The 119,078-nt window shown below is 38.9% G+C and overlaps 8 protein-coding genes and 1 non-coding gene across 15 annotated transcripts; 5 read left to right on the top strand and 4 right to left on the bottom strand.

The window, feature by feature from the left end:
• The first annotated feature begins 49,168 nt into the window (after nt 1-49,168).
• LOC135587820 (2-Cys peroxiredoxin BAS1, chloroplastic) lies at nt 49,169-53,265 on the top strand. The gene is made up of 7 exons (XM_065079617.1): nt 49,169-49,474; nt 49,562-49,636; nt 51,300-51,381; nt 51,483-51,562; nt 52,134-52,259; nt 52,428-52,541; nt 52,996-53,265. Exons 1-7 carry the CDS (start codon nt 49,259-49,261, stop codon nt 53,110-53,112), a joined length of 810 nt encoding a protein of 269 aa, XP_064935689.1. The 5' UTR covers nt 49,169-49,258; the 3' UTR covers nt 53,113-53,265.
• A 2,895-nt stretch (nt 53,266-56,160) lies between these two features.
• On the top strand, nt 56,161-59,110 carry LOC135587819 (actin-7). Its single transcript, XM_065079616.1, has 5 exons — nt 56,161-56,318; nt 57,132-57,202; nt 57,287-57,680; nt 57,757-58,370; nt 58,681-59,110. The coding sequence occupies exons 2-5, from the start codon at nt 57,143-57,145 to the stop codon at nt 58,744-58,746; spliced, it is 1,134 nt and encodes a 377-aa protein (XP_064935688.1). The 5' UTR covers nt 56,161-56,318; nt 57,132-57,142; the 3' UTR covers nt 58,747-59,110.
• A 1,803-nt stretch (nt 59,111-60,913) lies between these two features.
• Nucleotides 60,914-63,895, bottom strand: LOC103994716 (uncharacterized). Its single transcript, XM_009415135.2, has 3 exons — nt 63,655-63,895; nt 62,557-63,054; nt 60,914-61,349 (listed from the first exon to the last, which is right to left on the bottom strand). Exons 1-3 carry the CDS (start codon nt 63,847-63,849, stop codon nt 61,119-61,121), a joined length of 924 nt encoding a protein of 307 aa, XP_009413410.2. The 5' UTR covers nt 63,850-63,895; the 3' UTR covers nt 60,914-61,118.
• A 1,422-nt stretch (nt 63,896-65,317) lies between these two features.
• LOC103994717 (uncharacterized) lies at nt 65,318-70,190 on the top strand. 2 transcript variants are annotated; one of them, XM_018829745.2, is made up of 6 exons: nt 65,318-65,576; nt 66,217-66,403; nt 67,373-67,459; nt 67,541-67,891; nt 68,429-68,591; nt 68,732-70,190. In XM_018829745.2, the coding sequence occupies exons 1-6, from the start codon at nt 65,512-65,514 to the stop codon at nt 69,796-69,798; spliced, it is 1,920 nt and encodes a 639-aa protein (XP_018685290.2). In that variant the 5' UTR covers nt 65,318-65,511; the 3' UTR covers nt 69,799-70,190. The 2 variants fall into 2 exon arrangements, with proteins under 2 accessions (XP_018685290.2, XP_009413411.2); XM_009415136.3 differs by having other exon boundaries at nt 66,211-66,403.
• Nucleotides 70,191-70,314: 124 nt separating this feature from the next.
• LOC135587818 (ammonium transporter 3 member 1-like) lies at nt 70,315-74,547 on the top strand. Its single transcript, XM_065079615.1, has 3 exons — nt 70,315-71,554; nt 71,646-71,931; nt 73,249-74,547. The coding sequence occupies exons 1-3, from the start codon at nt 70,895-70,897 to the stop codon at nt 73,770-73,772; spliced, it is 1,470 nt and encodes a 489-aa protein (XP_064935687.1). The 5' UTR covers nt 70,315-70,894; the 3' UTR covers nt 73,773-74,547.
• A 2,920-nt stretch (nt 74,548-77,467) lies between these two features.
• On the top strand, nt 77,468-83,910 carry LOC135587817 (zinc finger transcription factor YY1-like). 4 transcript variants are annotated; one of them, XM_065079610.1, is made up of 6 exons: nt 77,468-77,658; nt 77,821-77,879; nt 78,481-78,680; nt 79,236-79,325; nt 79,576-79,719; nt 83,107-83,910. In XM_065079610.1, the coding sequence occupies exons 1-6, from the start codon at nt 77,570-77,572 to the stop codon at nt 83,650-83,652; spliced, it is 1,128 nt and encodes a 375-aa protein (XP_064935682.1). In that variant the 5' UTR covers nt 77,468-77,569; the 3' UTR covers nt 83,653-83,910. The 4 variants fall into 4 exon arrangements, with proteins under 4 accessions (XP_064935682.1, XP_064935686.1, XP_064935683.1 ...); XM_065079611.1 differs by having other exon boundaries at nt 77,535-77,658; nt 77,761-77,879; XM_065079614.1 differs by lacking the exon at nt 77,821-77,879 and having other exon boundaries at nt 77,523-77,658.
• A 710-nt stretch (nt 83,911-84,620) lies between these two features.
• Nucleotides 84,621-88,528, bottom strand: LOC103994720 (uncharacterized). Its single transcript, XR_010475976.1, has 3 exons — nt 88,271-88,528; nt 88,050-88,191; nt 84,621-84,933 (listed from the first exon to the last, which is right to left on the bottom strand). It is a non-coding gene; the product is annotated as an uncharacterized LOC103994720 (transcript).
• Nucleotides 88,529-95,966: 7,438 nt separating this feature from the next.
• LOC135587815 (uncharacterized) lies at nt 95,967-98,022 on the bottom strand. 2 transcript variants are annotated; one of them, XM_065079608.1, is made up of 4 exons: nt 97,552-98,022; nt 97,116-97,165; nt 96,437-96,575; nt 95,967-96,340 (listed from the first exon to the last, which is right to left on the bottom strand). In XM_065079608.1, exons 1-4 carry the CDS (start codon nt 97,934-97,936, stop codon nt 96,156-96,158), a joined length of 759 nt encoding a protein of 252 aa, XP_064935680.1. In that variant the 5' UTR covers nt 97,937-98,022; the 3' UTR covers nt 95,967-96,155. The 2 variants fall into 2 exon arrangements, with proteins under 2 accessions (XP_064935680.1, XP_064935681.1); XM_065079609.1 differs by lacking the exon at nt 97,116-97,165 and having other exon boundaries at nt 97,517-98,010.
• Nucleotides 98,023-98,403: 381 nt separating this feature from the next.
• Nucleotides 98,404-117,544, bottom strand: LOC135583905 (phosphatidylinositol 4-kinase beta 1-like). Of its 2 annotated transcripts, none has more exons than XM_065079606.1 (16): nt 115,340-117,544; nt 114,174-114,365; nt 114,025-114,073; nt 111,886-112,018; nt 111,173-111,659; nt 110,427-110,507; nt 110,230-110,352; nt 105,963-106,032; nt 103,803-103,900; nt 103,613-103,717; nt 102,577-102,630; nt 100,858-101,001; nt 100,666-100,719; nt 100,511-100,585; nt 99,418-99,501; nt 98,404-99,337 (listed from the first exon to the last, which is right to left on the bottom strand). In XM_065079606.1, the coding sequence occupies exons 1-16, from the start codon at nt 117,152-117,154 to the stop codon at nt 99,236-99,238; spliced, it is 3,666 nt and encodes a 1,221-aa protein (XP_064935678.1). In that variant the 5' UTR covers nt 117,155-117,544; the 3' UTR covers nt 98,404-99,235. The 2 variants fall into 2 exon arrangements, with proteins under 2 accessions (XP_064935678.1, XP_064935679.1); XM_065079607.1 differs by having other exon boundaries at nt 115,346-117,544.
• Nucleotides 117,545-119,078: the final 1,534 nt, after the last annotated feature.

The following is a 119,078-nucleotide window of genomic DNA, read 5'->3' as shown; positions in this document are numbered from 1 at the left end:
ACGAGATGGACGATCATAGGGCATGGAGATGCACCGTTGTACACATAGATCTTGATGTGAGTGATTAGGCCTACTGGCTCGGGCCTAATCATATTAGGTTGTGGTCCATGATCATTTGATGTGATTGCTTATACACATACTAGATATGTATATATATATTTGCATGCGATGTAGATATATATTAAATATGTATATGTGTGACATGTCATATTAGGAGACCAAATTATAGAAACATCTCTCGATAATATTAAGTCGGTAAACGTGAGGCAATTAGATTGACCCACGTGGCCTTCCATCGTTATGAGTAGGAACCGATTCCCAGTGTAGGTTGAGTTGGTCGAGTCCCTCGAGACTCACCTATATTGCGATTCGCTATCTTGCTTACGACATAGAGATGTCACCGGTGACCTGAGGGCATGGTATGCTTGGTCGAGTCCCTCGAGGGTATATCATCAAATCAGACTCATCTTGTAACGAAGGTGTTGACTTAACCGAGCATCATGGTTGGTCGAGTCCCTCGAGGCCATGGTGATTCGGAGGCCGAATAGGACGGGAATCACAAGGAGTTGTGATCGGCAAGAGTTGCATACCTTTTAGGCTTAGTGTGATTGGTCGAGTCCCTCGAGGTTACACTAAGACGCTGATTGGATCCTGATCCCCACTAAAAGTCTGCCGGAGACTTCCGTTTCACGTGTTGAGGGTGTCGTGTGACTCGTTAGTAAAATAGTGGGAGCATATTAAGATAGAAGTCCATATCTTGATAGTTTATTTCTTGCAAAATCTGCATGTTATTCATTTCTGCTACATCTTTATTTTCAGAAAATATCGCTTTCAAATCCCTTACGTGGCATACTTGATGTCAACCGCCTCACTGGTCCAAATTATACGGATTGGCTCCATAACTTGAGAATTGTTCTCACAGCGGAGAAAATCGTGTACGTCCTTGATATAGTGATGCCTACGCCCGAAGAAGGGGCAAGCGAGGATGAGATCGCTCGCTACGTGAAGTACATTGATAACTCCACTCTTGCTTAGTGCTATATGTTGGGCTCTATGACTCCAGAGTTACAGAGACAACATGAAAAGATGGATGCCAGATCCATTCTCCTACATGTCCTCAAATTGTTTGAGGAACAGGGAAGGACTTAACGATATGAGATATCCAAGAGCCTTTTTTGCGCTAGGATGACTGAGGGGACACCGATTCATAACCATGTCCTAAAGATGATTGAGTGGATAGAGAAACTCACAGGTCTAGGAATGGTCCTAGAGGATAACTTGTGTGTGGACATTGTGCTTCAGTCCCTACCAGATTCCTTTTCATAGTTCATAATAAATTTTAATATGAACAAGCTTGAGGTGACTCTCCTAGAGCTCCTCAATATGTTGAGGGAGGCAGAGAGTACTATTAAGAAAGAGAAGCCAGTTCTCTACACTGGTGAGACCAGAAAGAAAAGGAAAGCAGAAAGGTCTCTTAAGAAGGGAAAGGGCAAGGGCAAACAAGGTAAAGCAAAGGTTGCTAAGAAAGACCCAACAAAGGACAAAGGCCAGTGCTTCCACTGTGGTAAAGATGGGCACTGGAAAAGAAACTGCAAAGAGTACCTTGCAGAAAGGGCGAAACAAAAGCTTGATGAAGCTTCAGGTACATTCATGATCAGTCTCCATTTGTCAGAATCTTAAGATAACACATGGGTATTGGATACCGGTAGTGCTTATCATATATGCAATTCGTTACAGGTTCTGGCAAGGCCTAGGAGACTTGAAAGAGGCGAGATGGACCTCAAGATGGGTAATGGAGCAAAAGTTGCTGTATTAGCTGTTGGCGAGGTCGCCCTACATCTGCCTAGTGGAGCTTTTATTGCATTAGATGCATGTTATTTTGTTCCTTCTATTATCAAAAACATTATCTCCATTTCATGTTTAACAGTTAGTGGATATAAATTTGTTTTTGAGAACAATGGTTGTTCGATATTATTAGATGATAAGATCATCACGAAAGGAACATTGCATAATGATTTATTTATGTTAGACACCACTCCACATATCATGAATGTAAATGTGTCCAAAAGGAAACGAGATGAGTTGAACAGTGCATACCTGTGGCGTTGTAGGCTAGGTCACATCCATGAAAGAAGGATTCAAAAGTTACTAAATGATGGATATCTAGATCCATTCGACTATATGTCTTATGCAACTTGTGAGCCTTGCATTCGTGGAAAATTGACCAACTCTCCATTTAGTGGAACTGGAGAGAGAGCCACTGAGTTGTTGGAACTCATACATAGTGATGTATGTGGACCCATGTCAACTCATGCCATTGGAGGTTACTCCTACTTCATTACATTTACTGATGATTTCTCAAGGTATGGATATGTGTACTTAATGAAGTACAAGTCCGAGGCCTTTGAGAAATTCAGAGAGTATAAGAATGAGGTGAAGAACTAGACTGGAAAGAGTATCAAAACTCTTCGATCAGATCGAGGAGGTGAGTACTTAAGTACAGAGTTTACTCAGTTCCTCAAGGACCATGGGATATTATCCCAATGGACACCTCCTTACACACCTCAGCTCAATGGTGTCTCTGAAAGGAGAAATCGTACTTTATTAGATATGGTACGGTCCATGATGAGTTTCGCTGACCTACCCATCTCATTCTGGGGATATGCCTTAGAAACCGCAGCTTACCTTCTGAACAGAGTTCCAACTAAGTCGGTAGTGTCTACACCATATGAGATATGGAAAGGGAAGAAGCCTGATCTTAAGGTTGTTAAGATTTGGGGCTGCCCAGCCCACGTTAAAAGACACAACCCCGATAAGTTAGAATCAAGGACAGAGCGATGCATATTTGTGGGGTACCCCAAGGAAACTTGTGGGTATTACTTCTATCATCCCGAGGACAAAAAGGTCTTTGTAGCTTAGAGAGCAGTGTTCCTTGAGAAGGAACACATTCTTGGCAGAGACAGTGGGAGAATGATAGAGTTGAGCGAAGTTAGAGAACCAAGCTCAAGCACCGCTCTACAGCCCGAGTCTGTTCAGGTACCTAATACACAAGTTTCAACTTTACGCAGGTCAGATAGAGTATCTCATCCTCCTGAGAGATATGTGGGACATATTAGAGGAGAGGATGCTGAGGATATTGATCCTCAGACCTACGAGGAGGCTATTATGAGTATAGACTCCGGGAAGTGGCAAGAAGCCATGAATTCTGAGATGGATTCTATGTACTCCAATAAGGTTTGGAACCTAGTTGATGCGCCCGAAGGTATTATACCCATCGGTTGCAAATGGATCTTTAAGAAAAAGATCGGAGTAGATGGAAAGGTAGAGACCTATAAAGCAAGGCTAGTGGCTAAAGGGTAACGTCAAAGGCAAGGTGTTGACTACGACGAAACCTTCTCACCCGTAGCAATGCTAAAATCCATCAGAATTCTATTGGCTATTGCAGCACACTATGATTATGAGATCTGGCAGATGGATGTGAAAACCGCATTCCTCAATGGGAACCTCGAGGAGGAGGTATATATGATGCAACCTGAGGGATTCGTGTCCAAGAACTGCCCAGATAAGGTGTGTAGGTTGCTTAAATCCATTTATGGACTAAAGCAAACTTCCCGAAGTTGGAACATAAGATTTGATGAGTCAATCAGATCTTATGACTTCGTTAAGAACGAAGATGAGCCTTGTGTATACAGGAAGGTAAGTGGGAGCGCTATCACCTTTTTGGTGTTATATGTGGATGACATCCTCATCATTGGGAATGACGTAGGAATGCTATCCACAGTAAAGACTTGGTTATCTAGACACTTCTCCATAAAGGACTTAGGGGAAGCATCCTATATCTTGGGGATTAGAATCTATAGAGATAGATCCAAGAGGATGCTTGGCTTGTCCTAGTCCAGGTACATAGAAGCCATTGTCAAAAGGTTTGGCATTGAAAATTCTAAGAAAGGGCGAACATGGATATGATACCTTATGCCTCAGCAATATGGTATATCATGTATGCCATGCTATGTACTAGGCCTGATATAGCACATGCTCTGAGTGTCACGAGCAGGTATCAGGCGGATCCAGGCTTGGAGCACTGGAAAGCAGTAAAGTGTATCCTTAAGTACTTGAGAAGGACTAAGGATCTTTTACTAGTATATGGAGGTAATAGCCTTAAGGTTGAAGGCTTCACTGACTCAAGTTTTCAGTCTGATGTCGATGATAGCAAGTCGAATTCAGGGTATGTGTACACCTTGAATGGAGGAGCAGTGTGCTGGAAGAGTTCCAAGCAAGATACCACTGCTGACTCGACCACAGAGGCGGAGTACATTGCTGCATCAGATGCAGCAAAGGAGGGAGTCTGGGTGAAGAAGTTCATCACAGATTTGGGAGTCGATACAGATAGCGACAAGTCGACTTCCTTATATTGCGACAACTATGGGGTGATTACTCAAATAAGGGAACCCGGGTCTCATCAGAAGTGTTCTGAGGAGGTTCCAGCTTATAAGAGAGATCGTAACCCGAGGAGATGTAGTAGTGGAAAGAGTTCCATCCGAAGATAACATTGCAGATCCACTAACAAAGCCGTTGTCTCAGATTGTCTTTTAGCGTCATAGGGGTCTGATGGGGATCAGACACATAGGTGATTGGCTTTAGGTCAAGTGGGAGATTGCTAGTCATAGGTGCCCAGCAAGCCAATCACGTGAGTGATGGCACGTGTGACTTGATACAGAATCTTTTTGCTTATTATATTTTGGCGTATATCACTTTATAACTATTGCATAAATGCATATATATATATATATATATATTGTGATGTCCTTGGATTTGTGCAATGGGAATCGGATCGTGATGAGATCACGATAATGAGATCGATTCACCTTCAAACACATATCCTAAATAATCCCGGTCATAGGTTACTCGAGAGGGACATCGTGATAACCGGATAGACTGGTGTGCTGTATACCCGTCCATATGATGGATGCAGCTGGTCTCATAGCTGCTCGTGTAGGGACACTAGGGATACAATACAGGTGCTCATTGGAGAATGATTTCACTGATTGATCCGCTTATGGAATGCTGGATGGTTGATGATGCCTTATCGTCAGACAGCGATTCCGTAGTCCTAGTGGTGTATCTGGTCCTTAGACTTGAGACACCAAGGATGTCCTGTATGAGTGCTCCACTCTTTGATACCAGACTTATAGGTTTGGTTGTCCCAGATCTAGTACAGCTGGTCATTGGGAGTGGTAGTCGACCTTACGAGGGCTATTGAGTGTCGATAGAGGATCATCCACTCTCGGCGTCATGAGAGGAATATCCCATGTGTTCTTGCTCAGACAATCCCTGGCTAGGGTCATTCGGGTTGAGAGAGAAAGAGTTCTCCGGGAGAATCCGATTAGAGTGAGACTCGAGTAGAAACCGTATGGGTCTGACAACACCATGCTCGATATACGGTCTCTGGGATATTAGATGGATGAGGGACTATAGGTACATGGTAACTGAGGACAGACAGGTCCAATGGATTGGATTCCCCTGTATCGTCTGGGGACTACGACGTAGTGGCCTAGTACGTCCGTAGTCGATGAGTCGAGTGAATTATTACAGAGATAATAATTCACTGAGTTAGAAGGAGTTCTGACAGGTATGACTCACGGCCAGCTCGATATTGGGCCTAGAGGGTCACACACATATGGTAGGCATTGCGATGAGTAGAGGTTCGGATATGAGATATCCGACGGAGCCCTTGTCTTATTGGATGCAGATCCAATACCCACTAGAGAAGGACCCATTTGGGTTTGACACGGGATCTCTATAAATAGGAGGGATTCACAGCCTCATAGGCTAGAGTCTTTGCTTGCCTTTCCTATTCTCCTCTTCCTCTCCACCTCAGAGTAGGCCTGGAGCGTCGTCGCAACCCTGCTGTGTGGATCACCGCTAGAGAGGAGGACGCTTGACCTCCTTCACCCTCTCCTAAGGATCTGCAAGGAAACAGGGATATACGATCTCCCTAGGTAACACAATCTCTATACGCAGTTTCATGTTTCGCGGATTTTTGCGCACCAATCATCGCACGACGACGAACATCTTTTTGGGAATCGGGGATTTTGTTTTCTTGTTCTTCCGCTGCGCATGTGATGTCGCCCCCATGATTTCCCAACACATATCATACATGACATTAACATACTTCTCCCCCTTTATTATCAACAAAAAGGAGAAGTTCCAACTATCATATGTTTAAGATATAAATTCAATACATTGCATAAAAAACATAATATCCATTTTTATCATCATGCAAGCTAGCAAAAATTTAGAGTTATGCAAGTTTTTACTTTTGCTAGATGTATAAGTTTAGTATTTTTGCTTCTTGAGATATGGAAAACATCACTTTTGGTATACAAATTTATAGTATGTAAGCTATCAAATTTTACACATAAAAAAAGTTAGCAAAATTTTACAGATGTGCAAGATGGACTATTTTGCCTCTTTTTGAAATGTGTAACTTGGCAAACATTGCTTCTCTTGAGATTTACAAGATAGCATTTCTTGCTTCCTTTTTGAGATAAGCAAGCTAGTAAATTTGCCTCTTTTCGAATTGTGCAAGCTAACAAATTTGCTTTCTAGCAAGTTTTGCTCCCCCTTTGTCATTGTCAAAAAGAAGGAAAGACCCATTACATCAATTTTCAAATTATGATAAAGGTAAATAGCATAGATGAAAATTCAAGTTATGAATGTCAAAACAATTATTTATCATGAATATTTCATCATTGCATGCATCATTATCACAAGTTAAAATCATCATTACATGTATGATTCCAAATCATCATTCTAGAGTATTATTTTAGAAAATGATAATTATTAATTTTTATATTATTTCAAAAATCATAGTACTGCATGCATTTTTATCTAAAAGAAAAATCATAGTGTTTCATGCATCATTCCAAAATATTTAAAGACATAAATACAAAGAAATCATGTCATGAAGGATAAAATCACTTCAATACCAAAAGATATGATTCATATAGTAAATCTCTTCTTTAAAAAATATCAAGTAGATTCTGTCACGCCCCCCTGAATTATCGCATTCAGGAAGTGTGACCCTGTCTAAAAATCAATAATATTATAATTGATCATCAATTCAATCCAAGATCCAATCTAACAATTTGAGGATACTAAGAATCATTCAAAAATCAATATTCACAATTCATAAACATGTACATTACATAAATCATAATCCACTTCACTTAGAGATTCACAAAATCTAAAGACAAGTCAACTAAACATCAACCACAACACAAATCCATAATCATAGAAGTATATACAATCACAAAAAGATAATTATTTACCATGAGTTCTTATCCTTACACATCTTAAACTTATCATTCCATACACATGAGCGGTCCTTTGACATTTTACAACACATAAGTATCAACAGATCCTTAACATTACATCAGAAGTAAAGTTTACTATACAACAAAAACCATCATCCAACAAAGATTAGCTTAAAAATCTTCTAGCCTTTCACTGCTTTAACCCAATTCTAGCTTTTCAGTGCGTGACAAGCTACCCTGAAAAATTTATATAGTAACGGGGTGAGCATAAAGAGCTCAGCAAGCGTCTAACATATCCATGGCGATAGGAGAAGTTCAAGCAAGCTTAGTATCAAGATACAAAAGTAGAAATACAAGTGTTCATTTGAAGTCATCTCTTTTGATATAAAATCACAAAGGTTTACCTCGTTCAAAAACAGGCATTAGACATAACAATAGGAGAAAGGAAATTAGAGCATTTCATTGGCAAAGGAAGCATTTAGGCATGTATCAAATGGCACATGAAGTATTTAGGTGCATATCCAAAGGTATAAGAGTGTTTGGGGGCATAATAATGACAAACGAAACACTTCAAAGTATAACAAGTGAACCGAATAATAAACACAAGCTTGTATGTCATTCTTGATGTAGCATGCATTCCATTTTTATCCAAAGCATAATATGAACTCATAAACAAAACTTTGGATATCATATCAATGAGCATAGATGGCGCTGTGGGACCACATACATAATGTGATTCATCCATTTCTGGATGACCACCAAGCATAAGTCTCCCACGTCTGGGAGTTCCATCCACCCACGTCTGAGTGAAGTCAATGGGGCCGGCAGAGCAATCGCGGGCTCTAAGCATAACTCCCTTTACCATTTCTGGCAAAGGTTCACAATATCCCACAAGACACCAGAGTACAAAAGGGTAGTATGAACAATAACATTGACACATATCAGAAACACATGCGGAACAACGAAGATATGCATGTGCCTTATCAAACAAGGAAATGCAAACAAAGCATTACATAATAAATTTCAGTTATACAATAATTTCAGGATGAACAATACAAGAACTTCAAAGGACTAATATAAAGCTCAATTGAAGAAGAATTTAGTAGAAATCATATTTACAATAGGATGAAAATTGAATAGGCAAAACCCAACAAAGTTTTCAACTATGACAGAATTTGAATGGTACGTTTTCTGAATTGTTCGAGTGACCAAACATACTCCAAATCACTAAAAATAGGTGTCATTGGAAAGCTGTTTCAATCTATTTTCAGATAAACTCAGATTCATAATTTTTTGAGTTCTTAACAGGAAGTTACAACAAATAGAGTAAAGGAAGGTCAGAATTGATCATCCCTGTTTTGCAGACTTGATAGAATCGATTTAAACAGAAGTTTTAGAAGGCAAACATACTTCAAAATTTCCAACTAGGTGTCAAAAGAAAGATACACGAATCTAGTTTCCAAGGAACTAAGTTTTGCTTAATTCAGAATTTTCTCTAGAGAGTTATGAGCAATTTAGTAACAGAAGGTCAGAAATTTCAATCCCTATTTTGCAGAATCTGTAGGGTTAATTGAAACAGAAGTCTTAGTAGTCATTTAAACTCCGAATCATTCAATCTTAGTGTCAAAATAAAGATATTTGAGTCTACTTTCAAATGGAATAGGTTTTGTCTAAATCAGAGTTTATTACAAAATGTTATGACCGAAATATTGAATAGAGGTCAGATTACCAAAAAAATTTCAGATTCATGGATTTGTATCAAAAGGAAAGAACGGTTTGGTACTAAGCTGAAATCTTTTGCATTATGAAGAATTAAAAGGAAAACAAAGATTAGGAGTTCTGTAGGAAGAGGTTAGAACACTTGCCTTAAACAAATTTGATTCCCAAATGGGGGGAGTTGATGCAAAACCTCAATCAAATCTTCTTCTTCAATTCCTCTTCTTCTTCTTCTTCCCTTCTCTTCTCTTCTTAAACTCACGTTGGATGCAGCATCTGAAGGTTACATTTAGTTTCTCCTTTAATCTCTTACTTAATTACTTTTTGTTAACACAAGAGTTGTAAAGTTTCAAGGTGGTAAGCATGCATGAAAAGTGCTAGGTGTCATCCTTAGAGCAAACTTAGGTGGCACCATTAGGCTAGCTAGTGACACATGTCCACTAAATTTTTTTTTTTTTATAACTTAAATCTGAAACTTTCATAAATCATATTAAACTTCTATTATAATATTATTTAAGATAAAAAAAATTATTAAATAATCCTCATATTTACAAATAAGCATTTATTAAATTTTTAAAAATGGGGGATATTACACTCTCCCCTTCTTAAAAGAAAATTTAGTCCTCTAAATTTATCATACCTCATTCAGCGAAAAGATGAGGATAACCTTTCTTCATTTCTTCCTTTAGCTCCCAGGTCGTTTCATTTGTAGAATGATGCTTCCAAATTACTTTAACCAGAGTAATGATTCTATTTCTTAAGATCTTCTCTTTTTTATCAATAATCCGAATGGGCTCTTCCTTGTAAAATAAGTCTTTCTCAATCACAATCGGCTCATACTCAATGACATGAGAGGGATCAAGTATATACTTTCTGAGCATTGACACATGAAATATATCATGAATATGACACATCGATGGTGGTAAGGCAATCTTGTAAGCGACAGAGCCAATTCTTTCAAGGATCTCAAAAGGTCCAATGAACCTTGGGTTTAACTTTCCTTTCTTTCCAAATCTTGCAACGCCTTTGGAATGGGAGACCTTTAGGAATACAAAATCCCCTACTTGGAACTCGATATCTCGTCTTCTGTTATCAGCATAGCTCTTTTGCCGACTCTGAGCAGCCTTTAGCCTTTTTATGATAACCTAAATCTTTTCAGTAGTCTCTTGTACTTTATCTGGTGCTAACAACTTCCTATCACCAACTTCTTCCCAACATATAGGCGTTCTGCATTTTTGCCCATACAATGCCTCATAAGGAGCCATCTGAATGCTCGAATGGTAACTATTATTGTAAGTGAACTCAATAAGAGAAATATCTTTATCCCATTCACCTCTCCAATCCATAACATAGGCTCTAAGCAAATCCTCAAGTACTTGAATTGTTCTTTCAGATTGACCATCGGTTTGAGGGTGATAGGCAGTGCTAAACTTTACTTTGGTGCCCATAGAATCTTGTAATCTCCTCCACAATCTAGAAAGAAATCTAGAGTCTCTATCTAAGATAATCTCCTTCGGGACACCATGAAGTCTTACTATTTCATCATCATACAAATCTGCAAGCTTATCAAGAGAATAAGTCATATTGATTGGTAAGAAATGTGCAGATTTGGTTAACCTATCAACAATGACCCAAATAACATCGTGCTTTCTAGAGGTTCTGGGTAGTCCTGAAACAAAGTCCATAGTAATGCATTCCCATTTCCATTCGGGAATATCTAAGGGCTGTAACAAACCTCCAGGTCTCTGGTGTTCTGCTTTGATTTGCTGACAAGTCAAACACCTTGAAACATATATTGCAATCTCCTTCTTCATGCCTTTCCACCAATAATGACTTTGGAGATCTCTGTACATTTTTGTGCTACCAGGATGCATAGTGTACTTTGAATTGTGGCCTTCGTTCAAAATTTGGTTCTTGATATCTGAGTCATTTGGAACACATATTCTATCCCCAAATCTCAATAGGCCATCATCTGAAATTTGAAAATTCAACTTCAATCCCTTTTCAACTTTATTCCTCAAGTATATTAAATGTGGATCTCGTAGTTGTCATTCTTTAATTTGTTGAATGAGATCAGTTTGCACCTGGATAGAGGCCATCAACATTATTGAGTCTTGCCCTTTCCTTATTACATTTGAATCATAATTTCTTTCTAATAGCTTACATTGCTTCACAACTAGACTAGCCATAAAACTTGTAGATTTTCTACTAAGTGCATCAGCTACAACATTTGCTTTATCTGGGTGATAACGGATGGTACAATCATAATCCTTCAGAAGTTCTATCCATCTTCGCTGCCTCATATTTAACTCCTTCTATGTAAAAATATACTTTAAACTCTTGTGATCAGTGAAGATATCAAATGTCCGCCCATACAAGTAATGTCTCCAAATCTTTAGAGCAAAGATGATTGCTGCCAATTCCAAATCATGAGTCGGATAATTCAATTCATAATTCTTTAGCTGCCTTGAAGCATAAGCAATTACTTTCCCTTCTTGCATCAAAACACTTCCAAGGCCTTTTCTTGAAGCATCAGTATAAACTACAAATCCTTCATTACCACTTGGAATAGTGAGAATAGGGGCACTAGTTAATCTTCTTTTTAATTCTTGGAAACTTTGCTCACAATCACCACTCCATTCAAATTTCGCATTCTTTTGAGTCAGTTTGGTAAGGGGATGAGCAATTTGAGAAAATCCCTCCACAAATCTCCTGTAATAACCTGCCATGCCCAAGAAACTTCTAATTTCTGTTACATTTGTTGGCACTTCCCAATTAACTACTACTTCCACCTTCTTTGGATCAACAGATATGCCCCTTCCTGAAATCACGTGGCCTAAGAAAGCAATTTCCTTCAACCAAAATTCACATTTGCTGAACTTTGCATACAGCTTCTTTTCTCTTAGTATAGATAATACATCTCTCAAGTGTTTATCATGCTCTTGATTACTTCTTGAATATACTAATATGTCATCAATGAATACAATTACACAATCATCTAAGAGTGGCTGAAATATTCTATTCATCAGTTCCATAAAAGCTGCAGGAGCATTAGTCAAGCCAAAAGGCATAACTAAAAATTCGTAGTGACCATATCGAGTCCTAAAGGCTGTTTTTGGAATATCCTCCTTCTTGACCTTCAACTGATAGTAACCTGATCTTAGATCAATCTTGGAGAATACTTGTGCACCCTGCAATTGATCAAACAAGTCATCAATCCTGGGTAGGGGATACTTGTTTTTTTATGGTCACTTGATTCAACTGTCTATAATCAATACAAAGCCTCAACGTCCCATCCTTCTTCTTAACTAATAGTACTGGAGCACCCCACGGTGAGACGCTGGGTCGAATGAAACCCTTATCTAACAATTCTTGTATTTGCTTCTTCAATTCCTCGAGCTCGAGTGGTGCCATTCTGTAGGGTGGCTTAGATATTGGGGCTGTCCCAGGGACCAAATTAATAGCAAATTCTCCCTCTCTATCTGGAGGTAAACCAGGCAATTCATCTGGAAATACATCAGGGAACTCTTTGACCACTGTAATTTCATTTAGGTGAGTTTCTTGATTTGAATGCTCCTTTACACACACAATGTAACAAAAACAACCCTTCTGCATAAGACGATAAGCTTGAAGTGTTGATATCAAGCAAGGAGGCAAATCATGCCTAATACCCTCAAAGTAAAATATAGGCTGATCTGGTATGCAGAAAGTAATTATTTTTGTATAGCAATCAATACTAGCATGATAGGAAGATAGCCAATCCATGCCAAGTATAATATCAAAACCTTGGATTTCTAGGAGTATCAAATCGGCAAGGAGTTCATGTTCTCCAATAGAAATCAAACAAGATGGATAAACCAGATTTGTAGTCAAGGAATCCCCAACAGCAGTAGTTACGTGTAGCAAATAATCTAGTGGTTTAGGTTGAATGCCCAAGTAACAAGCAAAATATTGTGAAACAAAAGACAAGTTGGAGCCAGGATCAAACAAAACTTTTGCATTTCTATTAGAAACATGTAGAATACCTTCAACCACTGATTTAGAGGCTCTGGAATCTTGTTCTGTGATAGCATATACTCTAGCATGGGCTGTCGGCTTAGGGAGTAGCGGCTCTTTCTTCTTGTTTAGTGGGCAGTCTCTGACTTTATGATCTAACTTTCCACAAGCAAAACAGGCTCCAGTCACCCGAAAACACTCACTTGTTTCATGATTACGTCCACATTTTGTACACGATAGAGTTCTTTGCGATGAAGTTCCTTCCTCAAATCTAGGTACCTTTACCTTCTTGTTACTTCTTTCTGCTTCATTTCCTCTCTTACTTTTACCAACAAACTTATCCTTGCTATTCTTGTCCCTGATTTCTTGGATCTCCTCCAAGTCTTTTTCAAGTATGAAAGCTCTTTCTACTACATTAGTGTATACTTGGAGTTTTAAAACTGATATCCGGCTTCTTATTGCCGGCCTTAATCCTCTTTCAAATCTTCTTGCTTTCCTATATTCATCATCAATCATATGTGTGGCAAATCTAGAGAGCTCGGTGAATTTAGACTCATATTTGGCTACTGTCAAATTTCCCTGGATGAGATTCAGGAATTCCAATTCTTTCTGCTCTCTGATACAATCTGGAAAACATTTATCATTGAACTTCTCTGTAAATACCTTCCAAGTGATTGGCTCCTGTCGAGCTTCAGAAATCCTCTTCATAGTTCGCCACCAGTGCTCAGCCTCTCCTTCTAGCATGAAGGTAGCAAGAGAAACCTTCTTATCATCTGGGCAATTTAAAACATCAAATATTTTCTCCATCCGCATCATCCATTGTTCTGCTACCATTGGATCAGGCTCACCACCAAAACTGGGAGGACTAAGCTTTTTAAACTGTTCAATTCCCAACCCAGTCTGGTTTGAATTCCCACCTTCATCATTTCTTCCCTGTCGGACTTGTTGTTGCATTACTTGTGTCATCGCCTCTAGAGTTTTCATAATTCCACTCAATTGATCAGAAGTAGATGCAACAGGAGAACCAGATGACCTTGTCATCCTTGCTTCCTAAAAATAACAAAAAAAAACTTTTGATCAGTCTCTAAATAAAAATCACTAAACCTCAAAATTTATTACACATCTAGCATATCAAAATTCTTAGAAATCCTCAAATCATGCTCTGATACCAACTATGTCACGCCCCCCTGAATTATCGCATTCAGGAAGTGTGACCCTGTCTAAAAATCAATAATATTATAATTGATCATCAATTCAATCCAGGATCCAATCTAACAATTTGAGGATACTAAGAATCATTCAAAAATCAATATTCACAATTCATAAACATGTACATTACATAAATCATAATTCACTTCACTTAGAGATTCACAAAATCCAAAGACAAGTCAACTAAACATCAACCACAACACAAATCCATAATCATAGAAGTATATACAATCACAAAAAGATAATTATTTACCATGAGTTCTTATCCTTACACATCTTAAACTTATCATTCCATACACATGAGCGGTCCTTTGACATTTTACAACACATAAGTATCAATAGATCCTTAACATTACATCAGAAGTAAAGTTTACTATACAACAAAAACCATCATCCAACAAAGATTAGCTTAAAAATCTTCTAGCCTTTCACTGCTTTAACCCAATTCTAGCTTTTCAGTGCGTGACAAGCTACCCTGAAAAATTTATATAGCAACGGGGTGAGCATAAAGAGCTCAGCAAGCGTCTAACATATCCATGGCGATAGGAGAAGTTCAAGCAAGCTTAGTATCAAGATACAAAAGTAGAAATACAAGTGTTCATTTGAAGTCATCTCTTTTGATATAAAATCACAAAGGTTTACCTCGTTCAAAAACAGGCATTAGACATAACAATAGGAGAAAGGAAATTAGAGCATTTCATTGGCAAAGGAAGCATTTAGGCATGTATCAAATGGCACATGAAGTATTTAGGTGCATATCCAAAGGTATAAGAGTGTTTGGGGGCATAATAATGACAAACGAAACACTTCAAAGTATAACAAGTGAACCGAATAATAAACACAAGCTTGTATGTCATTCTTGATGTAGCATGCATTCCATTTTTATCCAAAGCATAATATGAACTCATAAACAAAACTTTGGATATCATATCAATGAGCATAGATGGCGCTGTGGGACCACATACATAATGTGATTCATCCATTTCTGGATGACCACCAAGCATAAGTCTCCCACGTCTGGGAGTTCCATCCACCCACGTCTGAGTGAAGTCAATGGGGCCGGCAGAGCAATCGCGGGCTCTAAGCATAACTCCCTTTACCATTTCTGGCAAAGGTTCACAATATCCCACAAGACACCAGAGTACAAAAGGGTAGTATGAACAATAACATTGACACATATCAGAAACACATGCGGAACAACGAAGATATGCATGTGCCTTATCAAACAAGGAAATGCAAACAAAGCATTACATAATAAATTTCAGTTATACAATAATTTCAGGATGAACAATACAAGAACTTCAAAGGACTAATATAAAGCTCAATTGAAGAAGAATTTAGTAGAAATCATATTTACAATAGGATGAAAATTGAATAGGCAAAACCCAACAAAGTTTTCAACTATGACAGAATTTGAATGGTACATTTTCTGAATTGTTCGAGTGACCAAACATACTCCAAATCACTAAAAATAGGTGTCATTGGAAAGCTGTTTCAATCTATTTTCAGATAAACTCAGATTCATAATTTTTTGAGTTCTTAACAGGAAGTTACAACAAATAGAGTAAAGGAAGGTCAGAATTGATCATCCCTGTTTTGCAGACTTGATAGAATCGATTTAAACAGAAGTTTTAGAAGGCAAACATACTTCAAAATTTCCAACTAGGTGTCAAAAGAAAGATACACGAATCTAGTTTCCAAGGAACTAAGTTTTGCTTAATTCAGAATTTTCTCTAGAGAGTTATGAGCAATTTAGTAACAGAAGGTCAGAAATTTCAATCCCTATTTTGCAGAATCTGTAGGGTTAATTGAAACAGAAGTCTTAGTAGTCATTTAAACTCCGAATCATTCAATCTTAGTGTCAAAATAAAGATATTTGAGTCTACTTTCAAATGGAATAGGTTTTGTCTAAATCAGAGTTTATTACAAAATGTTATGACCGAAATATTGAATAGAGGTCAGATTACCAAAAAAATTTCAGATTCATGGATTTGTATCAAAAGGAAAGAACGGTTTGGTACTAAGCTGAAATCTTTTGCATTATGAAGAATTAAAAGGAAAACAAAGATTAGGAGTTCTGTAGGAAGAGGTTAGAACACTTGCCTTAAACAAATTTGATTCCCAAATGGGGGGAGTTGATGCAAAACCTCAATCAAATCTTCTTCTTCAATTCCTCTTCTTCTTCTTCTTCCCTTCTCTTCTTAAACTCACGTTGGATGCAGCATCTGAAGGTTACATTTAGTTTCTCCTTTAATCTCTTACTTAATTACTTTTTGTTAACACAAGAGTTGTAAAGTTTCAAGGTGGCAAGCATGCATGAAAAGTGCTAGGTGTCATCCTTAGAGCAAACTTAGGTGGCACCATTAGGCTAGCTAGTGACACATGTCCACTAAATTTTTTTTTTTTTATAACTTAAATCTGAAACTTTCATAAATCATATTAAACTTCTATTATAATATTATTTAAGACAAAAAAAATTATTAAATAATCCTCATATTTATAAATAAGCATTTATTAAATTTTTAAAAATGGGGGATATTACAGATTCGTAGGAGAACGATTAATGAAAAATCTTGATTCATAATAAATCTTAATTTATAAGTATCAAGGAATTAAGATCATGATTTAGATAAAAATTTATTCAATTTTAAATCATCAAATCATCAAATCAAAATCCAAGAGATTCATAAAAATAATACAAATGGATTCATTAATCTTCTTTTTGAAAAATCGATAAAATAGAGAAATTTTTCAAGGAGAAAGGTTTCCTCTGTTTAGTTTGTTTCATACAAGCATGGATTTATCTTTTTTTTTATGACAAATCAATATATATATATATCATCGTTTAAAATGAAAGTGCAAGATTTATTATCATAAAAATCATCAAGATCAATAAGGCATAAATCACTCAAAAAAACATCATTAATTCAAATCATCATGCATAATTTTGAAAAATAAATTTATTAGGCATGATATCATCAAACATGATTTCATAAGGCATTTTTAATCAAAATAATTTTGTTTATCATAAACAAGTAATTTTAATGATTATTTTCAAAATTACTAGAATGATAAGCATGATTCCTAATTTTTATATTTTCATTATAAAACATGTAATTTTTAAGAAAATTAATTCTAAACTAAATAAAAAAAATAAATTATGAAAAATATCATGTAATTTCGAAATAAATTAAAGGCATTTTGATTACCTCATCGTCGAAAATCGTTAAGGCATAGTTTGTCACCTCGCCTTTGTTAGATTGTCCATCTTCTTTGGATGAGCTCGTTTCGTCCTAGATTGCTTTCTTTTTCTTGCGTTAGTTGCGTTCTTTTTAAGTTTATTTTTATTCTTCAACTTTTGTTTCATGAACTTTTTAAATTTCATAGTAATGAGTTCAAGTTCACCATCATTTAAGCTTATGCTCGAGTGGTTTTCAAATGTTCTATGTCTCAAATCCTTCCTGTTCCTTGGAAGGTGGTTTTGTTCATCATGTTCATCAAGTGCATTGTATACCATTTCATATGTCATCAATGTACCGATAAGTTCTTTAAGTAGAAAAATATTTAAATCTTTTGTTTCTTGTAAAACCATTACTTTTGAATCCCAGTTCTTAGAAAGAGAATGCAAAATCTTGTTCATAAGTTCAAAATCCGAAAAACTTCTACCAAGTGTTTTTAAACTATTAACGATATCCGTAAAATAGGTATATATGTTAACAGTGGTTTCGCTTGGTTTCATTTAAAAAAGTTTAAAATCCTATATTAAAAAATTTACTTTAGAATCTTTTACATTACTTGTGCCTTCGTGTGTGATTTCGAGAATATGCCAAATATCGAAGGTCGTTTCGTACAAAAGAACTCGATTAAACTCTATTTTATCTAAAGCGCAAAATAAGGCATTCATAGCCATTGCATTTATAGAAAACGTCTTCTTCTCCAAATCATTCCAATGGTTCATTGGAAGAGAAGATATTTTAAATCCGTTTTCGACTATAAATTTAAATCAATCAAAAGCAAGAAAACTCTCATTTGAGTTTTCTAATAAGTGTAGTCCGTCCCATTGAAAAAAGGGAGGACGAATGAGAGATTGACCCTCTTGAAAGTCGATATAAGTCATTTCTATTTGGGTGTTAAACCAAATTAGAAAACGAGGCTCTGATACTAATTGTTGGGATTAGGGTCAGCACTAAGAGGGGGGGTGAATTAGTATAGCGGATAAAAATGTCAACTTCGTCAAATCTCTCGTACGTTGAAAATCGATTCCGACGTAAAAGCCATTTTGTAAAGAACTTTAACATAAGATCAAAACAAAAGTATAGTTGATATAAAGCAAGGGAGGCAGTTTGCAGATAAGACAAAGAGCAGAATGTAAATGCAAACTGAGATTTAGAGTGGTTCGGTTAATCTTGACCTACATCCACTTTTGGCTTCCTTCTCTGACGAGGTCACTAACGTCCATTAGAGGTCTTCCTTCAATAGGCGAAGACCAACTCCTTCTTACACCCCTCTTCTCATTTTCACGGGTTTAGGAGACAATCCTTACAAGCACTCACACTCCTCTTACAGAATTCTAAACTTAGAGTGGAGGAGCGAATTTCTAAAGTGATTTCTACAATGTTTTTTCCTTTTTTGCTCTTTGGGCTTATGTGCTTTAACCAGGGATGAGAGGGGTATTTATAAGCTTCAAGTTGATTCAAACTTGGAGCCTAAAAACATCTCATCCCGGGTTCCCCGGGTACGGGCGGTACCACCGCCCAAGTCTGGCAGTACCACTGCCTGGGGGGCAGTGCTGGGTGGTACCACCGCCCAGACTAGCGGTACCACCTCCTAGCACCCTGCCAGGGGTGATACAACTGCCTAACATAGTCTCAAAGACTATGCCACGATGGTGAGACTCCTTGAGGCACGATTTGGGCTTCTTATTGGGCCCAACACGGTTCTTACATGGGCCTAGCTGGCCCGTAATTGGGTTGGCCCAATCCAAGCCCAATTACGTGCTAACTACGATTCCTAAGACATATTCTAAGCTAAACAAAGTCTGTAAGTCTATTCTTCCGGTGAGCTTCCGGCGAACTTACGACGATCTCTCGACAATGTTCCGGCGGACTCCCGGCAAGCTCTTGGACTTTACAACAATCTTCTTAGCGAGTTCCGATGAGCTTCTTTGGCAAGCTCCGAGACTTCTCGGCTGGTTCCTCCAGAACTTCCGACAAACGTTCGGACTTACGACGAATTCTCGAACTCCCAACGTGATCACGTCCTTGACTTTGGGACTTCATTTTGCTTCATGCCTTGCTATCGTAGTTAATCCTGCACATGTAAAACAAACTTCAATCTAGATAATTAACACTAAGCATTAATCAAGTTGTCCAGCATATCATTGGTCTCTCAACGCTTCGTCCGATTTTTCGATGCATCATCCTCTCCTGCGGCCTATTGCCCAATCGGCCAGTTGACTCCACAACTCCGATATCCTTGGTGCAATGTCTGCTCTTCTTATCCCGATGCCCGAATCCATGGCCCGAAGCCTTCTATCGATACGTCGACCGATCCACCGGCCTGATGTCCAATCTTCTGACATGTTCCTCCGGCCCAACCTGATTTTTCCTGCTTTAATTGTCTCATTCTAATCGAAGCATCCTACATCACTCAAAACACAGATTAAAACATAAACACATATTGATTGGTTTCATCATCAAAATCCGAGATTCAACATAAATGATACCAAAAAAAAAAAAGTTCATGGATTCATCAAGATTTGTCAAAGTTCGGTGAAATGGAAAATTTTCAACCTATACAAACTGAATTAATCATAAAATGATTATTTAAACTCCCAGAAATAGAAATTGATGAATAACTTAATAAGAACGGTTACATTCTCCCACTTGGTCCATATGTTTAACTTAATAATTTACATTAATCTTTATCGAATAATTTTTTTAAGAAATAAATATATGAATCATAGCGATAAATCCTCTAAGAGTGAGTATTATCATCCATGTATCACGATGTATTTAGTTTCTTAATCTTAATGTGGTAATATTACTTAATGAATAAACCTTATGTTTATTCTTGGTCCAGTACCAATATATTTTCTCAAATTAATGTGCATAAGAATAAGAAAATATTATAATATATATAAGAGTTTCAATATTATTATAAGTGGAACCAAGTCTCATTTTCTCTATATGATCCTTGAATTTAAGAGGTGGTATGCCTTTAGTCAAAGGATCAGCAATCATATGCTCAATGACCACTTTCTTTTCTTTTACACGTTCTCTTATGGTTAAATACTTAATATCGATATGTTTACTTCGATTTCTACTTTTATTGTTTTTAGCCATAAAAATAGCAACTGAGTTATCGTAGAAAATTCTTAATGGCTTAAAAATAGAATCTATGATTCTAAGCCCAGAAATAAAACTCTTAAGCCATACACCAAGAAGTAGTAGTCAATGTCCGCTTGGTGCTTCTCCGAGAAATAGCTCAACTAATCATCATAAAAATATATCTTGATATTGATTTATGAGAAACAACAGAACCGGCAAAGTCTGAATCTGAGTAACCAATCACATTTAGATTCTCTATATGTCTATACAAAAGCATGTAATCTTTAGTTCCTTGTAGAAACCTCATCGCTTTCTTTGCAGCTCTCCAATAGTCCGTACCTGGATTATTCTAATATCGACCTAGCATCTCAACAACAAATGCAATATCAGGTCTAGTACATACCTGAGCATACATAAGGCTTCCTATGGTAGAAGCATAAGAGATATTTTTTTATTGATTCTCTCTCAAGGTGGTTCTTTGGGCATTGGTTCAAATTGAACCTATCATCTTTCACAATGGGAGCAACACTTTGATGAATAATCCTTCATCTGAAATCTTTCTAAATGTTTATTAATATAGGTTTCTTATTATAGACCTAAAATGCCTCAAGGTCTATCTCTATTGATCTTAATACCAATGACATAAGATGCTTCACCCATATTCTTCATGTCAAAATTTTTAGAAAGAAATTGTTTCACCTCATGCAACAAACCCTTATCGTTGGTTGCAAGCAAAATATCATCTACGTATAAAATAAGAAAACATATTTTACTCCCACTGACCTTCTAGTATATATATTGATCCATGAGATTTTTAACAAATCCAAATGAATAAATCACTTTATAGAATTTAAAATACCATTGGTGAGAGGCTTGTTTTAAACCGTACATAGACTTCTTAAGCTTACAAACCAAGTGTTCACCAACACTATAGGAGAAACCTTCAGGTTGTTTCATATAAACCTCTTCCTCTAGATCTCCATTAAAAAATATTGTTTTCACATCCATTTATTATAACTCAAGGTTAAAATGAGCAACCAATGCCAAAATGATACGAAGAGAATCTTTCTTATATACTAGAGAAAACGTCTCCATATAATCGATTCCCTCTTTTTGAATAAATCCCTTTGCAACAAGTCTTGCCTTGTATCTCTTAATATTATCTAACGAATCTTTCTTGGTTTTAAAGACCTATTTGTAGCCAATAGCCTTTGTTTCATTATGCAACTCTATAAGATCCCAAACTCCGTTGCTCTTCATGGAATTCATCTATACTTTCATGGCATCGTGCCACAAATTTGATTCTTTACAACTCATGGCTTGTGAAAAGGTTTCAGGATCATTTTTGGCTCTAATATTATAGTCAGATTCTTGTAGATATATAATATAATCACTAGGAATTGCTGATCTTTTATTTCTAGTAGATCTTCTTAATGTTATACTAATGTTTCCCTGAGGAACTTGTGGTTCATCTAGTTATTCAAGAGATTATTGTAATTCCTGAACCGTTTGATCTATCAGAATACTATCAGCAACTTATGGAATCTCGATGATTAGTTGTTCAGCACCAGTTTATACTTGAGGAGTGTTATAAACTATAACCAATCTATCATTTGATATGGAAGGTTGAGATTCTATATGATCACGTGCATAAACTATGTTCCTGAAATGATCGCTCCTACTGATCATGCCATCTTTAAGAAATTTAACGATTCTTGATTCCACAATCTGCGATGGACAATAGAACCTATAACCTTTGGACTTTTTGACATATGTAATAAAATACTCACTAATAGTCCTCGGGTCCAGTTTCTTCGCTTATGGATTATATATCCTAATCTCATATGGACATCCACAAACATGCATATTGCTAGTCATAGGTGCCCAGCAAGCCAATCACGTGAGTGATGGCACGTGTGACTTGATACAGAATCTTTTTTTCTTATTATATTTTGGCGTATATCACTTTATAACTATTGCATAAATGCATATATATATATTGTGATGTCCTTGGATTTGTGCAATGGGAATCGGATCGTGATGAGATCACGATAATGAGATCGATTGACCTTTAAACACATATCCTAAATAATCCCGGTCATAGGTTACTCGATAGAGACATCGTGATAACTGGATAGACTGGTGTACTGTATACCCGTCCATATGATGGATGCAGCTGGTCTCATAGCTGCTCGTATAGGGACACTAGGGATACAGTACAGGTGCTCATTGGAGAATGAGTTCACTGATTGATCCGCTTACGGAATGCTGGATGGTTGATGATGCCTTATTGTCAGACAGCGATTCCGTAGTCCTAGTGGTATATCTGGTCCTTAGACTTGAGACACCAAGGATGTCCTGTATGAGTGCTCCACTCTTTGATACTAGACTTATAGGTTTGGCTGTCCCAGATCTAGTACAGCTGGTCATTGGGAGTGGTAGTCGACCTTACGAGGGCTATTGAGTGTCGATAGAGGATCATCCACTCTCGGCGTCATGAGAGGAATATCCCATGTGTTCTTGCTCAGACAAATCCCTGGCCAGGGTCATTCGGGTTGAGAGAGAAAGAGTTCTCCGGGAGAATCTGATTAGAGCAAGACTCGAGTAGAAACCGTATGGGTCTGACAACACCATGCTCGATATACGGTCTCTGGGATATTAGATGGATGAGGGACTATAGGTACATGGTAACTGAGGACAGACAGGTCCAATGGATTGGATTCCCCTGTATCATCTGGGGACTACGGCGTAGTGGCCTAGTACGTCCGTAGTCGATGAGTCGAGTGAATTATTACAGAGATAATAATTCACTGAGTTAGAAGGAGTTCTGACAGGTATGACTCACGGCCAGCTCGATATTGGGCCTAGAGGGTCACACACATATGGTAGGCATTGCGATGAGTAGAGGTTCGGATATGAGATATCCGACGGAGCCCTTGTCTTATTGGATGCAGATCCAATACCCACTAGGGAAGGACCCATTAGGGTTTGACACGGGATCTCTATAAATAGGAGGGATTCACAGCCTCATAGGCTAGAGTCTTTGCTTGCCTTTCCTATTCTCCTCTCCCTCTCCACCTCAGAGTAGGCCTGGAGTTTTGAGGAGGGTCGTCGCAACCCTACTGTGTGGATCACCGCTAGAGAGGAGGACGCTTGACCTCCTTCACCCTCTCCTAAGGATCTGCAAGGAAACAGGGATATACGATCTCCCTAGGTAACACAATCTCTATACGTAGTTTTGTGTTTTACGGATTTTTGCGCACCAATCTTCGCATGACGACGAACATCTTTTTGGGAATCGGGGATTTTTGTTTTCTTGTTCTTCCGCTACACATATGATGTCGCCCCACCCCATCATTTCCCAACAGTGGTATCAGAGTCAGGTTGTTCGTGCGAATAATTGGTTTTGAACTGCATGTATTGTGTTTAGGAAGAATTTTGACGTCAAAATCGTTGACGTAAAAGCGAGAAAGGGCGGCAACAGTTGCTGCCCTCGATCTGCGTGCGTGAAGCGCAACCGAAGGCGTGCAGCACAGGGGCTGCGTCTGCAGTAGCCAGCCGGCGGCCTGCTTGCAGCAGCCTTGCTGCCGGCAGGGCTGGCAGCCCACGGGCAGAGGCGCCGCAGGGCAGCGGCGCTTGCCGCCGTAAGGAAGCGGCGCCTGCCGCCGTAGGGCAGCGCAGCGATGCCTGCCGCCGCTGCTCCCGCGGGCGAAACCCCCCCCCCCCCCCTGTATCGTCTGGGGACTATGGCGTAGTGGCCTAGTACGTCCGTAGTCGATGAGTCGAGTGAATTATTACAGAGATAATAATTCACTGAGTTAGAAGGAGTTCTGACAGGTATGACTCACGGCCAGCTCGATATTGGGCCTAGAGGGTCACACACATATGGTAGGCATTGCGATGAGTAGAGGTTCGGAAATGAGATATCCGACGGAGCCCTTGTCTTATTGGATGCAGATCCAATACCCACTAGGGAAGGACCCATTAGGGTTTGACACGGGATCTCTATAAATAGGAGGGATTCACAGCCTCATAGGCTAGAGTCTTTGCTTGCCTTTCCTATTCTCCTCTCCCTCTCCACCTCAGAGTAGGCCTGGAGTTTTGAGGAGGGTCGTCACAACCCTACTGTGTGGATCACCGCTAGAGAGGAGGACGCTTGACCTCCTTCACCCTCTCCTAAGGATCTGCAAGGAAACAGGGATATACGATCTCCCTAGGTAACACAATCTCTATACGCAGTTTTGTGTTTTGCGGATTTTTGCGCACCAATCTTCGCATGACGACGAACATCTTTTTGGGAATCGGGGATTTTTGTTTTCTTGTTCTTCCGCTGCACATATGATGTCGCCCCACCCCATCATTTCCCAACAGTGGTATCAGAGTCAGGTTGTTCGTGCGAATAATTGGTTTTGAACTGCATGTATTGTGTTTAGGAAGAATTTTGACGTCAAAATCGTTGACGTAAAAGCGAGAAAGGGCGGCAACAGTTGCTACCCTCGATCTGCGTGCGTGAAGCGCAACCGAAGGCGGGCAGCACAGGGGCTGCGTCTGCAGTAGCCGGCCGGCGGCCTGCTTGCAGCAGCCTTGCTGCTGGCGGGGCTGGCAGCCCACGGGCAGAGGCGCCGCAGGGCAGCGGCGCCTGCCGCCGGAAGGAAGCGGCGCCTGCCGCCGCAGGGCAGCGCAGCGATGCCTGCCGCCGCTGCTCCCGCGGGCGAAACACCCCCCCCCCACAGGGGCGACCGCCCGGCGGGACAGCACCGCCTGCAGAGGCAGTGGCGCCCGCGGGGGAGCCCACCTGCAGCGGCAGCGCCGCCAGCGGGCGTGCCGCCTGCAGGCGAGGGCAGTGCCCTCGCCCCGCCGCACAGGCCGCCGCAAGCAGGGTGGCGGCGGCGGCGGCAGCAGCAAAGGATAGTAGGGCATTAGGGTTTTCTGGAAAAAAGACAGTTTTACCCCTCGGAATTTGAGAAATTCCAATTTCTGTCTTTTGTCCAAATTACGAAAATACCCTTAGGAATTGAGAAATTCCCTACATGTCCCTGATTTCAGAAAAATATTAATTAATTAAAAGGTTTAGTTGATTATTATTTTTATTATTATCTAGTAGTCCGACATGATGATGATTATTTATACATGTGATGTATGATGTGTGGACGGATGATCATGGACCGTGTGATGTGTGTACTTGTGATTATTATTATTGAGGTCTGCGAACCTCCATTATATTTCTCGTTTATTGTCGGGCCTGCGTGCTTATGATTAAGTTATAATCACATGAGGAGGCGCAGCGGGAGCGTGGATGCGATAACGGGACCCACGAGACGGACGATCGTGATGCATGGAGATGCATCAAGATGTCGACGGAACCGACGAGGACGAGATGGATGATCACAGGGCATAGAGATGCACCGTTGCACACATAGATCTTGATGTGAGTGATTAGGCCTATTGGCTCGGGCCTAATCATATTAGGTTGTGGTCCATGATCATCTGATGTGATTGCTTATACACATACTAGATATGTATATATATTTGCATGCGATGTAGATATATATTAAATATGTATATGTGTGACATGTCATATTAGGAGACCAAATTATAGAAACATCTCTCGATAATATTAAGTCGGTAAACGTGAGGCAATTAGATTGACCCACGTGGCCTTCCATCGTTATGAGTAGGAACCGATTCCCGGTGTAGGTTGAGTTGGTCGAGTCCCTCGAGACTCACCTATATCGTGATTCGCTATCTTTCTTACGACATAGAGATGTCATCAGTGACCTGAGGGCATGGTATGCTTGGTCGAGTCCCTCGAGGGTATATCATCAAATCAGACTCATCTTGTAACGAAGGTGTTGACTTAACCGAGCATCATGGTTGGTCGAGTCCCTCGAGGCCATGGTGATTCGGAGGCCGAACAGGACGGGAATCACAAGGAGTTGTGATCGGCAAGAGTTGCTTACCTTTTAGGCTTAGTGTGATTGGTCGAGTCCCTCGAGGTTACACTAAGACGCTGATTGGATCCTGATCCCCACTAGAAGTCTGCCGGAGACTTCCGTTTCACGTGTTGAGGGTGTCGCGTGACTCGTTAGTAAAATAGTTGGAGCATATTAAGATAGAAGTCCATATCTTGATAGTTTATTTCTTGCAAAATCTGCATGTTATTCATTTCTGCTACATCTTTATTTTCAGAAAATGTCGCTTTCAAATCCCTTACGTGGCATACTTGATGTCAACCGCCTCACTGGTCCAAATTATACGGATTGGCTCCGTAACTTGAGAATTGTTCTCACAGCGGAGAAAATCGTGTACGTCCTTGATACAGTGATGCCTACACCCAAAGAAGGGGCAAGCGAGGATGAGATCGCTCGCTACGTGAAGTACATTGATGACTCCACTCTTGCTCAGTGCTATATGTTGGGCTCTATGACTCTTGAGTTACAGAGACAACATGAAAAGATGGATGCCAGATCCATTCTCCTACATTTCCGCAAATTGTTTGAGGAATAGGAAAGGACTCAGCGATATGAGATATCCAAGAGCCTCTTCCGCGTTAGGATGACTGAGGGGACACCGGTTCAGAACCATGTCCTAAAGATGGTTGAGTGGATAGAGAAACTCATAGGTCTAGGAATGGTCCTAGAGGATAACTTATGTGTGGACATTGTGCTTCAGTCCCTATCAGATTCCTTTTCATAGTTCATAATGGATTTTAATATGAACAAGCTTAAGGTGACTCTCCCAGAGCTCCTCAATATGTTGAGGGAGGCAGAGAGTACTATTAAGAAAGAGAAGCCAGTTCTCTATACTGGTGAGACCAGAAAGAAAAGGAAAGCAGAAAGGTCCCTTAAGAAGGGAAAGGGCAAGGGCAGACCAGGTAAAGCAAAGGTTGCTAAGAAAGACCCAGAAAGGACAAAGGCCAGTGCTTCCACTGTGGTAAAGATGGGCATTGGAAGAGAAACTACAAAGAGTACCTTGCAGAAAGAGCGAAACAAAAGCTTGATGAAGCTTCAAGTACATTCATGATCAGTCTCCATTTGTCAGACTCTTATGATAACACATGGGTATTGGATACCGGTAGTGCTTATCATATATGCAATTCGTTGCAGGTTCTGGCAAGGCCTAGGAGACTAGAGAGAGGCGAGATGGACCTCAAGATGGGTAATGGAGCAAAAGTTACTGTATTAGCTGTTGGCGAGGTCGCCCTACATCTGCCTAGTGGAGCTTTTATTGCATTAGATGCATGTTATTTTGTTCCTTCTATTATCAAAAACATTATCTCCATTTCATGTTTAACAGTTAGTGGATATAAATTTGTTTTTGAGAACAATGGTTGTTCGATATTATTAGATGATAAGATCATCACAAAAGGAACATTGCATAATGGTCTATTTATGTTAGACACCACTCCACATATCATGAATGTAAATGTGTCCAAAAGGAAACGAGATGAGTTGAACAGTGCATACCTGTGGCATTGTAGGCTAGGTCACATCCATGAAAGAATGATTCAAAAGTTGCTAAATGATGGATATCTAGATCCATTCGACTATATGTCATATGCAACTTGTGAGCCTTGCATTCGTGGAAAACTGACCAAATCTCCATTTAGTAGAACTGGAGAGAGAGTCAATGAGTTGTTGGAACTCATACATAGTGATGTATGTGGACCCATGTTAACTCATGCCATTGGAGGTTACTCCTACTTCATTACATTTACTGATGATTTCTCAAGGTATGGATATGTGTACTTAATGAAGTACAAGTCCGAGGCCTTTGAGAAATTTAGAGAGTATAAGAATGAGGTGGAGAACCAGACTGGAAAGAGTATCAAAACTCTTCGATCAGATCGAGGAGGTGAATACTTAAGTACAGAGTTTACTCAGTTCCTCAAGGACCATGGGATATTATCCCAATGGACACCTCCTTATACACCTCAGCTCAATGGTGTCTCTGAAAGGAGAAATCGTACATTATTAGATATGGTACGGTCCATGATGAGTTTCGCTGACCTACCCATCTCATTCTGGGGATATGCCCTAGAAACCGCAGCTTACCTTCTGAACAGAGTTCCAACTAAGTCGGTAGTGTCTACACCATATGAGATATGGAAAGGGAAGAAGCCTGATCTTAAGGTTGTTAAGATTTGGGGCTGCCCTGCCCATGTTAGAAGACACAACTCCGATAAGTTAGAATCAAGGACAGAGCGATGCAAATTTGTGGGATACCCCAAGGAAACTTGTGGGTATTATTTCTATCATCTCGAGGACCAAAAGGTCTTTGTAGATAAGAGAGCAGTGTTCCTTGAGAAGGAACACATTGTTGACGGAGATAGTGGGAGAATGATAGAATTGAGCGAGGTTGGAGAACCAAGCTCAAGCACCACTCTACAGCCCGAGTCTGTTCAGGTACCTAATACACAAGTATCAACTTTACACAGGTCTGATAGAGTATCCCATCCTCCTAAGAGATATGTGGGACATATTAGAGCAGAGGATGTAGAGGATATTGATCCTCAGACCTACGAGGAGGCTATTATGAGTATAGTCTCTGGGAAGTGGAAAGAAGCCATGAATTCTGAGATGGATTCTATGTACTCCAATAAGGTTTGGAACCTAGTTGATGCGTCCGAAGGTATTGTACCCATCGGTTGCATGTGGATCTTTAAGAAAAAGATCGAAGTCGATGGAAAGGTAGAGACCTATAAAGCAAGGCTAGTGGCTAAGGGGTATCGTCAAAGGCAAGGTGTTGACTACGACGAAACTTTTTCACCCGTAGCAATGCTAAAATCAATCAGAATTCTATTGGCTATTGCAGCACACTATGATTATGAGATCTGGTAGATGGATGTGAAAACCGCATTCCTCAACGGGAACCTCGAGGAGGAGGTGTATATGATGCAACCTGAGGGATTCGTGTCCAAGAACTGCCCAGATAAGGTGTGTAGGTTGCTTAGATCCATTTATGGACTAAAGCAAGCTTCCCGAAGTTGGAACATAAGATTTGATGAGGCAATCAGATCTTATGACTTCGTTAAGAACGAAGATGAGCCTTGTGTATACAGAAAGGTAAGTGGGAGCGCTATCACTTTTTTTTGGTGTTATATGTGGATGACATCCTCATCATTGGGAATGACATAGGAATGCTATCCACAGTAAAGGCTTGGTTATCTAGACACTTCTCCATGAAGGACTTAGGGGAAGCATCTTATATCTTGGGGATTAGAATCTATAGAGATAGATCCATGAGGATGCTTGGCTTGTCCCAGTCCAGGTACATAGAAACTATTGTCAAAAGGTTTGGCATGGAAAATTCCAAGAGAGGTCTCATACCGATGAGACATGGGATATCGCTTTCTACGAGTATGTCCCCAAAGACTCCAGAAGAAAGGGCGAACATGGATATGATACCTTATGCCTCAGCAATAGGGTCTATCATGTATGCCATGCTATGTACTAGGCCTGATATAGCGCATGCTCTGAGTGTCACGAGCAGGTATCAGGCGGATCCAGGCTTGGAGCACTGGAAAGCAGTAAAGTGTATCCTTAAGTACTTGAGAAGGACTAAGGATCTTTTACTAGTATATGGAGGTAATAGCCTTAAGGTTGAAGGCTACACTGACTCAAGTTTTCAGTCTGATGTCGATGATAGCAAGTCGAATTCAGGGTATGTGTACACCTTGAATGGAGGAGCAGTGTGCTGGAAGAGTTCCAAGCAAGATACCACTGCTGACTCGACCACAGAGGCGGAGTACATTGCTGCATCAGATGCAGCAAAGGAGGGAGTCTGGGTGAAGATGTTCATCACAGATTTGGGAGTCGTTCCGAATAGCGAGAAGTCGACTTCCTTATATTGCGACAACTATGGGGCGATTACTCGAATAAGGGAACTCGGGTCTCATTAGAAGTGTTTTGAGGAGGTTCCAACTTATCAGAGAGATCGTAACCCGAGGATATGTAGTAGTGGAAAGAGTTCCATCCGAAGATAACATTGTAGATCCACTGACAAAGCCGTTGTCTCATTTTGTCTTTGAGCGTCACAGGGGTCTGATGGGGATCAGACACATAGGTGATTGGCTTTAGGTCAAGTGGGAGATTGCTAGTCATAGGTGCCCAGCAAGCCAATCACGTGAGTGATGGCATGTGTGACTTGATACAGAATCTTTTTTGCTTATTATATTTTGGCGTATATCACTTTATAACTATTGCATAAATGCATATATATATATATATATATATATATATATATATATATATATATATATATATATATATATATATATATATATATATATATATATATATATATATATATATATATATATATATATATATATATATATATATATATATATATATATATATATATATATATATATATATATATTGTGATGTCCTTGGATTTGTGCAATGGGAATCGGATCGTGATGAGATCACGATAATGAGATCGATTCACCTTTAAACACATATCCTAAATAATCCCGGTCATAGGTTACTCGATAGGGACATCGTGATAACCGGATAGACCGGTGTACTGTATACCCGTCCATATGATGGATGCAGCTGGTCTCATAGCTGCTCGTGTAGGGACACTAGGGATACAGTACAGGTGCTCATTGGAGAATGAGTTCACTGATTGATCCGCTTACGGAATGCTGGATGGTTGATGATGCCTTATTGTCAAACAGCGATTCTGTAGTCCTAGTGGTGTATCTGGTCCTTAGACTTGAGACACCAAGGATGTCCTGTATGAGTGCTCCACTCTTTGATACCAGACTTATAGGTTTGGCTGTCCCAGATCTAGTACAGCTAGTCATTGGGAGTGGTAGTCGACCTTACGAGGGCTATTGAGTGTCGATAGAGGATCATCCACTCTCGGTGTCATGAAAGGAATATCCCATGTGTTCTTGCTCAAACAAATCCCTGGCCAGGGTCATTCGGGTTGAGAGAGAAAGAGTTCTCCGGGAGAATCCGATTAGAGCAAGACTCGAGTAGAAACCGTATGGGTCTGACAGCATCATACTCGATATACGGTCTCTGGAATATTAGATGGATGAGGGACTATAGGTACATGGTAACTAAGGACAAATAGGTCCAATGGATTGGATTCCCCTATATCGTCTGGGGACTACGGCGTAGTGGCCTAGTACGTCCATAGTCGATGAGTCGAGTGAATTATTACAGAGATAATAATTCACTGAGTTAGAAGGAGTTCTGACAGGTATGACTCACGGCCAGCTCGATATTGGGCCTAGAGGGTCACACACATATGGTAGGCATTGCGATGAGTAGAGGTTCGGATATGAGATATCCGACGGAGCCCTTATCTTATTGGATGCAGATCCAATACCCACTAGGGAAGGACCCATTAGGGTTTGACACGGGATCTCTATAAATTGGAGGGATTCACAACCTCATAGGCTAGAGTCTTTGCTTGCCTTTCCTATTCTCCTCTCCCTCTCCACCTCATAGTAGGCCTGGAGTTTTGAGGAGGGTCGTCACAACCCTGCTATGTAGATCACCGCTAGAGAGGAGGACGCTTGACCTCCTTCACCATCTCCTAAGGATCTGCAAGGAAACAGGGATATACGATCTCCCTAGGTAACACAATCTCTATACGCAGTTTTGTGTTTTGCGGATTTTTGCGCACCAATCTTCGCATGACGACGAACATCTTTTTGGGAATCGGGGATTTTTGTTTTCTTGTTCTTCCGCTGCACATATGATGTCGCCCCACCCCATCATTTCCCAACACATATGTTGCAAACTTAGTTTTCAACTTTTCCATAATTCAAATGGTGTTTTTATGATAGTATTAGTTAGAACTCATTTAAATATCAACACATCCGTCTTTAGTGCTTCAGTCTATAAGAACTTAGGAAGATTAAAGTTGCTAAGCATACTCCGTTCTATGTCTAATAATGTTTAGTTTCTTCTTTCTACAACACTGTTCTAGTCTAGAGAACCAGGCATAGTGTATTGGGTAACAATCTCATGTTCTTAAAGAAAATTAGCAAAAGGACTAGGTGCTTGTCCATTTTCAGTATATCTACCATAATACTCTCCACCTCTCATAATTTTAATTTGCTTACCACATTGGTTCTCAATTTCAGCCTTAAAGACTTTGAAGACATCTAATGCTTCATTTTTGTTATGAAGAAAATATATATATATATATATATATATATATATCATGAGTAATAATCTATAAAGGAGATGAAGAATTTTTTATCATGTGTGTTCATGTTTGGATAATATATGTCAGTATAAATGATCTCTAATATGTCTGAACTCCTATTAGCATCCTTTTTGGGCTTGTTGGTCTACTTTCCCTTAATACAGTCCACACAAGTCTTAAAATTAGTAAAATCAAGAGTACTAAGTACTTTATCATTAACTAATCTTTTAATTCTTAATAGAGATATGACCTAATCTCCGATGCCATAACATAGATGAGTCTTCGTTAATATTAGACCTTTTAGTGTTAGTGTAAACATGCATCGAACTTTAAGTGTCATCATTTTGTAAGAAAATACGATAAAGATCATCAGACAAAATATCTTTCCTAACACAATCAGATTTATATAATAAACAAAATGATGTGTCTTGAAAATTAAAGAAATATCCAACTGGTACTGATATGGATAGTAATTACGATAAGACTCAGCTGACGTCAACCGACGCCTCACGCCTCGATCGGCGCGACTGCACTCGGTCAACCGAACTGGAACACTGGCCGAGGCACATTAACGCCTACTCAGGCTTGGTTCTTCACGCCACGCCAACCCCCATGTCAGGCGCTATCAGCCTGCCTCCTGCTGGCGGGCACGTCAAGTAATACCAAACTCCCTTATAAATACCCTTGCATCCTAAACGGAAGAAAAAGGGGGGGGGGGGGGGGGGGGGGGGGGGGGGGGGGCACGGTAGGGACAAAGACACAAAAACACCTCTTCATCTGAAACCCCCTCCATATCCACCGACCCGATCGTCGGAGGGGTCGGGTCAAGCTTCTCGGCCCGACCTTTGTGCAGGTCTGAAGCCGAAGGTCCCCGCGAGACACGCAGGCGAGGAGCCCCCACCCGGTGGAAGCGGCCACCCCATCCCGATCGAACCGCCTCGGCGCGACCACCTCGGCGGGCTCGAGGAATGCCCCCAGGGAGATCCCCGTCGTCCGGACCCAAACCGAGCCGCGTCAGCCCCGAGGCCATGGCATAAAGTTGTTTACACTAACATATTGGCGCTAGAAGGAGGGTCGGAATGTCGGGTGATCACTCGAACGGCTCAGACTGCCGAGTCCACCTCAATGCGGCCTGCCTACCTGAGTCGTGTCCCTCGGTCGCAGCTCGCCTACGCCGAGCTCCTTGGCCACAGACCGTCGAGTACACCTCAGCGCGGTCTGCCCGCCTGAGACGTGTCCCTCGGCCGCAGCCCGCCTGCGCCGAGCTCCTCGGTCACAGACCGCTGAGTACACCTCAACGCGGCCTGCCCGCCTGAGCCGTGTCCCTCGGCCGCAGCCCGCCTGCGCCAAGCTCCTCGGCCACAGACCGTCGAGTCCACCTCAGCGCGGCCTGCTCGCTTGAGCCGTGTCCCTCGGCCGCAGCCCGCCTGCGCCGAGCTCCTTGGCCGCATGGTACCCGAAACCACACCTACGCAGCCTGCCCGCCTATGTCGTGCTACTCGGCCGCATGGTGCCCGAAACCACGCCTGCGCGGTCTGCCCGTATGCGTCGTGCTACTCGGCTGCATGACCCTCGAGACCACGCCTGCGCGGTCTGCCCGCCTGCGTCGTGATCCTCGACCGCATGATGCCCGAGACCACACCTGCGCGGCTTGCCCGCCTGCGTCGTGCTCCTCGGCCCCATGCTCCCGAAGACACACCTGCGCGGCCAGCCCGCCTGGGTCGTGCTCCTTGGCTCTATGTTCCCGAGACACACCTGCGCAGCCAGCCCACTTGCGTCGTGCTCCTTGGCTCCATGTTCCCGAGACACACCTGCGCGGCCAGCCCGCCTGTATCGTGCTCCTCGGCTCCATGCTTCCCGAGATCATGCCTGCGCGGCCAGCTCGCCTGCGTCATGCTCCTCGGCTCCATGCTCCCCGAGACACACCTGCGCGGCCAGCCCGCCTGCGTCGTGCTCATCGGCCCCATGCCCCGAGACACACCTGCGCGGCCAGCCCGCCTATTTTGTGCTACTCGGCCGCATGACCCTCGAGACCACGTGTGCGCGGTCTGCCCGCCTGCGCCGAGCTCCTCGGCCGCATGGTACCCGAAACCACACCTGCGCGGCCTGCCCGCCTATGTCGTGCTACTCGGCCGCATGGTGCCCGAAACCACGCCTGCGCGGTCTGCCCGCCTGCGTCGTGCTACTCGGCCGCATGACCCTTGAGACCACGCCTGGGCGGTCTGCCCGCCTGCGTCGTGATCCTCGGCCGCATGATGCCCGAGACCACACCTGCGCGGCCTGCCCGCTTGCGTTGTGCTCCTCGGCCCCATGCTCCTCGAGACACACCTGCGCGACTAGCCCACCTGCGTCGTGCTCCTTAGCTCCATGTTCCCGAGACACACCTGCGTGGCCAGCCCGCCCGCGTCGTGCTCCTCGGCTCCATGCTTCCCGAGATCACGCCTGCGTAGCCAGCCCACCTGCGTCATGCTCCTCGACTCCATGCTTCCCGAGATCACGCCTGCGCGGCCAGCCCGCCTGCGTCGTACTCCTCGGCTCCATGCTCCCCGAGACACACCTGCGCGGCCAGCCCACCTGCGTCGTGCTCCTCGGCCCCATGCCTCGAGACACACCTGCGCGGCTAGGCCGCCTACGTCGTGCTCCTCGGCTCCATGCTCCCTGAGACGCGCCTGCACGGCCAGCCCACTTGTGTCGTGTTCCTCGGCTCCATGCTCCCCGAGACACACCTACGCGGCCAGCCCGCCTGCGTCGTGTTCCTCGGTTCCATGCTCCCCGAGACCGCGCCTGCGCGGCCAGCCCGTCTGAAAGCTAAAGCCATGCCTCGGACTCCCGTTACAACGACCAACGCATAGCTTCTTTCCGGGGGGGAATATGATATGGATAGTAATTACGATAAGACTCAGCTGACGTCAACCGACGCCTCACGTCTCGATCGGCGCGACTACACTCGGTCAACCGAACCGGAACACTGGCCGAGGCACATTAACGCCTACTCAGGCTTAGTTCTTCACTCCATGCCAACCCCCATGTCAGACGCTATTAGCCTGCCTCCTGCAGGCGGGCACGTCAAGTAACACCAAACTCCCTTATAAATACCCTTGCATCCTAAACGGAAGAAAAAGGGGGGGCACGGCAGGGACAAAGACACAAAAACACCTCTTCATCTGAAACTCCCTCCACATCCACTGACCCGATTGTCGGAGGGGTCGGGTCGAGCTTCTCGGCCCGACCTTTGTGCAGGTCCGAAGCCGAAGGTCCACGCGGGACACACAGGTGAGGAGCCCTCGCCCGGTGGAAGCGACCACCCCGTCCCGATCGGACCGCCTCGGCGCGACCATCTCGGCGGGCTCGAGGAACGCCCCTAGGGAGATCCCCATCGTCCGGACCCGAACCGAGCCGCGTCGGCCCCGAGGCCACGACATAAAGTTGTATACACTAACAGGTATGAGTTTGGAAATAGAAATTAAGTTTCGTGAAAAACTTGGTACATAAAAGGTCCTTTCTAATTTTAAAACAAAACTACTACTTAAAATTAAAATGCATATTCCAATTGTCTTCACATGTGAGTATCTTATTACCTGATAAGATGCTTTACTTACTTCCCACTAGCTTCCTTCAGTTTTGCATAGTAAAGAGTTTACAATATGGATTATGGATCGAAAGTCAATCCACCAGGTGTTAATATTAATATTAACTATATTAGATTTATAACACACAAACAAGGATGGTTTACCATTCTTTTCAAGTCATTATTGGAATTTCGTGCATTCTTTCATCACGTGTCCTTTCCTTTTACAAAAGAAATACTTTACTTCTTTCTTGATATCAGCTTGGGATGATATTTTACCTTTTTTCTACTGATGAGCTTTCTGATTAGTTTGATTTTTGTTAGTTTTATTTTTCCTGCGAGTGGTGTTGGGTCTAGCCCATATGTGGGCTCGGACAATTGGGCCTTTGGAGCCCAAATCAATAATTAAGAGAGATACGGATACGGTTTGGTGAAGTGTGCAGTGCAGTGCAGTAGGCAAGAGAGTGCACAGTGAACATGTGCGGTAGCGTACAAAGAAAAGAGGAGAGAGAAACAAAGAGAGAAAGTTAGGTTTTTGAGATTTCTGTTCGACGATCGGTGGCCAAACGTTGTAAGTTTTGGCCCAAATTTTATGTGGAGAATCCTTACAGCTGTTAGGATCAAGAGCACTAAGAGGGGGGGGGGTGAATTAGTGCAGTGGAAAACCTTCTACGATTAAAAAAACTGCATTCGTTCGATAAAAGTGATTTCAGTAAGAAAGCCGATTCGTAAATCACTTTAACTTTTGATTAAGCGAGATGCAACAAAGATATAAATGCAGTTTGCAGTTATGGTTCAAATCAGATAGTAGGCGCAAACTGAAATATGATATTCGTACGAAAAAACTGATTTACGTCTAAATGCTGATTCGTAAATCACTTGATTAAGCGAGATGTAGTTAAAGCAAGGATATAAAGGCAGTTTGCAGTTATGATAGAAATCAAAACGTAAACGCAAACTGAAATATGATGATCGTATGATAAAACTGATTTACGTCTAAACGTCGATTCGGAAAGTGCAAAGCTTGAAACCCAATCGTATATGCGCAGAAAGCAGTAAGCATTTGAGGAGGTTTGCAATAAAGATAATATGCTCAAAGTAAATGCAAACCGAGATTTAGAGTGGTTCGGTCAATCTTGACCTACATCCACTTTTGGCTTCCTCCACCAACGAAGTCACCGACGTCCACTAGAGGCCTTCCTTCAATAGGCGAAGGCCAACCACCCTTTTACAGTTTCACTCCTTTTGATGGGCTTAGGAGACAACCCTTACAGAATTTTCTCTCCTCTCTTTAAAGATCAGAACTTGGAAGAAAAGAGGGAGAAGAACTTTTGGCCTTTACAACAATTTTGAGCTCTAAAAATCACAGAATAAGATCAGGATTTCGGTGTATTTCACCCAAGGATGGGAGGGGTATTTATAGGCTCCAAACCAGTTTGAATTCTGAGCTCAAAACTGTCATCTCCCGGAATTCCGGGGTCTGGCGGTTGCACCGCCTGACTAGGGCGGTTGCACCGCCTGGCAGAGCTCGAAGACTGAGCCTCTGGGCGGTGCCACTTCCTATCAGAGGCGATTGCATCGCCCAGTCTCACTCGGAGACTGAGCCCAAGCGGTGCCACTGCCTGGCTGGGGCGGTTCAACCGTCTGGCAGAAATCAGGGTCCGAATGGGTTGATCCATTCGGCCCAATTTGGGTTTTTCAAGGGCCCAATTGCCCCAAGATTAAGTTAATGGGATCACCTCCCATTTCCAACTTAATCATTGTGCTAACTACGATATTTCCTAATACATTTACTGCAACTTGCTCCGGTGTGTCAATCGCTTCTTCTGACGAGCTTCCGGCGAACTTCCATCGATCATCCGATGAACCCTCGGTGATGCTCCTGCGGACTTCCAGCAAACTCCTGGACTTGCGACGATCCACTTGGCGAGTTCCGACGAGCTTCTTTGGCAAGCTCATGGACTTCTCGGATTTGTTCCCGTAGAACCTCCGACGACCGTCCGGACTTCCGTCGAGCTCTCGAACTCTCAACGTGATCATAGTCTTGACTCCGGCGCAACTCCTATTGCATGTCTTACTTTCATCGTAGTTAATCCTGCACACTTATAACAAAACTTCGATCGAGACAAATGGCCTGTCATTGGTCCCTCGACGCTTCGTCCGATTCTTCGGCGCATCGGCCTCTCCTGCAGCCTATTGCCCAATCGGCCAGTTGACTCCGCAACTCTGATATCCTTGGCACAATACCCGCTCTTCTTGGCCCGATGCCCAAGTCCACGGCCCGAAGCCTTCTGTAGATACGTCGACCGATCCACCGGCCCGACGTCCAATCTTCTGACATGTTCCTTCGGCACAACATGATTTTTCCTACTTTAATTGTCTCATCCTGATTGAAGCATCCTGCGTCACTCAAAATGCAGATTAAAACATAAACACATATCAAGTGGTTTCATCATCAAAATACGAGATTCAACAGCAGCAAACTCTACAATCCTAATGGTGTTGATCTACAGTTTACCCTCTCTAAGGTACTTCCCTGCTATATCCACTTTGTGAGACCTAGAATTCTCTTACGAGGAGATTCACCCTATATGATGAAAATATGCTATGCTAGAGCCAAGATCTATGTTCTTGATGTTATTCTAATCCTCTAGTTATTCTAGAGAAGATCGATTGTAAACATGTTATCATTACTATTGATAGTGAAAGTTTGAGATGGACTACGGTCCCGTGGTTTTTCCCACATTGGGTTTTCCACGTTAAAAAGATTTGGTCTCACTGTGTAATTGATTATTTGCTTTATTGTTTATGCTGTGCTGGTTGATATTTACATTTGGATATCAAGTTGGTATTTTGATGAGGAACCCATTTTGATACACAAAGAGGGAAAAGAATATTCCGCTTTAACAAGTTTTTCCCAACAACCTGAGAATAAGAATGAGTGGGTTAAAGCCATGCAAGAAGAGATGAGATCCTTGCTTGAGAACCACACTTATGACTTGGTAAAATTACCTAAAGAGAAGAAAGCTCTCAAGAATAAGTGGGTTTATAAATTGAAGACTGAAAATAATAGCTCACAACAAAGATACAAAGCACGACTAGTTGTGAAAGGATTCAGTCAGAAGAAAGGTATTAACTTTGAAGAAATATTTTCTTCAGCTATGAAAATATCCTCTATCCGAGTTGTTCTTGGTTTAGCTGCCCGCTTGAATTTAGAAGTTGAGCAACTTGATGTAAAAATAACATTTCTTCATGGTGACTTAGAAGAAGAAATTTACATGGAGCAACCAGAATGTTTCAAAGTCAAGGGAAAAGAAAATATGGTGTGTAAGTTTAGGAAAAGCTGATATGGACTCAAATAGGCACCTAGACAGTGGTATAAGAAGTTTGATTCCTTTATGATGAGCCAAGGGTATGATAGAACCACATCTGATCATTGTGTGTTTATGAAGAAATTTTCAGATGATGATTTTATTATTTTACTACTATATGTTGATGATATGCTAATTGTTGGCCATGATGTTGGAAAAATTGGAAAGCTTAAAAGAGAGCTAAGTAAGTCTTTTGCCATGAAAGACTTGGGATCGGTGAAACAAATACTTGGCATGAAGATTCTTCGTGATAGGAAGAAAAGGAAGATTTGGCTATCTCAGGAGACTTACGTTGAAAAGGTTCTTGAAAGATTCAACATGAGTAAAGTCAAAGCAGTTTGTTCCCCACTTGCAGGTCATTTCAAGCTTAGTTCGAAACAATGTCCTACAAGTGAGAAAGAAAAAGAAGAAATGTCTATAGTGCCTTACTCATATGCAGTGGGTAGTTTGATGTATGCGATGGTCTGTACTAGGCCAGATATAGCTCATGCAGTTGGAGTTGTCAGTCGATTTCTCTCAAATCCTAGAAAGGAACATTGGGCAGCAGTGAAATGGATATTAAGATATCTAAGAGGTACTTCCAGGTTATGTTTATGTTTTGGTAATGATGAGCCTGTGTTAGAAGGTTACACAGATGCAGACATAGCAGGTGATACTGATTCCAGGAAGTCCACTTCGGGATTCTTGATGACATTTGCAGGAGGAGCAGTCTCTTGGCAGTCTAAGTTACAGAAGTGTGTTGCTTTATCAATCATAGAAGAAGAATATATAGCAATTACTAAAGCTTGCAAGGAAGTTTTATGGATGAAAAAGTTTCTACAGGAATTGGGCTTGAAACAGGAAGGATATACTATTTACTGTGACAGTCAGAGTGTCATTCACCTCTCCAAGAATTCAACATACCATTCTAGATCCAAGCATATTGATGTGAGATATCACTGGATTCGTGATGTGCTTTAGATGAAAGAATTACAGTTAGAAAAAGTGCATACTAATGAGAATGGATCAGATATGTTGACAAAGTCTTTGCCTAAGGAGAAGCTTGAAGCATGTAGACGAAGAGCGGGCTTGGTACAGCTCACCATATGAGCTGGAGGGGGAGAATTGTTGGGTCCAGCCCATATGTGGGCTTGGACAATTAGACCTTTGGAGCCCAAATCAATAATTAAGAGAGATACGGTTTGGTGAAGTGTGAGTGCAGTGCAGCGGGCAAGAGAGTGCACAGTAAACATGTGCGGCAGCGTGTAGAGAAAAGAGGAGAGAGAAATAGAGAGAGAAAGTTAGGTTTTTGAGATTTCTGTTTGACGATCGGTGGCCAAACGTTGTCATTTTTGGCCCAAATTTTATGTAGAGAATCCTTGTAGCAAACTCTACAATCCTAACGTATTGATCTACAATTTACCCTCTCTAAGGTACTTTCCTGCTATATCCACTTTGTGAGACCTAGAATTCTCTTACAAGGAGATTCACCCTATGTGATGAAGATATGCTATACTAGAGCCAAGATCTATGTTCTTGATGTTATTCGGATCCTCTAGTTATTCTAGAGAAGATCGATTATAAACCTGTTATTATTACTATTGATAGTGGAAGTTTGAGGTGGACTACGATCCCATGGTTTTTCCCACATTGGGTTTTTCACGTTAAAAAGATTTGGTCTCACTGTGTGATTAATTATTTGCTCTATTGTTTATGCTATGCTGGTTGATATTTACATTTGGATATCAAGTTGGTATTTTGATGAGAAACCCATTTTGATACACAAAGAGGGAAAAGAATATTCCACAGGTTTTTCCCAACAAGTGGTTACCACCAATGCACTCTTACCTAGTTCCATCATAAGCCTCTCTTCTTTTTGAACACACATAATCATTTGTCCTTATGTGTGTTATATGAAATCTTAAAAAACTCATATTGTTATGGAAGGGTGTTCAGAATATAGTGCACCAAGAAGGATTTTGACATATTAACCTCGAGTTTCTTAAGTTGAGTTGCAATATCTCGCATTTGCATTATATGCTCATGCATACCCTTTTTGTTGGTGAGTCTAAGGGATGAGAATTTCATTATTAGGGTACTTGCTAATATCTTTTCCGAAGTGACGAATTGCTCATCGATAGCTTATAGCAAGTCTTAAACCTTCTCGTGCTGATCAATAGAATCACATATGCCAGCAGTTATCTTAGTTTTGTTAAACATTACGCTAAGTCGATTGGGTCATTCCCATCGCTCATATAACACGACGGAGTGTTGGTATTAGTGATTGTAGGTGGTTCATCTTTCTTAATAGTATAATCAATATCCATCCACCCTAAATAGAGTAGAATTCTCTTATTCCATAACTTATAGTTATCATCCCTAAGTTCAGGAATGTTATATCGAATATGAGAGAAATTAACAGTTTAAGAAACTGTATAAAATCAAACATGTTTATGAATTGAAACATGCCAAAAGATAAATCTCATAACATAAAAATTACTTATGGGCTAATTTTTTAATTCATTCAAATGGTTTTTATAAGAAAACTATCGAATTATATTTCAATTCATAATCCCTATGGATAAATTATGAAAATAATCTGATATTTTATCTTGATTAATTATATGAATATAATAAAAGATCATGTGGGATAATAATTATTATATTAAATATAATCAATTATAATATTATGGCTAATTAATTATGTGATTCTTATTTTAACTTTATATATAATTTTAATTAATTAAGGATGCTGTGGCTAATTCCTAATTAATTAAGATTATATGAGTCACTAGATATTTTGAACATATAAAATTTACTCATAAGCATAAATTATTATAATTAAATATTCATACATAATACGAGCAATTTATCGACTAAAAATATGAGTATTTTCAACATCAAAATATATCAAGAAGCTTTAAAAAGAAATTAAAATCAAGTCATATTTATGGTATAAAAAATAAAAACTCTTTAGTAAAGGTTAATGGCTTTAATACCAACCGTTAAAGTTTTAATACCAAAGTATATTTCTAAACTATTATAATAGAAATATAAGAAAATTAATGTGGAAACAAAAATTGTATACCTTGGACCATTATTGTCAAGAATTTTAACTACGGTTTTAATGTATTTTGGTACTTCTCGACTCAAAACTCTCACCTTAGATGGTATAGAAAATCCTTTAAAGTTGAGAGAGATGTTGACCACCAAAACTCTCGTTTATATAGATGTTCTCCAATCAAAAATATTTATCATTAACGTTGAAAAATTAATTTAAATTTATAACATTTGAACCATAATAAAATTTTTTAATGATAATAAATAAAATATTTAATAATAAGGATGTGATAGGTGTTAAGAACTTAATTCCATAAGTCTAAATTAAATCAAATTAATACCAATGTGATCCAATATATCATCTGACTCTTTTTAATCTTTGATGTGGAAAAATAATATGCATAATAAAGATTTTTGGTACATTGACAACACCATCCTCTTCATCTACCTGATCAGCTCAGTATTCATTTACTTTGAAGAACTTGATGCAGGTCAACGTTGATGTAGGTTGACATGAAAGTCGACATAAGCTTAGGTTGACAGTATTCCCTACAAGAGGTTGGAAACATGCAACTTACTTTAGACCAGCAATTGGTCATCATATTTTGACAAGATCGAACCCAAACCAACCCATTCTCCAACTCACGACAGATTTTGATAGCCAGTGAAGACAATCACAAGAGCCTAATGGCTCTACCTTAACTACAAAATGACTGTGAACATGTTATTACTAAAACAAAATATAGTGCGATAACCAAGAATATCCCTTATAAGGATTCAAAGGATCTTCTCCGATGATGATGCATTGTTATTCTCTTGACACTTAAAAAAAGTTATATGATATCATAAAGGAGAATAAAACTCCCAAACCATCTAATCCCTTTTATTTATGAGCCATCACCATGTCGAGGATAATTTTACTTGAGCAGAAGACCTTTGTTTTGTATATACACTGTGATAATAAACGATGTTCAACCCTGTCCTATTGATTTCTTGGAAGCCTCCCGACTTGAACTTCAATGTAATACTTGATAAGACATATTTTGAGTCTAAGACACATCATAATCAATACCTCGTATTAGGTCAGAATCCGTACCAAAGCGTTGCTCGGCGCTCGGCACGTCTCGTCCCGAGAATCTCAGGATGGCATCACCCCCAAGACACGATAAGTCAGAATCCGTACCAAGACACTATTTGGCACGTCCACCATGCCAACCCATGTACGACCGACCCTCAGACAGTAGTATAAAGACCTCTGGTCGGCGTCCGACCCAAGGGAGAAAAACCATTGACTTGCTCGTCGGAGGTGCCAAAGTCGGGAATCACCCGACGAAGGCCTTTTTGCAGGAAAATGATCACCCCGAGCCACGAGCGCCTCGGTCTGGAAATCGCTACCCAGTGAAGGAGGGCGAGCTGTCATCTATCCCGGGAATGGAGAGACGCAGCTCGACACAGGCGACACTCGGACCAAGAAACGGTGACCAACATCTCGTCGCGAAGGCCCGACCTACCTTGGTGTCCAGCTCAGCCGACAGAGAACTCCAGACATCAGCACGTGGACCTAACCGTGCTGACTCACCAGCCACAGTACTTTTGTTCACCAACAATACTAAAAATATAATCATTAAACTTTTAGCAATATGAAAGTATATTAGCCCATCTCAATCTTTATCCTACACAAACATATATTTTTTTTCTGGCAGTAGCATCTCATTATTCCAATATTTTGCTGTTCTTCTCTTCATTCCTCATGCATTTTGTTTTATTTTGTTTTATTATTTTCCTTGAAATTCACCCTTTTTCCAAGAAAACAAATTTAAAAAAGAGGTATTAGCATAAGAAATAATAATATGTGAAGGTCTCCCCAAAGCTACAAAAGCTGAGTACTTCCCATTAAATGCCAACATAAATATGTTGCTCGGAAGTACATAAAGTGAGGCACTTCTTATCTACTATCAATGTCTTCTTCCACATTTTTTAAAGCTCCTCCCCTTCCGCCATTAATCCCCACCACATCTCTAATTAATCTCCTCGCATCTCTCCATGGACATAAAATTGATGTGCACATGGGGGCTTCACACCATCTAATGCCTAGTTCTATAAATGACCCATTATTTAACCACATTCCTCATTAACTTACCTACTGCTCCAGTAATGAGACCTCTCCAAGGTCAGCACTACTTTTAATTCTCACTTCCTCGACCTTAATCGTGATGAATGGTGGAAACTTTTGAGATCTCATCCTTCTTTCAACACCATTGACTTAGTCTTGGATGAGCCACCTTTGTTGCTTCTAAGATCTCATCCATTTAGCTTTGGATAACACCTTAGAGAAGTAGAGAGGATGGTGTCTTTAAGGTTTGCTCGCATGCATGCATCAAACAAAGGACATTAATGTATGCTTATCTCTTGGTGGGGGAGAGGAGACAAATGTGTTGTAGAGCTACACGTCCTTCGTATCTTCATTAAATTGGCAGTAAATGAGCATTTGCTGAGGGCTGTATATTTTAAGCCCCATGCATTAAGTTAACCCGTCTCGCATTCATGGCCATTGGCCATATCACTTTCTTCTCTCATCACCAACAAGAAAAGGGCAAAACCCTACACTATATTTCTTATCATATATATATATATATATATATATATATATATATATTAGTATTTGTTGTTTTGTGATGAAGACAAGCGATTGACCTCTACAAAGCTCTTATATAATGCATTCATGGTGGTGTAGCTTCCACTGCTTGCTGCTAAGGAACACCCGTAGAAGCCACTCTTCTTCGCCATTGTCGGGTTCCAGAGCTGCTGCAGGTTGGTGACATGCGACTGTTCGAGGTTGGCATCGGTAACTCGAACTATTGAGCGTTATGGAGTACTGTTGTTTGTGGTCGCAGATAGGGTTTAGGGTGTTCGATAGGAGGACGACGATGAGCCGCCGCAGAGGCCAGAAGGTGGACCTGAAGCTGAACCTGGCGCCGCCGCCGCCGACGAGAGGGGACACGTCGAGAAGGGCGGCTGCCGCCGCTGTCAGCGACGGGGAGTCCTCGCTGAGCTCGTGCCTGTCGTCCGACGCCGACAGCCCCGAAGCGACGTCGTCGATGGTGCTCGCCGCCTGCCCCCGGTGCCTCATGTACGTCATGCTCTCCGAGGATGACGCCAGGTGTCCCAAGTGCAAGAGCGCCGTCCTCCTCGACTTCCTCCACGACTCCACCACCACCAAGACGACCAGGAAGCCCTGAACTCAGCCACAGCGGGCCGAGTCATCGTTCTTTACTGCGTCTCCTGGTCTTCTTCCTTGGCCGTCTCTCCTCTCTGTGCTCGTTCTCCTTGTCTTCTCTTTGAAGGTGATGTTAAAGCTGCAATCTTTACTGCCTCACGTTCTTGATGTTGAACGTGGAGAAGTGGGGTATGATTTATGGGTTTCTTAGTTTGGGACGCAAAGCCATAAGAACATAAATTAATGCTATGATAATTGTGGTTGTTGAGAACAATGGGGAATTACGTCAGATTATCCAGACCATTTATTTCTACCCTCATCTTTCTCCTCGTTTCCCAGGTCCGCGGTTGGACTCCGTCATGCAATGGACCGAACGTGAACCGAGATCAACCCGATTCGATATATTGATATCAGATATGATTCGATCCAACGGCTAATTGCAAGTGAAATCCCGCACGCCAACTCCCAAAACGTTCCCGTCTCACCCTTCCCCCCCATCTCCTCTCCTCTGTCTTCTTTCCTCTCCTCACTGGCGAGCATTAGGAGCTCACATCGGGAGCACTAATGCCTCTCCTCCCTTCCGTGCCATCTCCAGGTACTCGTCTCTGTCTCTCTTCCTCTGTTCTACTCGACCCCCTTCTCTCATATTGTCTTCCTCAAGAAATGTTGCGGCCTCATCGTACTGCTTACCCGACGCTGTGAACCGCTGGCCAAGGGGTGGTCGGCCGTGGTTAGGCTCTGAGGTTAGGGCTCGATCTCGATCTCGATCTCGGGTTGGAACGAAGAAGTCGGACCTGATCGGTTCGTCGGATCGAAGACCCGTTCTATGAGCTCCGATCCGTTTACACGCCACCGATACTCATGCGCTGCGCTGTCGAATTCTTTACCCTGGTAACACCTACACATGTGGCTACCACACCAGATATAGCGCTTGGGAGTGGGCCCACCTCCCCCACAACTTCCAATTACCTGCGGCGTACCTGACAGGGCCCACAGCCCATCTTATCCGATTCATTCTGAAATCAATTGGTAGAATGGTCCAATTCTGACCGCTGGTTCTTATCATTTCTGCCGGTCCCACCAATCCACATTGGAGAACTATAGTCTGAAGGTGGCATTAGTACTAAATGATTTAAATATATGTCAAACTATTCAAGACTTAAAGTTTATATATATATTATAGATAATTCATTCTATAAACTAATTTAATGATGCTCAAATTTAAATTGATATTACTACCGTCTTCAGAAATATTGGGAAGAATGGGAGTCAAATAGTTGATGGAAATAATAAAAAGGAATTTTAGGCATTTGAAATATTCATTCTTTTTAAAAAAATTAGGGATAGTTGACTTGCGTTTATTGGATGATATTAGTAGTACATACAAAAAATTGTATATATTTGATGTTATACTTTTTAAGGGCATAAATCAGAGTTTATGAAATTTAGAAGAATTTGTGGATAAATGATCAAACATTTTTTTTTTCAACACGTGACAATTTTGAGTTAATGAGTTGATTTCTTTCCACCTGTATTTTTACATAAATAAAAATAATTCATGAAGGGAGAAACAAAAAAACACACTGAATCTGCTACCAGCCGTCTTGCCGTCGAGTCATCGCCGCCAACCGCGGAAGAGGCGGCGGAGGAAATCGACGCAGGGACCAAGCGACTCCACGGCGACGCAGCAACAGGTGACGAAGTCGAGGACCCGCCGGAGCGGCCCACTGAGGCGGCACTCGGTCTCCAACGGCGTCGGCTGGAGGTACGCGTGCGCGGCCTGCTTCACGAGGTGGTTCTTGATCCGGATCTCGCAGCCGCCGGAGCTCGCCGTAGACCATGTGGCTCCGGGCCGTGGCCGCCGGCCGATGAGATCCCGGAGGCTGGTGTACCCCGTCCCCTCCTCCGCCCGGGTGTGGCGCCCCAGTTCGCCGCCGCCGTTCGTGGAGCCTTGCTGCGGTGAGGGGTCCCCGACGTGGGTCGCCCCCGGCCTCCAGTAGTGAATTACGATATCGCCCCTGGCCGTTGTGCCTGTGGCTTGCTCGTCGGCGACGACTTCGCCTACCATCGCGAAGACCGAGAAAGATATAGAGAGAGCGAGGATATATATATATATATAATCGTATGTTAATTGTCGTATATATGAATATGTGTACGTATTATCACATAACGGTAATACAATCTCGTGGCTCAAAATAACATATGCCGCAGTCGCAATCAACCTTAATTGGAATCCAAATTAGTTGGTATAGAACTGATTGGTTAGTTGATGAGTCGGACACATTCCGACTCTTATCTCGATCGGAACAATCGAGTCAGTCACACCAAATTATTTGTGAACGGTCAAGATCATCTGAAAGCAGATGTGTTTAAGATAGGCAGATATCAGGGCCGTCGGATTGACACAGCGCTCTAATTTAGACGTTTCGCCCTTCAATAATTGGATCTGCGTCAGCCGTCCTTCTTTGGCCACTGCTTACTTTAACTACGTTGAATGGCAACAATTGTTAATTTAAGTGGACAAATATGCCATCAATTACTCACTTATCTTTTTTTTAAATCCAATTTAAGTGGACAAAAATGTAACTCGTCTTACTTTAAAAAAAAAATCTTAATTTTTCAGAATAGCTAACTTAGAATTGATCTAAAAAGAATAAAAGACTATTTTTTTATACCTTTAAAATATAATTTCCATTTGTTTCGGTGCTTAAAGCTTCAAATTGTATCATTACATTATCATAAATTTATTGTTTTTATAATATTTATATGTATAATTTTAAAACTATTATTATTATTTATATAATATATTGATATTATTTTAATTTATTAATTAGAAACAATAAAGTCATATGAACTAAAAACAGATGTTTTTCTAAGGAATATGGCCATGTAATTTTACTGGTGGAATTTATGCGATTTAAAAATATTTTTCTATAAGGCTAACGTGATTGGAAATTATACGAATCTATTTAATCATGATTTTATAAAGTTAGATTATTGAATATAATGTCAGTTTCTGAGGGTTAGACGCCTCAATTTTCTTCTTTTTGATCCTTTAAACGGATCCAACCCGCGAGCTAACAGGTCATGTAAAACGGGTCCGCTCGTACCGGGTCGGATCTAAAAGATGGGTTCCGATCTCGAGCGAGCCTACCGTTATCCTCCCCGCCTCCCCTTGGAGGTATCCTGTGACTCCGGTTCGCTACTTAAAGCCCAACAACTCCCCTCGCTCCCTCTCGAGTCTTATCCTAACGAAACCGGAGCGCACGGAATCGAGAGAGGGATAGGAAGCGAGAAGGGGAGATACATCGAGCTCCATAGCCATGGCTTCTTGCTACGTTCCTTCCGTCGCCTCCTCCAACGCTGCAACGCCGATGGCTTCCTTAGCTTCCCATCCGTACCCTCCCTCGAAAACCCTAGCCATCCCGAAAGGCTTTGTCGGCCTGAGGGCCGGCAGGACCTTCGGTGCTCGCTCTCCCCGATTGGCATCTGCTCCGAGATCATCCTCGAGAGGCTTCACCGTCAAAGCCTCAAGCGAGGTTCTGTTCCTCGGTTTCTTTTCTCTTCATGAATTTTGATGGTCTCGGTCTATTAGGGTTCGCTCTAAATGATGTTTCTTCTTGCAGAACGATCTGCCTTTAGTCGGAAATAAAGCTCCAGACTTTGAAGCGGAAGCTGTTTTTGATCAGGAGTTCATCAATGTATGCACATGTTGGCTTTTTTTCATGTACTCATTGGTCTGCGAAGCAACTGTGGTTTGATGTTGGCTTCTGTATTGTGTTTTCGAGAAAGCTTCTTTTGTTATATGCACTCGTTTTGGACATGATTAAGAAAGTTAATTATTGGTTTGAAATTACAGCATCTTGCCATGTAAGTTGTATCTGTGATTTGATGGGTGGTTAAGAGTGTTTAGGGATTTATTTTGTTTGCAAGGAGTTATGGAAAGCAATTAATTATGGTTAATCTCCACCATCTAATTATCATTTGACTGTTAGTTAAAACTCTGGACGAAGTTAATGCGCTATAAGAACTCATTATGGTTATAAGAACATTGGAGACATCTTAGGTGCTTAAAGATAGTTTTTAATTAAACTAACTAAGGTCGATGCTTATTTGAGTTTCTAGATCGATGCTAACCAGAGCGATATATGTGAAGAATTCTAATATTTGGAGGGATGCACATATACGTTTATGCTATATAAAATTTGTAGGGGAAAATACGGTATTTCCAAACTTTGGGAGGACAGATATGTTAAAGACTCCTTTTTCATTGTTTTTTGTTTAATAAAGCTAGTTGTGATGCGCATGAACAATAAAATGCTTGGATCTGGGAGGGGAGGGGAGATACAAATTAACCTTAAGGTTCAAATGTTCTATCCATCTAAGAACTATAATAGAAAGAACTGTGATTCACTGGAAGGAACTTTAGTATTAATATTTGCTTATGTAGTTGACAAGATTTGAAATTCAAATTTCTTGTTAGATAAAGAGAAATTTTATTCAACTAAATGTATCCACAGTCTGCACAGGGAGTACATGTTCATTAGTAACTTTTGGGATTTACATGTCAGATTGTTCATAGGAGTATATATATCCTGAGCTATATCTGGAAACCTTGCATAAGTTTAGACCGAGGATACACATAAAACAGGTAGAAATTGTTTCCTTTATATCGTGGTAACTGTAGATGTTATAAAATTCCCGACATGGATTTTGTGTATGACCTTACATCTTAGGCAGCAGTGGCCATTTAGTTGTTTTTTCATTGGGTTCTCTTTCTCTCTGTAATTGATAATTAGAAGTTCTTTGCAAATGCTTAAAATGCCCTTAGGAAATTAAAATTTCTAAAGATCAAAATTTCTTCCTCTCTAATTGATAATTAGAAGTTATTACTTGCTCTAATATTGCAATCTTTGTTTGTTTATTCTCTTTCATTTTAGAATATTATTCATTTTTGCTTTGGTCATTACACCCTTGTTTATGTCTGTTGATTGCATGTCTAGATGCACACAATAAACCATCATTGTCCATGACTGTTAATGATAGAACACCCTCAACCTTGCTCTATTATCATATTGACTGTAGCCATAACTCCCTAAGCTCCAAAAATGCAATTTGTCTGCTATCAAGCAATAATTTAGAGTAGCCTATGTTTTGAGTGTATTATGATTAATGAATGGAGATGTTTGTAAGCTTCATGAGCATTCATTATTTTAAACATTTTGAACTCCTCAAAGCTCTATTCTTTTAAGGTTCTATCACATAACTTGACAACAAAAGCAACTTTGGGAACTTTTTTATTATTTACTCGAGATTTAATGTGAATACTTTTCTTCAGCTTTAATCATTTCTCTGCCTTGGTAGGTCAAACTCTCTGATTATATTGGGAAGAAATACGTCATTCTGTTTTTCTATCCACTGGACTTCACATTTGTCTGTCCTACTGGTAAGTGCAAACTTTTTAACTTGGGAACACAATAAACATTTTAAGTAGAGCGATTTTATGGATGCATAATTAGACATTAAACTATCATTCCCTTTGTACAGAGATAACTGCTTTCAGTGACCGGTATTCAGACTTTGAGAAGTTAAATACAGAGATCTTAGGTGTTTCAGTTGACAGTGTGGTAAAGTGTTTTTTGCCCATATATGGAATTTGTTTTGCTCTTTACCTATTCATTTGATTTACGAAGTCTGATGTTTCTTTGGACTTAAAAGTGGACTGATGAGGTTCTGAGCGCTTCAAAATTATGCATGCAAACTTCTGAATTTAGTTTCTTAATTACTATGACTTCTGCTGATATATGAATTGTTCTTATTATGATAGCATAAGTAAGATACTACTGATCTTGTTTGATTTACTATATAAGTTTCACAAGGGATGACCTCATAAGTTCTGCAGCAGAAGGTCTTCATTAAAAATTTTCCTTTTTCGTTGAAAATGCCTTTCTCATTTTTAAATGATTTTAGTTTCAGTAGTTTGGCCACATACTTTTCGGGGTGTCTATCTTGAGCATGGTATTTTGAAGTAGTTTGCCAGGTTATAAGAGGTTGAAGCCTTGAAGGTAGTAAGGCAAAAATGGCAAATCAGTTGTAGCTTCTGGTCCATCTTGCTTCCAGTACTGATATATAATCCTATTTCTTCCAATATCTGGAATTTATTGTTGTTTTCTAATCCTACTGATATCTCATCTGCAGTTCTCCCATCTTGCATGGGTTCAGACAGATAGGAAGTCAGGAGGTCTTGGGGATCTGAATTATCCATTGATTTCTGATGTCACTAAATCAATCTCAAAATCTTACAGTGTTTTGATTCCTGACCAGGTAAAGTTATGCATTTTTTTCATATTACAAATTATAAAATACCCAAGATATAATCTAGACAGTCTCATGTTTCTTAACATCAGGTTCCACCCCTTCCCTCGCAATTTGTTTTCAACATGTGGCAGATAAAAAGTGAAACCATTATGTGTCAATTGTATGATCTGACAGGGAATTGCATTGCGAGGACTATTCATCATTGACAAGGAAGGAGTGATTCAGCATTCAACCATTAATAACCTTGCGATTGGCCGGAGCGTTGATGAAACCTTGAGGACTCTTCAGGTAATGAGACCAAAATTTAATTTCACTCCCATGGCGATGCTGCCATGAAATTGGTGATATTCCATCATATTTTTGCTCTTTCGTAAAATGGTAGCTTGACACCAATACGAGATACATCACATGGTAAACCCAACTGTAGGATATCATATTTCTTGGATCCCACCTGATAAGGTCATAGTCTCATATTGATCGGAGAGTCAAGACCTAATAGAGAGTCAATCGACTCCTTTTCCAAATGTGCCTTTCCTGCGATGACAAGATTATCCAATTCCAAAACAGACAATTCCTCATGGTTAATAGAGTTGGCACATAGTTAGTGCGGACCTTACCATCACCCATCATCACCGATGATTACGCCTCTTGCTATGAGATACACAGCTACTATGGTTCTTCAGCATTCAACACTATAACATGTTGTGTATCCCAATCTTAATTCATATATCTTGCCTTGCAGGCACTGCAATATGTCCAAGAAAACCCAGATGAGGTTTGCCCTGCAGGATGGAAGCCCGGAGAGAAGTCCATGAAGCCAGATCCCAAGCTTAGCAAGGAGTACTTTGCAGCTATTTAGGTAAGAGCAGTATAATTGTGTCCATGGCCAAGTCTTCTTCTACTGTTGTTTGGAAGAGTCTGGGTGGAGTTTTGTTGCCCTTGATGGCTTTTGCCCAACCATGTCCTGATGTTATTGTGGTTTATTCCATAAAATTGTCCCAATATCCTATCATTGCTTTGGCCCATTCAAGAAAAGACCGGCTTCTTTTTACCGAACCAATTGGGCCGACCACCGATCGACCACGGTTTTAAATCTCGACCTGAGCACGGATATTGACGTGCTGAGTGTGTGTCGACCCGCTAGCCCTTCATGATGGCCTGCACAAACCGTAGAGAAAGAGGAAGAGAAGAGGAGGCAATACTCGTAGGAGGAGACGATACGAGTATATATCATGAGCAATTTCATGATGCGCATGTCAAAAACTATGTTGGATACGTAAATATTGATCGATATACATATTGGTTTTATTGTTTGCTAAACCTTAAAGTAGACTGTTTGCATCCTTATTTTTCTATTTAAGCTCCTTTCAAATTAGATTCAACAATATCTTAATTAAACTTATGTTCTAATGTAAACCTTAAAATTATAAACCTCAAAATAGACCACTTCATAAATTATAAGTTTTTTCTTTCTTTCTTTAACCAACAAACAATAGCAATGGTTTTCAGCTAAGGAATCATCGTAAACACCAATCGATATTTATTGGTTTGTAAATCTTAGGATAGACGTATAATTTTATGCTAATCATTATGAAACTTGACTAACTTACCCAAACTCAATTTCCCTAGAAAGCTCATCTCCGATTAAATTAATTAATAAATACTCTAATTAAACTTAACCGGATTGGAGATTCAGTTCATCTTCCCTCATTGCGGTGCTTTTCTCCGATTGAAAGAGACAGTGACTTAGGTTTGTGCTCTCTCTTTCAAATCACTACCATTTTTATTGTTCTTTTTCTTTGATCTCATGGCTGTAGGTAATATATCGTTTTCAAGGACCAACCTGGTTTAACTTTAGGGTGTTAAAAGAAGCCTATTATTGAGGCAATCTGCCCCTTGATGGTGATATAGCCAACCTATAAATCTCAATCCCAGCTCGGAAACCTTAATTGCATGCTTAGCTCAGTAGATTTTTTTTTTGAAAAACAAATAATAAAAAAAAATCAAATCTCTATATTTCATACATTATTCATCTACCGCTTTTACCATTATAGAAAGAAAAAGGGTCTTTTCATTGAATTATTTGTACATGACAATTGCACCATAATATAAATATTTAACCTTATATTAATCATTGCTGCATGTGAATGTCCCACATCCTTTTTCTGAAATATATGAATACATCTAATCCAAGATGGATCAAAGTTAAGGATGCATCTAAACTCTAAATGGATATCTCCATTGCCACTGGAATCATGATTCATGATCATTAAAAGATAGTACAAAAGAACTATAAATATAGAGGACACATTGGTCCGACCCACATGTCTAGGAATAAAACTAGCTTTTTTTTTTTTTGAAGTTACTCATAATGCAATTAACATACATAGGTCGAAAAGGAGAATCTGATTTGGTTTATCTTAATGAATTTCATCATGAAAAATATGATAAAAATTTTGTTTCGATAATCACAACACCCAAAACATATGTTTTCCGTAATATTTTAACTCAGACCATATGCTTGGATTTAGTTCACTTGTCAAGATTACTTTGATTTAAATAAAAAGTATAATGATTTAAAATTTTAGTCTCAAGCTTATGATTGGACTCATATAGATTTGTTATGTATCGACATATCGAGATATGATATGTGCGTCGATTGATTCACAATAAAAAAAAAAGGAGAAAAAAAAATGAAGTAAGTTGATTATGGGTGCTGAGTCATAACCCTTTTAGATGAAAGGGGATTATTGAGAACTTTAAATTCTAAAGTTAAACGAAAAAATAATTTACGATCCAATTTATGTATGTTATCGAACAATAATTTATGAATTGATTGGAACCAAACCAAAATTAGTAACAATAATGAAGGGTTTGGACAAGTGGCAACTCAAATTAAGTTCTCTTTCTAATCAATAAGAAATTGTTAATGATATACACAAATTCGATATGAGAGAATCAATCAAAGTATGTAATTATATATACATATGTATATATATATCACGTCATCATCATCATCATCATCCATGTTCTTAGTGGTGGGCTTGCTGTTGTTTCATGTCCCCAGTAAAGTCAAGCAGGTTTGATTCATCCATCCAAAGGAGAGCTTTCCAACTTGTAGCATAGCATGCTCTTCTATTAACAGCTGCCTTTGTCGTAAAGCTTAAACACACCCACCCAGCTTTTGATTTCCTTTACACACAGTGCTGAGGGTGTTGGCTCTCATGTGATCACCTCCTCACCATGCCATTCATCCATGGAGGCCAGCCATTCCGTGTGTGCATCATTCTTACTCACATTACCTAGGGAGAGCGAGAGCGTGTTTGAATCGGATGCGGATCCGCTTTAGTTCTGCCGTTAATGGATGTTGCTTAGTGGATCGACCCATCACCGTACATACGTACCATCAGATGGAGCGCCACGGGTCGGACCAAATAATTCTTATTCGGATCCGCGCAAAGTAATCGGAGAGGATCCGAACCCGGAGAAGAGGCATATCGGATCGGCTCGGCTCATTGCCAGCGAGGAACGAACGGTGGACGAGTTGGCGTGGGCCCCACCGCAGGTTATGCCTCCGGGGCCCATCCCCTCCAAAGCTAGATCAGACGGTCTCCGTCAGCCCACCTTATCCGATCTGACGGTTGAGGTCGTCGGAAGACAGCTCACTCTCGGCTATTTTTAATAAATAAAATTACCTACTTATTATTATAACCATTTTAGAAACCCGTCTTGTCATTGGTGGAAGCAAACGAACTCACAGCTGTCACTTGAAAGGTAAGTGGTTGGGTGATTCACAAATGGTGTTTTTATTTTTAGTGTCGCTGACACTGCACAGCTTGCCATGGTGGGCAAGAAAGAATGGGAAGGCAAAAGGAGCTCTCTCTCTCTCTCGCTCACTCTCGCTCTCTCTCTCTATTCGAAACCTTTTGTGGCATATAAAACCCCCTCGCCCTCTCTCCTCTCTTCCGTCGCCCGTTTCCGATTCCCTCGAAAGAGCCCCGCGCCTCTCCTCCACGGCGGAGCATCCGTCCACCGCAAAACCGCCTCCATTCTGCTATCGATAGGGTTCGCACTCTGCCTCCACTTCTCTAGTCTTAAAGCGGTCGAAAGATTTTTATCTTTTCATTGTTCGTTCCTGAATCGTATTGAGACTTTCGATCGGGAGATCGAAGATGGGTTAGATTTTCCTTTCTGTTATTTGAGTCTGGTGATCGGAGGTCGGATCTCGAGGGAGGTCCATTGAAGGATTGTTATGTTCTTAAGATCTGCATCTGGCACGTGTTTCCGTGTGTCATTTGCTTCATTCACTTCTTTGCATGTGCTATCTTTCACAGGAGATTTCGATGTCGTATGTATGGAATTTACTGGATTAGCCACTTGCGAGCTCATGTGACCTTTGAGAAGTTTGATCACCATGTCCAGGAATATGTCTGAGCCTCTTTTCAATGAATTGCGAGTAAATTCCAGATTTGAGGACGCGGTCGTCTCTAATAATTGGAGATCATTGTTCCATGAATCTGTTCTATTTGGTCTGCGGTGATTATGTTAGGCAATAATTAGATGATTGGAGTGTTAGAGGAACTCAGATATACATCGCCTCTGTGCAATTTGTTTGTTGGCTTTCGAGAGATTTGCAGCTGAAGTATAATATTTGTTTGCAGCTCTTAGAAAGTTTGAATTTTGACCACATCATTGTCATGCCTGAAAGATTCTCAGATACCATTTTGAGTGATCATTGTTTGTTCAATCTGCCATTTCTGTGAGACTAAAATGACAGCCTCATAGGTTATAACAGTGACGAGATAAAACTATAGTCAGATGTTTATATATATATGTGTGAAACTTTGATTGTTCTGACTACAACCTAATTTTTTGCAGATCATAAAGAAATGGCTGATGGTGAGGAAATCCAACCTCTTGTCTGTGACAATGGTACTGGGATGGTCAAGGTTTGATATCCTATCCAGATTCCAGAATGTTCTCTTGTATACTCGTACTGGATATTGTGCATTAGTATAATTTCCATCATGCAGGCTGGTTTTGCTGGAGATGATGCTCCTAGGGCTGTGTTCCCTAGCATTGTAGGCCGACCTCGTCACACTGGTGTCATGGTTGGGATGGGCCAGAAAGATGCCTATGTTGGTGATGAGGCTCAGTCCAAGAGAGGTATCCTTACTTTGAAGTACCCTATTGAGCATGGTATTGTTAGCAATTGGGATGACATGGAGAAGATCTGGCACCACACTTTCTACAATGAGCTTCGTGTCGCCCCTGAGGAGCATCCTATATTGCTCACTGAAGCTCCTCTTAACCCCAAGGCCAACAGAGAAAAAATGACGCAAATCATGTTTGAAACCTTCAATGTGCCTGCTATGTATGTTGCAATTCAGGCTGTTCTCTCCCTGTATGCCAGCGGTCGTACAACTGGTATGTCTCATTTTGTATTACTAATTACTTGTATTTATGATTACACAGCTAATATGTTGCATTCATTCGATGAAAGGTATTGTTCTGGATTCTGGTGATGGTGTGAGCCATACTGTCCCAATCTATGAAGGATATGCTCTGCCTCATGCCATTCTTCGTCTGGATCTTGCTGGTCGTGATTTGACCGATGCCTTAATGAAGATCCTGACCGAGAGAGGTTATTCATTTACGACAACAGCAGAACGGGAAATTGTCAGGGACATTAAAGAAAAGCTTGCATATGTCGCATTGGACTATGAACAGGAGCTAGAGACCGCCAAGAGCAGCTCCACTGTGGAAAAGAGCTATGAGCTTCCTGATGGACAGGTTATTACAATCGGTGCCGAGAGATTTAGGTGCCCAGAAGTCCTCTTCCAGCCATCCATGATTGGTATGGAAGCTGCTGGCATCCATGAGACCACTTACAACTCCATTATGAAGTGTGATGTGGATATCAGGAAGGACCTGTATGGCAATATAGTTCTCAGTGGTGGTTCCACAATGTTCCCTGGAATTGCTGACCGGATGAGCAAGGAAATCACAGCCCTTGCCCCAAGCAGCATGAAGATTAAGGTGGTTGCCCCACCTGAGCGGAAGTATAGTGTCTGGATAGGTGGCTCTATTCTTGCCTCACTTAGCACTTTCCAGCAGGTAATTCCATTTATCACGGTTTTGTTTTTGTTTTTGTTAATTTACTCATTCAAACATTACATAATATGCATGCTAGATGCTCACAACAGGACTCAAACTCTTGACCTCCTAACTGTGCACGCGATGCAATGTCTCCTCGGAGGCTATTTTCATAATTATATTCTAGTTTCTTACCAGCAACAGTTATTTTGTCCCTGTTCTGAGTTTATATCTGCAAATCAAATTCCTTTATTGTTAATTCTGGCTTATCCTACACCAGTTTTTATGTGCCAAGTTGCTTATTCCGAATCTATCCATTTTGATGCAACAGATGTGGATTTCCAAGCAAGAGTATGAAGAATCTGGACCTTCTATTGTACACAGGAAATGCTTCTGATGAGTATCTTGATTCAAGCCTTCTCTGCTTTTGTCGGGGTAATTTTTTGCTGTCAGTTTGGTAATGTCTCCATATTGTTGTGGCTCTGTTGAGGTTATATTGGCTTTGCTTGGGATTTGTACGTGCAACACTATCATTGTATTCAATGCCTGCCATAAGATGAGCAAGCTTTCCTTGTTCTTACTTTCTTTCGGCAAACTAGGCTGTTCAAGTCTGGCAGTAGTATTAGGAGTATATATATGATACAACCTGATCTGTGCTTTGCTTTTTCTTTTTTCTTTTCGGTGACATGTTGTATTCTTGTTTATTAGATCTATCGTATTCAAGTTTGAGAGAGCATCAGATTTATCTGCAAATTCTTTCACTGTGTGGATTTTGTTGCGTGTCACCCAAATTGTGTTCTGAGAGCAAGATTTCCAATGTGTTTTGTCCACTCTAAATTGCCAATGTTTGCTCTGCTTCATTATTAGTGTATTTAAAGTCACTAAGCAAGTTGAAGGCCAACCATTACTGTTAGCTCAGCTTGTTTAGCATTGTGAAGGTTTTGCTTTAGTGAGAAATATTTAGGCTTTGAGCATCTGCAGTTAAAAAAGAATAGGATATATTTGTTTTCTTTTTTTCTTCTTTCCATCCCATCCCAATATAAATAAAAAAATTATAGTATTATCTATAAATATTATATTTTTAACATAAAATATAAAAAAAATTAAAATTATGGTCCAATCAGGTGACCCATTGGCTCAACCGATGATCATAGTTGATCAAGTCGATAACCGATTCAGTTTTGATGATTATGATTTTATATTTTATTTTAAATTTAGTCCTATCTTGGATCAAATATGCTTTAGCAAATTATTTGTGCAGGATTTTCTGAAGCAACCAAAGCTGTTTGAGAGTATTACTTAACTAGGAAATGTGGGTATATGCACCATTATCCATCCCTTTGTTTCCCACCAGACACTTTGTTCCCACACTTGCACACATGCACTCCACAAGGTTTCAAGTCATGAAATAAAGCATTAATTACTTCAAATCTCAGCAAATTTTATTGTTAACAGATGACTTGTCTGACAGCCATGTAAGAATTCAAGATAGGGAAGTTGTGGAAAAATGTCACCAAACTTTGTTGTGAATAGATGATGACTTGTCTGACTGCCATGTAAGAAATCAAGATAGTTGCCATTTCATAGCAAAAAAATATGTATATAGCAGTAAATTGGACTGTGAACATTTGACTTGTCTGACTGCCATATAAGAATTCCAGAAAGGCCTTCAACAATGTTGACTATCCTCATTCAACTGGCAAATTTTGAGTATCATTAGGGGTATTAAAAACCTTTTGAAACTTTGTGTTGAAGAGACACTCTTTAATTTTTAGAGAGAGAAACTGTGTGGCTGAATGACTTGCTAATTTTGTCAGAACCAATAACTGTAATAGGTCTTCAATGATAGTTTTCCCAATGAGTTATATTTTTTGCTATTCAAGTAATATATTTCTTTACTTTTTGGGAAAATTAAAAGAAATCAAGATATTTGCCATTTCATAGCAAAAATTGAGCAAGTTGTGGATAAATGTCAGTAAATTACATTAAACATATGACTTGTCTAACTGCCATGCAAGAAATCAAGATATTTGCCATTTCATAGCAAAAATAGAGCAAACTTGTGGAGAAATGTTAGCAAATTGCATTTTAAACATATCACTACTCCCAATGCCACATAACAAATCAAGATATTTTCCATTCCATAGCAAAACTATGGAGAAATGTTAGTAAATTGCATTGTAAACAGATGACTTGTCTGATTGCCATACAATAAATCAAGATAGTTGCCATTTCATAGCAAAAATAAAGGAAATTATGGAGAAATGTCAGTGAATTGCATAGTAAACAAACATATTACTTGTCTGACTTCCATATAAGAAATTGCATTTTAAACACATCACTACTCTGACTGCCGCATTATAAATCAAGATATTTTCCGTTTCATAGCAAAAATAGAGCAAAGTTAAGAAGAAATGTTAGTAAATTGCATTGTAAACTTATGACTTGCCAGACTGCTATATCAGAGATCAAGATATTTGCCATCCCACAAAAAAAAAAAGGAGCAAAGTTAAGAAGTAAGGTCAACAAATCGCATTTTGAACAGATCACTAGTCCGACTACCATATAAGAAATCAGGATAATTGTCATTCCATAGCAAAATCAGAACACTGTTGTTAATAATTCTCAATAGATGTTCCCAATAGAACTACGGCTGGGAAGAGAGGTTGTAAAACCCAAGTTTTAGGGCTGTAAAATGGCTTTGCTTTTTCACTGTGACTCTACCTCAATAAACAGTTCCTCCAGATGATTTTGAACCCATATTGTAAACTAGCTGTTGCTTGTTGTTGGGCTTGAATCCTCATCAGATTTAGCTTCCAAAGGCTGCTCCAAAGGTCTTTCGGCGTCCGAACTACCTTTCACTTGACCCGGGCCAGTGGAAACTTTGACAGTCGCTGTTCTGAGCAGCCGCTCCCCCAGAACAAATCCACGACGGAGCTCTTGTGAGACAATGCCGGCTTTGAACTGTTGGGATTCTTCTCTTGCAATAGCCTCATGGATCTATAAGAACAGAAGGCTTGGAATGTGAATCAACTTAACTTCCATCAGTTTAATCAAATACACCAAGAATGTGCAACAAGGCAGGAAGTAAACTTTATCGAATAATCAACAGAAAATGCAGTTCAACGGCCAAAATTTAATCTGCTACAGGAGCTCCTGAGACCAAGTTTGAAGTAAATATAAAACCTGAGAAGTCAAGAAAAAGTAATATCTGGCTTACAAATTGAGTTTGATTCTTATCAATATAACAACCGAAATAAATATTAATATCAATACTTTAAGGTCCCACACAACCTCTTGCCATGTAAAACTTTAGAGAACAAGGCAGGAACAAAATCTTCCCACTTTGTGAAGAAAGAAAGCACAGCAATTCCTATTCAAATGATGATCCATGGATGCATAAACTCTATCATCAGGTTCCCTAATATAGAGACACCACACGTTCGTGAAACACTGATGATCGATTAATGCTTAAAGTTCCTCATGACATCTAATAACAAACATTATTCCAATATATAATCGATACAATTAACATTCCTAGCGCATTTTGGCACCACTTGGCAACATTTTAAGTGCTCACATACTTCTAGTTAGTGCTAGGGCTGAGCTTGGACTCAAGGACAGCTGGATGTTTAATTCGTACTATACTAGGAAAACCTTTGACTGCTTACTTTAACTAAAAGTGGCAGATCTCAAGGCATCCAGGTGGATATAAATACATGCTGGGAGTCACATAAGCTAAATGTTGATTTAACCAAACCATCAATTAGGTCATAGATACATGAGGGTGGGCCTCGGTACAGTAGTAAGGTTGTTTCTTTGCGACTTGGGAGACTAGGGTTCGAGTCACGAAAATGACCGCTTTAAATATTTAAGAATAAGGTTGCGTACATTGACCCTCCCTAGACCTCGAATCGGTGGGAGCCTCGGGTACGCCCCTTTTGTTTTATCAATTAGGTCACAACCTCACGATGGCTCAGAATAAAAAAAGGACCTGGTATCAACTAATGCTGCCAATAGTTCTTAATATTTATTTATTTACCTAACTAGAAACCAACAAAAATATAATCTCATAAGACAATGAGTGCAAACAATGTGTGCAAAGGATAATGTACTGTTGACTTCTAAGTAAATAACCTGGACTTCAGTGCATGCTGGAAGAAGACAGAAAGATCTGCAGTGGAAGGATTTTAAGAGGTCAACTTACAGAAGGATCAAACGGCTTGCCCTCAGTCTCTACCAGAGCCACACCCAAGCTTCTCATGACCTCCACAAACTGCTTGTATATGCCTTGATAACTTGTCTCGATCTTCTTCTCCTTCTCTGTTTCCGGTTTTATCTCCTTTTTGGTGTTTTCAAAACTGTCGACCATGGGCAACAAACTCTCAATCACATCCCCTTGTATATCGGATGTAAAGTTAAGGCGGTCCTTCTCAGACTGTTTTCTAAAATTCTCGAAATCAGCTTTCAGTCGAAGGAAACTTTCCTTGCCAGAAGCTATCTCTGCTGTGATCTCTGCAAATTTTGCAGTCAAATTATTCTTCTCATTCTCAGTAATACATATCAGAGTCTCATTTTCTTGGGCACTCTTTTCATCTCCATCTATAATAGCCTTCTTGTAAGCTTGAATGAGGGTCTTCATTGCAGGCAGGTCTTTTTTATCAACTGCTCCTGACATCTGGTTCTCTTCATCACCATTTATAGTCTGAAGCAAATTAGTACCATCATCAACATATTTATCAAATTTAGTTTAAATAAGAAGAATGCATTTTATAAAAAGCTGAAACTATTTCTCTTCCAGTAATCGTATTACTTTTGTCCCCAATTCCTTATCCATCTATATAGGATGGTCTGCAAATTGAACCTTATTTCCTTAAATTATAGAAATTTATAACAAATTTAGTAGTCTCTATTTAACTAATTATTCAAACAAAATGAAGAAACTACATCTAACGTTATACAGCCAACAAAACTTGAATTTTCAGCTGAAAGAGATACAGTGAGAGCAGTTTTTGTGAACAGACTATCAAAATAATATTCTTTTCCCTGATTTGACGACAAATTGAAGAATTCGTTGCAATTTTAAGAGAGTAAAGCACTGGGAAATGCAAGATCCGAACTTGTGCATAACAATTCATGTTCAACGACAAAAGATGTAACAAAAAGAACCTTCTTTGAGCATCATACCAATCCATAGGGACATACCGATCACAATTGCTGAGTTCTTATCCTACTGGATTCAAGAATTGGAATCAACCGGGTTAAAATTGAAGAGCGAAAACAAAAAAGGAAAAAAGGCTGGCACCTTTGAGGTGGAATCTGCGACATTGACGCACGCCTTGAAGGGTCTCCGGGGCGGCTGCGAAGATGAGAGGGCGGATCTGCCTATCGGGTGCCGGTGGACAGGGAGCGCTGTCGGAGTTTGGGTTTTGGTGGGTCGGGAGGCCGAGAGTGGGCGGCGAGAAGCGAAGGAGAGGGAGTGACTGGTGATGGCGGCCATGACGAGAGCAATCCACCAACCCGAGAGGGCTTTCTCCGTCTCTAATGCGCTTCAATTTTATGGTGGGATTAAATAATATTTATAAAAAACAAAAATAAAAGAAAACTTTTTCTTACACTTTCTTTTAATAATAACTATATACTTTATTTTTCTCTACGATATATATATATATATATATATATATATATATATATATATATATATATCGTTTTTTCACTCCTAAATCAAGCCCCTCTGCATGGGTGATCTTGATTGAGTGAATTGATGAAAAAATATATATATTAAGTTTGAAAATTTTGAGTAGAGTGCCTAAAGCACCAACGGTGACATGAAAAAAATATTTTACTCATATCTTCATTCAACTCATCATCTTTATTTTTAAACAGGTCTCTTCATCGATTGTCGCCCCACTCACCATCAACCATAAGTAAGGAAATGAGGGGAGTGACTCACCCTCCCTCATAATCTTTATTGTAGTTGCAAAGGGTTCCCAAAACCTTCTCATGCTCTATCCTCATTGTGAACTGCTCTCGAGGAAAGAAGAGGCACGCCTTCGCTGTCACTTGTAGCCTTCATTGTTGGTCATAAAGATTGTGCCTCTATCGTTAGTCCAGTAGAAGTCATTGTGTTTTTCTTGTTAAGCGAGTCTAGCAAAACAGGATGGTCAGTACAACATAAGGGGGTGGTTAGCATGACGATCAAAGAGGCAAAGGAAGAGGTGAAGAGAGGTGATACAGAATAATTATTTTTAAAAAATATTTTACGATAATTTTTTAGGCTTTTTTCGAGAATTTACCCTCATTCCTTCCTTTAGAGATAATTTACTCATCATTTTTTATTTTCTTATTATCTTAATCCTCTTTCCTGTTTATATTTTCTACTTCTTTTACTATGCATTACCATACTCTTAAACGAACTTTGTTATATTAAGTTTTAGTTCTAAAATCATATTAAAAAAATATCATGATGCAAACATACTAAATTTAATCCACATAAATAAAAAAATATTAATTTAATATTCAATGTTATTACTCGTTGTGAAGCAAGGTGGATAATATTTGTATCGTTACACTTATAAATGAACTACAACATTATACATATTTTTGGAATCATACTAAAAAATTTTCAAATTTCATTATGATTTTTCGAAATTCATATAAACATATAAAATTGATTTTATTAGTTTTTCCTCTTACTTCAATATCATCAAATCTAGTTATTTTGATCACTAGATTTTAATTAATCTTCGTTATTAAAGACTGGTTATGATGTCGATAACATTAAGAGTATTTTTAGGTATTTTATATTTTAAACTCATTTAATCAAAAATGAAAAAATCTTTTTTTCATCGCCGTTTGATCGTCGGTCACTCCTTGCATCAACGGATTAAAAGAACCATTGCGACCGCAGCTATCTCCGATATGGCACACGTGTAAGTATCAAATTAGTGGAGTCCGAATACTGTTCAACTCCGTGGAACCCTCGATTCCTTCTCCCCTCTGTTCCTGCGCCGCTCCGATTCCCCCCTCTCCTCCTCGGCGTCCGCCGTAGCCGGCGCCATCGAACCAATCCGAGCAGCGTGCGCCCCGTAGATCGGCAACCCCTAAGGGGTTGTCATTGTTTCTGTTGGTTGCCGTGTCCCCACGGTTTCGATTCGGTTCGATGACGACGGGGGCGACCAAGAAGGTCGGATTCAGTGAGGAAGATGTCTCTTTGCTTCTGCAAAGGTTTCTCTTTTAATCCTTTTTCTATCCGTTGTTTCTTCGATCCTGTCTTTTACGGTTTTCTGCGTCTTTAGTCGGCAATTTGGATCAAGAATCTTTCGGTGGTTTGATCGGTCTGGAGTTTTCTGTCGGATTCTACCTTCTGCACCAAGTCCGTGAGGTTTTTTTCTCGGATTGGAACTCATCTCACGGTTTGGTATGAGATCGCTGGGGAAAAAAGATCTAATTTTTGTCGTCATTGGTGGTTTACGTGCCAAGGGCATGGAAATTCTTCGTTTTTGATGCCAAAAATGGACCTTTATGTTTGTGCGCTATTGGGTTTAACATCAATATTTGGTTACGATCATAAGTTGGTAAGCTTATGCTCAATCTTATTTTTCTCCCCTTCTTTGATCGTTAATAGGAATTGCTTATGTGGGGTTCACACGATGTAATTGTCTGTATTCTCGCACATTGTGGCTTGGCACTTACCTTTTAGTAGTGTCCACAGCAATCTCAAAGCATGATCCTGTTCTCTGCATTTGTTGTTTTATTAAGATAATAAATATGTGAATTTACGTTGACATGTTTTTATCAGAAATAATACATCCAGTTAAACTTTTTTACATTACAATATAAGATTTTTTTTTTCTTGTAGGTACAGCCCAGCAGTGATACTTACTCTTCTCCAAGAGGTTTCTCAGGTTGCTGATGTTAGTATCGACTGGAGTGCACTGGTCAAGAGAACTGCCACTGGAATTACTAATGCTCGGGAGTACCAGATGCTGTGGCGGCATTTGGCCTACCATCATGCATTGCTGGAGAAGACAGATGATGCAGCTGAGCCTTTGGTTTGTTCACTTCTGTAGTTCTTATTCCATGCCTTCAAGTGTTATCTAATTGTGGAGCTGAGAGAGATTGCTTAAGACACAATACTATGATTTACTTGTGGCAAGATTTCTTTTCTACAATTTAGCTTCTTTTACTTGCAATAGCCCACCAAATTTGGTTCTAAGTAAAAGTTTTTGCTAGATTAAGTTGATGTAAACTGGCAGGATTCATCTTGTGTGGTAGTATTATGTTTCATGTATTTATATGATTTTGTAGTTAATAGACCTATGTGGGTATTCAATGCTTGTGGAGTATGAGATATGAACTCCAAATTCAGAGTTGTAAAGACAAGTTTGAAAATGTAAAGTAGATTAGCCATTGAATCAGCATGAAAGAAAATCCACTAGAAGTCAGAAATTATAGATGCAAGAAGGTGATGAGATTTTGAACCTATTAACCTTCTCTTTGTTGTTATTAATTAGTCAACCTAAATGGCATGGCCCAAAACTCAGGCTCAAGACAAAATGGTACTAGATAATTTTAGATAAAGGCTTATAATTTAAACCTTAACAGTGCAAGAACACCCTGGATTTTTTTATTCTTGTAGTTACATGTCTCCGACAAACTGTAGATCCTTAAGACAATAATTTCCACTCTCTTTTTTCCGTTGATAGGTTCATTTTAGAATGATCGTGTAGCATTTTGTATCATGATTCTGTGCCTCTAACAAGCTTGCTTTTTAGAATGATCATGTAGCATGCTATATTGTGTGCGATTCTGTGAACCTGTTTCTCTAACTATTTTGAGACCTTATTACTAATTTCATGTTGTCTTGGTCCAAGAATATTTAATTCTAGTGCTTCCTTGCCTCTGCTTAACTGAAAAATTCATCTCATGTTCATATTTCATCTTAGCTTTGAGTATTATTTACTCACATATACAAGTTCACCTGTCCTGATTGTCTAATATGTAGCGCAACTTCCTTTCAGGATGATGAGAGCGATCTTGAACTAGAAATAGAAGCTGTGCCTGCTGCTAGTGGTGAAGCCTTATCTGAGGCTGCTGCATGTGTCAAGGTATTGTCGTCTGATATTTACAAGTCTTATCTGACTTTTATTTCTGTCTGATCGCATTAAATATACCTGGTACATGATCAGGTTTTGATCTCATGTGGCCTGCCACGTGAACCAGGCCCCACAAATCGGACAAATCTAGAAGCTCCCTTGGCTGTAAATATATCCAGTGATCAAAGGTTACATCTCCCGTCAGACAAACAACTGCTCTCTCGGGTTAACCATGAAAGTAGCAGTGCAATTACTTCTCTCCAGAAGCAACCCCTGCCAGCAGGAACTTTTGCTCATGTATCAGATGGAAATGATAAAAAAAGGAGGAGAACATGGACCGAAGAGGAGGATATGGAAATCATATCTGCAGGGCAGAAGTTTGGTGAAAGGAATTGGGCAAACACTATTAAAGGAGATCACCAACAAGGCAGAAATGCTTCACAGGTATCTCAGCTACTCCATCATAGAGTGTTAAGATGTTTCTATCTCATGTCTTTTATTAGTTCTCAGTAATATGATTATCTGTATCATGAGTTAGTAGTTTGCAGTTCTGGACCTTGCTAATTGAGTCTCGAACTTGAATGTTTATGACAATGGTGCATGTACCTGTAAAGTTTTTTCTTACAATGAAGAAGAGACTTGCGGATGGATCTTTTTTTTTGGTTTTGCTTTCCCAGAAGGTTCTGTTACTCAGCAATTTTGTTATCTATCCTTATGATGAACATATCCAGAACAAGTAATCTGGATAAATTTAGTTATGATTTTTTCATGGATCATCCTATTGTTCAATATTGGAGGATACTTGAAGGAGTCTGCAAGTGTAATATGTATCAAGCCAGAATGCAAATTTAGTGTTAGTACTACATAAGATGATGAGATCATTTCAAGATTTGTGTGTCTGTGTTTTGTTGTGGTACATCTGTTAGTTTTCCAGCATTTGCAAATGTTGCTTGATAGTTTGTATCCCCTGTAATTTTTCAGAGATGGTCTGTCATTCGGAAGCATGATGCCAACTCACTAGCAGGTTCCAGCAACAAGTCCGCCAGCTCGACCCGATCTGAGGAGAGGCTGGCGGCGGCACAAAAGGCAATTTCCTTGGCTCTTGATGTGCCCAAATCTGCGAAATTATCAGCTGTACTATCAGGTTCTTTCTCTAGTACTTGGTTTGGCTTTTGTTTTCTTTTTCCTGATTCCCTCTTGTACCTGGTTAATCTTGGGCACTTATATACATGAGTAACTGTACAAACTGTCTTTTGAGTAATGATTCACTGACATTTGAAACAGGTGGAACACAATTAATCTCAGCAGCTAGTTCTTCTGCACCTTCAGCTGTGCCATCTGAAGGATTGCCAGTCTCAACTCAACCACTTAATCAACTTCGGGAAGCTTCCACTCCTGCAACATCTAAAAAGATGATAGTTAACACTTTGAACAAATCTCGGACAACCCAAAAAAAGTCCATGGCCCTTGTGAAGCCTTCTACCGGTCCAAGTTCTCTGATACAAGCTGCTGCATTTGCTGCAGGGGGTCGCATTGCCACACCTTCCACTGCTGCCTCTTTGTTCAAGGCTGCACAATCAAAAAATGCTGTTCATATCAGGCCTCGCGGAGGTTCTCAATCTTCTACAATTAACAACATTAAATCACTGGCTGTTACTAACACAACAGGCCTGCAGCCTGCTAGTGTCCACTTTAGCAGACCTGCTATTACCATGGCTGTGCAACCTCCAGAAAATGCAGTTTCATCATCAGCAACTTGTGTGAGGCATGGGGGGCAGCAAGCGCAAGGCTGCTTTCAAGGAGTTACAAACAATCCTCCAGACACAGTTTCACATGAAATGGCTGATTTGTCTGAGAGAAAGGATGATATTGATATCTCTGCCATTGATGTGGATGAGATATTGGCTGCAGACATAAAATATGCATCTGAGATGGAATCGGATGATATAATGGCTGATGAACCTCAGACTGATCTGCTGAATTTGGTTACGGATGCAACTGAGGACAATGATTCAGAAGCAAATGTGGACAAGCAGAAGGATCTTCCCTCTGATGCTAAAACTACTGAGAACAAAGCCTTGGAAGTCCATGATAATGGAGATAACACATCGGTTGAGAAGGGGACTGCATCATTCAATGCCGAGGTTGGTAACACTTCACCCGTGGAGAAATTGGATAGTCAGAATCATATTATTAATCAAGAACAGTTAACTGGTGTGGAAATTATGGCTGATGAGGTCAAGAAGGGATGCAATGAAGTCAACCAACATGCGCTTCCAGAGGACACTGCATCAGGCAGCAAAAGACATGCCACCAATGACTGTGATATCTCAACAAATGACAAACAGTAAGTTAATGAGCATCATAGGTCATGGCAGACAAGTTTTAGGACCTCGGCCACGAGTATTGGAGCCTGCAAATGGCGATCCCGTGGAACCTGAATCTGACTGCATCAGATGGCGCCAGTTTGGGGTGCAATGAGTGTCTTTTGTTGGTCTGAAGGTTTTACCATCCATCTCGAAATCGAGAAACTGACGCTAGTTCATTATGCAGCATGTTCTGTCCATAAAATTATGCTGGTAACTGAGAAAGAGACAGAAGAACTAATTTTATTTCTGAGCTTTTGGTTGCTTAGCCATCTTTTATAAAGAAAAGATGTAAATAGATACTGTACCTTGTAATTTTTCCTTGGAAGTGAATCGGTGAACTCTACGGATGCATTTGCTTCTCATTCATATCAAAATTCTTGACTCTTCAGGATGCATGAACATATCAATGATTTGATTCGGTTGCCTCCTAAATCTCTATCAGCTGCCAAGAACAGTATTAAGTATTGTTTATCTGTTCCACACTGATATCTCATTTCCAGGAACAAGCCAACACTCAAGTCGATGAAAAGCCAACACAAGTTCTTTTATGGAACGAGACGACTTCCTCCTATATTAAACCACATCACAGTTGTCATCATGAACTACCATGTTACCTTACCTAGTGGACTCTGTCTCTCTCTCTCTGTACATCTGTAAACAAGAACTCAAAACCTAGGAATGATTGGAGAACAGCATGCAAATGAAATCTATATGTAATTTGTAGATGATGCACCACATGCTCACTGACCATGGACTTTATGATCACAAGTTCCAAAACCAGCAATAGTTTACAGGCTCCAAAACAAAACCTGCCACTGAGAGCACAGATCTTAATCCTTCTTCACCCACTGATATGGCAACATGTGATTGGAAACACTAGTAAGTATACTCAACTTGAATCTTGGATAGTATTAGCATAAGATTAGAAGGACTTTCCATCAATTTAAATGGCCACTTGGTCTCTTAAGAGTCACATTCCATCATCATCGACTCCCGTCACCAAGCAAACTCTTGTTGCTTGTCTCCGGCACCAACTTACTGTTAGTAGAAGGGAGAAGCGTTGGGAGGGAGGAGGAAGATGAGGTGGGTGGCCATGTCGGTGGCGAGGGCGTACCAAGGGAACAGGTCGGGGGCGGTGGCGGAGTGGCTGAACGAGGGGGACAATGCGTGGCAGATGATCTCGGCGACGTTGGTGGGGCTGCAGAGCGTGCCGGGGCTGGTGATCCTCTACGGCAGCATCGTGAAGAAGAAGTGGGCGGTGAACTCGGCCTTCATGGCGCTGTACGCCTTCGCCGCCGTCTGGATCTGCTGGGTCACGTGGGCCTACGACATGTCCTTCGGCGACAAGCTGCTCCCTTTCTGGGGGAAGGCCAGGCCGGCCCTCGGCCAGAAGCTGCTGATCCAGCAGGCGGCGCTGCCGGCCACCACGCACTACCGCCGCGACGGCACCGAGGAAACGCCCATGATCACGCCCTTCTACCCCATGGCCTCCATGGTCTACTTTCAGTGCGTGTTCGCTGCCATCACCGTCATCCTCCTCGCCGGCTCCCTCCTCGGCCGCATGAGCATCAAGGCGTGGATGCTGTTCGTCCCCCTGTGGCTCACCTTCTGCTACACCGTCGGCGCCTTCTCCCTCTGGGGCGGAGGCTTCCTCTTTCAGTGGGGCGTCATCGACTACTCCGGCGGCTACGTCATCCACCTCTCCTCCGGCGTCGCCGGCCTCACCGCCGCCTTCTGGGTCAGGCTCCTCCATCCATCTCCACGACCGCTACCACCTACTCCTCGCACTGCCGACTCACCTACTACACCCGCATGAACAAACGGTGCAGGTCGGACCGAGGACGCCAAGCGATCGGGAGAGGTTCCCGCCCAACAACGTGCTGCTGGTGCTGGTGGGGGCGGGAATGCTGTGGATGGGATGGACGGGGTTCAACGGCGGCGACCCATACGCGGCCAACATCGACTCGTCCATGGCGGTGCTCAACACGCACATCTGCGCCGCGACGAGCCTCCTCATGTGGACGACCCTCGACGTGGCCTTCTTCAAGAAGCCTTCCGTCATCGGCGCCGTGCAGGGGATGATGACCGGACTGGTTTGCATCACTCCTGGCGCAGGTAACCCAACCCATTTATTTCTCCTGCCTTCATTCATTATCATCTCCGAAGATTCTTCCCACGATTAAGTTCGGCTTGAATCTCTTGATCTGTCGTCGGCTGAGTTCCAACTCTTAAGCATACATGATCATAAAAATCGAACCATTCATACTCGGAAACATTTCCCTCTATCCATATCCTCTCACGCCGACCATATCGCCTCATTTTCTATCTATTCTCTGTCTTCGGATACATAAATTTAAATTAATTTTTTGTAATTTAAACATAATTTATAGTTAGATATGCAGTTGGACAGGTTGATCCAATAGCCCAATCGAGTCATTTTCGGATTTACTTATGATTATGATACCTATGATGTTAAGTCAAAGCTTGGGAATAAGGAGGAGATGCCTGCTCTTCATCATCCTCCCCGGAGGAAGCCTTTGTTTCTTCTGCATCAAAATGTATGCTTCTGATAGATAGATAATAGATAGATAGATAGATAGATAGATACTTTATAGAAATATTTACTAGTGGAGCACCGTATGTATGTATGTATGTATGTATGATGTATGTATGTATGATGTGGTGATGGGTTGGCGTTTAAGATCCATCCAATTATTGCCATAAGATTGCGTCTTTGTCCTATCAAAGAGGTAATTTGTAAGGGTGGATGTAACATTTGGGATGTACATTAGGTTATCCTAAAGAGTGTTGTATAAATTTTTATTGTTGTTGATAATTATCTCATAATATATATATATATAACATGTCAAGTACTAAACTATTTTGGTCTTCCAACCATTGAGATAATTAATTCGTTAAATTATTGAATCTGAAGTATTAATATAATATATTTAATTTAATGATAATTTACTCATCAAGTTGTTATGAGTCAATTTTAGTTTTTATGAGGCTGGACTATGACATGGTGAAAGACATGGCTATGAGAAAGTAATGACATAGCTATGACAAAGTAATTAACTTATAATTTACAGCTTTTTTAGGTAAAATTGCATAATTAAGTGATTTATTATATTTATCCCTCTCAATTTAAGTTTAGCATATATATCCTTTCAAAGTATGAAAACTTATATACATGGTCATTATTAAAATATTAAATAATATTATACCTTTTAAAATTCATTATGATTATGAGAACATTGCAGATATATTTGATCTATTATACTAACTCATACTATTTAATATTAACAAAAATTAACAATGGTTAATATAAGTTTGCAACATGATGTGTGTGTGTGTGTATATATATATACACACACACACACACACGTATGTTATACAGTAGCAGTGACATTAAAGCATCATGGTGTGCAGGACTAGTCCAGGGTTGGGCTGCTATGGTTATGGGGATCTTATCAGGGAGCATCCCCTGGTACACCATGATGGTGGTGCACAGGCGATGGGCCTTCCTCCAGAAGATCGACGACACGCTCGCCGTGTTCCACACCCACGCCGTCGCCGGTTTCCTAGGCGGCGCCACCACCGGCCTCTTCGCCGAGCCCGTTCTCTGCAGCCTCTTCCTGCCCGTCACCGGCTCCCGCGGAGGCGTTTACGGCGGCGTGGGTGGCGTCCAGTTCCTTAAGCAGGTCGTCGGCGCCGGGTTCGTAGTGGCGTGGAACGCCGTCGTCACCACCCTAATCTGCGTGGCCATACGAGTAGTCACCCCGCTTCGCATGTCCGAGGAACAGCTCAAGATCGGTGACGACGAGGTGCATGGCGAGGAGGCTTACGCGCTGTGGGGCGACGGTGAGAGGTTTGACGTAACGAGGCATGGATCGAACTCGGAATCAGAGTCGCAACAGCTTCATGTTCCGACTGGTGTAACGCAGAATGTCTAAGGAGTAGGGGAAGGCTGTGGTGGTGGTGGCTGTGAGTGCAAACCGAGGTGGTTTGAAGGCAGTGCAGGATTCCTGGTTCTGCAGTGTTCACGCCATATATGATGCTTGTTAAGGCGCGTGTGGCTATGGTGGTGGGAGGAAGTGATTCTTCGTTTATTTTAATGAAAGATACTCGCACAAAGAAAACATCTTTGACCTAAAAGATTCTTCTCCAAGTAGCAGTGAATCTTAGCTACTTCTGTATGGCAATTTTAGAGAGAGAGAGAGAGAGAGAGAGAGAGAGAGAGAGAGAGAGAGAGAGAGAGAGATCCTATTAACTTGTGCAGGTCCAGGCCTTTCGATGTTTCCAGAGGAATAGCAGCTTAGAGGACTCCACGCTTACACTCTATACTGTAGGATGTTATCGTCTACACACCGAGAGAGAGAGAGAGAGAGAGAGAGCAACACCAGCAGCGCAGATTCAGAACTTGTGCAGGTCCAGTTCTTTCCATGTTTCCGTAGCACACAGCACATACCAGAGAGAGAGACAGAGAGAGAGAGAGGATTAGGGTTTATGACTATGCTACAATAGATAAGGACCCATGAGGAGTCAAGGCAAAGAATTGAGGAGTTCAATAAGTATTTTCCTTTTTTTTTGTTTTGTTTTGAATCATACTTTAAAGTTTCTGTTTGAATCAGAGTTTTGCCAATCGACAGTGTTTTTGAATCAATGTTGTTTTTGAGTAATAGCTTTGAATTTGTGCTGCTGCTTATACTCTTGAAACATTGTTTGATTCGTACCATCTTTGTTTTGTGTTTTGAATCATTGTTTTTAATTATACGAAAGAATCTTTATTTTGTGTTTTGAATAATTGTTTTCAATCTGCATTAGTGGTGAGTATGATGATACTTGTATTATGGATGATGAGTGGTGTTTCTGCTTATCTTAATAGATCATGTTGATAGTAGTTCTCATGAGTATGATGATACTTGTATTATGGATGATGAGTAGTGTTTCTGCTTATCTTATTAGATCATATTGATAGTAGTTCTCATGAGTATGATGATAAAATAGTACAAGAGGTGGGTGATAAAATAGTACCAGAGGAGAATAATTAATAGTATATATTTGATGAAAATGCTACTGTTCAGGAGCAAGATGTGTCTTGATTGATATCTAGATAATGGAGATGGTGAACATAATACTACAGCACATCACACAAGTAAAGATAAAGTGCTATATCTATACTTTAATGCTAGAGCTAACATGCATAATCCTGTGTTTCAATTAGGGATGTATTTTGAAGAGTTTCGTAGTACGATCAAACAATATATGATAACAATGAGAAAACAATTGACCAATGTTAAAAATGATAAAGAGAGGATTAGGATGATATGCCAGATTTGATATGATTGATGATAGATGCATCATAAAAGCAACAAGAGTCATCATTCGATAATCCTCTAGCTCGATAAATATTGTGATAGGATTAAAATGAATCCGAAATTGGTTGAAGTCAATAATTAAAAAGAGTATATATTGAATATCCCAATACACAAGGTTTATAGAGTTTAGAATGAAATACTAAGTATATCATATGTACCAAGAGGGAAGAATATGCTTTATTATAGAATTATTCTGAGGAGATATGTAACAAAAATTCGTGTGTTTTCAATTCTAGATTTGATAAATAAAATGATATATTCCGTAGATTCTATATCAGCTTTGTTGGAATGATTCATTCCTGCAATGTAGGCACATTATAGGCCTAGATGGATATCATACAAGTTATACATCAAAAGTTGTACTGTTGATTGCTATGAGGAGTGACCCAAATAATCAAATATTTTCATTTGCATATACAGTAGTTGAGAGGGAGAACATCTCAATCAGTGGTTTAGATGAGTAAAGGCCATTGCACGTTTGCTTCATGACGCCAAACGCAGACACTGTTTGAAAAGGAGAAGTTGTGAGAACTATAAGAGTACATGATTTTAAATAAGCAACTAATAAACATAAAATCGATACAAGTAATTGGTTGTAGAACTCACAAAAAAAGTATTTTACATGAAGCAACAAATCGCGGTTTTGCTCCATCTAATAAGTCCTCGTCACAAATCGGATATCATAATAACATAATCCATTCAAGTCATTATATAGAAGAATTTGTTGATTCCTAAGACAAAAAATTTGAGGCAAAATGTTAGAGTCTTATATCACCATTTTGTCCTTCACTTAATCCACAAATCCGCATGTGACATCATATGCATCACCCTTCGTCAAAATACAAACGACATTATCAAAAACAGACTCATAATATATATATATATATATATATATATATATATATATATATATATATATATATATATATATATATATATATATATATATATATATATATGGATCAAGTTTGCACTAACAGGGGAGGTTGAATTAGTACTTATGAAAATATTAAGAAGGTGTGAAGGGGAGTAAGCAGCCAAGTCAATAAGCAATACGAAGAAAAAATAGAATAGGAATGATAAAGTAGAGATCACTCCCGATTCCTCTTTGTTGAAGCTATCGGCGTCCACTAATGATCTTTCTTTAATTGGTAAATATCAACCATTTTCTTATAGCTCTTTTTCCTTTTTACGAGTTTAGGAGACAATCTTTACAAATCTCACACTTCTCTTGAATGATCACAAAACTAGAAAGAGAGGAGGACTCTTAGTACTTTTTCAATACTTTCACACCCCAAAATCTCAAGACTTCTATTCACACTTTCATTGTTCTTCTATGTAGAAAAGAGTGGGATATTTATAGACCCCAATGGCTTCAAAAATGGAGTTAAAAAGTGTCTTATCCTGTGTTTTCGAGGTACTAGTGGTACCATTGTCATTATTGGATGGTACCATCGTCTGCGGACTAACATTGGGCGATACCACTGTCTAGTTTGGGCGGTACGATTACTTGACAAAGTCTTGGAGACCGGGCTCTAGCAATACCGTCGCTTGATAACATTAATTACCGGTGGTACCACCGCCCAGACCACTTGGGAGATTGAGCCCCAAGTGGTTCCACCGTTTGACATAGCTCCAAGTGACTGAATGAATCATCTAGCCGGCCCAATTCAGCTTAGTTATAGGCCTAGTTGGCCCATGATTGAGTTAGTAGGATTTTTTCCAAAACTAACTCAAATTAAAGTTCTAACTATGATAGTTAAGGCTAAAATAATTATTCTACTTGCAATCTTAGTTGTCTTGCACATAAATGGTTCAATCGAACTCTCGATAAACTTCCGACGAATTCCTAGCAATCTTCCGACGAACTCTCGGCAAACCTTCGACGAGCTTTCACTACATCGTCTGATCCTTTAGTGTATCCCTTGATTCATCTGACCCGATGGCCGATTATTGATTTCAGCCCAACTATGATTCTTCTTTAATCATTTTGCTTTTCTAACAATCATAGTTAATCCTACGTCACTTATCTCAACATATAGATTAGATTATTAATTCACATGTGATTATCAAAATTCAAGATTCAATAATATTAAAATAAAAATAATAACTAATTACTCTTATATATATATATATAATTTTCCTTTTAATAAATGTTGGACGGATTTTTATAATACTTGTAATATGCGTTTTTTTTGGGAAACCGTTATAATCTGGAGAAGTTTCGGATGATATGATGATAACAGTTACGAACAGGAGGAAGTCGGGAGGCGAAACCGTTATGTCCTCTATCTCCCTCTCCGCTTCCCGCTTCCGAACCCTAGCCTTTCTTCGATCGCCCACAGGCGACTGCATAAGAGGCCCGCGCGCCCATGGAGCTCCATATGAACCACGCCATGGCGGAGAAGCGTCACGCCGCCCAGAATCGTCGTCCAACTGCCGTCCGATGGTTCAAGGAATGGTGCGGCGCCTTTTCCCCCAACCCCCCTCCTCCTTCGTCGTTCCCCTCTTTGAAATTTCTTGTTTTCTTTGTGTTGATTGGTTTCTTGGTCTTGTGGGTTAGGGTCTCTTGATTGGCTTGATCCGGAAGCAATTAATTTGGTTTCTTGGATGATTGATCTAGGGTTCCGCAAGACGTGGTTGCGACGGGTGGGAAGTGCATGCTTTTGAAGTGGGTTACGGGTATGTTTCTGTCGTGATTGCTGTATGGCTATCAAGTTGTAAAGATTGAATCTTTGTCCGATGAGTCCTAAAAACTTCTTTGGTCTCTAATTTTCCCACATCAGAGTAGGAGTCTTGACATGCGTTTTTGATTCATGTCAAATCTTTCTCCTTCTTATTGTTTTTTCTTATATATTGCTTTCTTTACCAAATATCAACTTTCTGTAACAGAGGTACCTATGACTAATGTGAGAATTCTGATGTATCTGATCATGAACAGTTTAAGATCATGTACAATATTATTTGTCAGATGTCCCTTATGTTGAAGCTCTTTTGTTTGTTTATTGTGTTACATACTGTTGACAGTTAGCAGTTTGAGTGCATAAGATGTCTGAAGAAAAGAATGAGTTTTTACTATGGCACGATTACTTAAATTTTCACATATCATTCTCCGGAATAATTAGGATTTTTAATATATTCTTGCAAGCCTATTAGCTAGATATGTGGCTCTTGCATGACTTTTCCATTTTGATCAATAATTTAATTAGCATGGATTTCCTAATTGCTTACCTTTCATGTTATCTGACTCGTAGTAATTGGGCCTTCGTCATGTTTTAATTAGAGGATATGCTAAAAGCTTTGAAAGAGAAGAATAAGGAAACAGAAGCAGAAGAGCAGAAACCTGAACCAGCTACAGAAGTTCTATTCCTCTGCAGCTATGAAGGTTGTGGGAGAACTTTTATTGATGCAGGGGCTTTAAAGAAACATGCTCACATCCATGGAGAGAAGCAACACATTTGCCAATACGATGGATGTGGAAAGGTGACCTGCTTCATTTTTTGTTTACCGTTGCTTTCAGATCTTACAATGTTCTTTTCATCTGGAAGCTGAAAGTTCCTATATATTTCAATTGTACCTGATTGTATTTTTTTTAAAAAACTTATCTGTTAATTTTACACCTATCCTTAACAAAGTTTTTTTCTTTTTTATTTTTTGCTCCTTCCTTTTGTTCTCCAAAATGAGGGTTGTTTTCTTAGTAAAATGTGGTTAATTCAGTGATTAAAGCAAAAAAATTATCTAAGAAGTCAGGAGTCAAATTTCCACATATCTTTTTCACTAAAAGAGGATATTTTTGCACAAATTTGTCGTATTTGTCAAATATATATTGCTTAGGTGATTGAAGTTAATATAAATCAACTTATTCTCCGAAAATATGGAGTTTACAATATGTTTTGGTCTATCTATTGTTACTTTGGCATTGTTTGGTCACTTGTAGTTCAATTAGCTTCACACACGAGTATTTATATGAGATGTTTCTGACAGATGAGGTAGCTTCTCATGTTTCTTCTCTTTCTAAGATCAACCTGTATCTTGCAGAAGTTTTTAGACAGTTCGAAGTTGAAGAGGCATTATCTTATTCATACAGGTGAAAGAGATTTCATATGCCCCCATGAAGGCTGTGGTAAGGTGATTGTTCTATCCTTTATTGGTAAATGTCCACCATAAATGTGAAGCTCCACTTTGATTTCTCTGACTTGTCCCAATTGCACTTTGAATTCTATGCCATGTTGGAGTTCCATTTTGATCTCATGTTTTGTTTCATTTCTAGATCATTTTCTACATAATTCTTTTACTATTGCTACAGTTTTCCCTGTATTTTTATGTACTTTATATTAACTTTTGACAAAGTTATGACTTGCAAAGATTTGAACTGCAGGCCTTCTCATTGGATTTTAACTTGAGGGCACATATGCGGACGCATTCACTAGAAAATTATCATGTTTGTCCTTACCCAGAATGTGCGAAGAGATTCACAAATGAAAGCAAACTACGAACCCACATAAAGACACAACACGAGAAGGTAGTCAATCCTAATTGATTTTAAATTGTATGCTAGTGTTTTATATTGCAGTACTTAATTTATTGCACTTAAGTTTTTTTTTGAAGAAGAAGATATTTTTATTGCATTAATGGCATACAAGACGCCCACCTATCACTTATGCAACAATGCACTAACCAATCGGATGTCTTAACAGAGACTTTATCGTGCCTAAGTCGCTCAACACATGATTCTTTAGGTGATTTTATCATTTGAGAATAACTCTATTTTTGTGGATAGCATTTTACAAGGCTTTTGCATTAGATGGCATCACCCTTGGAGGCTTAGACAAACAAGTCCGAGCTTCGTAAACAATTCTATGTTGCATTGATTTAAGCTGGTTCAGCAAAATTGTCATAATTACAAGTTTAATTTCTTTACCTTTTAGCAGCCTAAATGTGTAGTAGTCCTTTTTGTAGATGTGTAGCATTCTTGTTCATATTCATTTGACCTTGTTTATGGAGTTCAAAAGAATCTACAACTTGCTGAATAAATACTCTTCTAAATTTCTATAAGGCAGTAATAATGGTCTACAAGACCAGGATGTGCTTCTCTCTTCATTTCTGGATTTGGTTATTTATGATGCTTGCTTTGAAGAAGCCAGGCCAGCAGGCTTAGGCGTCATTTAGTAACAACTCAGAGCAGGCTAGAATTATGTTATAAATTATGGTGCTGTACTGAAGCATTTCATTGTAGAAGTTTCCTCATTTGTTTCGTCTAAGCTCAAGTTGTCTCAATTGAATTGTTTGGACTTGTGAGCTTCTTTCCTTCCACTGTTTCTTATCCTTTATTTTCATCCTATTTTCCCATTTGTCTCGATTGAAATATGTGAACTATTGAGCTTCTTTACGTCCAGTTGCTATTTGTACTTCATTTTCAGTTCAGTCCCTACCTGAGTAACCAGCTAGTGCTAGGTGATAGATCTAATAAATTGTTTCTAGAACCTATGTAACCTATGTAGATGGTTGTACCTCTTATGACCATGTCAAATACCAACTTTATAGATTTATGAAGTGCCTCCATGTCCAGAAGGTACTATACCATTGGTAACTTAAGCATTTTATGTCAATGTTGACAAGCATCCATGAGAATTAGTTGTCTGATATGATCTCTCCTATGTGGGCTGCCTATATATGCATATATTAATATCACAATATAGTTATTGATAGAAGTTAATTAAAACTAGGGCAACTTCTTTGGAAAACCTCTCTTTTCGGGCTTTTCCTAAGAGGTGTCCCTTTTCCATATTTGTGCCCCTTATTTGTCGTAATCTCTGAAATGTCCCTTGATAAGACAACTGAAGTAGTGTTTTTGTAAATCACTCTAAGCTTAATTAAAAATATTATAATTGAAGGATTGGACTAGTTCACCTATGAACTTGTTCATCTGATGGTCTTATCAGGGGAACGATTCCTCGGTTAATTATTCTTCAGTTAAACTGTTTTTGGTTAATCTTACAGTATTTTGAAAAAACACCGTAAGTATATTAAAAAATACTATAACTAACATAGAAGTCTTTCTATTTGGTCAATCTTGTTCCCAAGGATACCTATTTGAAACCCTGGTTGTCTTGTTCCTGAAGATACCTATTTGAAACTCTACTTTTGTATATAAGCTGGATTCTATTAGGTTTTGGGTCCATTTGCTTCAGCTACAACCTTATAGGTGTATAGTATTTTGGAGGTACTACCAAAAATGCTATCAAAAATTCTATAAGCTTATTCAAAAGCACTGTAACTAATATAGAAGTCTTCCTATTTGTTGTTATTGTTCATAAACCAATAGTGATACGTATTTGAGATCCTATTTTTATATATGAGTGGGTTTTTATTGGTTTTGAGTTTGTTTACAATGTTTCTTAATGGACTCATGATATTTTGGTGAAGTGTCAAAAATACTTTTGAAGCCTATTCAAAAATCTTGTAATCGTAAATCGTATATATGGGGATTGGACTGGTCTATAGCATAATGATAACTTTACCTTATAGGCTGGTTCATAGGGTGTAACATACCTGCACAAGTTGTTTTGTCCTTTGGGAATTTTGAAAAGGGGCACCTTATTTGAAAAACTCAAAAAGGACTTTGTCCGAAAATTCTCCATTAAAACTAAACAAGAAGGTAAAGGAAAATTTGGAAATAATGTATACTTAGAACATGGTCTACTAATGTATACCATGTTTTTGGTTGTATTGCTTTAAAGAGCTATCACATTTGACATAAACATTTTTTGAACGAAAAACTTATATTGATGATTGCAATTTCTCAATTCGGCTTGTATCAACCAACATTTATTGGTCTTAGTCCTAATTGAGACGGGACTGCTCCCATTCGGACAGTCCGGTCCATAAAATAATTGTTTAAAGAGAATCATCGCCTCTTCCTCTTCCTTCATCGCCTCCACTTCTTCCTTCCTCTTACTTCTTCTCGTCCTCTACCATCATCTCTTCTTCCTTCCTCCTTCCTCCTTCCTCCTTGTCCTCTATCGTCACCTCTTCTTTCTTCCTCCTATCTCCTTGTCCTCTACCACTGCCTCTTCTTCCTTCTTCAAAGAAGATAACATTCCATATCCAACTTGAAAAAAAAAAATTCGATGATATATTCTTGATAGACTTCCATCTTATGTGAATCTTTTTCCTCTACAATTACGATTCATAATCTTTATTCAAATTCAGATTTTGATTTATTTTCATTTTTTCACATTTGCTTCGTTTCTGTTTTTCTTGAATAATATAGGAAACTAAAATTACGAGTATTCTAGATGTTGTCATATGATAACATTTTCAATTTGCATAAACACCCAAAAGTAATATATCTTAATTTGAATAAACAATAATTACCATGATCTCGCATCAATATTAAATAGACAAACATATAAAAATGACTATTTATTTTAGAGATTAGAAGGCAACAAAGGTTTAAAGAGGCGCAACTATTGCGGCGTAAGCTAATATGATCTATCGCACAACCACTTATCTATTGTTCAACTTTGATTTTAGCAATGTTTTTGCGTGGATAGTTATAGATGTAATACAGAAGTCCTGGATAATTTTTTTAGCTCAAATTTCAAGACATTTTGTACGGTAATTTACTTGCACAAAACTAATGCAAGCCAATGATTTGGTTTGATGTTCATCAAAGGTTCTGAATACACGTGTAAGGACCTTTGACAAAATCCATCAAACTAATTTAGCTTTCATTTCTGAGGATGTAACTCGTTACCTGACACTAGATAGCTATCGGTGAGGTGAAGTCCTTGAAGTAGCTTATGCACTGATAAAGACATGTATTTTTCTGAATTATAAATGGTCAAATAGAACCTGACATTATATTTGGTCGTATGAAATCTCTCATCTAAGTTTTATATCACAGAGCACAGTGATGGATACGGTGAAGCACACTACACCAGTGGAAAAGCCACATACTACCCCCAAGTTATCTGCAGCTGCATATGGTTCCGGTTCGGCAGAGCGTCCGTACGTCTGTCCGTACGAAGGTTGTGGGAAAGCCTACATCCATGAGTACAAATTGAATCTCCATTTTAGAAGGGAACATCCCGGTCATAACTCAGAGGAAAACGGTAAACCTTCTCCGGCTGTCGACCAAGCTGCGGAGGAAGGCAGTGATCAGGAAGTGTACCTCGCAAAACGCAGCGTCGGCAAGAACTCAAAGCGGAGCAAGCCCAACCTGACGCCGCAGATGCCACCTGCAAAAGTTTCGAACCGCAAAGGCACAAGTTCGACTCCCAAGAAGAGTACACCGGTGGTGGTGGTCAAGAAGCAATTGCCGAGCAAAGAGATGTACGAGGAAGACAGCGAGGAAACAGAGGAAGACCAGGATAATGTCGAAGAAGAAGATGGAGGATGGAGATGTCAGGAGGTGAACAGGGACGACGAGGAGACAGAGGAGGAAGAATGAGCGATGGTAGTTGCCGCCTATGTTGTTTTGAATAATAACGACAATGTCGTTATGAGCAATGGTTATTTTATCTCGATGTATTTGCTTCAGAGTTGTTGTTTAATATCGACGAATGTGATGAAAGATGAGTGTAAAATTGATCGTGGGGGGTTATTCCTTATTCTATTTCCGAATCTGTATATGTCAAACAATACTAGCATCGATGCCGTACCACATTGCCTGTAGAGTACAGCTAAAATAATAAGCTTGCTGACATTATGATTGGAATCCTATCAAATTAACATAATAAATGTTAGCATATATCAAAGTGGGTTTGTTTCTTTTGACATAATGGTGAACTCGATAAATTGTGATCTAATTTGGTGTTGCTTTGTGTTTTCACGAAGCAGATCATTAAGTTGGTGACAAGAAGGGGTGTAACAAAACAACCAGAGACATGATGGATACGGTTCCATGAACACCACCACCAAAGCAAAACGTATTAACCTGACATAACAAACAATGACAAATAGAATCAGGGGTTATGTTAGTCAGCAAACTTTTACATGCAGGAGTGAATGGCATGTATTGGGTCAAAATTAATATTATGACTGTTGTTATTACTGAACAATCTGTAGAATGTCAACACCACTACCCTGCAGGACTGAATGGCGAAAACAGATGCATTTATTGGGTCAAAATAATTGGGACTTTATGACAGTTGTTATTATTGAACAATCTGTAGCATGTCAACAACACTACCCTGCGATGATGATCACCCTGAAAAAATAAGTTTACCAACAAATCCATTTTCCCAAAATAAATTTCAGGCAATCAATGAATGTCCGAAACAACCAACAAATCCATGTTCCCAAAATAAATTTCACGCAATCAACGAATGTACAAAAACAGCTGAACAGTGACGATAACTGCGTGTTAACGTTCTCATCCGGAATTTATGAGGAAATATTCACTTGTTGAGATCCATGTAAGCAAATCCAAATACCAGGCTTTGAGATGCCAAACTAGTGTATGTACAGATAATGGGATTCAGAGACGTCTCTGACGAAACAATGTTGCAGAAAAAGGAAAAAAGAAATTAATACGGCATGCATCAAATACCCTGAGGCACAACCCACTTAGGACGAGCCAAACTCCAATGGCTACTTCATAGGAAAACAAAATGCTATGAATCTTGGCAAATAAATAAAATGACAACCTGCAACTTTGCTACCCATCTGATGCCTGTCATCGAAGTCCTGAAGTATTCATGATGTTTCTTGGGTGTTCGAACTGTTGCGTCTGAGAGGGCAGAGCAAATTATCAGAGTAATTGTATCTTTATTGCCGAATGTTATTAACACTAACAAAATAATAACATTCAACCATGCAGTCCAGAAAGGCATAAAATAACCATCAGCACAAATAGTTTATTGGACTATGGTGCAGGTCAGGCTTTCCTAAAACCTTGGAATAACATCTTATCCTTTGGTATGGTTTCTCATCGTGCAACTACGAAAGGCAATCACTTCTGATGCATAAAATCAAATAGAAGGGTGTCAAACTCACTGGTCCTACTGATGATAATTTATTGTGCAAAACCAAGAAAGTTTAACCGCTAGAGGGGTGAATAAATTCTGTTCAATGTCAGTAGCAAACCATCTTATAAATTTCATATAGATCCGGAGCCTATTCACTGTTTTGCTAAGATCATGGAAGGAAAATAGGGCATAATGTGCATAAGATTCTCACTAACCAAATTAACATTCCTACAATTTTAACATTACATCTGTTTCATTCTTTCAAATGACACGAATAAGCCATTGCTATTTCTGCTATTTACCTATGAATTCAACTTCTCTTCTGCTATTTTACTGGATGTGTGATAGGTTACATAAGCAAGAAGAGAATGTTTTTTTGTGAACTAACCCTAGGTCCTCTAAATTGGTTATTGTTTACCAGGTCTTTAACATTTGCTTCTTATGATTACAATGTAGAAGTGTCATTACATTCCCCAAATAGTTGGGACACTGCAACATATGTTGTAGTAGTTATTATACATCACCTAAAATTTAATAGCTATATTGTTGCATTCTTGTCCTAGATAGATCTCTAGGTAGATTTATCCTTCTTGGACTTAAAATTGCCAGTTGTTTGAGTCAAGAATTACCATATTTCTGTCTACAAGCATATACTCCAAACCTTATCCAGGTTGTGGAGAAGCCCCCTTCTTCACATGGTTTCAACTGAACCAGGTGATACATACCAGTCAAGGTTATAAATCCTGGTCTAATACCGGTTTCCACAACTAGTCTGATTGGTATAGTATCAGTAACACTGGATGGTATACTAACCTATACTGCCTATATCACTGAAGATTAAAGAAAAATAGACCCAGCTGGATACTTTAAGCCAGTATAACACTGGTACATGGTAGAACAATCTATATTTTAGTCCATTCAACGGTCAATTAGTTTAATAATTATTTGTACACAAATATTTTTTTATCAAATCAATCTTGCTTCATATGATCTTATCGTCATTTGATCAATTAAAAGTTATACATGAGATAACAGATAACGATAAGTATCATCGCTTATTAGTTAACTAATAATACATGAGAAATCTTCTCCTCTCCTCCCTTCTACCTCTCTTCCCATCACCTCTTCCTTTCTTCTCCTTCCATCTCTCATCTCTTCTCTCTTCTCCTCTCCTACCCTCTCTTCCTATCCATTCCATATATAATGATCTCTGTATTTCATTTGGCCATAATAGCATCTATACTGTGAGGTGTCATCTTTAATATAATTGAAAGACAGTTCATATTTCTTGCATTGATGTTATCTAACATAGAGGTTACAAAATTATATCTAATTTGCCAAGCACAATATTCCTTTACATAATAGATTATTATTTGGATGTGGAAAGTGTCATGATAAGAATTTAGAAACTGTTAGGATGTGCAATAATATTATATGGTCCGTTTACATATGCAAATTTCATCTAAATTCTAAGTTACATTGATATATGTAACCAATGTTTCTTATTAACCATATTCCTATTTGAAATATACTATTTATAAATTTCTTTAGGTATATATATGTATCTTAAAATTATAATTTTTATTTTTTTTACAGTTAGTATGATCTTACAATCTTACAATCCGATCCTACGATTTGAGTTTGTGACCCCTTACGATCCTAGGTAGGACAGCGAATTTGATAGTCTTGCACAAGAACCTTCAAGGACATGAAGGCCTGTTACAGTGAAGGATAAAAAAAAGAGGGCTTTTGAAGGCCAAGGGTATGAAAAATTGAAAATGATTATAAAAATGAAGATGAAAGTTTGTTGTTCTCTTGCAACTTCAAGGGAGGCCTCAGAATAGTCATTCATAGCTTTTTGACAAGAAGAATATTCAACAAGCAAAAAGAAGTGTTCATGCATTGACTAGTGTTGCTGTGCAGAAATTGCACATGGTCACAAGGATGTAGACATCCGCTGTCACTTTAACATCTTAGGACTTCTGATTTAGTGGTGTATATCACTACGATGTCATGTCTCTTTGAGGAATTATGTAGTTGATGAAAATCCTGTGGGCCTCGCTGTCAAGCCAAAGGAAGCCTTGACTTTTATTTAAATAATCAATTGTGGCTACATAAATTATATCCGGTTCATTTAATGACAATTGTGGCAATGTCACCTAATATGCATTTTTTTTCTATGTTTTCATTCATAATGATTGGCTCTTTGACATCTTTGTGGCACTGGTTTTCTCTTTATTCCTTTTCCCTTTTTGGCATAGCCATATTCCTTTGCAAAAATTAACTCTGAGTTGAGTCCTAAATATTTTTCCAACTTGAATCATGCAGTCAAATCATATTTCTGGCATTTTAACCGATACCACATATCTCTTAACTGCCAACTAATGCAATCATATGCAAGTAAAAGAGGGTGGTTAAGGAATTGTGGTAACTTATGCTAAAGGGATGGGTTCCTCCAATCACCTCTCCTTGCAGTTTTTGGGCCCCTAACCAGGAGGTATACAAACTTGCAAAGATGAACATATGGATATGTAACATGCCCCAACTCACTAATAAGCCTCTTCTATGCAGTCAGAAAGAAAAATAAGTTGAAATATAGATATGCAATTTGTTTGGCCTTGAGCTTTATTTCCTTTTAATTGAATGTAAAAGTATTATTCTTTTTTTCTTGTAGGTATACCATGCTAATACGCAGACAATCATAATCGACGAGTATGAGCCATATGGAAATAATACATGATCATAAAACTAGAAAACATAGATGATCCAATAGAACTAACATCATTAATGAAACAAGATGAAATCACCAATAAAACAGATCAAAGATCAAGATTTTAACAACTGCTAAGGAATTAAGAGGAAAAGAGAGGAGGGAAACCTTAGAGCGGGATTGGAGTTATACAATCGGGTGAGGCGGTGAGTGTCGCGGGGTTTGGGCTTCGCAGGCTTCTTCCGGAGGCCGCAGATCTCTTGCACCAGCGGAACGTGAATCAACACCGTCTTCCACGCCACGAACCAACCTGCAGAAGAATCGAAGCTGAGGTCAAACAGGAATCGAGAAGACAGAGAGGATCTAGGGTTTCGTGGACTAGAGCTAACTGAGGAGAATCAAGGACAGGACGAAGGAGACGGCAAGGAGAGGGCGGAGGAGGAAGACGGTAGCGTGCACCCATAACCACCACCACCAGCAGCGATCCCCGTCGCCAACGCCGGACGAGTCATCGAGCATTATGCGATCGGTATCGAACCCTAATTCTCCGTCTCCTTCAACGGAGGGGGAAAACGAGAGAGAGAGAGAGAGAGAGTAAGAGGGATCGGAAACGCTCGAAGAAAAGGATCCGTGCGCTGCGAGGGAAAACGACAAATACGTAATGTGTAATCTTCTTCATCCCTCTGCTTAATGATGATTAGTTTCGCTAATACACTTAATTTTAGATCGATCTAATCGATCTAATCGATCCCATGTGTCGGTCCTGCAAGTGGCTCTATATATATATAATTGACTATGAAAAAACAGTACTAACACCGATTGGATTGGATTATATTCCCAACAATGAGAACTTTTTAGTCTATCATGCTATATATATATATATATATATATATAATCCAATTCAATCAATATTAGTATTACCTTTTCATTATCAATTATAAGAGGGCTAGAGATAAATCTTGTCATTGTTAATTATATATTTCACCACTATCTTTTCATGTTTTATGTTTGATTACTAAGCAATCTGAAACAAATAAAAAAGAGTTTTATGATTAATACTTAAGGAAACTGAAACAACCGGAAAAGCACAAAGGGAGAAAAAATAGTGAAATATAATTGATAGATTGGAAATCCTTCAAAAGAAAATTAATTTCTAATCCATGATCAAAGCTTTTGCATGAGTTAACAAACAATTTGCTGCAAACAAGTGTCCAGGCATAGATAATCCTGATTCTAAATTCTTGCACAATTATATCTTACTGAAATTTGATACAATCAAAGTGGAAAATGAATCATAGCAAAGAGGACAACACAATGTAATGTTCATAACAAACTTTAACGAGTCATCGAGCATTATGCGATCGGAATCGAACCCTAATTCTCTGTCTCCTTCAACGGAGGGGGAAAACGCGAGAGAGAGAGAGAGAGAGAGAGAGAGAGAGAGCAAGAGGGATCGGAAACGCTCGAAGAAAAGGATCCGTGCGCTACGAGGCAAAACGACAAATACGTAATGTTCTCTATGTAATCTCCTTAATCCCACTCCTTAATGATGATTAGTTTTAATTCGATTAAATCTACCACTTGCGTTGTCAGATATCCGGATTATGCACCCGTCCTATGACTGGAGTCACGGTCGACCCAACAAGTGGGTCCGCTGCGGGCTCCGTGCTGCTTCCAATCATAAGTGTCATTGCAAACCCTATCTTGGTTGGAGAAAATAATTCGTTCGCTAAGAGGCACAAACCTACATATAACGTGTTTTCGCTAATCCTCTTAATTTTAGTTCGATCTAATCGATCTCTTGTGGGGGCGGATACCCAATCATGTATCCGTCCTGCAAGTGGCTCCATATATGTATAATTGACAATGAAAAGATAGTACTTATTGGATTGGATTATATTCCCAACAATACGAAATTTTTAGTCTATTATTGTGCCTCATCTGATATATATATATATATAATCCAATCCAAGCAGTATTAGTATTATCTTTTCATTGTCAATTATAAGAGGGCTTCAGATAAATCTTGTCATTGTTAATTATATATTTCATCACTATCTTTTCATGTTTGAATACTAAGCAATATGAAACAAATAGAAAAGAGTTTTATGATTGATACCTAAGGAAACCGAAACAACTGGAAAAGCACAAAGGGAAATATATATATATATATATATATATATATATATATATATATATATATATATATATATATATAATCCAATCCAAGCAGTATTAGTACTATCTTTTCATTGTCAATTATAAGAGGGTTACAGATAAATCTTGTAATTGTTAATTATATATTTCACCACTATCTTTTCATGTTTTATGTTTGATTGCTAAGCAATCTGAAACAAATAGAAAAGAGTTTTATGATTGATGCCTAAGGAAACTGAAACAACTGGAAAAGCACAAAGGGAGAAAAAGTAGTGAAATATACTTGATAGATTGGAAATCCTTCAAAAGAAAATTAATTTCTATTCTATGATCAAAGCTTTTGCATGAGTTAACAAACAATTTGCTGCAAACAAGTGTCCAGGCATAGATAATCCTGATTCTAAATTCTTGCACAATTATACCTTAATGAAATTTGATACCAACAAAGTGGAAAATGAATCATAGCAAAGAGGACAACACAGCTTTTGAATATAATGTTCATAACAAACTTTAACGTGTCATCGAGCATTATGCGATCGGAATCGAACCTAATTCTTTGTTTTCTTCAACGGAGGGCAAAAATGAGAGAGAGAGAGGGAGAGAGAGAGAGCAAGAGGGATCGGAAACGCTCGAAGAAAAGGATCCGTGCATTGCTAGGCAAAATGAAAAATACGTAATGTTCTCTATGTAATCTCCTTAATCCTTCTCCTTAATGATGATTAGTTGTAATTTGATTAAATCTACCACTTGCGCTCTCAGATACCCGGATTATGCACCCGTCCTACGACTGGAGTCACGGTCGGCCCAACAAGTGGGTCCGCTGCGGGCTCCGTGCTGCTTCCAATCATAAGTGTCATTGCAAACCATATCTAGGTTGGAGAAAATAATTCGTTCGCTATGAGGCACAAACCTATATATAACATGTTTTCGCTAATCCACTTAATTTTAGTTCTATCTAATCGATCTCTTGTGGGGGCGGATACCCAATCATGTATCCATCATGCAAGTGGCTCTCTATATATATAATTGATAATGAAAATATAGTACTAATACTGATTGGATTGGATTATATTCTCAACAATGCAAACTTTTTAGTCTATCATTGTGCCTCATCTGAGATAGATATATATATATATATATATATATATATATATATATATATATATATATATATATATATATATATATATATATATAATCCAATCGAAGCAGTATTAGTACTATCTTTTCATGGTCAATTATAAGATAAATCTTGTCATTGTTAATTATATATTTCATCACTATCTTTTCATGTTTGAATACCAAGCAATATGAAACAAAGAGAAAAGAGTTTTATGATTGATACCTAAGGAAACCGAAACAAGTGGAAAAGCACAAAGGGAGAAAAATTAATGAAATATACTTTATATTAATTTCTATTCCATAATCAAAGCTTTTGCTTGAGTTAACAAATAATTTGCTGCAAATAAGTGTCCAAGCATAGATAATCCTGATTCTAAATTCTTGCACAATTATATCTTACTGAAATTTGATACCATCAAAGTGGAAAATGAATCATAGCAACGAGGACAACACAGCTTTTGAATGTAATGTTCATAACAAACTTTAACAAGTCATCGAGCATTATGCGATCGAAATTGAACCCTAATTCTCCATCTCCTTCGACAGAGGAAGAAAACGAGAGAGAGAGAGAAAGAGAGAGAGAGAGAGGGATCGGAAACGCTCGAAGAAAAAGATCCGTGCGCTGTCAGGTAAAACAACAAATATGTAATGTTCTCTCTATAATATCCTTAATCCCTCTCCTTAAAGATGATTAGTTTTAATTCGATTAAATGTACCACTTGCACTGTCAGATACCAGGATTATGCACCCGTCCTATGACTGGAATCACAGTCGGCCCAATAAGTGGGTCCGCTGCGGGCTCCGTGCTGCTTCCAATCATAAGTGTCATTGCAAACCCAATCTTGGTTGGAGAAAATAATTCGTTCGCTAAGAGACACAAACCTTTATATAACGTGTTTTCGCTAATCCACTTAATTTTAGTTCGATCTAATCGATCTCTTGTGGGGGCGGATACCCAATCATGTATCCGTCCGGTAATTAGATCCATATATATATAATTGACAATAAAAAGATAGTACTAATACTGATTGGATGGATTATATTCCCAACAATGCGAACATTTTAGTCTATCATTGTGCCTCATATGAAATATATATATATATATATATAATCCAATCCAAGCAGTATTAATACTATCTTTTCATTATCAATTAGAAGAGGGCTACATATAAATCTTGTCATTGTTAATTATATATTTCACCACTATCTTTTCATGTTTTATGTTTGATTACTAAGCAATCTGAAACAAATGGAAAACAGTTTTATTATTGATACCTAAGGAAATAGAAACAACTGGAAAATCACAAAGGGAGAAAAAGTAGTGAAATATACTTGATAGATTTGAAATTTTTCAAAAGAAAATTAATTTCTATTCCATAATCAAAGCTTTTGCTTGAGTTAACAAACAATTTGTTGAAAACAAGTGTCCAGGCATATATATTCCTGATTCTAAATTCTTGTTCAATTATATCTTACTGAAATTTGATACCATCAAAGTGGAAAATGAATCATAGCAAAGAGGACAACACAGCTTTTGAATGTAATGTTTATAACAAACTTTAACGAGTCATCGAGCATTATGCGATCCGAATCGAACCCTAATTCTCCATCTCCTTCAACGGAGGGGGAAACGAGAGAGAGAGAGAGAGAGCAAGAGGGATCGGAAACGCTCGAAGAAAAAGATCCGTACGCTGCGAGGCAAAATGACAAATACATAATGTTCTATCTGTAATCTCCTTAATCCCTCTCCTTAATGAAGATTAGTTTTAATTCGATTAAATCTACCACTTGCGCTATCAGATACCAGGATTATACACCCGTCCTATGATTGGAGTCACGGTTGGCAAAACAAGTGGGTCCGCTGCGGGCTCCATGTTGCTTCCAATCATAAGTGTCATTACAAACCCTATCTTGGTTGGAGAAAATAATTCGTTCGCTATGAGGCACAAACCTACATATAACGTGTTTTTGCTAATGCACTTAATTTTAATTCGATCTAATCGATCTCTTATGGGGGTGGATAACCAATCATATATCAAGTGGCTCCATATATATAAATAATTGACAATGAAAAAATAGTACTAATACTGATTGGATTGGATTATATTCCCAACAATGCAAACTTTTTAGTTTATCATTGTGCCTCATCTGATATATATATATATATATATATATAAAATCCAATCGATTTCTTGTGGGGGCGGATACCCAATCATGTATCCTTCCTGCAAGTTGCTTCATATATATATAATTGACAATGAAAAGATAGTACTAATACTGATTCGATTAGATTATATTCCCAACAATGTGAACATTTTAGTCTATCATTGTGTCTCATCTGAGATATAGATATAAATATATATATATATATATATATATATATATATATATATATATATATATATATATATATATAAAATCAAATCCAAGCAGTACAATCTTTTCATTGTCAATTATAAGAGGGCTACAGATAAATCTTGTCATTGTTAATTATATATTTCACAAACAACTGGAAAAGCACAAATGGAGAAAATGTAGTGAAATATACTTGATAGATTGGAAATCCTTCAAAAGAAAATTAATTTCTATTCCATGATCAAAGCTTTTGCTTGAGTTAACAAACAATTTGCTGCAAACAAGTGTCCAAGCATAGATAATCCTGATTCTAAATTCTTGCACAATTATATCTTACTGAAATTTGATACCATCAAAGTGGAAAATGAATCATAGCAAAGAGGACAACACAACTTTTGAATGTAATGTACATAACAAACTTTAACGAGTCATCGAGCATTATGCGATCGGAATCGAACCCTAATTCTTCGTCTCCATCAACGGAGGGGAAAAACGAGAGAGAGAGAGAGAGAGAGCAAGAGGGATCGAAAACGGTCGAAGAAAAAGATCCATGTGCTGCGAGGCAAAATGACAAATTCGTAATGTTCTCTCTGTAATCTCCTTAATCCCTCTCCTTAATGAAGATTATTTTTAATTCGATTAAATCTACCACTTGCGCTGTCAGATACCAGAATTATGCACCCGTCCTATGATTGGAGTCACGGTCGGCCCAACAAGTGGGTCCGCTGCGGGCTCCGTGCTACTTCCAATCATAAGTGTCATTGCAAACCCTACTTGGTTGGAGAAAATAATTCGTTCGCTATGAAGCACAAACCTACATATAACATGTTTTCGCTAATCCACTTAATTTTAGTTCGATCTAATCGATCTCTTGTGGGGGTGGTTACCCAATCATGTATCCGTCCTACAAGTGGCTCCATATATATATAATTGACAATGAAAAGATAGTACTAATACTGATTGGATTAGATTATATTCCCAACAATGCGAACTTTTTAGTCTATCATTGTCTCATCTGATATATATATATATATATATATATATATATATATATATATATATATATATATATATATATATATATATATATATATATATAATCCAATCCAAGGAGTATTAGCACAATCTTTTCATTGTCAATTATAAGAGGGCTATAGATAAATCTTAACATTGTTAATTAAATATTTCACCACTATCTTTTCGTGTTTTATGTTTGATTACTAAGCAATCTAAAACCAAAAGAAAAGAGTTTTATGATTGATACCTAAGGAGAAACAACTGGAAAAGCACAAAGGGAGAAAAAGTAGTGAAATATACTTGATACATTGGAAATCCTTCAAAAGAAAATTAATTTCTATTCCATGATCAAAGCTTTGGCATGAGTTAACAAACAATTTGCTGCAAACAAGTGTCCAGGCATAGATAATCCTGATTCTAAATTCTTGCACAATTATATCTTACTGAAATTTGATACCATCGAAGTGGAAAATGAATCATAGCAAAAAGGACAACACAGCTTTTGAAGGTAATGTTCATAACAAACTTTAACTCATTCAAATTTCTGATAATATGTAGTATCATTGGAAACACTCGAATGGAAATTGAGAATTGTGTAGCTCAAAATTTACAAGATTAAAAACTAACACAGTTCCATCATCAGTACTTGGGGAAAGAGATTTTTAAAACAAGAACTCTCAGATCTTCTAAGATTTTTTAGGACTATTCATACTTTAAACAAAAGATATTAGAAGTTGGAGTTAGTATAGTAGGGTCCGGCTAAGAATAAGAAGGCAAATTATTTAGAAAGCAAGAAGAAGAAAAGAAAATTAAATTTTGAGGTCATCTTGAAAAAGGCAACTTGATCACAAAGATGGATAAAAAAAAAGACTGAAATACACGTGAAAAGAGATTCATCAGAACTCAGAGCAATAATCTTAATATATAAAAAAGGGTAATATTATCTAGTTCAAAATTAAGTACTTCAAGAAAAAGAACAAAGTACTCCGAAAATAATGACCACCTGAACAAAAGCAAATGAAATTGCTGGTGACTGAAAAACAAGAGTATTTCTATACAACTTAGCATACTGTTTTTATGACCATACATAACTAAGACTATTCTTCAGACATTTGAAATGGAAGCTTGAAGCTGTGCATTTAGCTAAGCAGAAAAAAGAAAAAGCCAGGAATAGGTCGAACACAATGGTCACAAACAAGAACAGAAGTGCCACTTTATGGACCACGGTCATTAGCACATCCCTCAGTTACATGGTTGCATTTCATTTAACATAACTAAGATGACAGACATGTAGCCAACTCCAGATAGTCGTAGTAACTTGCTGTTGTTGCTGTCATTCCATGGTGGAAAATACGCATTGCAATGTTTTTGAGGTAAAAGTAACCCTTTACTTTGAGCAAAACCGAGAAAAACATATGCACAAGCTTTTCGATGTAATGAAACAAGTGTATGTATTACTTGTATTTGAAAACATCTTATATCAATGGCAAACAAAATTTTCTTCTATTACACCAACAATACTCGTGTTAAGAGCATGCAAAGACCCAATGCATAACTGTTCAACATCCAAGCATAATAGAAACTAGCTGACAGGTCTGACGAAGATATAAAATCTTCCTTTCATTATGAAAGAGTGATGAAGTGTTGTAGGGAACTAACCAAGCTAGGAGGCCAATGCTTGGTCTCCCTGACATACGAGAGATCAGTATAGTGAGGATCCAGAAGAGTAGCAATTGCAAACTGGTTCTCGGCCAGCAGCGCAGCATGCTTGTCAACATACAATGCTGCAGCAAGAGCTGCATGTATCTCTGCAAGTGGCAAGTTATGGATGAAGTAAAACCTTACAAAAGTCATCATTTGTTTTCACCAAAAAGAATAAAAGCCCTATCTCCAAAAAAGAGAACCTGGGTAGCCCTTTAGGGATATCGAAACATCCTCCATTTCAGCAATGGCTTCATCTCTGTCCCCGATCTCATACAGCACCAACGCCCTTCCTACTCTAGCATAGTCTGCGAAAGCAAAGTCCTTGTAATCTCTAATCACCTGGAATCATAAAGAGGCAATTTTCAGCTAAGATTTATAATGACAGATTTCAAAATTTACAAAAATAACAAACTCTGGAGAGGAATCAAGCGTAAACTTGAACTCGCCAAAGCTATGAATAGATAAAAAGAAATAGATGTGAACTTTGGAATAAAAATTTACAGAAATAATGAACTTTGGAGAGGAATCAGAGAACAAAACAAGAAATAGACGTAAACTTGAACCCGCCAAAGCTATGAACAGAAGAAAATAATGAACAAAATAGTCCAATTGTGGAATCAGAGAACAAAACAAGAAATATATGTAAACTTGAGCTAGCCAAAGTGATAAATAGAAGAAAATAATGAAGTATAAAGTTCACAAAAAGAAAGAAATCACCATAGCAACCATGAACTTGGAGAACATAACAAGAACCATACGCACATGCCTAGTTACTTGATGGAACAAAATGGAAGCGTATTTTTACCAAAGTATTTGGAAAGACAAATGCATGATTTACCCAAAAAAATAATCGGTAAAGTTTGAGAGGATAAACAAGACAGGAAATTGATCTCCGATGTTCCGAAGGACCAGAAGATGGCATTTGGCTCCTGGAGAAAAAACATAAGATCTTTACAAAAGAAACCAGCTATTATCAAGCCAAAGAATGAAACAAGAAACTATACTGGGAAGATAATGCATGATTTATTGCAAAAGATAAACCATATAGGAAATTATCGGATGCCCGAATGATCAAAAGGTGGCATATAGCTCCCGGAGAAACAGTCTGAGATTTATAGGAAAAAATGCAGCCTTAGAATCCTAACTATCACCAAGTCAGAGAATGAAACAAGAAACTACATCTTTAGCGGTTTTAGTCGATACGTCGGTAAAGAAGAATGGAGAACATAACAAGAAAGATATGGCCAATCGATAACGTATAGACGGGGAGAGAAGCGAACCAGAGTGAAGTAGTCTAGGGCTTGGGAGTAGTCACCCTTGGCCTGGAGGTCGCGGGCAAGGTCGAGCAAGCGGATGGCGTCGGAGACGCGGCGGGAGACGACGGCGCTCGCCTCCCTCTCGCGGTCCGTGACGGGGTTGAAGGACGGGCCGGCGGCGACCGAGTTCCGACAATCGAGGAGGGAGGCGGCGGCGGCGGAGAGCAGGAGGCTTCTCCTCTTCCAACCGGGTCCGGATTCGAGGGTCCCGGAGCTGTGGCGAAGACGGGAGATCGACAAGAGAATAGACGGGGCTTTGGTGGCCATGGCTCCTACGGCAGAGACATGGATCGAATGACCGACCGCAAGCAGCATCGAAGCTCCTGCTATGCCGATCAAATCATGTGATTTTTGTTCACCATCGAGAAAGGCTCTCGTGGCCATCCATCACTGATCGACCGTCACCAACCCGATTCGGCCATTTTTACCACCTTATCCGGGGAAACCTCCAACGGTGGCCGAGTTCTTTTGTGTGCATCAATCAACACCGGACAATGGGACAATGAATGCCCCATCTGGTCTGTGATTCCTCCTCCTCCTCCAGGACTCATCCTTGGTTGAAATAAAAGAGCTCCAATGCAAATTTGGCTCCTCCATGCTATGCCGGTTTCTTGCAGATACAATATCGATACCAAAAACAAAAAAGAAAGGAAGAAATTTTAGCCTAGTCACTGCACAACATCCCCAACACTAAATAATGCGTCAACTACCGGGATAAAGAAAAAAGGAGTAAACCAAATTCATCCAAAACATGGATTTTAGCTTCCAAATTTGATGAGATAGTCTCCACTGTGGATTTGATCAAACCGTACAATGAGGAATTTGAAAGGAGGATTAAGAGGATATATGTGTACGCAGAACACTTTAATACTACTACATATTTGCAAATTACCATCAAGGTATATCTTGACAAGTTACCAATAGAAAGGTTTTGCCATCTCTCAAGGTTTTAACCCCCACCACCCCCAGTCGAAAACCGCTTTAGAGTATCAACCGACAAAAGTCAAGAACACAATATACTGGTGTACAAACAAACAGAGATGAGAACTTGTACAAGGTATTTAAAAACTGTCTCCCAAAAATCTGCCGCAAGCATCAGGGATGTGATGCTAACAAGGAATTGCAGATTGAACAAGTGCTGGTAACACAAGAAATGACAACCACCCAGAGAAAGCACAGACGAGAAGCTACTTGTCCATCGCTTGCCACCTTCCTTCTGGACTCCGTGAAGAAAAAAAATAAATCTAATCTTGCAACCTCAACTTGTCATCTTGGATTTAGTCACATGAGGCTAACAAGTGGAGCAATTTGTAATCCTTAATGGCCCTGATATCATCTTCTGTACAGTCACTGACTTCTACAATTTCTATCTTCATGATGCTACTTCACTATCTACAACAAAGCACGAATTCAGCTTTCACTCTAACCCAAAACAATATTGCCAGAGCATTTTGGCCATCTTAAGTTTCCATCCTGCAGCTGGACTAACCTAGACACTTTCTTTTCCCATGATAATGGCACTGAAACTTTCTTAATCTTCCTTGAGGTAGTCACCAAGACGTAAGAAGTGATGAGCTACAACAGTTAGCCTGAGGTGAGCTTCATACGCTTCGTTTGCTTTAGCATGTTTCCCAAGATTGTCTTTCCAGCAGGAGAAACTGCAAGTTGTAATACGATTTTGCCTCACAGTATTCCATTAAGTACTCGCTGGTAGTAATCATATTGCCTTGTTCGCCATGCATCTAAGCTGCTACTGATCAAGGAAAGCACCAAGGAGACACATTGCTGCTTGAACATTAGGCAATATAGTCAGAAAATGTCTAGAGACTGGATTGAGAAAGCAGGTAGAATTTTTGGATTCAGACCTCTTCTGTAAGACTTAGATGGAACCTCTTCCTCAAATTTTGTATTGTCCGAATTCCGCCTTTAAAGCAAGGGAATCCAGAGTCCTGCAATCAGTGTGAGACGAACATGTATTGTAATAAAAATTTCTGGCATTGTGCTCGACAGTATAAATTCAATCATCTAAAAGAGTTCACATCATATTCATCTATACAGCAATACGATCCACACTCGATTTCATAATCAATGTGTAATCTTACAGTATTAAGAAATGTTCACTTGAATCATATGAGCTAGCAATCCTATTCTTTGCATCCAATTTCAGTATTTTCTATTAACAGTGTTTAAAGATGAGTTTCACTTATAGATAAAACTATAAGGTCCATGCTTGGTGATGCATGCACAAATTGGACAGATGTGGTTTTCTTCTAAACATCCTATTCACAAAAATCTTTCCATGCTTGATTTTTTTAAGTCGAGTCAACAATAAACTGTATAACTTAAATACTTCAGATTCACTATTTGTCAATGGAATACAAACATGGAAAAGTTTTTTTTGTTTCATATTATAACAATTATCAGAATAACTACCAAGAAAACCTTTATTAAAATGGCTGGTTTCAGGAGAATAAGGAATCCGACATCTTCATATGTTTGGCACCAAGCTCTAACACCCACAATCCATTGTTGAAGATCAAATCAGATAAACATCATTTCTCATGCAAGATAAGGACACTTGAACAAGAAACTTATGAAAATAATGGTGCATCTCACAAAACATAATTAATAATGTCAAAAATGCCTTCGTTCACTAAGACCTTTGTCCTTTCTTAAGCTGAAAAAACACAAAAAATTTAACATCTTCTTCATGCAGAACCACAACATATGAATGGGCAAACTGAAGTATTAAAGAGAGCTTATGGAAAAAAAGCAATGAAAAGAAAGAAAAAGTGAAGCCTATTAAAAAAGTGAAAGAACACGGAAATGAAAGAGAGCTTATGGAAAAAGAAGTCGAAGCATAAGACTGCCACCATATGCGGGATCTTAATGGTCAATGTCCTTCAACTAAAAAAACATTTAAGCAAAATGTACAACAATAGTAGCAAACTTGTTTACCTGCAGCATCTCAACAAGAAGTATTATACGCTCTGCATGCTTACGGCAAGTAAGAAAACCTTGAATGCACAGAACCTGAACAAGTCATGTAAACAGTAAATGACAACTACAGTTGCACCAGAGGCCAGTATCAAAAAAGACTTAAAGTTTATCACCTTAAAATAGTCAAAGAACTCGCTTGGAGTTCCTTCTGCATCGGAGTCCATTACCTAGTAGTAAAGCATCATATACATATAAGAGAACTGTACATCATACACCTAGCAGTAAAGCATCATCGGACTCCTGCATTGGAGTCTATTACCTAGCAGTAAAGATATCCTATAATAAAGCAATTTCACTTATCTAACCTCAAGAAGCTCCCGAGTCAACTTAAAGGGAGCACTTTCAAAATTCACACCACCAGGAGAATTAGAAAGCATGAAACCAAAATCAATATGAATGATATGCCCTTCTTCATCCAATAAAATGTTTCCATTGTGTCTATCCTTCACCTGGAGAATCAAAGGTAATAAAGATAATTCAACCAATTTTAAAGAAAAGCAATGAGAAGTAGAGATTACAACTTAAGTATCAAAGCTGATAAGGACGTTTGTAGTCATTAAACAACTGTTCAACAAATAATTAATGAAATGAAAGGTTTAACATTATTTATGTCCATCTACAGAAAAGTCCAAAATCATCAAAACAAAACAATCCAAAAGGTGAAAATAAGATGAACTTTTACATTAACTTGAAATATAAATTCAAGCTAAGGAAAAAAATAGTAACATCAAATATTTGAGTCAGCAGAACAATGAAATTTCTATATCCAATAGCATGAATTCCAGTTTCAGGTGAAAAATATGGTTTCTGCCTAAATTTGTTTTGTGGTGGTTGTTGGAACTGTTTGGAGTGCAGGCCTATGGGGCCCCTTTCAGTGTACTTCGTGCAGATGAGGCCCATGACTTAATTATAGTTTGTTTTGGTCCATAGTCAGTCTTTTAGCAGCTACATGATCTTGATTTAAAGGGAGCCATGGGTATACTCAACCTCAAGGTTTAGTGACAACACCACTGCACCAAGGTTGTGTGTGAGAGAGAGAGAATGAGGGTTAGTGACAACACCACTCCATGAAGGTTGTGTGTGTGTGTGTGTGTGTGTGTGTGTGTGAGAGAGAGAGAGAGAGAGAGAGAGCCTTGTCAGACTTTTCCATGCCTCACTTGGCTAGAGAAGGAAAAGTTCCAGGACTTCCAGGGAAAGTAATGGACAGCTTGCCAAAATGAAGTTGGTGCCTTAGATGGTGGACTCATCTCAATGCAGGCCCATGGGTGCAGCCTCTCCACATCTTAGACCTATCATTGTTCTGATGAGCACTTTTGTGGAGGACCAAGGGCCATTAAAATGCCATTCTGTTTCATTCATGACAAATCCAAGATGGACTGTGCTTCATATGTCCAAGGTTAATTGACTACCCTTCTTCATTGGACTGACTGCCCTTGTTTGTCATAGTCCTAATTAATTCAGCCTGTTTTGCCTAACCAGGTGCATATAATGATAACATACAGGTGTTTTACATAGATAATTGAGACCATTAAACAGTCCTAAAATTTAAATCAGTCAGCAAACACCCTCTCAAGGAAAAAAAAGTCAGATAACATTGTTCCACTTTCTCCAACTGATCTAGGAAAGCTCACCTAGTTTCATGCATAAAAAGGAAGCTATTAAGTGTAAGGAAGAAAAGAAAGATAAAAATGTCATGAAAATACGATGTCAAACATAACAAATAATGCTACAAAAAGGCCTTCTATACTAGACATTCTTCTCTCTTTCTTCTACTTCCAGCTTAAATCTCCCATGGACTTCAGAGCTTTTAAAGACGGTCATTACTTCATGAGCTCTTCTTTGACAGAGAAAGATGGGATCTTTCAGGAGCTCAGAAGCAAACTGGCTTCCTAAGGCTTAAGTTATTTAAGCAAACCACTAGACTGTGGTTATTAAATCAAAACTGCAACAACTGCAAAAGGACTTGAAATTTATCCATTGGTTCTGAACCAAAGATCAAGCAATCAAAATGATGAAAATAGTACCTGAAGCAAGTAGCATAATATGGAATATCCCGCCATGCTCTCAACAAAATTCCTCTGTTGAACCAAACAAATAAGAAGACCATGTTAAATTCCATTTTACATAAAAGAAAGAAAATCAACACCAAATGGCATATTAAAGAAAGCATACCAAGTAACTGCATATCTATGCTAAAAAATGATTGAAAAGAATTCTAAACAAAATTTATTTATAGCAAAAGCAGGAAGTACCATGCCAGGCAGGAAAGGTCCATTTGAGTACCGATGAGTAAAATCAATAAGAGACTCTTAATTTCTTATGTTGCATTAACTTTTAGTCCTAGTGGACCTTACCACATCCAATTATGTTTTATTAATGAGAAACAAAAAGGTATACAGAAGGGATGCAAGCATAATGAAGACCATGCAAAGACAATAAATGAATGTGGCAATTCTCTGTGGAAAAGAAAAGCTCACATGCAGAAACCAAAATGGATATTATGCCAGACATAAATAAACCTTAAGATCTTAATTTGAATTTCATGAAATTTTGAGACAACAAATGATGTAGAAGCAACATACAGTGATTGTATATTCCACACACACCACAATGTCCAACGGGAGAAAGAACTCGGTAACAATTCAATATAGTTAAGAAACACCCTCATTTCAAGTTCCTCATTTTACTAAGTCCACTATGCTTCTAAAAATATCTATGGGTTGAGCAACCTTGGGCAGATACCTATAAACCTAAAAACACACCTTACATGTAAATTAAATATTTCACAGCACAAATTACATATTAATATGATTTGTAATTGATGTTCCAGTACCCACATTATTTATAGGAACAAGCTTATCTGAGTAAAAGAAACAATAAATAAGGAAATGGAACAAATTTCTTATTTGAAAGATGTGGGTTAACACAAGTTAATGGTCAAAAGAACCAAAATCAGTAAATCATTTTAGAGAATTCAGGTGCTGTTTCAGTACATAATGAATACCAAACGAATGCTATTAAAAGACAAGCTTAATGCATCTAAGTTTATCAAACGTCAACCTGGGCAAGCTTAAAGTTTGGAGAATTTTCTTCATATTTGGCCACAAAATAATCACGCAAACTTGAGATATTTGGGAACCTACTCTTTATTGAATGTATTGATGCCTGCAAAAGGAAAATGCTGTTAAGACGATAACATAATATACCAGCAGAAAGAAACACACAAGTTCCTACTAGGGAGAAGAATCACCGTATCAGGTATAGTCTCAATTAGGGCTGTATAAGAAGAAGTAACTAGAACTTCATAAGGTCTTAACCACAGTGGAAGGCCAGCCTCTTGGTATATGTCTGACATTAGCAACACAGTAAGAACTCTCCAGTAAAAAATCACATGTACTAAATGAAATGACAACAAGATTTCTTTCACAAACATTTATTACACATTTCTTGCTTCTTTGAGAAGTTATCTTACTAACCAGTTTCCTACACTTAGAAACTTTAGTTAACAAAACCTCATAGAACCAATCAAAAACTCTGAAGCACAGATACAGATACAAAATACTGATAACTAATAAATTTAATACACCTACATAATAAAAATTAAAAGTAGGATCTGGTAAAGCAGTGTGCAGCAACTAAAAAATAGCTTAAATGTATAAATATCATATATGACAAAGCTTGACAACATCATAATTTTAGAAAAATGTTACATATCATGATAAACAACAAAAATGTACTCAACTCTCTTCCTCCTCACCTAATCATCATAGATGAGAATATGATCAGCGATGTAAAATTATCATTTTAATTTTTACAGTTTTAATCTAATACTTGATACACAAAAAAGTAAGCAATCTACCTAAGTGTTTATCCATCTCATCCAAATAAAAAAATAACAACCAAGAATTAATTTTTTCCCAAAGTTGTTCACAAAGCATTCCCTAAGAAATATTAGGCCCAATATAAACCATGGAAGTAGGAAATTAATTTCTCAGGTTTGTCTTTTCTAAAGTATTTTAATATTATGACCCGGCCTGATAAAATAATTAACTCATTAACTTGATAGGCCTAAACCATTGATCCAAAATACCTAGGCCCAAGCTAATGGCAGTACACATACTTATTCAAATTTCTTCCCACATAAGATGGGCAAAATTGAGGTGTCCCAATTTCCCTCACTTAATGCTTGGCATCCATATCAAAACTCAAATCATAGCCTTGCATCAGAATCTATAATAGTGCACATGCAATCCAATCTAGTGGTGGCTCCATGCCTTCTTCTGGTCCATTCACCGATAGTGTTTTCCTACTCAAGTCCTTTGTTGTATCCTATTCCAAGTATGATATCATTTGTTGTGGGATAACTGATTCGTTGCCTTGATAGTCTTAAAATATTAGCCAAAAATACTTAAATCAAAGTTAATGATGGGCTCATTTAGCTCTATATACTATTCGAATCTTTTCCCATATCTGATGTAGAACTAACTAGGGTGTTAAATTGATTTTTAATTCTAGGTTGGTTATTATAGACCTTGAACACATTTTGAACTTTACTACAAAACCATTTTAACACTAGAAGTGATTGTACTCATTCCTAAGATGCCAATTTTGGGCAGTAAAACTGCTCTAAATATCACAACAGTATAATAATTTTATAATTATTTATGAATCGGATAGTTTGAGGAGTATCTAATATGTATAAATACGGATATGACAAGCAATTTGAAGTACTCATGTTATATGTACTCAAAATAAAGCATTTTACTCTTGTGCAGTTACAAGCTGCACAAATTAGATGAAAAATGGGTTCTGAACACATTGGAATCGAGAACAAGAAAGGAACAGAAGTTACAAATAAGTCCTTTAGGTGTTCAAATGGCAAAATAAAGACAGGTTTCTAAAATCAAATTGAACTTTATTTTAATAACAAATATCTCCTGATTCTTTTAATAGTTATACAGGTACAAATACGGGAAGGCCAAAGCTCATCCCTGCTAATACTTTTGTATGCAGTGCCACCATGCAGTACAGGCAGAATTCTTCTCCAATGTCAAACTTAGCTCAGACAACAATACATAACCAAAAGCTCATACATATTTTGAGCATAAAGACAAATTCTTTATCATTTCCTTGGTGGTCCTTATCCATTTAATGAGTACCATATATAACCTTGAACATTTTACAAAAGAATGAATAGATAATCAAAGAAAGCAAGTTTTTCCCTTTGCAGTTTATTAGCATCCTACTTCGAGAAGCTTGGACACGTGTTACCCATGATTGTTCATAGGAGCAAAAAACTAAATGTTCAAAAAGAAAACTAGATATGTTGCAAACATTCATGATATCAGAAAAAATAGAGCAACTAGAATAACCATCAGTTAAAAATAATGGAAAAGGCATGATTAACTACCATAGAAATGTGAAACTAGTTGTACAGCTAGATGCTCCTGTCTGCAATCATCCCCACTCTTCACAATGATCTGTTCTTTAGAAAGGAAATGACTTAGGCATGAAAAGTGAGTTACTAATGTATAATTTGACGTAAGAAATTAAGTATTTCATCAAAATAAAAGTAAACGAAGGGAAACCTATTAAATCATAAGCATTTTGCAACCATAATTTGGAATCAGAAGTTCAACCAGTAGTGGCTAAAGCAAAAGCAATTTGCAAAATTTTAGAGGTAAATCCAATTGCCAATGCTCTTAGCTGCTTGTTTTTTGCAAGAAAAGGTGATGACAATGTTCGAGGCACTGAAAAAGGCAATGATATCAGATGCCTCAGATACCAAAATAGGAGCCACATGATGCAGGATGGACATCCTATTGCCTACTTTAGGTATAACAGGGGAATAATAGATTATCATGTCTGAGACAAAGAGCTTTCGGTAGAGATCTTGTGGTACAAACATGAAGATCATACTTACTAGGACATTGAGTGATGATCTGAACTGATCATAACCATCTTAAATACATCTCGGACAAAGTGTAGCAACACCAGCACAGCACAATGGTTATCAAAATTGTTCAGCTATGATTAAGAGATTTTAAGTACCATGATAGGATCAAGCATTCAACTATAGATGCAGGATCATGAGTGTTCCTAGGAAGGTTGAGCTGCACTCTTATACAATTCCATCTTCTCCACCTTTCCCTTGCTTGGTGGTATTTAGTGGCTGGTTACAGCGTGGATCCTTAACATTTTTTAGCATCTGTAGTAGTTGCAGAGTGATCCATCTGCCTTCTGTGCCTTGGCAGGTTATCCCAGCTACGAGATCAGATTTGTTCTGGCACATTTTCATGAAAGACCAGTGGAAGCATATGGAGACAACTTGAAGACTTGCAAGTGGCTACATTTAATCTTCTACTTGCCCAGAGCACAGAAGGATGTATGCAGATATGATTCACATAGCAATAGATGTGAGTGGAAAAAGTATGAAGCAATCAAGCCTATCAGACTACTACAGGCGCCCCTTATTTTTAAGACAATTTTGGAAATATTGGCATGGATTCCATAGATCATCCATGTGTTACATAAGTGCATGAATGTGATGATGGACCTCCCAACAAAGCATGCACTACCTAGTTGCTCTATCAGACCCATATACCTAGTATGAAGCAATAAAGCATAACCTAGTGCATGAATGTGATGAATGTGATGACAGACAGAAAAAACACACTAAACTGTGATGTAGAGACTTAATTGAGGTGCTAGACTAGCATGGAGCATAGAGGTGATCATTGTTCTTATCAATGCAAATGGTCTCATAACACCTCATACAATTTTGTGAATGACATGACCTTAAACAAGGTCTTGTATGGTTGACCTTCACCCTCTAATCCTATTTATATAGCCAGTTCTGCAGTAGTGTTCTATTGACACAGAGTTGCGAGAAGTAGGATGAGTAACTGAAGCTCATAAGAAAAATATAATTATAGACCAATGTAGGAGTAAGCAAGTCTAAGATAAGAGCATAAGAATAATGATTTCTCAGCTAGTGACAGTTTCAATTTGGCTGCCACATCATCTACAGTCTACAGAGAGGCCTAGTACCTATATAAAGTTTTCTCAATAAATATTATGGATCTTTGAAGTATTAGAGCATATTGTATTGACTATACATACATATATATATATATATATATATATATATATATATATATATATATATATATATATATATATATATATATATATATGTGTGTGTGTGTGTGTGTGTGTGTGTGTGTGTGTGTGTGTGTGCATCAGTTGAGACTTCCACCTGACACGTGCATCTGTGACACCTTCCATGTTATGGAGGCAAACCCAAATCTTCACTGTTTTGCCTTCAGTTCATTAGAGTTTGGCATCATCTACCTAAGGGAATTGTTGATCACTGACAAGGACAAGTTGTGAAAGATTGCAATCTGCACATCTAGTTCACTAATAGTAATGGACAACGGGAAGTTGTTACAATGTTCTCAATTTCCTTCCTGCTCTTCCCTTTTTCCTTCTCTTGACGGTTGCAGGACAGTGGAGAAACAATAACAAATTGGTAGCACCACCAAAATAATGATATCACAGTAACACAGACCCATCTTTTGGACAATGTTCCCTATTTTTTCAGCAATAAACACTGCTTTTCCATATTAGTTTTCCTTCTGAGAGGCTTCTTACCTTCAAATCGAGCTAGAGAAGCACTAATTAAGGGTTGCAATCCGAAACAAAAGGAAAGCGCAAAAGTAGAAATAAACCCAACAAAAGGCTTCTCATCAAAGCATGGACTGCCATCTCCCATGACACTACCTGCATTTTTTTCCTTTTCATTCTCCCTATCCTTCCTCTTCTATTCTTTTTTTGTCATCAGTAAATACCAGCATGCATTACCAGTCTGACCAGCAATTTGTGTGGTGTGGGTGAAAATTAGAGTCAGAAATTAACAAAACAGAAGAACTGAAGTCCTAAAAGATGGTCAGTACATAAGTCACATGATAAAATGGTATCAAGACTAAACTCAACTGTCAGGACAACTTTGGAACAAAAGCAATTGTTTTACACTGGCTCTAATATCTGCATAGTGAATGCATCATCCACTCATCATAAGGTCATGACTATGACTATGACATGATTTATGATTAACGATCCTCTCTAAGAAAAAGAGGTATCCAAGTAAGGTTCCAAATTCTTTAGCATTCATCCTTTTAGGTTCACTTTAATATTTTCACATTTTCTACCCTGAATCACGTCTCAAGTCCTTCCCAAAATCATTTCAAACAAAAAAAAGATGAACCCTATCCATGAGGCACCTGCGCCCTACCAATGCAGGGTCTGGAAGGGTCAATATATCCTATAAGTTGTTTTCATAACCGAGATCCTTGTTCCCAGGTCGTAAAGAAACAACCTTGCTGTTGTACCAAGGCTCATCCTCAAAATCATTTTGGACACTCACATGAAAACTCAAGAATATATGGATTTAGGAGTCCTGTAATAAAAAGTGATACAAGAATAATATATGATGCTACTTATCAATAAAATGTATCCATAGTGGATGGGTTTACTCATTAAAAAACAAAAGTACATATTAGTAGGCTTTTAAATTTTACCTCCAAAATATAATAGCAGTTTCATTGTTTCATCCAAGGATTTTAATTTCGAATAATACTGCCCATAGCAAGCAGTACATACCAGTCCACCAGCAGACTGGTAGATGAACCGTCCGCTAATGGGCGGTATTGTCGATTGGGGCTATTTTCGACCTGTTACTGTTCTAAATTGGTCATCACTGCTAGCTACTGGGTGGTATTAACCGAGGGAGAAGAAGAGAACTTGGAGATCGACGCCGCTCTCCCTCCTCGTCTGAGGCGACGAGGCCTCGGCGTTGTCGACGACTTCTCCTCATCCGTGCGGGGAGAAGAATCCTCGGCGTCGCGGGGAGAAGAAACCGAGCGTCGAGGCAGCGTTTCTTCTCCCCACGAAAGCAGAAGAAACGAGGCAACGAGGCGATGTGGCCGCCTTGTCGCCCTTTTTTGCGCGGGGAGAAGAAATAGTTTCTTCTCCCTTTTCCGCGCGGGCCGAAAAGAGGTGACGTCGCAGGTAGAAAACGATCTTTTTTTTTAACTTATATATATATATAGATATATATACATATATATATGTGTGCATATATGTATATATATATGTATATATGTATATATATATATACATATATATATATATAAAGAGGCGAAACCTCGGTTTCTACTCCCCACGCGCCAAAAAGGGCGACGAGCCAATCGCCTTTTTTTTAACTTATATATATATATATATATATATATATATATATATATATATATATATATATATATATATATATATATGTATGTATATATATATATATATATATGTATGTATATATGTATATATATGTATGTATATATGTATATATATGTATGTATATATGTATATATATGTATATATATATATATTTATAACGAGACGACATCGCCTCGATTTTCTGTCTACATGGGGAGAAGAAACCTTATTCTCCCCACACGCCAAAAAGGGCGATGAGGCAATCGCCCATTTTTTTTACTTGGTATACAGCATCGTACTGTACCGAGCGAATCTTGAAACTTCGGTACGGTACAAAATTTCAATCCGTGATTTCATCTACACAATTAACCTTCATAACCAGGTAAAAGTGAAGAAAGATTGTTACTCACAGAACGCAAGTCCCAACCAGGTGACTTTCCATATGCTGATAACCTCCGAATTCTCTCTTTCTTCACCTCCCAGAGTTCACCAGACAAAGCATCACTTGGTTTTGGGATGCAACCATTCATCACCTATAATAGGGCGTTGCATACTCCACTCAGAAGGTCTTCAAGTAAAATGAAGAAGCAAAAGAAAAAGTCACCACCTTTGGTTCCGCATTCTGCAAATCCTGTCCAGCTCCTTTCAGATGAAGTCCAGGGGGAGTCTGTCCCTTTGCTGCTGCTGCCTACAAAAGGCAGAATATTAAATCTATCAGTGAAGTACCGAGTTTCATATGCCTATTTGGTGGCTTGGAATACACATAACACAATAGAACCAAACAGGTCATCCAGATAGATATTTCATAAGAAATACGATGGACATACATGCTGTCTTTCGACAATTGTTCTTCCTAATTAAATAGAAGAAATATAAACACGGAACTGATAGTGACCAAGAAATCAGTACTAGAGATAATGCAAACACTCTAGCTAAAGTTAAAGGCTTTCAGTGTGCAACAAAAAAAAGATGAAACAGTGAAAGTCAATCCAAAACTTGAATTGAATTATAACATACACCACACCCGTTTTCTATTATTTCCATTTTTGATGCAGCTCAATTCGACTTCAATTCAATTTATTACGCCAAATATATGAATTATCAGAGACAACATCATATTACTTGTATAGGACTAACAGTCAACATCAAATAAAAAATATAAATATAAATAAAATATAACTGCCAACAGCAAATTCAATTCAAATATGTGACATGTGAAATCATTGATAAGTTCTCTTGACATGAGCACAATTAAAAAACGAGAACCACGTACAAATTCTCAAAAGATCTGATCCAATTATAAACAACCAAATGAACGGAACATATAACAATACATTTCACTTACAGGCCCACCTTTACTTCCTCAATGGCAATTGTGCTTGGAACACGACGATGATCTTTTGGACGTGATGGCTCTTGATCTTCTACATCTTCCATGTTAATCCCCGGGACTGCAGATAAATTAACTGTAATCCATTCCAAAGTTCGATCGTTATCTGTGGTTGACTTGCTAGCCAGATTTTCATGATTTACTGTAGCTTGTTGGGTCTTCCATTCTGAGTCAATCTCCTGACTAGCCTCTGAGTGGTCAACCAACTTATTTTCAATTGAGAAACGAACATCGACAAATTTTACTTTTGCCTCCCATAACTTAGCCATTGCTTGATCAATAGCCTGGGAGGTAGACTTTAACATCCCATCAGCATCATAACTATAAATGTCATTTTTACTCCATAGAGGATATGCCCATGGAGGAGGTTTTGGCAATTGTGCGTCTCCATTGGCCAACGGAATTCCTCTGCTAGAGAGCTTTTGAGCATCAGAAGATGCCTTTGTATGACTGAAAAAGAAAATCATACCAAAGATGAATGCAACATCACAACCTATACTCATCTACAGGACATACCAAATGATCATAGTCATCAATTGCTAAATAAATCTAAGTCAAACAAATCCTTAGAAGCACCAACTATAACATCTAAAAGACTCACTGAAACTTGATTTGCATGATCGCATTCTGACAATTAAAGATAATTTCAAGTAGCCTTTTCCAAAGTCTCACATACCTGGGTGTTTCACATTTTAAAACCTCAACGCATATTAGGTAAGGTGCCTTCTCCCTGGAGTTAAGGAGAACAGCTTCGTCTTCAGGTATATGAACCACCCGATACATTCCCTTTCCCATTGGAAAGCACACTCCTATAATGATACATGAGCCCATTACATATTGTTAGAAGTAAAAAAGACTGAATGGAACAGCCATTACCTTAGGCTACACAAATTCCGAACCAAGGAAAAGAAATCTAGCAACAAATATCAAGCAATATCTCTCATAATCTTATGAAGTAGATATTATATTTAAATAAAATTAAGAGTAAGACTAAAATACATCAGAACCGGACTTAAAGCAAATAAACATTCTGGTACACCTTTTAAAAACTTGTCAAATATCTTCCGTCAGGCATATCATGTTTCTCCAACTTGTAGGAGAGGATATAATCAGTTGGGACTAGGATACAACAATTAATGAATAAGAAAGTTGAATTATGAAGCAAGATTTATTTAATTTCTGATATTATTGACAACAATACAAAAATTTTCAATCTATTAGAGCAAGTTTGTAAGCAGTACTCTGCTGGATAAACATGTTGAAGGTGCTTAGTAACTTAGTAGCACATGCCATACAATTTTTTAAGCATATAGAACTATTTCATAAAGTATTGCTATGGTACATAATCTCTATTCATAATTCAAGAAAGTATTTGCTACTTTATGGGTGAGATCAAATTTGCAAAAACAATTATTCATTGCACACCTAAGCTTTTTCTTAAATAATAGAGAAGTGGAATGGCATTTATGCCATCAAAGCAGAAGCATGGGTCATTTGAAATGATGGAGCAGAGAAAGTCAAAAAGGTAAGAAAGGACTCCCTTTCAGGAAAGAAGGAAAGGATAAAAGAATGGAAGTCAGCCCCCATCCCAAGCTCCTGGTAGCTTCAGTATAAGGGTGCCTCTAGCTACCACCATCAAGAGAGAACCACATCACTCTAAGATGGTGGTTGACAACCGGGCCAGAATCTCTGGGGACTCTGAAGCAGGTATTTCAGACGGAGATTTGGCCAAAGGAGGCTTGATCTCAGCACTAGTCACCAGAATCATGAGTAAAGATGTAGGATATTCAAAGGAAGAGAGGAAACATTATTGGCACTTGCTGAGGTGCAAAGAGGGATAGGAGGATATTAATGAAACCAAAATAACAAGATTCAGGGAGGAAAAGGAGACTAATAAAGCTAGTATGTTATCATTTACAGCCATGAATAACCAAATTTATTGGCATATTTTCTGTAGCATTCTCTTGAAAAGATGGCTGAAATATAACCCCAAGTTCAATGCATCATTGTAAATCCCTTTTTTGATTAATCTGCACACAAACTATCATTCACAGGGAAACAAAATCCAATTTCCAGAGCTTTATCACAATTTCCAACATGGCTCCAGAATGGACCACAAACATATATAAAAACATCTAAGCATGACATTATGCATAACATGATAGGAGATATCTCCACCATATAACAAAAACTCACCAATGACATTGAATCAATTGTCAATGACATTTGAAACTCACCAAGGAGATATCTCCAGAATGGAACTAATATATAAAAATAGTGAATATATTAGCTTATTAGAAACACACAATACTCTTCAAAATGCAATAACTGCAACAGTTTCATAACCAACAAGAACTCCTCAGTCCTTGTGTCAGCCAAAGATGGACAAATACTTGCCATTATGCATCTATATGGATCAAAATAAGAATATGGTAAGTGTAAAAACTAAAAAAACAAGTTTCAAATCCCTTAATGCACTTCACACTTCATGTAAAGCAAAACTATCTACACCACAACCATCCCTTGGCTTGATCAGATTATAAAAAGCTGCCAAATCTTTTCCCCTGTAACAGGTTGCACAGCAACTGTTGATTGATACAAATAAAATGCAAATACATAGGCAGTACAAGCAGATTATATGTAAAAACAGCAATTATGAATCATACTTTTAACGACAGATAAATCATGTTAAATATGAAACCCAAGAAATATTCAAGGTTCAAACCTATAGAATATGAATGTAAAATGTACACACACAAAGATCCTACAAGATAAGCCACAAAAAAAAGAGAAAACGTTTGAGGAAGGCAAGCACCTCCATCCTTTTGGGCCTCAGCAATATGAGAATTGATCTCGGTGAGAGTCTGAAAGAAAAATAATGAAAAAAGAAAGTATTCAGAAGTCAAATTAAGAAAAGGTTGTCTATAGAGAGTAAATGTGAATATCATTAGAAAGTGATTCAACCTCTCGAAGTGCAATTTTGCGATCTTCAATGGGATAGATGTCCACCAGGCCATATGATGTCTCACATAATGACTGAACAAATTCCAATGAAGCATGGTAAGAACCTTTCCGAATTTCTGATATCACATTATTAGGTAAAGGTGGTTTTCCATATGACTTTTCATTCTGCTGTCTTGGTGACCCAGGACATTTCTGCAATGCATAAAAGTTAACTCCTATACATCAGCCAACATGTCCTTTAAGAACATATCTATATGAAAGCTAGCAAGAAAAAATGTTATATCAATACACATTGGAGCAGATCAGCTAATATGTAAGTTTGCTGATTATTAGACAAGCAGAAGTATGGATCATGTGGACCATGATCATGCTGTAGTTTAGCACTTCAAGATAAGGTACCAACACGTATAAAATATCTTAAGAAAGAATCAACAAAAACTGCTGCCATGATAACAATAACAAAGTCCAGTACAGGCACCCAAATTAACCGTTTGAGTTATATGAACATCAAGGACTAAATGACTAGCACTGGATGTCAAAAACAATTGAACATTATTCTTCACAGTATGCTTTCTTAACAAACCAAATCCATGTACCAACCTCAGCAAAGTTGCTTCATATCAAAAAGAATCTGATGGGTTCAAAATATTCGCATCAAATTTTTCATCTTTTGAAGATTAACAAATGCTCTTGGTCTCAAACTAAGAGTAAAGAAAGGATATGCATATCAGCTCCACAGATTATGCATATTTATTCAAAATATTATTAAATGTATTAAGAATTTCTTTTTTGGAAGAAAATGGACTAAATGTTTATCTCACAAAGGGTAGATATTATGAAAAGCATAAAGGATAAATTTATATTTCACGGTAAACAAAACAAAAGTTAGCATAATTGCCGAAATATTGGTTTCCAAAATACAATAGAAAGTAACTCAAAAAAATGATGCAACACCTCATCCTTACAGTTAAGCCACTCATTATGAGATGACAACAATGGGAACACATTATCAAAAAATTGGGAGTCGAAGCTTGCAGAGTTTAGGTAGATTAATCAGAAAAGCAAGAGAGACATCCAGAATGAAACTAAATAATTTAACATTTGCACCAAACAAACAACTTGTCTAGAAGCTTAATGTATTAAATTTAAGTCAAAATAAACCCAACTCTTACATCCTTCTGGATCTTCGCACCAAGTAACTCGGAATCTTCTATAGATCGATCTCGGTCTCGAAACAACCGCCGGAAGAAATTCTCTGCACCAGGACTGTTCTCAAGGGTACCATTGTCATTGGTACTTGAAGACTTTGACTCTTCAGGATGAACCCTGAACAACCTACGAAATGACAAAATTTCTGAAGTCTCTTCCCCCTCAAAAACCTCGCTACCCTTACTATCTTCCTCATTTCTATCATGGCCTTCAACTTTCTTGTCCTCATGCTTGTCCTTGAAAAGCCTATGAAAGAAACCCTCCTTTTCCACTTCCTCTATGCTTCTGTTACATTTATCATTCTCGTGCTTATCATGTCCAACAGCCTTTTTTTCTTCATTCTTGTCCTTGAAAAGCCTGCGAAAAATACTGTCATCCTCGATATTTTTCTTGGACTTGTCCTCTTCATCCCTATTATGCCCACCATCCTTTTTTTCTTCACTCTTTTCTTTGAAAAACCTATGGAAGAACCTATCTTTATCATCTTCCTCAGGACTCCTATTGACCTTTACCCCCTCTTCGCTCTTATCATGCCCACTCTCTTTTTTTTCTTCATTCTTATCCTTAAAAATCCTACGGAAAAAACCATCTTTTTCTTCCTCAATACTCCCATTAGCCTTGTCTTTCTGCTCATTTCTCTCGTAGACATTATCTTTTCTTCCTTCATGCTTCTCTTTGAAAAGCCTATGAAAGAAATTCTCCTTCTCATCGACCTCAATATTGTCACTGGCCTTATCTTCCCCCTCATTCTTATCATGCCCACCGTCTTTCTTCTCCTCACTCTTGTCTTTGAAAATCCTCCGAAAGAACCCCTCCTTCTCATCATCCTCGCCTAACTTCTCTTCTTTATCACGAAACAACCTCTTGAGAAAACCCTCTGAGCTTGCAGTCAGCTCATCTTCTTCATCCTTGCTATCTCTGAGAAGTCTCCGAAAGAATCCATCTTTATCTGCATCCTCCTCCTTGCCCTTGCTATCCCTAAGAAGACTTCTTAAAAACCCCTCCTTTTCTGGCTCGTCCTCCCCGTCCCTTTCCAAGGACTTCCTAAAGAGCAATGCATCTCGTACTTTTGGCCCTGGGATCAGTTTCTTTAAAAGCTTGTTTTCCTCTGAAGACAGCAAGCCCTTGTTGTTACCATCATTGCCGTTGTTGCCTCGGCTGGCCTCATCGCCCAAGGGACTAGAGCCCAATGTTGATGATGATGCCAGTGACAACAGCTTCTGCTTGGAGGATAGTAACCGATTAAGCACCGGGTTGCTCTTGGGGCTGGATGGAGTGCTAGGTGGGGGAGGTGGCGGCCGGACCAGCGGTGGCCACTCGCCCATTAGTGTGGCAGCGATCTGACACTTCTCCTGGATCCGGCTGATCCCCTCACTGTCCTCAGAGTCCTCGAGCTCCGCCATGAGGAACCAGTGGACCTTAAGGGCGATCCGGAGGGCCTTAGAGCACGTATCAATGACGAATTTGTCAAGGGAAGGGCTCGGCTTGTAAATAAGCATGTAACAGATCTGGAAGAGGTAGCTCTCAATTCCCGGAAGGGGGAGGGTGTACATCCTGTTGCAGAGGTAATCCCGGACGCCATCGTGGTCGTGCTTGTAGAGATAGCTCACGGCGATCCACTCGCAGAAGAAGGCCGAATCAAAGAACCGGATCAGCCACCCCTTCTCCCCGCCACCGCCGCCGCTTCCCTCCCCGGAGACGGGCCCCGTCCGGGTTATCTCGCGGGGGGACGGATCGAGCCCGAAGCTCCTCAATCCCAGCAGCCGCACCATCGTCAATCCGCCATGGGACACGAAACCCTAGGCGGAGCTTCCAATCGAACCAAAGATTCGGAACCCTAGGGCGGTACCCGATCAGAATCGCAGCAAAAACCCTAGAATCCGAGGGAGCAAACCCCAGCTAGGGTTCTCAAAGTCGGAAGACGGATCAAAATTATGAACGAAATCGAGCAACAAGAGGCGAAATGCGGAAGGGAATCTACGAATAGCGACGAAATCATCCAAGAAACCGCGGCATCAACGGGGAGAGAAGCGAGTCGAATTCGAATCGGGCAGTTCCACGACTTGGCCCTTTTCCTGCGCTTGGATTCGCCTCCTCATCACGTATATATCTTCTCCTCTTCGCTCCGGCATCGTAGTCGACGATGCGAGAAAGAGAGAGAGAGGGGGGGCAGAGCCGCAGGTGGGGTAACGTGCGATCTCTACCTCAGTAGAAGCACCCATGGTTTCTTACACTCCGTCTCAGATATCTCCACGTGGCCCATGTTCATTATTTTAGTGCGAATTAACGTAGTCAGGTGCGACTCGGTTTGCAGCGGATCGGTTCAGGAAAGTCGTCCGTGGGATTCGATGCCAAGACAAATCGATGGTAAATCTTAGAATAGAGCAGGATGAATCTTGGTCGTCGGTAGGCTGTGTAGCCGAAGGAGAGCACGAAGGAGGGACAAGTGCATGAGTTGATGAGCCTTCTTCATTCCCTTGGATTGAGGGCAATACGCAACTATATTTCCTTGCAAGAAAAGACATTTGTGGGGGCATTTCCATTGCTGGGATGCTTGTGAAGTCAATCTGTTTTAACTTACCTCCATCGATTAATCTAACCAAAAACCATCGTTATTTGATCAAATCATTATCTAATATCATAAATATATGATGCTATAATTTAAAGAATTTAAAACTATTCCGAGGACTATATCTTACTCTTACATCCATCATCTATTAATTTATTATTATTATTATTTTTTATCAATTGCGAGACACTTGAACTTGAGTTCAGATATAGTGTCATCTCATACCCGAAAATATCATATTAGTATGATATTAAAGAAAAATATTTTGATATTATTTAAAAAAATTTAATCGATAATTATTATTAATTAAAATCAACATTGCATAATATAGACATTTCTTGTTATGTTTTCATTCTAAATTTATTAATATTATTTGAATATTTTAATTTATGACTCTCGTTCCGATGACAAGCCAAAACTAAGTTAATCATCAAAGTGATGTTACCGAATATACTTTCGATATCGTCTTTTATAAAATTAACTAAAATAAGATGTAGGATATGGATATTTTTTATCCTTGAAATTACTCTTACATCCATCACCTATTAATTTATTTTTGTTTTTATTTTTTCAATCGAGATAAGACTTGAGACACTTGAACTAGAGTTCAGATATAGTGTCATCTCAGATCCGAAAATATCGTATTAGTATGATATTAAAGAAAAATATTTTGATATTATTTAAATATTTGAACCGATAATGATTATTAATTAAAATCAACATTGCATAATATAGATATTTCTTATTATGTTTTCATTCTAAATTTATTAATATTATCTGAATATTTTAATTTATGACTCTTTTTCACCGGTGACAAGCCAAAACTAAGTTAACCGTAAAAGTGATGTTACCATATATACTTTTGATATCGTCTTTTATAAAATTAACTAAAATAAGATGTAGGATATGGATATTTTTTATCCTTAAAATGAAATTACTCTTACATCTACCACCTCTTAATTTATTATTATTATTATTATTTTTATCAATCGAGACCCCTGAACTTAAGTTTAGATATAATGTCATCTCAGACCCGAAAATATCATATTAGTATGATATTAAAGAAAAATATTCTGATATTATTTAAAATTTTTGAATCGATAATGATTATTAATTAAAATCAACAT

This window comes from Musa acuminata, chromosome BXJ1-8 (assembly GCF_036884655.1).
Source record: "Musa acuminata AAA Group cultivar baxijiao chromosome BXJ1-8, Cavendish_Baxijiao_AAA, whole genome shotgun sequence".
Taxonomy (NCBI): domain Eukaryota; kingdom Viridiplantae; phylum Streptophyta; class Magnoliopsida; order Zingiberales; family Musaceae; genus Musa; species Musa acuminata.
Note: the sequence above shows the minus strand (reverse complement) of the source record. Positions and strands in the feature narration are given on the sequence as shown.

What these genes read in the sequence shown, in the direction of transcription:
- LOC135583905 (XM_065079606.1), bottom strand. Translation starts at nt 117,154, where the DNA reads ATGGTGCGGCTGCTGGGATTGAGGAGCTTCGGGCTCGATCCGTCCCCC. An exon ending in TATTATGCTACTTGCTTCAG is followed by an intron (nt 101,002 to 102,576) that starts GTACTATTTTCA and finishes TTGATTCTCCAG; the next exon opens with GTGAAGGATAGACACAATGG. An exon ending in ATCTAAGTCTTACAGAAGAG is followed by an intron (nt 99,338 to 99,417) that starts GTCTGAATCCAA and finishes ATGTTCAAGCAG; the next exon opens with CAATGTGTCTCCTTGGTGCT.
- LOC135587818 (XM_065079615.1), top strand. Translation starts at nt 70,895, where the DNA reads ATGAGGTGGGTGGCCATGTCGGTGGCGAGGGCGTACCAAGGGAACAGG. An exon ending in GCCTCACCGCCGCCTTCTGG is followed by an intron (nt 71,555 to 71,645) that starts GTCAGGCTCCTC and finishes CAAACGGTGCAG; the next exon opens with GTCGGACCGAGGACGCCAAG. An exon ending in TTGCATCACTCCTGGCGCAG is followed by an intron (nt 71,932 to 73,248) that starts GTAACCCAACCC and finishes CATGGTGTGCAG; the next exon opens with GACTAGTCCAGGGTTGGGCT.
- LOC135587815 (XM_065079608.1), bottom strand. Translation starts at nt 97,936, where the DNA reads ATGGCCACGAGAGCCTTTCTCGATGGTGAACAAAAATCACATGATTTG. An exon ending in CCGCGACCTCCAGGCCAAGG is followed by an intron (nt 97,166 to 97,551) that starts GTGACTACTCCC and finishes TTTTTTCTCCAG; the next exon opens with GAGCCAAATGCCATCTTCTG. An exon ending in ACATCGGAGATCAATTTCCT is followed by an intron (nt 96,576 to 97,115) that starts GTCTTGTTTATC and finishes TTATGATTCCAG; the next exon opens with GTGATTAGAGATTACAAGGA.
- LOC103994717 (XM_009415136.3), top strand. Translation starts at nt 65,512, where the DNA reads ATGACGACGGGGGCGACCAAGAAGGTCGGATTCAGTGAGGAAGATGTC. An exon ending in GTCTCTTTGCTTCTGCAAAG is followed by an intron (nt 65,577 to 66,210) that starts GTTTCTCTTTTA and finishes TTTTTCTTGTAG; the next exon opens with GTACAGCCCAGCAGTGATAC. An exon ending in AAGGCAGAAATGCTTCACAG is followed by an intron (nt 67,892 to 68,428) that starts GTATCTCAGCTA and finishes GTAATTTTTCAG; the next exon opens with AGATGGTCTGTCATTCGGAA.
- LOC135587819 (XM_065079616.1), top strand. Translation starts at nt 57,143, where the DNA reads ATGGCTGATGGTGAGGAAATCCAACCTCTTGTCTGTGACAATGGTACT. An exon ending in ATGGTACTGGGATGGTCAAG is followed by an intron (nt 57,203 to 57,286) that starts GTTTGATATCCT and finishes TCCATCATGCAG; the next exon opens with GCTGGTTTTGCTGGAGATGA. An exon ending in TGCCAGCGGTCGTACAACTG is followed by an intron (nt 57,681 to 57,756) that starts GTATGTCTCATT and finishes ATTCGATGAAAG; the next exon opens with GTATTGTTCTGGATTCTGGT.
- LOC103994716 (XM_009415135.2), bottom strand. Translation starts at nt 63,849, where the DNA reads ATGGCCGCCATCACCAGTCACTCCCTCTCCTTCGCTTCTCGCCGCCCA. An exon ending in TCGCAGATTCCACCTCAAAG is followed by an intron (nt 63,055 to 63,654) that starts GTGCCAGCCTTT and finishes AATTTGCTTCAG; the next exon opens with ACTATAAATGGTGATGAAGA. An exon ending in GCAAGCCGTTTGATCCTTCT is followed by an intron (nt 61,350 to 62,556) that starts GTAAGTTGACCT and finishes CTGTTCTTATAG; the next exon opens with ATCCATGAGGCTATTGCAAG.
- LOC135587820 (XM_065079617.1), top strand. Translation starts at nt 49,259, where the DNA reads ATGGCTTCTTGCTACGTTCCTTCCGTCGCCTCCTCCAACGCTGCAACG. An exon ending in GTGTTTCAGTTGACAGTGTG is followed by an intron (nt 51,563 to 52,133) that starts GTAAAGTGTTTT and finishes TCTCATCTGCAG; the next exon opens with TTCTCCCATCTTGCATGGGT. An exon ending in AAACCTTGAGGACTCTTCAG is followed by an intron (nt 52,542 to 52,995) that starts GTAATGAGACCA and finishes CTTGCCTTGCAG; the next exon opens with GCACTGCAATATGTCCAAGA.
- LOC135587817 (XM_065079610.1), top strand. Translation starts at nt 77,570, where the DNA reads ATGGAGCTCCATATGAACCACGCCATGGCGGAGAAGCGTCACGCCGCC. An exon ending in AATACGATGGATGTGGAAAG is followed by an intron (nt 78,681 to 79,235) that starts GTGACCTGCTTC and finishes TGTATCTTGCAG; the next exon opens with AAGTTTTTAGACAGTTCGAA. An exon ending in TAAAGACACAACACGAGAAG is followed by an intron (nt 79,720 to 83,106) that starts GTAGTCAATCCT and finishes TTTATATCACAG; the next exon opens with AGCACAGTGATGGATACGGT.